General features: G+C 44.6%; 3 protein-coding genes across 3 annotated transcripts; 2 read left to right on the plus strand and 1 right to left on the minus strand.

Annotated features, from left to right (window-relative positions):
* The first annotated feature begins 9,354 nt into the window (after positions 1 to 9,354).
* LOC135892975 (uncharacterized) lies at positions 9,355 to 71,716 on the plus strand. The gene is made up of 3 exons (XM_065420793.1): positions 9,355 to 9,522; positions 68,557 to 68,638; positions 71,513 to 71,716. Exon 3 carries the CDS (start codon positions 71,525 to 71,527, stop codon positions 71,714 to 71,716), a length of 192 nt encoding a protein of 63 aa, XP_065276865.1. The 5' UTR covers positions 9,355 to 9,522; positions 68,557 to 68,638; positions 71,513 to 71,524.
* A 29-nt stretch (positions 71,717 to 71,745) lies between these two features.
* BCL9 (BCL9 transcription coactivator) lies at positions 71,746 to 82,499 on the plus strand. Its single transcript, XM_065422090.1, has 7 exons — positions 71,746 to 71,813; positions 73,099 to 73,415; positions 74,592 to 74,781; positions 75,250 to 75,349; positions 75,815 to 78,053; positions 80,138 to 80,398; positions 81,385 to 82,499. Exons 1-7 carry the CDS (start codon positions 71,761 to 71,763, stop codon positions 82,497 to 82,499), a joined length of 4,275 nt encoding a protein of 1,424 aa, XP_065278162.1. The 5' UTR covers positions 71,746 to 71,760.
* A 6,617-nt stretch (positions 82,500 to 89,116) lies between these two features.
* Positions 89,117 to 101,721, minus strand: ACP6 (acid phosphatase 6, lysophosphatidic). Its single transcript, XM_065418066.1, has 10 exons — positions 101,524 to 101,721; positions 97,863 to 97,991; positions 97,644 to 97,774; positions 97,041 to 97,120; positions 95,914 to 96,001; positions 94,161 to 94,293; positions 90,804 to 90,904; positions 89,971 to 90,066; positions 89,588 to 89,753; positions 89,117 to 89,272 (listed from the first exon to the last, which is right to left on the minus strand). The coding sequence occupies exons 1-10, from the start codon at positions 101,719 to 101,721 to the stop codon at positions 89,150 to 89,152; spliced, it is 1,245 nt and encodes a 414-aa protein (XP_065274138.1). The 3' UTR covers positions 89,117 to 89,149.
* Between the last annotated feature and the right edge of the window lie 12,600 nt (positions 101,722 to 114,321).

Consider the following 114,321-nt stretch of genomic DNA (forward strand, 5'->3'; position numbering starts at 1 on the left):
ACGTAGCTCTGCTAAATGCACAGCACTTAAGATATATTTGTAGGAAAAACAAGAATAAGTTTAGACCTTCAAGTGAATGAGTAAGAATACTGGAAACAAATGGTTACCTACAAAACAAAATCATAACATGTTGTCTAGAGACTAAACTTAACTGACAAGTTATCCTCCTGTCTAAAGCAGCTTATTTCACCCAAAGTTCTCGCCAGTGTTTTCAACAAGCCTGGCTAAGACCCCTATTTCGTGATGCAAACTCACTGTCCATTTACTCCTAGGTGAGAGTTGATAAGGAGTCTTCTTTGACTCCCAAATACACCAGAACATCTCAAGATAGGGTTCCACCCCTGCTGCTTACCTCTTCCTGTTACTTTTCTGTCTTTGACAGTTTTTTACAATCCTTCATTAGCATTCGGTTCAGACTGGTGAGTGGAGGCCCATTGTGGATCACACAATACTCAATTTACATGTAAATAGACAGAAGGATAAACATCTCTTGTCTGAAAGAAAACTTGCTTTTCACCTTTGCTGGTGACCAGTCACTAGACACAGACCTTAAGAACATAATTTTCAATGTATGTTTGTATGTAGCTCCTCACATAACCTCCATACATGTGTGGAAAGGGTGGCTGTTCCCCTGTGATTGAAATAGGTCCAGCACTCCTGTGTCAGAGCAGGTGCTCTGAATTGAGCCAATTAAGCTGGTGGGGGCTGCAGCTGGACTATAAATGGTCAGAGGGCATTTAAGGAGGGCACTGCAGGAAGGGGAACCACAGAGTGAAGCCGTAGGTAAAGGGTCTCCTGTAGTGCTCCCTGAAGAAAGGTGTTGGGTCTAGAGAAGACGACCTAGCTGAGGCCGTACTGGGTTGTGCCCAGCTTAAGGCTGGATGGAGATTTGGTTTTGTGTTTGCTTTATTTGGAAGCTTGTAAATAAAGAAACCACACCCTAGCAAGGGTTGTGGCTGAATGAGAGGCTGTGTGGGGTTTGTTTAAGGAACCCTGAAGAAGGGGAAAACAGGGGTGGGGCACACTAGAGGCACCCCTGGCCACGAGGAGATGCTCAGGTGGTGGCCACCATGTTACTATGCATTTTGCAATGATATTAATAATGACTGGGGCACTGGTTTTTATAGGAGATCTCAAGTGATACTCTGTGGTGAATTAGAATGGTACCTACCAGACCCAGGAGGAGCTCTGTGTAACCCCTATGCACCCCCTCTGTGCTTTTGGCAGTTGGCATTCAGAGGGTCCTGGGTCACAGCATCCTGTACTGATTTAGAATGCTGACGGAAGGGTTGCCCGGGCCAAATTTGAGTGGTGTTGCTAATAGAGAGGTGACTGGGCCAAATATGATTGGCTGTGCAAGCTGCTGCATGTGGTTGCAATACCACTCAAATTTGGCCCGGCTGCCCCTCTGTCATACATATTCAATGTTCATATTCAATTGAAAGACAATGCTGGCAACCGTACCAATGACACTCCTATTTAATGTCAAGCTGGTACTTGACTTTCTGGTATAGCTATTTGTTGAAAGACAATCACAACAGATGTTTGGGCTGCTTATAAGACTACTGGCACTATATGCTTGTTTTTTAAAGCTGCTGTAACTTCAGGTACAAATCTGAATTTAATTGCACACCTAATTTTCACGTTTAGTTGCCATGAGAGTAGCTACCTGATTTGCATCAATACCTGCATAGGCAAATTACACACTTTTTCACAAGTCTGGTCGTCCCTGTGCATGCCCACACCCTTGGCTCTTGGGAGAGGAAACATGGACAAGGAGATGATGCTGCAGGAGCAGCATCCAACAGTTTCTGGGAATTTCATGCTGCCTGTCATCTGATGCACAAACTGAGGGTGGTTATAGATGAGTGGCTCACCAGCTTCCTCACTTTCCCTAGGGTTTCCACCACAGCACGTGCTGTAGGTTTGCTTTTCACACATTGTAAACTTCATCTTTTCTTTTCCACTGATAAAGCTCTAGAAAATGCACTCTCCCCAAAATCTCACAAGCACGATATTTTGATCAAAAGGGACTTTTTGTCTGACACACTGAGGCAGATAAGAAGTCTCCAGAAATTTCACAGAAAATGGAATCCGAATCAGCTGGAGGAGAGGAATGGCAGCATTTTACACCAACATGTCCTCACCAGTTTGACACAGCTCTGATCCTCTTCCCCTTGTGCAGGTTGGGTTGCTAGGAGAGGAAAGCTCTGCCCTCATAATGAGTATGCCTAGCTCTCTCTGCTGTTTATTCAGTTCAGCTCCACCTGTTGGTTACAATGACAAACTGCACCATTTCATTACATTGCATTACACCACCATAAAACAATGAAACGGCAACATAAATGTTTCCCCCTCAGTTTGAAAGGACGTAAGGGTACCCTTATACTGCACTGGTTCAGAAACTGCCGTTTGTAATAGTCCCTTTTCTACCTATAACCACACTTTAAAGAGTACAATAACTTTGCTTACAGAGAGTTCTAAGAGCATCAAGCCTGCAGTTTTGCCAACCCTAAGTGTTCAAAAATCATGATTCAGGACCTCCAGAATCAGGAGATTGTCTTAAAAATCATAAGATTATTTCCTAAAATACACTTTTGGTTCTTTTTATTTGTCTTCCAGTGTTTTGAGCCTTTGGGGTGCAGTTGGGTCACATTTTTCAACTTTTTCTCCACAACTTGGAAGACTAGAAACTTACTTAAAAGTAAAAGCTGAAATGTTCACAAAATCTTATGAATCCAGGAGCTGGGGCTTTAAGAAAAATATCTGCTATCATGAGAGATGGCAACCCTGACTGACTGCTTGAGTTTTAAGGGTCTCTAGGTATTTAGTGAGTCTGACCATGAATTGTATGTAGTGCAGGAGCAATGTGGACTACATTGGTGATGGAGAGGGACTGATGGGGTTGAGGTGGAAGAGCCTGTGAGTGCTGCCAAATGTGAAAGAGCACAATATTTCAAAACAACTGCCACAAGGGAGACAGGGGAAGAGAGCAATCAGAAGCAGACTGTATGTTATAGGAAGGAGTGTACATATCAACAAATACAAAGAGGTCCATGAAGGCAGAGCCTTGCAAGTTAAGAGTAACACATTCTAAACATAACTCTCAGCTTTCAGGGCAGCCACTTGCCTGAGGGGAAAAAAAATTGACAAGGAGCCGTGATGAGCGGAATTGTGAACGGCTGGTAAACAGGTAAGGATGAATCACTCCCTCTGTTCCTGGTGTTTTTCACTGTATGTGTAAACAATGGGCCTGCTAGATGCTCCAATCCTGTGGAAGATGGATAGTTAGTTGGGTATATGTATGATGGCTAAACTATAATATTGACACATTATTTATATTACAGTTGTACCTATTATTTGTGTTACCATAGGGCCCAGGAGCCCCAGATATAGATCAGGACCCCACTGTACTAGGCACTGTACAAACACAGAATAAACCAAGAAATCCCAACTGGTATCATGGTCCTATTATATCAGGCACTGTACATACATGTAGTAAGAAAGAGTCCCTGCCCCAAAAAGCTTACAGTCTAAATAGACAAAACAGACAACAGGTGTGAGAAAGGAACATTATTCCTTCCATTCTATGAATAGGGAACTGGGCACAGCGAAATTAAGTGACTTGCCCAAGGTCACAAAGGAAGAGCTTTTGTGGAAGAGCCAGGAACCAAGCCAGATCTCCTGAGTCATAGCCCAGTACGCCACTCACTCTACCATCCTTTCTCTCTACCCCAGTGATACTCAGACTGAGGCTCACAAGCTGCAAGTGGCTCTTTAATGTGTCTCCTGCGGCTCTTTGCAGCACATGATATTAAAACACTGTGTGATTTAATTATTAACCAATCTAAGTTATTAACCAGTTAGGATGCTTTTACTATGTTATTAACCAACTGTAGTTGATAAAATAATAATACTTAGTCAGTCATTTTGCTGTGAGAATAATATATATATATATATATATCTCAAAAAATAGTAAATGAAACAATGAATTCAATGAATGTGGCTCTTTTGGGTAATGCTGATCACTAATTTGGCTCCTGAACCACTGAGGTCTGACAATCCTTGCACTACACAGAGTATCTACTGCATATAGGAGTATAATTGCCAACCTCGTGGCTCACCTCCCATTGTAATGTGTTAACTGCAGTTCAAGGGTCAAATTCTGCCCTCAGCTGTACCCAGGTAGCCCCATTAAAGGGGTTTGTGAGTATAGCTGAGAGCAGAATTTGGCTTTGATCATTGACAAGAAGCTCAAGAGTTGGGTGAGTCCTTTCTACAGTGTGTCCTGAGCTTTGGGAACTAGAAGTTCTGTATTAGTTTGGCAAAAGGGTGAGATTATAGTGGGGCAAACCTTTTGGGTAGTGACCATTTAGCAATCGCTCCCAGAGCCTGACACACATGCTCACCAAGACTAGTGGATGTTCCATTCATTGTACCACTAGATGCACAGCTGTACGTCATGCAGGTGCACAGACCAGACTGGCAACATTGCACCTCTCCCAGCTGCAACTGTGGATCACGGTAACATCCTTCTGCAGAAAAGATATGTCTCCAGTATGAAGACATCAGAGTGCGCACAGCAGCACATTCAATTTTTTTAACTGGCCTGATACTTTCAGAACCCCCATATATTATCAACTAATTTATATTCAGCCCAGTTATGGGCTTGATTAAGCAAGCACTGGGTGTAATTGCATAGCCTGTATTATGCAGGTCAACTAGATTATCATAATGGTAATTTTTGGCCTTAAACTCTATGAACCTCTTTTATTCGTGTCAATAAAGGAGTGTGGGGAGCAACCTATTGCAGGTTAACAAATTTTGCATTTCACTATAAGGGATAAAAACTCCAAGGATGCTGCATCAAACAAACATACTATAGCAGCAACCATTATAATGGTCCTGTTCTAGGGAGAGGAAGCGAATATTTCCACTAGTTAAAGCAACAGGGGAATGTACAGTGGATAGGCACAATACAATAGCTCAGACTGGACTCTTGTGAGTTCAGGGAACTAGTGGCCCTATGCTTAAGAAACGAATCATGGTAACTTTAAAAGCCACAAGTGACCAGGACTTTTATTTGATGTGCCATTTGAAAAATGGCATCTCTATCATAGATTATAAAGCCCAGAAGAGACCATTGTGATCATTTAATCTGACTTCCTGCATAATACAGACCACAGAAATTCACCCAGGAATGCATCTGAAACATTGAGGCATAGAATAGCATTACTCAGGAGCAGAGCTTGAGCTGTTGCCCGGCTACCGGCTAATAAGCATTATCTATCCACCCCTTTTGGTCAGTGTTTTGACTCAGTCCTCATTACTTTGTATTTTTTCCATCATCACTTCCATAAGTCCCATCATCCCCATGTCCCTACACAGGCACATGCTGAGAGGAAATGCATGGGGACTAGCTCCCCTTACAAATCACCATGTAGGTGCTACTCAGCCCCACTTATCCACCTAATGCACACAGTACAGAAGCAGTTTGATTGGATACAGTACCTCCTACAGTGAGAAGAAGTGCTCCCCTGATATCAATAAGCCCCATCTTTTCACTGATTGATGGGAGTTGCTGTGTCCAACCAAGCTGCTTTGGTGTGGCACTGAGACAGCACAGGCAGACAGGAGAGAAACCAAGTGGGAAAAAGTAAGTACAAGTGTTAAAAGGGGTGGGGGAAATGTTTAAGACATAAGGAGGAAAAAGTGTCAGAGGAGGATAGCATGTAGGAGGAAATACAGAAAGCAACAAGGGAAAGGAAAGATGGACATCAGTGAGATTTAGGAACCTTGTACTTAAGTGCTGTACTTAAGTGAATTGGGACCATAAGGAGAAGAACAACAGAAACAAGAGAAAAATTACCGAGAAGAGGGAGAGAGAGGAAATCTACCTTACCAAGAGCAGTCAGTCACAGATTAAAGGAACTGCTTCAAGATGAGCCAATTCAGGCATTAGGAAGTTTAGGAGTGATAAAGGAAGACCAAGTCATCTGCCTCAAGGTAAGAAAAATGGTAAGGGAGAAACCTGAAAATAAAAAAGACACAGGGGAAGCAGAGAGGGAAAGGTGTCGGCTCTTCTTGTTAGATGGAATATAGCCCAAACAGGCTATGTTTAATGTTTAACCCTACGATTATTTTTCACAACAAACTGAACATGGGTACTTACATTGGTCAGGCTTTAGCCAATGGTGGTCAAGAGTGGTTCCTTTCATCTCCAAAATATTAAAAAACCCAGAGCTCTTTTTTGGGGGGAGGGATGGGGAGAAAGGGAAAGAAATGTGGATTGCACCACACTGATCCACGCCATTGTGACAGATGGATGAGATTACTGTAACTTGCTTTACTTGGGGTTATCCTTGAAAATGATTTGTAGGCTGTAGCTGTCATAGAACATGGTATCAGGACTACACAACAGCCTTTATCTACAAGTCAGCGATGCCCATGTGCACAACCTTCACTGGCTGTACATAAGAAATGTTAGCAACTGCACATCAAAGTCTTACTGTTACTACTGCAAGCATTAAATAATATAGGACCTGTCTCCTGGAAGGTTGTTGCCTTTATGTGCCATTGAACAACTGCACTAGATGAAGCTGGAACTGAATCATCCTGAGGTGTAATTTAGCTGTAGTTTTTGGATGATTAGAAATCAGGTCCTTCTTTGTTGAGGGTCTGCAACTCTAGAATACTCTGCCCGCTGATATGTACCAATGTAAGGCCCCCTATTCAGGACAGCACTTAAACTCATGCTTAAAACCAGGCATGTGCTTAAGTGTTTTGCTGAATCAGAGCCTATAGCCATAGTATCCTTCCAATCAAAGCTTAAGACCGTTTTTGTCTTCTGCTTAGTTCTATCGGGGCTATCTGTGATTTTATTTATAGAATGGTAGGTTATCAGGTTGAAACTCTTTCCACAGAATTAGGCTTTATTGGGGTGTGTGTGTGTGTATAAAAGCACAAAAATATTATTATTGTTATTACTATCTTTTTTTAGGCTAGGTCCTCTGTCATCCTACTCCCTGCCCAAATACATCCCTAAATTAGGGATACAGAGCCTCCAGCCAATCTCGCTTCTCTTGACATCTCTGTCCCCCTGCTTCTTTGCCCTTCCATCCTACTAATTTCAAAACATCTTAAACCCGAACAAGGCTTTGCCCCTGGATTGTGTGGAGGTAGGATGCTAAACAGATTACAAAATGCTTGACTAATAAGAGGTTTGTTTTTGTTTTCCCTCACCTTGAAGTTCCAGCCTACATGCTCCCCGAAACTTGTTTTTTTCCCCGAGGTTGCTTTGAATCCATTTCCCCTCCTCTTTGGTATTACACTAACCTTTCCATGCCATCAGGAAATTGCTTAATGCATTACTGGAAGGTGTTCAAATACTACAGTAATGAGTGGGGTATATAGAATAGAATAGAAAAGAAAATGTGCACAATTATACATCTGAGCCATTATTATATAACAGTTGTCTCTGATTTTTCCCTCCCTTCCCCCCTTTCTCTTTTCATCTCGCTTTTTGACATCTTTACTCATTCCTCTGTCTCCCTCTTTCTTTCTCTCTTGCACTCTATCCCTCATTCTTGGTAAGTACCTAATTTACATCCTGTCCTAGTCCCAAAACTTCAGATTAGGCCTGGGTAAAATTTTCTCAGTGAAACCCTGAACCAGGCAAAACCCTGTTTTGGAGTTTGAATATAGGGACAGTATGGGCTAGTGTTTGGGGAGTCAGCTCTAAATCAGGAGAACTGCACTCTCTCTTCTGTTACTGAATCACTATGTGACGTTGGACAAGTCATTTAATCTCTCTCTGTCTCTTTTTCTGCCTATGAAATTAGGATAATAAAACTTATCCACCTTTGTAAAATCACTTTGAGATCCTTGGATGAAAGGTGCCATCCAAGTGGTGAATATTATTATTATTTAAAATGAAATTATGGAATAAACTCACTGAGTCGTGTGCAAAACTTTTCCGTTGAGACTTGAAGCAAAACCTTTTGTTGTCTCTGGACAGGCATATATTTTTCAAGACTGAGTTTTGTGGTTTTGTTACGAAACTTATGACAGTTGGTCACGTGGTCTGTCTTCTGGGCTGAATGAACCCTCATGAATTCATACACAATGCACAGAGCTTAATGAATCACACCACTTAAGTTTTGGTTTGCCTTTTACTGAAGTGAGTTTGCATGAACCTGAATTTCAAGGGGTGAGGAGCCCTGTGAATTGAAGCCAACAAAAAAGTTTGCCCAAACCCATGTGAACCACAACCAAGAAGTTATGCACAGCTCTACTACAAATCTTGCCCTCAATACACATATGCAATTACCTCTGGTTCTCTCCTGGGTATAGGGGACAGGGATATGGCCAATGAGAGCCTAGCACTGTGTAACCTTAGCTCCATACTTCCTAACTCTTATGGTTTACACTACTTGTGACTCTCACAATTTTTCCAAGTCCAGAAGTGGCTTGATCTTTATAATCCTTCAGGTTGAAGTGAAAACATCTCCTCCCAGTGCTTGCACACCTGCCCTCTTACATCCCATGTGAGAGGACTTGTGGTTAGAGCAGAAGATTGAAACTCAAAGGACTCCTCAGTTCTATTCCCAGCTTTTGCTACTAACTCTGTGTGTGATCTTGGACAAGTCACCTAAATTCTCTATCTGTTCCCCCATCTGTAAAATATGGATAATGATACTTCCCTACCATGGGTATGGGGAGGCTTAATTAATTAAGATTGGTAGGAACTTTACAATGCTTAGGTGGGAGATGCAATGCATTGTGTTATTTAACTCTGGGAATGGTTTATGTTTAAGCTAAAATCTCAACAGATTGCGGTGGAGACAATTTTGATTGGGCAAAATATCCTTCCCCCGCAAGATACAGAGTAAGCAATCTGATTTTTTTACCCCCCCCCCCCCCGTTGCTTATTTGAATAATTCCTCCCCACACTGGGATCCTTAAAAGAAAGAAAAGGGTTTGATTGCACTGTGCTGTCTGCACAGCTTCTCCCTCTGCCATTTTACTGGGACACAGCAGACAGCTTTCTCCCTGCCCCCAACTCAGCCTGGGCTCTTTCCTGTCTCTGAGCTCCCCCAGTACAGCGGCGAGCTGAGCTGAGCTGCCTGCCTGGTGTGTGTGTGTGCAGCTAGGCCTGTCACTGGAGTTTTAGTTTGCATGCTGAAGAAAGGAGGCGGGGGGAAGGCGGAGGGAGGGGGAATGTCTTGTTTGTGGCTTGTCAGCAATTGCTTGAGACAAGCTTCCATGTGTGAAAGCTACTTGGCATGAATGCCTGGGCTGTACCAAGTGCCGCGGCAGCGAGAGGGGGAGGCAGAAGGAAAACAGATCAGGCCAGAGCAGACAATAGGCCCCTAAAGTGTTCCCCCTAAGTTGCTTTGATGTTGTCCTAGTGTCTTGGTAGCAGGAGGCCGGGGATTGCAGGCGCAGGGTCTCGTTTTGTTGGCAGCCGCGGCCCCCCCTCGCTCGGCGGAATGACTCCCCAGGAATCCCGCTCCTAGCAAGGTAAGAGCCGGCAGCCGCAGACCCCGCTCCCGGCCGCGGCGGAGCCGCCTGAGCGCTCCATGCTCGGGGGCTCGTTCCGCAGCTGCCGGAACCCGCTCCAGTGGCGGCGGCGGGGCCGGCCCCGCGCTCCCCGCCGCCGGAGAAGCCCCGCAGCGGGGCTGGCTAGAGACCCCCGAGCGGACCCCGCCGAAAGGCGCGCGGCGCCCCCCCCCCCGCCGGGGCAAGGGGGAGGCTGGCGGGGGGGAAGCGGGGCACAGTGGGCTGCTGGAGGCCTCCTGCCTCTCCGGGCTCGGCTGCGGAGCCGCCGCGATTGCATCGCACCCTGCCGCGTCCCGGGGGCTGGGGGGGCGATGCACCAGAGCTGGGGCGCTCGCAGCCCCTGGGCTACGGGGGCATGGCAGGCGGTGGGAGAGCTGGGGGAAGCCAGAAACTTTTCCACTGCCGGGGGTGGGGGGACTCGGTGGAGAGTTTGATCTCTCGCCCTCTGTGCCTCAGTTTCCCACCCCCCATCTGCAAACAGTACGTGGTGATAGTGACCTACCTCAAAGGGGCGAAAATCCATAATGTTTGTAGCCTGCCCTGCGAGCCTCAGGTGGAAGGTACTAGAGAAGGACAAAGTAAAATATATTATTTATTATTAAAGAGACCCTGGCAGAACCAGACTAGAGAGCGCAGATCCAGTGTCTCAGCGTGTCTAAAGGAACAAAAAGCTTTTCCCACCTGTTGGCTTCTGTCCTTGTGTCTTTTTGGAAGATTTATTGGCCGATTAATAGTGAGAATGAGGTGGGAGGAGGGATTGGAGGTTTTCTTCCGCCTCCCCCCTTGTACATCTGTTAAAGAAAAATAGTGAGATGCCAGGGAGAGGAAAACCCTGGGTCTTTTGTCACTGTGTATCCCAGACCTTGTGTTTTTTGGACCTAACTGAAGCAAGGCAGATCTGTAAACTGCCATAGGGCTGGAAGATTTTTATTGTGGATTTTGGAGATTAAATGAGATTTATTTACAATTGTTGTTGATCAGTGAGTAAATATGTCTGTGTATGAGGTCTGTTTACTCACTAGTGGTTTTGTGGCTATAACCTACTGCTGCTGAGGTGATGCTGTGAAAGAGCAAAAAGGGAGAGGGGGTGATGCCTGAATCCTGATTCCCAATCCTTACAAAATTAAAATCAGAAATTGTTCTTGATTTTGTGAATCTTCTTTCTTTTGAGATAAATTCTGATATTATTTTACTGAAGCAAAACTTTGGCTCTAGGTGGATCCTCCTGATGTCTTTTAACTTTATCACCTACCATAATTCTAGGGTTTTCCTGATTCTTGCTATTTGTTGAAAAGTAATTTACAAGAGCGTGAGCTGCACAAATGTTGATCAGCCTAAGGTCCTGACACAAGCTAGGACATATAGGAGCTGGAATAGAGAGAGAGAGAGAGAGAGAGGGGGGATTCATGCTTTCCCAATCAAGGCCTGGAGGAAAACATCATGTGTTAAAGAATCTGAGCAGAATGGGAGATGTGGGAGGGAGATGAAATTGGCCTGAGACCCTCCTCAGTCTAGCAAGGAAGATGGAGGCTCTGTATGGTGCTGCAAAAAAATGTGAAGGAGAAATTCCATTCAGTTTCCCTCTGCCTCACTCCTCCTTGTAAAAAACAAAACAAAAAGCCCCCACCAAACCAAAACCGGGGTATTTGATATAACATGTGCTGCACTAGCTGTCTCACATACACTCTACAGCATTAAAGAACACAGTTATGGAGATAAATAATAGCAGAGGGAGAATTTGAGACATTTAGTCAGGAGGAGGGAAAAAAATAAAATTTCAAATCAGATTTTAGATGAGACTGACAGACAATGAGGCAGAGGGATCAAGGAAGCCTGTTCCAGGTGGCAGGACCTGCAGAGGAGAAGGCTCTGGCACTTATGGCATTGAGATTGGATGAAGAGATGGAGAAGAGCCCAGTGCTCGATGGACAGAGGAAGCAGGGAGAGAGGAGATCCAAGAGACAGGCTGGACCAACTCCATGAAGGGTTTTTAAAAAAAGGGGGAATTTTGAAGTAGATCCCGACATGAATAGGGAGCCACTGGAGTTGTCTGAGGGCAAGTGTGATGTAGCTGTACTTCATTGCAGATAGGAAAGGGAGAGAGCAACATTCTGCGTATGGTGGGATTTAGGCGGGCCATAGAGAAAGGAGTCACTATGTCAAGGCAGGTGGAGCTGAAGGCATCGGTGAGGTTTTTAGCAGGGGCCAAATCAAGTATCTGGATAAACGGAGATCCTCAAGGTCTGCCTCTCGTGTTAGTGATTTGTTGCTGAATTTCTATTTCTATGCTGGAATTTGGTAACAAAAAAATGATCATCCTGCACTCCACATCCCCAAATAAATATGTGTATTAAATACATCTTGTTTCATGTGCATGCCCCTAAACACTGCTCCTCTGCACACATACGTTCACAGTGACACCACATGCATAACCACAAATGGTTCATGTATCTACACAGCATGTTATTCTTGCAGAAGGGACAATGCACATGGTTTATACACAGGTATGGCCTGATTCTCTATTGCCCTGCAACTTATGTGGTAGTTTATGCCAGTGCACAGTGGATGCAAAATGCTGTAACATCAGAATGATAGCTGTTTACACCCACTTTGCGCTGGTGTAAATGTCTACACGAGATGAAGGGCAGTTGAGAATCCGATCCATGTGTTCTGTACTATAGTGACTATGTACGTTACAGTGGTCCTGTGCACCTAAGAAGACTCTCACCACAGCTGCTGTCTTGCACATTTGTGAAACAGACATCACACACACAAACCCCGTACTACAAAACTTTTACACCACACCTCCCCCTTTCCAGGAGTCAAACATACCACAACTTGTTCTCCTTATTAAGATGTAAAATAGGAGGAAAGGCAGTTTCTGCTCATGGGATATGTGCATATCACACTTTTCACACACAAGGAATACACACAGTCAGCGTTGCACCTGTTTAAATTCAGCCCAGGCTGGCAGTGAGTGAAAGTTACCACCTGATGGCTTGTCCATGTCCTGTGTGGCTTCAGTTTAGTTCCTAGTGGATAAAGGTCAGGTCACCAAACAAAACCCAACAATAGTGAGCACTAATTGGCCCCTTGGTGGCAGTCTTAGCAGAAAGGCTAAGGACTGAATGGGCATGAAAACTGGGGTGGTGAACCCACTGACCAAATGTTCAGAATCTGCACATAGTGAACAGTGAATGGGAGATGACAAGGTCAAAACTAGCACTGCATTATGGGTGTCAGAGCAGTCCATGCTAGGGGCGAGGAGAGCAAGATGCTGCTTCCTCTTATCATCTGACGACTCAATCTGCTGTCAGCACAGAAGGAAGGCTTGTGCATATTTTATGTCACTTTCCTCCTTCCAGGACAAACTGCTGATCTGATCAGATCTGCACTCTAAAATCGTAGATGCACTGATCAGTAAGTATGACCTGAGGCCAATTACAAGCAGTGGCCTCCTGCCTCTGTTTCCTTGTGGACATCAGTTGCACCCTATCCTGCCTTGCAGGGAGAGCACATGCAGAACAAACCATGTGTGCCCCTCCTAAAGTACAACACAGGATGCAACTAGCTGGATGGAGACAGAGGCAAACAATGGCAATGTGTCAGGAGGACATGGGGGCAAATCGGTCATTTTTTTCCTGCTGTTTGGTGATGTTTAAAAGGAGACTAAAGTAGCAATTTGGTTTTAATTTTGAACCTTATGTAAGTTGCCCTGGTCAGTTGGCGCATGCAGGATTTTCATGTGCAGTTTAGGATCTGTGGGGGTTGGCAGTAAACAATTATATTTTATTTCTTCAGACTAGATTTTTGGTTGTCTAAGGCTGCCAAACAAGGGTTTTGCCTAGCCTGCTCCACCAACATTATTTCTATATAGCCGAGACACTCAAGTCACAAACATTATTCCTACACACTGAAGATTTGCACACCCCAAATGCTCTCTACATACCAAGAAGGTATAAATCACAAACATTTTTTTTATGCTCTGGACACACACACACACACACACACACACACACACACACACACACACACATATATATATATATATATAATTCTTGTGCTCTGGAGACATACTGATTATCATAAGCACCATTCCTGCACTCTAGAGAGACAAAATTTTTGCTACATAGCGACATAAGCAACTCAACTAACAGTGTTCTTACTTTCTGTTTCACTAGGCCCGCTTGAGAGACAGTATGTTCTAGTGGACTGAGCAAGGGGACTGAAAGCTAAGAACGTTTGAGATCTTGACACTGATTTGATGTGTAGCCTTAGGCAAATCAGTGGTAAATCTAGCATTAACCTCTGCGTGTCTCAGTCCCAATCTGTAAAATGGGGCTAATACTAACCTACCTCCTAAAGTGGTGCATTTTAGGTTGCTAGGATAAAAGTTTGTAAAGTGCTAAGTTCTTTTTTTGGGGTGTACAGTATTACAAAATCATATAACATTATACAAACATGCAAAGCATGCATTTTTTACACACATAACAGGTGAGACTCACCTGTTATAAATTCTGATATAAACTAACTATGCATGCACTCAGTGTTATCTTGAGTACTCCAGATGTTCTATTCTTTCAGCAAGAACAAAACATCTTTTCAGTGATATGCATTGTATATATACCCAAGCGAGAATATTATAAACCTATTGTACACTTGATATAACAACTACTGTCCACATTCCCATGCACAGCAAGAAATTGATTAACAAAGTAGGAGTGCCTGAAGCAATATCACCACAGACTGTGATCTCCCAAATTAACCAAGGTCTGGTCAATATCTGGGTTATAAACTTGGAATGATGGGGTGTGGGGAGAGTGGTGTTTGTTTGTGATTTGGTATGCTTCCCTCTGAGGCAGTGCTGAACCAATTTCTCAGTATGGTGTGAGGGGACACAGTGCTTCAGGACGTGAGGGACCAATTTCGTCCTTGGAATAAGCAGCCACAGCTCCCACAGAAGTCAATGGATCTCACATCTGCTTATTCCCAGGATGATTTTGTCTCAGTGTCTTTCAGATGAGATGTAAAATCTAAATCCTGACCACTTACGACCATTAAAGATTCCATGGCAATTTTTTAAAAGGGGGGGTCTTAGCTCTGGGCTCTTGGCCAGATTCAAACTCAGGAAATTGCATTCCATCTAGATAAATTTCCCCTATAGTTTATTGAATAAAGTATTCATCGCTTACTGTGCTAAACTGTCATATAGTGTTTCTCTGCAGCCCTAAACAGTTGCTGTGTTCCACCCTAGAGGTGGCCACAATTCCTTGTGGGGAGAAGCATTTTCTTTGTGTATAATTTGTAAAGCATTTTGGGGATACTTCTGGCTGCAATGTACTATATACATTTAAGATCACTGTATGGTTCAAATGAATGTGAAAATCAATTTGCAAGCATACATGCAAGAAGATCTGATGCAGTGCCATTTGCACTGTGGGCAGGTAGTTAATGAATACACATCTTTCTGCAACAGAGGAATATGGGCCAGATTTTTAGTATTCTGCATATGCAGTTTTGTGCCTAATGTATATGATTAGTTGTAATTGTATTTGCAAATGGTCATTAGGCATGTCATTGCCCATTTGCCTATGCAGGTGCCATAATCGAATGCGTAAATGTTGTAACTGCACGCACAGGCATACAACTGTCCATGTAAAATATTGATAATCTGGCTTTCCATGTGCAAAAATGAACTAAAAATGTGAGCATCTCTCAGTTTAGTTGCACTCACCTGCATTTTTCAGTGGAATGCTTGTTTGGACATTTTGCAGTGTTGTCATTCATATTTTCACTCCAGGAAGAAAGGGTTAACTAAGTAATTAGTGATGATTAGGTCTTTATGTTTCTCATGGTAAATGTAGAGAAAAGTTACAGGGGAGTTATGGTGAGAATTTTACAAATCATGGAGAAACTATGAAAACAGATGCGGGGGCAATTCCCACTGAATCATAGAACCATAGAATATCAGGGTTGGAAGGGACCTCAGGAGGTCATCTAGTCCAACCCCCTGCTCAAAGCAGGACCAATTCCCAACTAAATCATCCCAGCCAGGGCTTTGTCAAGCCTGACCTGAAGTCAATAGGACTTTCTTTAGCCATTGAGTTCAATGGCTGGAGGAGCCGGGCCCTGACTTCTAGAACCAACTGCACCTTTTGGAGATGCTTAACTATAAAAGATATGTTTGTGTTTGGACACAGTGCTGATCCCTGATGATGGATTGACAACTGTGAGGCCTGAAGTAATTTATTTATCTCCAAACAATATAAAGCATATACTGCCACAGAGCAAGTTTCCTTCACACTGCCCTGCCAATGGGTTTCAACCTTGTCTGGTGGGACTACCTCTGGGGGTGAGAGAGTAGTTCAGTTATCCTGAGTATTCATTCTTTGGCTTCTATGGTGACATTGCTAGCAAAGGGCCAGTCAGTACTAGGTGATCGGAATCTCTCTCAGCTGAGTAGAGACCACTAAACTTGTTTCACATATGCCTCTCAACAGCCCTGAGAGAGGAGCAGTTTTTGTCTTTAACTACCTGGGCTGGCTTTGAACTAACAACCTAGAAGTAAAAAGCTGTATATACCATGCGGGGCCCCTCATCTATTCAGTTCTTCTTACACTGAATTTTAAAAATGTTTTTGGATACCTCTTGACTTCTTGGGTATCTGGCTGCTACCATTTCCACCTTACATGCCTTTCCTTGTAATCTAATCTATCAATGTATATTTAATGCACCCAGCACCCGAGTATCTAGGCAGCAGGTCTCAGCCTTCTGTCACTTGTTTCCACAAATGTTGTCTTTAAGTTATAATGGATGCTTTAATTTCACCACTTTTCCTTTTTGCTCTATACTGTTCTCACAGTCTCATGCTTGAAAGTCAACACCACAAGTTCCCTCTGCTCTGATCAACACCACAAGTTCCCTCTGCTCTGATTCTTTGACTTGGATTTCAGTCTAGTGGCTAGAGCAGGATACTGGAAGCTAAGACTGGGTTTTCTTCTCATCCGTGCCACTGACTTACTGTATAATTTTGGGCAAGCCCGTTAACCTTTCTGTGCCTCTGTTTACCTAGCTACCTCATAGGGGCAAAACTTAATTTACTGCAAACTCTTTTGAGGCCCACAGAGTGCTATAGAAGTGCAAAGTATGTTTTAGAAGTGTTGTCTCTGACCCTGACCTCTCCTAGGCTCCTCAACAGTCCTGTGGAATATTCTCTTTAGTTTCTTACTAAAGTTTCTTTCATTTTTCACCTGCACATTTACGCACTCTGTCAGCTGCATGTAAAAATACCAAGCTATCTGAAGTCATAGAAATATTTGTATAATCCTGACAGCTGTGACAAACATTCCTCCTCAGCAATAAACAAACAACGTACTCAACCTGCCATTAACATAGGTTTATAGCAGCTAGACCTCACTCACTGATCTGGGAGGGGGTGCTAGGCAATTCCTGTGCAAGCGAGTCTTAAAGTAGTGTTGTCTGAGGTTAGGAGTACACAGGATTTGGTATAATTCCTGTGGGCGAGTAATTGGGGAGCCTCGTGTAGGTGTTCGTGCAAACAGGCAATAGGTGGTTGGTTTATTTGTGGCCTTACAGTGGATATGTGGCTCAAGTGTGTATGGCTTAGGGGTTTGATATTTATTTATAGGCACAAAAAACATGTTTTCAGTAGTGCAAGTTGAAATGTATACAGTACAAATTAAACTGTAAATATATAACGTTTTTTTTCCAATCAAGTCTTAGTAGATAGATTTACTTAAAGATTCTAATAGCACACGTTTCTGTAGACACCAAGTCTTTCCCTGTTTTCCCTGCAACCAGCCTTCAAGCAGGTGGAGTGGGTCAGTAGCGTACCAGCATTGTCAACACTCCCCCTGCCTCTGCAGAGAATTCTCTAAGCAAGCATCCCTAGCAGCCAGATGTTGTTTATTTTGCTGTTTTTTAGATTAATTTAATATGAATATCCGTAATTCAGAGTCTCCTAAAATTGGGTTTGGTTATATATCAGAAAGTGTAGGTCCCTATCCAAACCTATGGAGGCCCCTAAGAGGACCTATGATTCTCCATCCGCACAATCGCTTTCCCTCCTAACAGGCTTTTTTCCTTCCAGTATTGCGGGGGAGTGGCCCTCTCAGATGTGTTCGGAGGGAGAATGTCAGGTCTGTTCCTTCCCCAGCACCTTAAGGAGAGGGCACCAGACTAGGGGTTAGAAGAGCAGGGGTCTCTTTCCAGCTTTGTCACTGACTCACTGTGCCACTCAAGTCTGTGTCTCAGTTCCCCCATCTTTAAAGTGGGGATAGTGCTTTACCCACCTTTTGTGATGCACTTTGAGATCTATGGATATAAAGTGCTAAGTGTTAATTGTGGTAATTATTATTACCTCCCCCTTCTCTTTTTTCCATGAGGGGGTGAAGTGCTTCTCCTTCTGGGCCCTTACCTTAATCTCTGCCCCTTTAGGTCTCCTCAGTTTTATTTGCACTTCCCCTCCTTCTATGTCATTTTTTTTTTCTCTCTCTCTCTCTCCATGCCCCCTTTATTCTGTAGCACTCTCTTCTCCTGTCTCCTCTCTTTTGTTTGTCCCCATCCCCTCCAAAATGCCTCCAGCTGTGTTTCTCCACTTTGGCCCCCTTTTGTTTTCCCTCTCTCTGTATGTCTCCTCCTCCCCACAGCCTGGGAGATGACAGCTGCTTCTGCAGGACTGGCTGGTAGCTGTTTGAGGAAAGGACAATGCTCCCACGACTGTACAAAGCAGGTAGGAAGCTTATCCTTTCTCTACCTCAGCCTGTTCTGCCACCAGTGTTCTGCTACGCATAGAACAACTGCGTTGGGGCAGCACTCAACCTGCTGCCTGCTCTGTACGGAAGCACCCTCCAGTTTCAGGAGTCCACCTGCATAGTTTTTGCATTTTTTAGTATACTTGGTTATCTTCTCAGGACGGAGAATACCCAGGACTGAATTTAAAAGTCCAGGATGGTTAGCAAGCAGCCTGTGGCCCAGAAACCAAACAAACCATAGTTCTGTCCAGTGCTTTACTCTTGAGCCTTAGCATGCGTGGGTATTAGTGAAGAAACAAAGACTTTATCCATAAACATAGAATCGGATGGACAAACCCCAGCTGAGGCTACAATCCAGGCCTCTAGCACCTGAGGGTGGAGCTTTCCCTCTGACAAAACAGGGTGAGACCCCTCTGCATGTGAGGCGGCTGTTTTTGATTGTGCTCCCTGAGATCCCTTTCTGTTCTATTCTATATAGGTTATTTTACTGCACACCCTACCAGAGTATCTGAGCACCTAATTTCCTTTAGAGTGCCTGATTCAGTCCTAAGTCTTGCCTCCTGAGTTCACCCTGTCTGCTTCTCCTGGAACACAGCCGCAGAGCTTTCCCTCTTTTAATATCACAAAATCACCACCCTTTCCTAGTCCCACAGCTTCCGGTCCACTCCATGCTAAAAACACAGATCATTAGCCTAGCTGGATGCAGTATGATAAACTCCTGTGGTACCTAGTTAACCATTTAGAGATAGATGCCTCAGCATCACAAAGAAAATATAGTAAAAGAGAAGCAGTTTGAAAGAAAGCCAGTGGGGACATGAAGCAGCGCTCTCTCCCAGGGAGACCCACAGTCAGTGGGTCAGGAAACATCTCTCTTTCCTAGGGAAATACACACCCAGAAGGCAGAGAAACAGCACCAATGGATTATGGAAGTGTCCTCTCCTCCATGGCCATTGGAGAGTTACATTCTGCCAGCAAGAACCACATGCAGCAGGGCAGGAGAACTACGCTCTGTGCCTAAGAGATCCACCACCAACGGGGGAAGAGACCTGCCCTCTCAATCTAGACAACCACAGCAGCAGAGCTACTTTAGGCATAATTGTTCTTGCACTTGCTTTAGAAAGCCCCTTGATACAACTTAGGGAACATCCTATATCTCCATTTTCCTCCAAGAAAGCCGGAGTGGATAAAACCTGCTCCTTCACCTCCTTGGAGTGACAGGGATTCTGTTGAAGGAAGATTGGCCAGAAACAGCTGGTGAGGGATTGTATTTCTTGCATAGCCTAGTCCCCTCCCCCTCCCCTTTAACTTTTCCGCCTTCCTCAGATTGCTTAAGTATTGAAGCGCTCTTCCCTGGCAAGGCAGACTAGATGCTGCTCCCTCCACAGTTCACCCACACTGCTCCATCAGTCAGCCAAAAGGGGATCAGTCAAGTGGGGGGGACACCAGAGTGTGCTGGGGGGGTGGGGTTGTTAAAACTCAACAGCCACTTTGAAGGAAGGGCTGGTGTCTGCCTCTCTTGGGATCTCATCCCATCTCTGGATATCTCTACATCATCCCTGCCAGAGAGTATTTAGTCATAGGGGGCTCTTTTAGCTTCTCAACCTTCATTCTCCCATTCAAACCGCTCCTGATCCCTCCTCCTCTGCCCCTGCAACAAACCTCTCAGCCTACTCTCCTCATCCCCAATGGAGTGCCCCAGCACATTCCATATCTCTCACAGCCATTTCTCTCCCTCTTCATACATGTTTCCCCTGCTCATTCAGTCCCACTCTAGTTCTATGCTGGGTCACTGCCAGACTCTTGCCATCATGTTCTTCTGCCTGGCCTGCTATCCTGTCTTGCTTCCCAGCTGGATGGTTGGGCTGAGAACCACCAGCCAGAAGGTGAGTGACGATGAGAGCACAGGCCAGAGATCAGTGAGGGCCCCTGAAAGCAGAGAGGTAGGGGAGATTGGGACTCACTCCAGGCAAGTGACCCAATTCACCATACTTCCCTGACTTCCTACATGGGCATCCTTAGCAGCATGTGGCTAAATAACCCTTTTGTTTTCCAGGTGTCCTCCACCTCAGTACTAACCTGTTTCTAAAAGGCTAATTAAACCACTTATTGCTTTCTGGGTATTCTGTATAAATTAGTCTTGGGGATTGTGTAACAGCCCCACAGTACATGCAATAGCGCCCTTGGCTGCTGTCACCCAGAATTCAGTTCCTAGTATAATTACTGATCCCCATGATCAACTCATGAAAATAATGGCAATCATTCCTCCCTCATTCATGTCTCTCAGCATCATGGGAGTGAAAGCTGAAGATGGCTAACCTCTTATCATTTCTAACCCTTCTCATCCACACTCCCCTACATTTCAGTGGGTCCTAATTTTCTCAAAGCTTATCTTTAGGGACTGAAATGTTGTATGTCTGGTCTCAGCCCAATAGGTGAGCTTTTTCTGGAAAGCTTGCATAAAATCCATTCAGCTGTCTATGAGTCACATGAGCATAAGTAGAAATCAAACCCAGAAACTAATTGTTCTGACCTTTACTGCACTCAGAATACTAAAAAAAAAAGACCTTGTTTTAAACCACAAACTTAGGACTCTGTTCTAGCTTTGTACAACAAGAGTCTGGGTTGGGCTGGAGAGGGGGGGAAAGGATGCAAAGTCAACAGCGTCAGGCCTTGGAGGCAGCATGCAACCCATAGCAGCTCCTACACTTTATTTTTGGAGGTACAGTGTGTGCCAGACCATGTCCGCAGGCCATTATGGAAGGGGAACAAGGCCAATGGCCTTACCTCATACCACATCAGTTTGGGGTGTTTAGTGCAGCTGGCAGCACTAGTACTCTCCTGGTACTTGTACTCAGGGAGAGCAAGCACTGGGATTGTTTTGGTCCCCTGACCATTCATTGGGTTCCATGCACTAGGGATTCTCAACCTTTTTGTTTCTGAGGCGCCCCCCCCCCCAACATGCTATAACAACTCCATGGCCCACCTGTGCCACAACAGTTTTTTTTCTGCATATCCAATAGATTAAAAGCTAGGGCCAGAATTAGGGGATAGCAAGCAGGGCAATTTCCAAGGCCCAATGCCACAGGGGGCGCTGCAAAGCTAAGTTGGCTTCATCCCCATGCGACAGGGTTCAGGCTTCAGCTTTGGCCCTAGACAGTGGGGTTCAGGTGTAGGCCAATGACTCTAATGCCAGCTCTACTTTCTGGTTTATTTTGGCGGACCCCCTGAAACCTGGTCACGGCCCCCGAGGGGGCCTCGGACCACTGGTTGAGAACCACTGCCATACACCATCTCCCTTTCATTTGCATATCCTTGTAGGCATGGCCACAGTCTGGGCCTTAGCATATTGGTTGCCCTGGGTGAGGAGTATGGGCATTGCTAAGTTTGAAAAACAGTCCCTTTCAAAGGACAAAGTCATGGGACATTTGAAAATGACACCATGAGCCTGGCTGGAGGGGTGACACTGTGAACCATGACTCTTAGAAAGCTCCCTAGGACTACAGGATTGTATCCCAGCAGGGTCAGCCCAATCTTGATCCTTCTGAGGGAGACAGCTGAATTCTGTGCACTTTACTATGAGTTGGTCTTTTGGAGAAGAACATAAGAACAAGGCTCTGTTTGCCGTGCATGCACAGTAGTAATGGTAGTAAATATTTATACCCTGAAGAGTTGGGACTGGGATCCCATTGTTCTGGGCAGGGTAAAAAAGCAGAAAAGAGACAATCCCTGCCCTGGGTGATTACAATCTAAAACGAAAGAGCCCATGATGCTGTCTGTAAGATTAAGGGTTTTGCCTTGGTGTGCTTCACCAACATTTTCCCTTTCTTCCCTCTTTTCCCTGTGGCTTGTTTGCCTGGTTTTTGTCCTCCAGTTCCCATAGTGACTCCTGTCTGTAGAGCTTGTGCAGTACTTTGGGACATAAGTGCCGCATAAATATGTTATTTATTACTGACTTTTCCTTATCAGTTTCAGTGTACCCATGGATTTCAGCCTAAGGACCCTCCCCTTATCAAGCTGATATTCGCTCCCAATCTAAAACTCCTGAATTCCACCCCTTAAAACTTAAAGATGACGTCAAAAGAAGCCCAGCAGATCTGGTGTCATGATCTGCTGGACACCACCCAATCACACCTCTACCACCATCTAACTCAGATTTTGTATCCTCTGGTTACACTCCCATGTATAGAAATCCTCTCCCCCTCCCCCCACTCATCCTCTTGGTGCCCTAATATAAGCAAATGCTTATATTTCAGTGTTTGATTGGATAGTTCCTCCAATGTAGGAAAGCATGTGCATTCTGAAGATGCAATCCAATATACCGTATATACTCGTTCATTAGCCCGTTCGTTTATAAGCCGACCCCACAAGATAGTTAGGTAAAAATAGCAAAAACTGTATGACCCTTTCATAAGCCGACTCTATATTTCAGAGGTTGGCAAACTTTGGCTCCTGGCCCGTTAGGGTAAGCCTCTAGCGGGCCTGGACGTTTTGTTTACCTGGAGCGTCTGCAGGCATGGAGCCCCTCAGCTCCCAGTGGTCGCGGTTTGCTGTTCCCAGCCAATGGGAGCTGCGGGAAAGCTGCGGGAAGCGCACCACTTCCCGCAGCTCCCATTGGCTGGGAACAGCAAACCGCGACCACTGGGAGCTGAGGGGCTCCATGCCTGCAGACGCTCCAGGTAAACAAAACGACAATGTATTAGATATTCAATTCAATGATTCCATAGAGTTTAAAATCATCAAATTTTGGTGTAGACCCGTTTATAAGCCAACCCCCACTTTTTGATGCATCACCTTTTTATCAAAAATATTCGGCTTATGAACGAGTATATACGGTATCTATATGGATGCATTTCTGTCTGTGATGGCACTTGGCCTCTGGGAGGGGCTGGCTGGGTGGAAGGGTTTAGTAACTGGAAAGGAGTGACAGGCTTGCCAGGGAGTGGAGGAAAGTTTGGTAGATTGAGATGGGGTTGAGAGATCATCATGGGATGGGAGGAGATTGGGTGTATTTAGCAACTGGAATGGGATATCAGATTTGGGACTGCCTTGTACATTAATTTATTTACCATTAATTAGATTATTATTGTGGTTAATCACACATTGACAATGCTGTCCAGACAAAAAAGAAAAAAAATGGACCCTGACCCCAAGGAACTTACAATTTATTATTTCACACACAGCTAAAAAAATCAGTAAATCAGGCACTTCAAGTTGGTGTTGGAATTTTTCAGGGTTCACTTTTAAAAGGCATTGTAGAAGAGCAGAATGTTGAGACATTTGAAGAAGAGGCAGGATATGTGATTCATGAAAACTTGGTGACCTTTCCAAGGATAGGGGGCAATGTGGAAGAAGGCATGAAGATCATGGGTAAAATCTTGGCTCCAGGCTTTCACCCTGAAGTGGGAGAAAGCAAAAAAAAAAAAAAAAAAAAAAGTGAGCAGTTAAGGAGGGAGCCTAGGGAGTTAGAGGGTGAGTAAGAAGAAAAGCGAGAACAGATTTTACTGTGTGCAGAGTTGTGCAGGGGTTTGAAGTTAAGGCTGAGGAGCCTACATTTGGTGCAGATAGTGAGGGGAAGCCAGAGAAGGGATCTGAAGAAAGGAGTGACATGTTAAAGGAATTTAGGCAAGCTTATCCCTGCGGAGGAGATTCATACAGGGAATTCTCAAAGATGAATCAGTAAATCCAAAAGTTAAGATTCTCTTAGGAATGTTTACTTGTCTACACTGCAGCCATGAGCCATCAGGCTCTGATCTTATCTGGTATGACAAGCTAAGCAGAAGACTCTGAATTTCTCAGATACTGCACTGTTGAGGGCCATATAGGTACCTATGATAGATAGATGGACCCGATCAGACTTGGATGTGAGTCCTTCCCTCGCGCCCCCCCCCCCCCCAAAAAAAAGCCAGTAGCTGCAGAAAGTGATATTGGTGTTTCATAGGTTGGGTTCTTCTCTCAGTCAATACTGAACCACTGCCAAAGAATACTAGAAGGGGGGAAATATGCTGCAAGAGATATCATCTTTCAGATGAGAAGTTAAAATTGTAAAACCCTAACCACTTATCGTTCTTAAAATATCCAGGCTAAAATATGTTTCTCTGAGGCCTTGTTTATAGGATTTTGTCTCCCCACCAGTTTAGTTGTGCTGGTGTAGGCAAAGCGATGGTAGTTTATCCAACCCTTCTCAGAGCAGATCTGAATGACACAGTAATTAAGGCAACTGCTACCACTGAGTACCTTATCTATACTAGTGTTCTCACCATTGAAGTGGTTCAGTACCTTAAGGGGAAAATATTATATACACAGCCTAATAGGGTTATACATTTATTTTTTTCTATCCACAGGGGCAAGTAAAACTGTGTGCTAATATGGTTAGACCAGGGGTCGGCAACCTTTCAGAAGTGGTGTGCCAAGTCTTCATTTATTTGCTTTAAGTTAAGGTTTCACGTGCCAGTAATACATTTTAATGTGTTTAGAAGGTCTCTTTCTATAAGTCTATAATATATAACTAAACTATTGTTGTATGTAAAGTAAATAAGGTTTTTAAAATGTTTAAGAAGCTTCATTTAAAATTAAATTAAAATGCAGAGCCCCCTGGATCGGTGGCCAGGACCCAGGCAGTGTGAATGCCACTGAAAATCAGCTCGGCACGCGTGCCATAGGTTGCCTACCCCTGGGTTAGACCATAAACATGGTTTTGTAGCACAGGAGCACTTTGCAAATGACTGTGTTAGCCAAAATCACCCTCTTTTTCCACCCATCGTACGGAACAAGGTTCAGACACAGTTACTAAATATAGTTAGGATGTAATTTCTAATTATATTCAGCATTGATGCAAACCATATTACAGCCACACATTGTCATAACTGTATTTGAAAACTGTTTAAGACCTTGCCCTTTTTTAGGGTTTGTAATAATTTTTAAAGGGAACTCCTTTTACATCTGTGTTCTGTATGACCATGCTTATTGCCCCATGTTACAATAGAAGTAGTAGTAAGAATCCCCAGATATTGGTAAGCTCACTGAGGAGGTAAAAATGAACCTGAGTGAGAAATCCCTCTGTTTCTTGACTTTGTGTGAGTTTGACTCTGGTTGGATGCCACTTTGCTAGGCCAGTATGACTGCTAGACTGATGAGGCAGAATTCCTTAGGAAGGAGTTTCCCTTCAGCCAAAGAATTTTGGGGGTTATTAGAGAAATGGGAGTTGACTTTTAGAAGGGTTTATCTCTTCAGAAGAGATGTTCCATTTCAAAAGCAACATTCTGAATAGTTCAGGAATGATAAAATCCCCCTTGTTTTTTCTTGTGAACTCCTAGAAGTCATCTATGTTGTATAAATGAGATCATTTGGCCTAATTAGTTCCAAGCTTAATTAGCAGTAATTATCCCAACATGGGAGTAATACCCGAATAGGAAGTACCGAGTCCTCGATTAGATAGATCTCTAATTGGTGTTACAATATTGTAATTAAAGCATGCTTATACGCCTCTGCCTCAGCAAATGATTTGTTTTATGTCTGATTAAACAGGGAGTCCAGCAGCCTCAAGGAGGCCAGGTCTTTAGCACTGATTGAGATAGTGCATTACCCCTTGTCGTAGGAAAGAAACAATGAATCATGTATACTATAAAACACTGTGGGCCAAATAATTCCTGGTGTAATACTACTGAAATTAATGAAATTGTGAGAGAGATGAATTTGGCCTGGAGTGTATAATCTAGATCTGTATAACACCCAGTTAAACACTCATTGGAATGTGCACTCTGGCAATTACACATGCAGATAAATGCAAGTGACTTAATCTGCGTTTGTGATCACTGTATTGCAGGTGTGAGTTTATTTGATTGCTGTGTGATATTTAGATTGCACATTCCATTCAAAGTTTGCATGCTGTGGTGCCATGCATCCCAGAATGCATTTTGCCCCTCAGAACTCTGCAAACTTTGAAATTGGTGCTGCTTAATGTGTCATACAGCGCTTAAAAGGGTGCCAACAATTTTCTGTCTGGAAATGTACCTACTTTAGTTACAAGTAACACCTAAGATGACTACTACTGAAAGAAATTAACAAACAGGCAAACAAAATTGTTCTCCTTTCTTTCAGCATTGTTACTTTGTGAATAGTTAGTCTGTTTCTCCCTTGCTGCAAACACGCTTGTAAACATCAGAGAAGCAGAAAAACTCATACATTTTTAAAAAGAAATTTAAAAAAATATATCAGAAATGGTAATTGTCTGAAATTAGTCAGCTTCAAAGCTTTCAAGTTGTCTGTGTCTCTTTAAGAAACAACCTCCTAGGAACTCTGGAAATGCAATGCTTCATTTCTAATCTCTTTTGTTATGCACCAAATTATGGAATGGGTGAGTGCACTGTTTTGATTCTTCAACACATCCTAGAGATTGTAATCATAGACATGTGGTGGACCCAACTACTCTGCACCAGCAGAAAACAATAAATAATAACGAAGTTGCGTTTCTAAAACAAGCCTTTATCCGAGGATCTCAAAGTGCTTTACAATCACTGAAAAATTAAGACTCACAGTAATACCCTGGTGTATGATTCCATTTCACAGATGGGGAAATGGAGGCACGGAGTGGTTAAGTATCTTGTACAACCTTGCATAGCAAGCATCAGGCAGAGCTGGGAATAGAACTGGGATCCTGTGCTTTAACCACAAGACCATCTTTTTACTCAACTCAGAGGAGGGGAAGAAGGGAGGAGGGAGCTGGCTTTAACTTGTACCTCAGGCTTGTAACCATGATTTTAAACAATTTCTAAAGACAATTACACACTAAAGAGTAGCTTGCATCCATGCTCCTCCTCAAGGTTGCTGTTAGGATGATACTTGTAATACCAAAGGGTAAGCTCAGTATAATGTGTGTGTGTATATTGGTTCCTTCATGGAGATGCTGACAGATTTTTCTTCCCCTTCCATCCCTCCTTTTTTCACTCTTTCTTTTTTAAACAAGGAAATTAAATGCAGGGTGAGAATTTAAATGCCCCAACATCAGGACATTCAAAAGTTACGGTTCCCACGGCAATATTAACTTGGCCATGTTGCATATGTGCTGTTTTGAATGACTGTTTATGATGTCAAATGGATACTTTAATATATATGTTCAGTATGTCTAAATTAAGGTTGCCATGGACTTTAGGGCTGAATTGTACCTGGAAGGCACAGCTCCGCCCGGTGTTAGGAAGAAACAGAACTGCATTGCCCCAGCAGGATCTGTGAAATAAACTGTGCCTTAAGCAGGCACAACTAGATCTGGTTGGGAATTTGTCAGACTGATTTTCTGATAGAAAATGCAGTTCTGTAAAATGGAAATGTTCTGTGAGAAAAGGTAGTGCAAGGACTGCAGTTGTGCTCGGCTCCTGTGTTGGGGCATGAAGGCAGCACCTGGCACCATCCCTTATGAGGGCCAGGTAGATCTGATCCTTAACTTGTACTTTTCTTGGGTTATAAGACTTTTAAATTTTTAAAGTCAAATTCTAAAGTGCTTATTTGGTTTTTACTCAGTCGCTACCTCAAGATAACTCCATTGTCACCAGTGATGGTTTTGACTAAGTAAAAACTGAGCAAAACCTTCAGGATTTGGCCCTGAAGCCTTAATGTTATCTTACTTTTTTGTAAAAGTGGATGATCCACAATACAAGGTCAAATCCTGAGTCTTACTCAGCCTTTACTCAGGCCATACTTGCACTGGGCTTTTTATTGGATGTTTCTCTGAGTAAGGACCTCAGGATCTTGCTCATTTGTCATTTCTTTTGAAGGACAACATGGTTTCCCTCTCTCTCATAATAGGCATTGGATATCTACACACCCTTTATACCAAAGTGCCTAAAGAATGTTGTCATTCATAATAAGTGAAGACCTATAGAATAGACTTGTTTTGTGCCATCTGCTGAAATTCATTCTTGTATCTGAGAGAAACTGTGCAAGGGCGTGGAAAAGAGGAAGAGATTTTTCCATACAGCACTGAATGGTGTTGTGTACTAGATAGAGAAAAGCTGACAAATATCTGAATGTATAGAAAAGACTTCTAACCGAAAGGGAGGAGTTGTGGTTTAGGTTAAAGCCACAAAGGAAGTGAAGGAGGTTACCACTTTCCTGTCTGTGGGTAGATGGTTCTACTCTTGCTTATCTGAAGGCCTTGCTGCAGCTCAGTCTTCCTCTAGGCACATATTCATCACTATACAGCTTCTAGAGAAACACCAGACTTATGGCTGGGTCCTGCCACGTGTTGAACATCTGCAACATCCAGTGAAGTCAATGGGAGCTGTGAGCTCTCAGTACCTCTCGGAATCAGGTTCATGGTTTAGTTTGCAGCCTCAAATATTTTAAAGTTTATTTTTAAGGCCACGGTAGATAAAAATCAATGTTTTTTTCTTTAAGAAATGTTTTTTATTTCAGTCATTTTTAAAAATTTAAATGAAATTCAGGTTTATTTTTATAAATAAACCTATTTAAAATTAAATTTAAAAATATGACAACTTATACTAAGGCCTAAATTTACTATAATCTATTACAATCATTTAAATTAAATTAAATATTAAGCAGTATATGTTTGTTGCCCAATTTTTTTAAAAAGTCAAACCACAGAACTGGTGGAAGTCACTGGCTAAGCACCCGGAACCAGAGTTTGTTGAAGTGCTAAACCAGCTTTTGACAGCAGTAGCCTCTTCTGCAGGTGCAGAGAGAATATTTTCATTTCAGTGTATTCAGTTAGTACAGTTCAATGACTAGTTAATTCAAAGTTAAGATACCAACTGGAAGTTGAAAAAACAGGAAAGCTTGTGTACCTCTTCCAATCTATTGAATAAAAACTAGGTCTGAGAGAACAAGATCTACTAGTTCTAAAATCTTGAAGGACATGATGATCAGAAACAATCAATTTAGTTCACTCACTGCAGATAATACTTCCTTTGTTTAATAAATCAGTTTTAAATGCAAAACAGGTTTTGATAAGCTTTCCCCCCCTTATGTATCCAGGACATTTAAGGTAGTTATACTGTATTTAACTAATGAAAAACAATTTTAAAATGCTGTTTTGGTGCATTTTTAATTGAACTCCAATTTCCATCCAAAACAGCTTGACACAAATCACAAGTAAAAAATTAATCTAATAAATAAGAAATGCATCATTCACTATCTAACATTATACAAATGTAAAAATTAATAATAAATGTATGTTAAGCTCTATAATTGCTTAAATAAATGTGTATAGATATAGTGTATCCTCCTGGTTAATACCAAATGTAAGATTATATTTAGTTGGAAATCAGCATATTTTAATGGTTACCAGCCAATGAGAAGCAACATTTCTTTAGGCAAATAACTAAAGTAACAAAACAAGATTAAAATTGATTATTTAAATCAAGGTTTCCTGCTTGCTGATTTCAAATCACCTTGATTAAATCAGCCCCCTGTTTAAAACACATGTATTGTCACACAGAAACTAGTTCTCCTTGTTCCTTTCCCTCTTGTTGACTTAGGGCTGGTCCACACTAACCCCCCCACTTCGAACTAAGATACGCAACTTCAGCTACGTGAATAACGTAGCTGAAGTCGAAGTACCTTAGTTAGAACTTACCGCGGGTCCAGACGCGGCAGGCAGGCTCCCCCGTCGACTGCGCGTACTCCTCTCGCAGAGCAGGAGTACCGGCGTCGACGGCGAGCACTTCCAGGATCGATTTATCGCGTCTAGACAAGACGCGATAAATCGATCCCAGAAGATCGATTGCTTACCGCCGGACCCGGAGGTAAGTATAGACGTACCCTTACAGTCAGCATCTCTTTGGAAGAACATCCAGGGCCATATTTGGAAATCAGTGGGATTGCCTGGAGTCAAGTTAGCACAGAATTTGTCCTGAAGTTTTGGAACTGTGTGCAAGTTGTGTTAAATTTTTCATATCACTTAATTTTGACCACTCTGTCTTGCCCTTGGATTATTCCTTTCACCTCTCCTTTCATTGTTATTGAGTCATGTCTTTATTGTGATGCTAGATTTAGCACTAATCTATTTGCCAAGTCAGTGCTGGTTCTGCCTGGATTTTTATTTCAAATTTCACCTATCCAGTCTGTCTGCTTACTGCAGATTCTGCATAGATTTCAGCTCCCGGTTGTTTGTGGGTGATTGACAGTTTCTGCAGCTATCCCAGCTGTGTCTGGCTGACTTGTTTGTTGATTTAGGGCAGATTCTGAATGAATTTGGGTTCTTGTACTCTGTGTTGCTGATGTTTCCCTTTGGTTTTCACTGTGTGTTTTGTTTTGTTTATGGATCAGAGGCCCTAGTTGCATCTGGCTGAAATGTTTGTTCTGTCATTGTAAGTTCTCATGGATTTCTATAGCTTTGCTCTCAATCACCGTGAGCTAGAGTGTTAGGACGGAGTGGCTGATTGAACCTGGTGTGCTGCAGAAGACATACCAGGAGACAGATGAAAGAATGTAGGATAGTGAACTAAGAGGAAACTAACATTGAGCAACCACCACCCTCACGCTGAGCCCTGGAATGCAAACCAGGCCCCTTAACCCAAGCTGTTAACTGGTTACAGCACAGTTAGCCACTGTCACTGACAGTGACTTTATTTTGTGCAACCTGTGCTTTCTGATGATACTGCATTATTGTACAAGAAAAGAGCATTTGAAAGCTATTCCCTGAAGAGCCATTATGTGTTATGTAGTCCCTAACCTTCCATTAACAGCTCACCCTAACGCCTAACCCTGACCTTGGGACGCAGCAGAGGCATTTCACTTACCAGGTGTGAAATCAGATTTTGCCATGTGGGGATTATTGCTCTATCAGGTATGTTACATTATTTGGTGTTTTAAAAATGGCTTTGTTGGAAGTACAAGATACCCTTAAAGATTTATGTGTGGCGAATGTGTCCTTTTTTTGCTGCGTGTTTTCTTTAAGAGACCTTCACAGTATTGATTTCAAGAGGAATGTTCCTCTCTGTTTTGCAACTTTTCCTTCGCCTATGGATTTCCAATATTATCAACTGAACATGTGTACAGTTCCTACCCCGGCCTGTACTGTAAAGCTAGAGTACCTCACTGGTGGTCCCTAGGGACCACTTTTGAGGCTAAAAAGGCTGTTAGCTCTTCATGTTCTTTCAGTCCTGGACTTCCCCCAGTGTTACTCCCTTCTCAATCCAAAAGATGCCTTGTCATCTAGCTAGGGCTGTGGGTCCACTTGCAAAGTCTGCAGATGGATCCAAAATCTGAGCTGGGTAGACCCTGTGCCCTGCTTTCTCTTAGAGTGAGAGAAGTAATCTCAGTATGTGCATTTGTTCTTGAGCTTCCTCCTGCACCACCACTTCAGGAATCCTTACATCCCTATAATGGCAACTAGCAATGTTTCTCTGAAAGGCGAGGTTTAAACGATTAACGCACAGTTTCATAGTAAGACCTAGCAATCTGAGTCAGTTAAGACTAGTTTGGAGACAAAACTAAGGCTAGGTCTACACTATGGGGGGGGTCGACCTAAGATACGCAACTTCAGCTACGCGAATAGCGTAGCTGAAGTTGCGTATTTTAGGTCGAGTTACCTATTTTACGTCTACACTAGACGCGATAAATCGATCCCCGATAGATCGATCGCTACCCGCCGATCCGGCGGGTAGTGAAGACGTGCCCTAAGAGACTTTGGTACCAGCAGGTCATCTTTGGCCCCACAGTCACGAACAATGGACAGTTAAGAGATGCAGCTCTTAACAGAAACTCTCAAATCCTCGGCCCTGCGAAGTATACATGAGCTTGTGTGTCATCACACCGCTACCAGAGACTAACATTGGTGACACTGGATTGAATCTAGGGCTGTGTCTACACTGCCAGTTTCAGCGCTAAAACTTTAGTCATTCAGGGGTGTGAAAAAACATCCCCCTGAGTGACAAAAGTTTTAGCGTTGAGAAGCGTCAGTATAGACAGCGCTTTATTGCTGGGAGCCGCGCTCCCAGCGATAAAGCTTCTACCGCTTGTTCGGGGTGTTTTTTTTTTTAATCGCTGGGAGAGCTCTCCGCCGGCAATAAAGCGTGACTACACTGCCCACGTCACAGCGCTGCCGAGGCCACGCTGTAACTTGGGCAGTATAGACATACCCTAGGATGCCAGGATTCCTGCCTTCATCAAGGAGAACCCTTGGGCAGTAATTCCAGGGTCAGCATTCATTCACTCATCCCTCAACCCGAGAACGGCAGACTGGGTGGGGGGGCAGAGTTCCATCTATAGCTGGAAGAGTTGTTGGTTAGTGAACTACAGATGTGAGTTCAATCTCTCATTGATGGGTCATACGTGTAGTGCATTGAAATCCCAGATTCAGTTCCAGATGCCAAAGCACCTGGACTATGGTAATTGACCTAATTTACTATAGCCTTTGGTCCCCAGAAAGTGCAACTCCATTGAAGTCAGAGGAGTTGTGTCTGCTTATGCCAGTGGTGAAGCTGGGCCTTTGAGTGTCCCTGTAATTCTTCCAAAATGCAGAAGACTCCCACCAAGTCATGTCATATGATTTTTCAGTCACCCTACGTGCAAAACAAGGAGTCAATGAAAGAAACAGCAATTCTCTTTGGAGAGTACTTTATAGGAGTGGTTCAAATAACAACTTGCAAAACATAGTTTTTAATGGAGGGGAAGACATAATACCAGCTAAAAGCAGAAATTACCAGGTCCCAGAGAGTCATAATGGGCCACTGCTTTTCCTTCCCTATATGCAGAATCCTACAGTAGGTCTCAGTCCTATCTCCACTCCTTTTTAACATCTTTCTACAGAAAATCTTTAGGAAACATCATAAGATGCCATGGATTGTGATGCCAGCAATGTGCATTCAGCACAGAGCGTGCAGTCTTCCAAATTTCTCAGTGCAGGGTGGAAATCATAACTTGAATAAAGAATATAACTAAGCCCAGGAAATCTCCACCACTTTTCCCTCACCTGAAGGCATCTGCACACTGGCAATTAAATATTGTTTGCAGGTGCTGGGTCATGCTGGCCTCCTTCCTGATGTTAGATATTCAAAGAAGAGCAATCACCAGCTCTGGCTAGCAAAATGACTCCGTCTTTTCTGTTCAGAAGATGAGTTAGCCACAGCACTTGAAGCATTCCTCACCTCTAGGCCCGACTATTGTCATTCACTTTGCCTGGGTTTAGATTGGAAGGATACAAAAGGCTACAGCTGATATATATATATATATATATATATATATATATATATATATATATAAAAATATCAAGGGCATTAAATATATATATATATATCAATATAGTGCAGCAGCCTGTCTCCTAAACCAGACAAGCCAAAGAGAGTATCCCCTCAGTGCTTCGTGACCTGTGCTGGACCTCTGTGCATTACCAGCTCCAATCTTAAATGCTTGTTCTGGTCTATGATATCCTAGATGGGATAGGAATATACTATCTCAAGGACTGCCTTTCCTTCTGACAAAAGTAGTACTCTTCCTGATCTGCTTTGGGAGGCTGTACAAGTCCTACCCTTGTCAGAAGGAGAAGCAGACCTTGAGATAGTAGGTGCTTATCCTATCTGGGACCTTGTAGATAAGAACCAGATCCAATCCAAAGTGCTTGTAAGCCACAGCAGAAGAAACGCCATAGCATGCTCTGAAACATAAGCTAATGAATAAAACAAAGAGTGAGGGGAAATCTTTTCCTTTTGGATGGAGCTCTTTGTTTTATATAGCCCTGATACAGCACCTAAATATCACAGTGATTCATGCTTTTGAAATTCATTTAATTGAATTAAATATATACAAAATTTTAAAAAGCAGCTGTCCATTCACTCTAGGCTTCCTTGACATTGTTTAATCTACAAATACTGAAAATTCCTTAATTATAACTTCAGCAACTCCATTAGACCCCCAACCAGCAAACATAGGCAAATTAAAGATTGAACCATCCTTCTCTCACTCCTAACCACCCACATAAGTTTTCCCCCTCTTCATAATGTGGAGAAAAAAACGGAGCTTTCCAGGGTGCCATGACGATAATCAAAAGCAAGCTATTTTGGATTAAGCGGGGGGAGCAAGTTTCTGAAATCAAGGGGACTTCACCTAGAAGGACCTGCCAGCAGCTTTCTTTTATACCAAGTGGTTGCCAGTTTAAATGCTTCTGCTGATTACAGCTGCAGCAATGTGGCAAGGTGAGAGATGTGATCTCTCTAGTAGGCAGGTCCCAGGCCACTTAGGGCTTTATATGTCAAGTGAAACATGTTAAAATCTACTCGGAAGCCAACAGTCAGCCAGTGCAGATCATGGAGCACCAGTGTAAAAATGCTCATGGTAGGATACATGACTTATGAAGTGGGCTGCTGAATTCTGCACCAGCTTCAGTTTATGAATGGATTTAAAGTGCAGTGCCATGTGGAACATATTGCAGTATTCTAATCCTTCGATAACAGAGGCATAAATGACAGTTGTCAGATCTGCCTTGGAGAGGGACTGTCACTACTTCTTGGCCATATGTAAATTTTTAAAAACCAGCCGTCCTGACATTGCTGCTACCTGATCCTTTAGTAACATCTGGGAATCTAACCAGACCCCTAAGTCTGAACAAAAGCCAAACACACATCCCCAGTCAAAGGAGCAGATGTTATCTTCAACTAGATTATATTCGCTACATCTTCTGGTAGTTTCCCACAATCAGCATTGCTTCAGACTTGTCTGGATTGAACACCAGCCAACTAGCTCTCATCCATGTCCCAGTCTCAACCAAGCAATTGCCAGTCAATAAATTAAAGAGAGAGAGTGAGAAGAGGGAGTATTGAATGTATTACAGAATGAAGCATGGACTGGGGTGGCTGCTTTATGGAAGAGGCTAGCCTTGGGGAGTAAATTATAGGGATACAGGGAAGAATAGAGGCTGTGACATTAGAGAAGGTTGTTATTGAAGCACACAGAACAGAATTACTGGATAGAGGGTTGAGTAATATAGTTAGAAATAGTTATGGATATGTGATGTGTAAGGAAAATAAGTGTACTTCAAGAACCAGTGGGAGATGAGTGTACTTCAAGCACCTTTTAGGGAGCTGAGTGGCAAACTGCAGTCCGGTTAGTGCTCCAAGCACATCTGCGACCCTGTGAAATGTTAGAAAGAAAAAAGTTGCAGTAACAGTGAATAAAATTCATATCTCATCTATCCGAGCATGAGTATCTCAAGGTGAAATAACAGAAGGAGAGGAGGCGGGAATATTGATTTCTGCCTCACCAAACAGACAACAACGCCTACGTTTTCATGGCAGGCATTTAACCATGTGACTCCCATTCACTTTAATGGACCAGTCTGGACTACAGTGAGAGATTGGTTTTCTCCTTCATGTACAATGTAAAGAGGAAGTCCTGCTCATAGACTCATAGACTTTAAGGTCAGAAGGGACCATTATGATCATCTAGTCTGACCTCCCGCATGATGCAGGCCACAAAAGCTGACCCACCCACTCCTGGAATAATTCTCTCCCTTGACTCAGTTGTTGAAGTCCCCAAATCATGATTTAAAGACTTCAAGTCGCAGAGAATCCTCCAGCAAGCGACCCCTGCCCAGCAAGCGACCCCTGCCCCATGCTGCGGAGGAAGGCGAAAAACCTCCAGGGCCTCTGCCAATCTACCCTGGAGGAAAATTCCTTCCCGACCCCAAATATGAATTGAGCCTCCCATAGTTATTAGTGCTGAGTAGGATACTCATTCATCCACAAAGAGATTAGCAGAGGATAGCACAGAATAGACTACCATAGTTGTAAACCTCCAGTAATGGAGATGCCACGTAAGAAAAAGGACACTCCTACTGAAAACTCTTTTCTTCAGCTGTTCATAATAATCTCAGAAATATTCCTTCTGTGCTGAAATTTCATTTGCTTTGTTTCAGGCCAGGGAAATACAGAGGTGTATGTCAGGGCAATTGATAGGCTTTTTGATGGGTGTAGTAAGGGTGGTTTGGTGGGGGGATTGTTGTCATGCACTAGGCATGTGGTATAGTTGGATAGAGGCAGGATGTGGGTAGTTGGCAACTTGTGGGGCTGTGGGAGAATACTTTTTTAAAAATATCAAGGGCATTAAATAATAATAATAAAAAAGTCTAAGATTATAGTTTAACTTAAATGTAGAGCCCTGCACGGACACAAAATGTATATCCGCAGATATAAAGCGGATATCCACGGAGCCGCAGGGCTCTAGCGACAACGAGCGAGACCAGCAGGGCTATGGCCAGCAACTGGGCCAGGAATTGCAGTGGCGAAAGCAGCAGAATGTCGGGCCACTACTCGCAGGAGGCAGCGCCCAGTCTTGGCAGCTCCTCCGGCCTGGCTGTGCCGCCCCCAGCCCTGCCCACTAGGGTGGGCACCAAGCTCACTGGCAGTTGTCACTCTGGTGTGTGCAGCGGCTGGACAGGAGTCCTATCCAAACAGTGGTGTGTGACATGCTGCTGCTGTTGCCGCTGCGGTTCCTGGCCTGGTCGCTGGCCATGGCCCTGCTGGTCTCACTTGTCGTTGCTAGATCTCTGCAGCTCCGTGGATATCCGCATCCACAGATATAAAGTTTGTATCCACGCAGGGCTCTACTTAAATGCACAAAAGTCAGGAGATTCTGAAGCCAAGCTCCCATGACTTGTCCACATCTAACTGCGTGTGTAAACAAATACTCTATGTAATGTATGTCCAATGTAGCTGAGTTCCTGTGCAAACTTCAACGTTTGAATGTTCTAACTTTTGTACATTCAAGTTCTCAACCTTAATTTTGCATGAATGTGTGTTGTTCCATGTGTTTCATGAGCATATATTTTTCCATATTATGTTTATCTGATTTTCCTTCTGGTTTAATATATCTTCTTTTTTTTTTAACATGGGAGATAATGTTGAATTTTTGTCTATATTGCTAGCTAAAGTTTGCAGTGTACCTACTTAGTAACTGCTGGGGCTGCTTTCTTTATAAGATGAGGGTTTCCTGCATTTTTATAATGGATCAGGGTGGTTTTGTCTATTTGATGTCTAGATCTGGACTAATACCTTGAAAGGGGCAGATCAGGCCTCTGTGATGCAGGAGGTCAGACTAGATGATCACAATTGTCCCTTCTGGATTTGGAATCTATGAATCAGAAATGTAGGCACCAATCCTGCTAACTGCTCCAAGAAGTCAGACCACTGCTTCTGCACAGAACACCATTTATTTCAGGGGGGTTCCCTGGGGGCATAGGGAGTCCCAGAATTGTAGAGAAGTTTGCAGGATTGGAGACCTAACAACTTTAAAATAGTTTCAGGTACACCTCTACCCCGATATAACGCAACCCGATATAACACGAATTCGGATATAACGCGGTAAAGCAGTGCTCTGGGGGGGCAGGGCTGCGCACTCCGGCGGATCAAAGCAAGTTTGATATAACGCGGTTTCACCTATAACGCGGTAAGATTTTTTTGGCTCCCGAGGACAGTGTTATATCAGGGTAGGGGTGTACTAAAACTACCTCTGAGTTCCTCTGCCAATTTTTACAATCTTTACAATAACATTCTAATATTAACAATGTATTTCGCTCTCCTGTGGCCATATGAAGTTCCACACGGACAAGGGAAACTCAGTGGGCCTACTCACATGAGTAAAGTTAAGCATGTGCTTATACATTTGCAGTAATAGGGCATACCTGATTTTGCTGGGGGCTCAATGAGGCTGACCGGACACACAATGCTGTCAAGCGCAGAGAGTAACCAAACTGGAAAAAATAGCAAAAAATATAAGCCGGTATAGTAATCTTAGGAATTACTTGTAGCAGTAATCGCTAAAACATTTTTTCAGATAGAAGAGTAGCCTTTAAATTAATAGTGGACCTTTAACTGCCTCTTTCACACTTTCCTGTTTTAGACTCTCAGCCTGCAGTGAGCTTCATGCAGGCAGCCCCCTGTGCCCATGCAGAGCTCATTGCAGTATTACAGCTTTAATCACTGTGGTTTCTTATAGAATTTATTGTTACCTTTCTGGAAGGCTCATTATAACAGACAGCCATGTAAAATATCAACCTTGGAGGAGAAAAAGTCATAGTGTCTGATTCTGTATGGTGCATGCACCTTGTTTAATAACTTACACTTGAACAAAGTGAGTTGGGGGAGGGAATACCCAAAAAAGCCTCCTGCCAATTGGAATTCTCCATTCACAACAGTGGGAGCATTTTACACCCACTTTGCACAAGTGTACTCAGGACTGCATAAAGTGCAAGGAAGTGGAGATTAGATTCTTAAGTAGTGTGTGGTGCTTCAGTGCTATAAGGGTACGTCTACACAGCAGTTTCACACCTGCAGCTGGCCTGTACCCGCTGACTCGGGCTTGCGGGGCTCGGGCTATGGGGTTGTTTAATTGCGGTGCAGACATTTAGGCTCAGGCTGGAGCCTAGGCTCTAGGACTCTCCCCCCTCACAGGGTTCTAGAACATGGGCTCCAGCCTGAGCCCAAATGTCTACATTGCGATTTTACAGCCCCACAACTCAAGCACTGTCAGACCAAGTCTGCTGGCATGGGCCAGCTGCAAGTTTTTAATTGCTGCGTAGACGTACCCTAAAGGTATAACCATTTTGAAAGAGGGAAATCGTACTTCAACAGATAGAACATATGTGGCATAATTTTAACAGAAAGTTGTTAGAGGTAAAATGGTCTAGAAACTGAAAAGGGTAGGAAGGGTTTTATATGCCCCCATTCTGCTCCTGTTGAAGTCAATGATAGAGTGTCCTTAGACTTGAGTGGGATTGGGGCCCAAAGGGCTGCTAATGCAATAATTATATCATCTAAGTGTAAGGAAGACCTGTGATGATCTGTGTGGTAACTGTTGGTAAATACACCCCTACCCCGATATAATGCTGTCCTCGGGAGCCAAAAAATCTTACTGCGTTATAGGTGAAACCGTGTTATATCGAACTTGCTTTGATCTGCCGGAGCACCCAGCCCCCCCCCCCCCCCCGAGCACTACTTTACCTCATTATATCCGAATTCGTGTTATATCCGGTCGCGTTCTATCGGGGTAGAGGTGTAATGAGTTCTTAATGGTGACTGCCTGTCTCTACTCTGGGGAAAATGGTCAGTACACTGTAAAGAAGAAGAGGAAACAGAATAATTTTAGGACTGAAGCAGTAGGGCTCTGACTCACCCGAAGGCCTGATCCACTTGTTCTCAAGCAAAACTCTTGTTTTATTTGGAACAGCAACGTGTGTCTACAATGGGGGAGGAGGTTTGACTGGAGTTAATGACAGATGGACAGGGGCTACTATATAATTTTAGAAGAGAATAAAGCCCATGTGCTGACACTTACTTATGCTGTTAATTGTATTTGCCTGAGTAGCCCCATTGAATTCAATGGGTCTATACTTATGTGTGTAAAATAAGTACCTGTGTAAGTTTTTGCAGGATTGGGGGCTAAAAGCATGAAGGCAGCTATCAGGGTATGCAAAGCTCTGAACCATATATAGAAAGCAGAACATAAATGTATTGAGCTGGTAGGCATGTGAACCACTACTGTTATGTGGATAGAATTGGGGCTCCTCAGCTGTGTATCATAGCCCAAATTGTAGAGGACTGTGCTTTTGAGCAGAAAGATTGAGGTTGTTTGCCTGCTACTGCCATGAAGTTCTAAGACCGTGGTATGCAGTGTGGTGACAGCTGTGATGTTCTGGGTGTTCTTCGATTTGTTTTAATACTGTAAATAACCAGGAGAGTTGGATTATTTGCAACAGCTTGTAAGAACATAAATGGGAAGGTGAAGGCCTCCTTGAGTGTAGTATAGTTGCTGACAACCTCTAAAGCCCTGAATGGTCTGGGATTTGGCCACCTGAGAGACTGCCTTTCCACCTTACAACCTGTCAGAGCTATTACAATCAGCAGGGAGGCTTTTGTTGTCAGTTCCCATGGTGAAACTCTTCAAGGCCAGCAGTAGGGATTTCTCAGTTGAGAATTCCTGCCTTGGGAATTCACTCCGGTTGGCATTTTACTGTAGATAATTCCCAGAGGGGATAGGGCAAAGTACCAACTTAACTCTAAGAGTAAAATAAAATGTTCTGATAACCGATTTCAAGAGCCCCCCAAAGAGAGGAAGGAATAGACACAAGGTGAGATGGGAGGAGGCAAAAAAAGAGGATGGTGGCTTGGTGGGGTTATTTGAGACTGAAGGAATGATTCACCATTGCCTTGCAGCTTGGCCAGTCATTTTTGCCTGTATGACCTGGTACCTTTCTGATCTAGTAGTGTTTTACAGAAGGGGCAAGGCAGTGGAGAACCATGCATAGGGAAAGTGCACCTGTTAACCTGTTGTTAATTTTGTTTTTTTTGTCAGGATTAAACTGTAAGGCTGGGATTTTCAAAGGCACCTAAATTGAACGCCAACTGGGTGCCTGACTCCCTCTGGCACTTTTTAAAATCAAAGCCTAAACTGCTTGATCTCTTAAGGAGACCAAGATTGTGTCCATGATGTCAGTAGGAGCAGGATTGGGCCCTATATGTGAATCACCAGTGATACACATCTCTTCATTATTTATTACAGTAGCACTTGGAAGCCCCAACCACAGTGCGGCTCCATATTATTGAGTACACACATATAGTGAGAGACAGGCCCTGCCTCCAAAAAGTAGGGCTGTCAAGTGATTAAAAAAATTAATTGCGATTAATTGCACGATTAAACAATAATAGAATACCATTTATTTAAATATTTTTGGATGTTTTCTACATTTTCAAATATATTGATTTCAATTACAACACAGAATACAAGGTGTACAGTGCTCACTTTCTATTTATTTTTTATTACAAATATTTACACTGTAAAAAAAACAAAAGAAATAATATTTTTTCAATTCACCTAATACAAGTACTGTAGTGCAATCTCTTTATCATGAAAGTTACAAATGTAGAATTATGTACAAAAAACCCCCCTGCATTCGAAAACAAAACAATGTAAAACTTTAGAGCCAACAAGTTCACTAGTCCTACTTCTTGTTCAGCCAGTCGCTCTGACAAACAAGTTTGTTTACATTTGCAGGAGATCATGCTGCCTGCTTCTTGTTTACAGTGTCGCTCACATGACACTGTTGTAGCCGACGTCACAAGATATTTACGTGCCAGATGCGTTAAAGATTCATATGTCCCTTCATGCTTCAACCACCATTCCAGAGGACGTGTGTCCATGCTGATGACGAGTTCTGCTCAATAACGATCCAAAGCAGTGTGGCCCAATGCATGCTCATTTTCATCATCTGAGGCAGATGCCACCAGCAGAAGGTTGATTTTCTTTTTTGGTGGTTTGGGTTCTGTAGTTTCTGCATCGGAGTGTTGCTATATTAAGACTTCAGAAAGCATGTTCCACACCTCGTCCTTCTCAGATTTTGGAAGGCACTTCAGATTCTTAAAGCTTGGGTCGAGTACTGTAGCTATCTTTAGAAATCTCACATTGGTACCTTCTTTGCGTTTTGTGAAATCTGCAGTGAAAGTGTTCTTAAAATGAACCATGTGCTGGGTCATCATCTGAGATTGATATAACATGACATATATGGCAGAATGCGGGTAAAACAGAAGGAGACATACAATTCTCCCCAATGGAGTTCAGTCACAAATTATTTAATGCATTTTTTTTAACGAGTGTCATCAGCATGGAAGCATGTCCTCTGGAATGGTGGCTGAAGCATGAAGGTGCATACGAATGTTTAGCATATCTGGCATGTAAATACCTTGCAATGCCGTCTACAAAAGTGCCATGCGAATGCCTGTTCTCACTTTCAGGTGACATTGTAAATAAGAAGTGGTCAGCATTATGTCCTGTAAATGCAAACAAACTTGTTTTTCTTAGCGATTGGCTGAACAAGAAGTAGGACTGAGTGGACTTGTCAGCTCTGAAGTTTTACATTGTTTTGTTTTTGAGTGCAGTTATGTAACAAAAAAGATCTACATTTGTAAGTTGCACTTCCATGACAAAGAGATTGCGCTACAGTACTGGTATGAGGTGAATTGAAAAATACTATTTCTTTTATTATTTTTACAGTGCAAGTATTTGTAATATAATAATATAAAGTGAACACTGTACACTTTGTATTCTGTGTTGTAACTGAAATCAATATACTTGAAATGTAGAAAACATCCAAAATATTTAATACATTTCAATTGGTATTCTATTGTTTAACAGTGCGATTAAAACTGCGATTAATCATAATTAATTTTTTAAACCGCGATTATTTTTTTTGAGTTAATTGTATGATTTAACTACGATTAATCGACAATCCTATCAAAAAGCTTTCAGTTTATTCTGTGCTTTAAGGGGAAGAAAATAGTGGAATGTCTGGAGGCGGAGGGATTGTGGATGTTAATTTAAAACAACAACAACTATAATAAATGCCAAAATAGGCAAGGTTTAAAAGTTGGTACCGATTGGGGTGGGGATGGATGGGTAAAGAAGCAGAGGTTAGTTCAGGAGGAGGAAGGCTTTGTCTACACTAGACTGATCTTTTAAAAAGTGTCCGACTGCTGCTACCATCATTGGAGCTGCTTTGGTAGTAGCCACAGTGGGACACTGTAGGTAAAAAAGACTCATATAGGCTATCCCTCTGAGTTCAGCCTGGTGGGCTGGAAATGGAAAACTACAACTGCAAAGAGTTAATGTAGGGCCTGCTTTCAGGCTTCTCAAGAGGTGGGGGATGGGTAAGTGAAGGGGAAGAAATTCCCAATAGATGACTGTGTGGGAGGGAACAAGGAGGAGACATTTTAAGAATAAGGGCTGGAGAGGGAAAAGGATAGAACTAGCACTTGTCTACATGGAGAAATTGACTGGTGTAGCTATAGTGGAATAATACAACTGTAGCTATACTGGTATAATTCTCCATGTGGACACTGTTCCAGAATAAGTGTCTTTATTCTAGTATAATTATGCTGCTTCCACAGAGCAGGGATTTATTTTAAGGGGGGGATTGGAGAGGAAAAGGGTTGGTGTCATTTGAAGAGTGAGGAAGGGAGAGAAAATGCTACATTTCAATACACTAACTTTATTGGCATGACAATCTATCTAAATGTTGCAAAAGTGTGACAATGCCAAAATTTGGATTTCTCTCAGTGATTGATGCAATATATCCACTGTGGTCAGTGCTCATCTCATGATGTGCAGGATTAAATATTTTGAGAACTTTTTTGAGGGAGTGGTGGAGGGAAGGTAGTGTGTTGGGAGGAGAGGTGAGTCTTTGTGACAATCTGTATCTTTCTCAAAATGATCCACAGAATGGAAGGAGGGGGGAACCACTGCAAACCTTCAAAACACTGGCCACAAGAGGGTTTCAAGTTGCATTAGCATTTAATCCCCCAAACATCAAGCATTTGCTCAGGGTGGGGCTTTCCAGCACTTTTGGGGTTGATAGGCTGTGCTTATTTGTCATTCTTGTCCATTCCTTCTAATCTAGTTGTGGACTGTTGCACAACCTAGTGCAGTGGTTCTCAAACTTTAATACTGGTGACCCTTTTAACATAGCAAGCCTCTGAGTGCGACTCCCCCTTATTAATTAAAAACACTTTTTAACACCGTTATAAATGCTGGAGGCAAAGCGGGGTTGGGGTCGAGGTTGACAGCTCGCGACCCCCCATATAATAACATCGTGACCCCCTGAGGGGTCCTGACCCCCAGTTTGAGAGCCCCTGACCTAGTGCTATCTTCCTCATGCTAAGGTCTAGGGATCCATTGCAATGGGTACTTCAGCCTGCTGGGAGCAGACCCAGACCTGCCAGTTACTGGCTGCTTGGGAATGCCCCCTCCTGAAATTTTCTCTGCCTCCTTGTTGCAGAGTTTGTCTGAGGGAGACTCCAAATGTGGTATTGTATTACTGACTAACTATTTGGTTCAATAACATGTCAATTCCCAGCCATGTCCCAGGGCTTCATTTTCCTTTTTGGGTGAATGTCCCCTTAGCTCTGCTTCCCTGGTGAGGTGTTTGCAGGCTTCAAGGAGCCAGCTAGGCTGAGAAAGCCAGAGGGTAAAGGGAGGGGCCAGTCTCCTGCTCTCCTCCCCGCACAGATATTTTATCTAGCATCTCTCTGGGGAGCTTGCCCAGCTCTGTGGGCAGATAACAATTTCCCTCTCACAAACTAGCTAGGGTGGGATTACCTCTGCCTCCCTTCCTTGGGCAGGAAAAGACAGACAGAGGCAGGTAGGATTGGAGGGAGTGGGGGTAAGGGGAGCACTCTGCTGGGCAAGATGCAACCCAGGCCAGACTGACTCACCTTTATCCCTTCTCCTGCCAGGAAAGAGGCAGACAGTATTGGGAATAAAATGGCTGGAGGGGAGGCAGTGCCCCTATCTCCATGTTGGGAGTGAAGCCAGAAAGGCAGCGTGGAAGATCATGCCTGAGTCCCAGTAGCTCATACCTGCAGCCATGCCTCTGATTGCGGAACTCAGCCACCTCTTCCTTCTCTGCTTCCCTATGAGTCATGAATGGAGGGTATTGGACAGAGCATGGACACTGGCAGCACCAGCGTGCGCGATAGGAAGTTGGGCCCAAAGGTCTCATCTCCCTCCCCAAGGAATTCTCTACTCATACTGAGGCCTCAGGAGAAATCAGACCCATGTGGACCCCATCCAATAAAAAGAAGTAGACCCTCTGCAAAATCCATTCTTGAACCCCAGAAGAGGCTCCTGTTGGACTCACAAGACAATGTCTGGCCTCTTTGAGGGCAGGGTGATCACTATCCAATTGAAATATTTTGGGGGAAAAGACTGAGCCCACTTTCACCCCCTCCACTGAAGCATGATAGGGACAAACATCCAAAGGGGAATATAACAAAGTATTTGTTTGTATTCTCACCTTTATGGATGCAGTATGGTGGATAATCCTCAGTGCGTGGCTCCCCTGCTCACTTTGTCACAGAAACAAAAAACGAATTCTTAGGGCAACCTACTGCGAATGCTGCTCTCACACACACATGTATCCGTGATCCAGAATTCATGTGATTCCTACCCCCTAATTCCTGTTATCCCCTCTAGATCTCACACTATCACATGTATTGCAGAGGTCCAGTGCCTATTATCTATTGTCCATTCCCTCAACTGGTAAATGCACAGAATCAGATTTTTTTGAAGGGGTCTATCTATTAGTTAACCAGGCGGCGTGATTCATATGTCAGAAGCTAGCAGGGGATAATGGAGAGGGCTCGTTGAGGACGTGATTCAATGCGGGGAATAGGTACCAAAAAGAGATCCATCCACTGGCTAGAACACAGTGATTTATTGAGCTCTTGAAGCACTCTTCCTTCCATGTATAACAGATCTATTCTGGTCTTGACAGTCAGCATGTCTAACGGGGCTTTAATAAATAAACTAGAAAGAACATATCAGCCTAAACCTAACCCAAGAATGAAAATCAACTTCTGTCCTGGGCAGAGCCGTTTCTCTTGTCTCTGTGTGCACAGCCTGTCGAGGGGAAGATGAAACTGTACTTTCCCCCTTCAGATGATAGTTATCACCATCTGTGAGTTCGGAAAATAGATGAGAATTATCCTGGCTGTGGAAGTTATTGCAAGTGGAGGAAACTTCAGGAGGCAGGGCATGCTCCTGCTGCCCGTGACTGACAGGTCTGGTTCTGCCCCCAGGTTCAGGCAGGCTGGAGTATCCATTGTAATAGTATTTCTAAGGAAGGCCCTTTTCAGGTGAGCACAGATACATTCTCCTAAATCTCTGCCCCCGTCTCCCTTGTACCCCCAGCGCAGGGGCAGCGTTGGGTGTGGAGGCTGAGGAGTGTTGACAATTTACTGCCCGAGACAATTAATCGCACCCCAGGGTGGGAGCGCTGCCTCCGTGCCACCGCGGCGGGGGGCACGCTGGTTCCCGGCGGGCACGGGGGGGTTGCGCCGTGCTGCTTTGTGCCCCCCCCCCCCCCCGTCAGTGGGGCTGGGGTGGGGGCGCGCGGGTCTGCCCCGCTTCGCTGGGGCCAGGCATCGCCTCGGCGCTGCCCGCGGAGCTGTGGCGCTGCCCAGCGGTTCCCGGGGCGGCCGCGTTCTGGGCAGGGCTGGGGCAGCTCCGGGCGCAGCGTGGCCGGGGCCTGCTGGGGCTTTGCGGGGGGCGGCGCGGGGAGCCCCTGGCGGAGGCGGGAGGCCGGGCCGGGCTGTCACCTGGCTCCGGGGTGAGGGGAGTGAGTGGGAGGGCGAGTAAAGGGGGCGGCCCCGTCGCCACTGGGCGCTGGGAAAGGGCAGCGAGAGAGGGAGGCAATGGGGGAGTGTCCCTTTAAGACGCACAATTGAGTGGCTGTCTCTTTAAAGGAGAAAGGTGGGGTGGTGCCATAGAGAGGTGGGGGATGAGCTATGTTAATTGCGGGGGAGGTACCAAGATGAATGGGGGAATGTAAGGGCGGTGCTTCGTGCAGGCGCGGAAGGGGCTTATGGATTCAGGCCTGCCTCTTTAAGAAGCTGGTTGATACCATTGTGTGGGGGAAGGGTATGTACAGTCTCCTCCTCTGGGACAGTACTATTCCCAGGGCGGGGTCGAGAGGCGGCACCATCGCCTGAGTAAGTAGGGGACAGTACCACTGCCGGGGCGGGGCAGAGGGGTGGTACCATTCGTCTAGCTGGCGGGGGGGAGTGACGGGCGGTACCATGTGTGCGGAGGGGGAGCGCTGGCGGACAATGGATCCTGTGTGTGTTTACGGGAGGGGAATGGATCCGCCGCCACCGGGGGGAGACGCTGCACCGCCCCCTCCCGCCCGGCGCTAAGAACCACCCCCTCCCCTCCCGCCCGGCGCCGCTCGGTAAGTGGCGCTGTGTGTGCGGGAGCGGGGTCCGCGTGCTGCCGGCGGCCGGGGGGTCCCGGCGGGGCTGAGCCGCCCGCCCCGGGGAAAGTTTCAGAGTTTGGGGCTGGGCAGAGATTCGGGGGGAGGGGCAGAATGTGTGGGGTGGGCTCGTGCGGTAGGGGTGTATGTGGGGGGCGGTGGGCTCAGGCAGTCTGTGGGGGAGGGCTTGTGGGCAGGTGGGGCGGTGTGTGTGTGTGGGGGGGGAAGGCTTGTGGGGCACGGTTGTGTGTATAGGGAGGGCTTGTGGGGCACTGTGTGGGTGTGGTGGGCTTATGAGGCAGTGTGGGGGGAGGGCTCGCGGGGCAGTGGCGCTCGTGGAGCAGGGGTGTGGGGAAGAGGGCTTGTGGGATGGGGAGGGAAGTGCCCAGTCTGGGGGTCCATGCAGAGAGGTGGGTGGGTGCACTCCCATAGCACTGTGCAGATGGGAAGCAGGTGCTGAATCCCAGGGGAGGCATACAGGGTGGGAGTTGCTTGGGGATGGAGCAAGGGATTTGGGAAATCCAGGGGAGACCCCCACATATGGAGTTGGGATGTTAAAAGGAAGGATTTCTTATTGGGAGGAAAGTGGAGGGAAGGCCATATCTGGGATTGCTGGTGGAGATTGGGAGATAACATCCCCTATCAGTAGCTGATCCTGATTCTCCACCCATGGGTGACCTGGAGGTGAGGAGACCTCATGATGTTATGGGTAAAAATGTGCCCATTGATGAGGGAGGAAGAGCCTGCTTGAAGGGTCAGCATACCCGGATAGGGTAAATTACATGAGGACACAGGTGGGAAGAGTCAAGTATTGGGGATGTAGGTATAGATAGGAAAGGATAGGGGATGATGAATCCTGGGGGATAATTGGGACTTGAAAGAGATGGTAGGTGATTAAGTGGTTAAGGTTAGAGGGGATCAGAGAGCCTGTTCTTTTTTTCAGGTTAGGAAGCATGGGATAGGAAAAGAGTTATGGTTGGGAAATGATGGTTGCAGCTGATGGTGATAGAGATGTGGACTAAGGAGTTAATCATGGAATAATTCAAACTCCATCAGATGAGGAAGATTGTATTGCAGAGAAAGCGTAGTGTTTTCAGAGTAAATGTGCATAAAACAGGTTCTAGGACAATGGATTAAGTTGGGGACACTAACCTACTATTCAAGGACCTTTCTTGTGAAAGAGGAGAGAAGGACTCTCTCCTTTGGCTCTATCTTGGGAAGAAACTGCCACTCCTTGGTGATGTTAATAAGTGTCCAAACTGGTTTGGGGGGGAGGGAGAATGGTCATGCCTGAATAGGGCTTTTCACCTCAAATTCTCTAATTATTAGTTCTTCAGATATTAGTTTTAGGGAGGGGAGGCAGGTACTACACCTCCCCAAGGTCCACGCTAACAATTTTTTTGGGGGTGGGGTTTACAATCTCACTTTCCTATTCTGAAAAAGGTGGTTCTCTCCCAGGTTGCTGTGTGAAAGACATGAAAGACCCACACAAACATCTCAGAAAACTGACTATATGCACAGTACTCTTGAATGGACAAAATTAAGAAAAGGAAAAAGAGAAATGAATAACTATCTTATTTTTGTAAACAGTGACCTGGGGTGCACCTCGTCTTAAAATAGCATGAAAACAAACATTGAAAGCCAGAAACACCTAAATTATCAAAAACCACACAGGAAAGTATGGAAATGTAGCATTAACATCCCCTAGACAACCTTAATTCTGACTCCATTCACGTCCAGCCTGCTTCTACTTAATGTTAGTATTCATACAGTTAGGCCTCATCTACCCTAGGGAAAAAACTACCCATAGCTGACAACAGGTGTTGGTAATTTGCACATGGGAAATTGTATAAACATAGTTTGTTTTTTTTGTCTATATTTGCAACTAAACTGTCTTCAACGCCTGTTCACTTGCACCCATTGCCTGCAATGTAGATCTGCTTTTTCCTGGAAACCGTGGTATAGTAGTGGATTTGGTGATATATAACTGTTGTCCAATGTGTACCTGGCCAACTAGGTCTGATGGCTATGGTTATTTTAAAGGTGGCCTCCAGAGATTTTAAACTGAGTTTGAGTGCTCTTTTGCTGCTTTATGTGTATAAAGGGTCATACTCTCTCCCTTTCTCCTGTGTATGCCCCCACCTCCACATCAAAACAAACAAAAAAATCTGCTTGTTTTTTTTTTAAACTTGGAACTATCAGAAATGTCAGGCTTGTGTTTCCCAGATTTTGCTGGAGGACCTGTGTTATGGGGTGGGGTTGAGTCTCAGCATTATTGTTAACTCTTAACACCTTAAATGAAGGGGTGGAGAAGTTGAATCTTTAACAAAGACCTCTTTTATACAAAATGTTAATCATTAAAGTTAAACAAGTGTAAACAAAACCAATCAAAAAAACTAAAGTTTTTTTTAAACAATTGAGTAAAACCCCCTCCCTCTCAATTGCTCATCTTTGGCCAGGGCAGGTCTACATATTTGGTGGGATAGCAACATCAGTTAGATGTGGGGCTTTTTGTGATGCTTCTATATTTTCAAAAGCTCTAGTATAGACACAGTTAACCAGCATAAGTCTTTTTGCTAGAATAGTTAGTTTATACCATTTCCAAGTTAAATTATCCTGGCAAAATCACTTTTTTGCTGATGTAAGCTGCCTCTCCACTGGACGTTTGCCAGTATGACTATGGTGGCAAATCTTTTCTAGTGTAGACCTAGTATTTCACTCTCAGCTCTTGTGAGCTCATAATTTAATTGTTCACCAGTCAACATAATCTTCTAGGCTAGGCTGGACTTGAATTCCTAATCTAAAAAGTAAGCAAAAAATGCTTTATATTTAAAAAAAAAAAAAAAAAAAAAAAAAAGCGCCTCTTCCAGGTCTCCTTCATACATAATAAAGAAACAAAGTGTACAAACTCCATTTCTCCCCCCCCCCCTTTGCAAATCACCTTTAAACCCTGTATGTTCTGGTCAATTCAGATTAGGATTAGTCCATAGCCAAAGCAACAGGGTTTGAGACTTAACGACCAACGAATACAGAATTTAAAGTAACAACTGGTTATGGGATTCATATTCATAGAAACATAAATCCTATATTGGATTAAATTTGCATTTCCAAGCTGCCCGTCTAAAGTCTTACTCTCTAACTTCTGGGCTTTCTCATACTTGCTTTTATGAATCTTTCTTTAAAGGTTTTCCTCTTAATTTATTGATACATGTTTTCAATTCTAAAAGTCTTTCAGTGTGTCTCTTTTGGGGGAGGGGGGATAGGGTGGGAAGAGTGTAGGCATTTCTTTAGGGTTTTTGTGGGTGTGGATGTTTGTTTACCCAAAAACCCCCAAAAAACCCAAAGTGAAGGGTAAAATTTTGGTATCCTCTTCATATGGGACTCTTAGGGTTCTAACTGCAAGTGTGCCACTGTAGTCTTTCAAGTATACACACTCATTGCAGTGATGGGAGGGGTTTTCTCATTGGTACAGTTAATCCACCTCCCCCTAGTGCTGTCGACATACCCCAGGTGTTAGCTCGTCTGAACTACATTGCTCAAGGGTGTGGATTTTTCACACCCCTGAGCGACATAGCTGGGTTGACTTAACTCTTGAGTGTAAACCTGACCATAGTCTTGACCAAATATGCAAATTTATGTCCTGCTACGTTAACCGACATGCCTTGGGCCATGCCTACTCTAGGAGTGGTATACTAGTATAGGAGTACCAATATGCTTTACTTGCAAAGCATTCCTAGTGTGGATGCAGCTAATGCTGTCAAAGCCAAGGGTGGCCAACCTGAGCCTGAGAAGAAGCCAGAATTTACCAATGTACATTGCCAAAGAGCCACAGTAATATGTCAGCAGCTCCCCATCCGCTCCCCAGCCCCCAATGCCTCACACCTGCCGGCAGCCCCCACCAATCAGCGACTACTCCCCACTCTCCCCGCCCACTGCAATCAGCTGTTTCACGTCGCAGGAGGCTATAGGGGGGAGGAGCGAGGGCATGGCAGGGGAAGGGGCAGGAGTCTTGGGAGGAAGGGGTGGAGTGGGGGCAGGGCTTGGGGCAGAGCAGGGGGTTGAGCAGTGAGCACCCCCCAGCACATTGGAAGTTAGCATCTATAGCTTCAGCCCCGGAATCAGTGCCTAGGTAAGGAGCCGCATATTAACCTCTGAAGAGTCGCATGCGGCTCTGGAGCCACAGGTTGGCCACCCCTGGTCAAAGCTGTGCTTTACCAATATTAGTTTATTCCACCCCCAAACAAAACAAGCTATACTGGCAAAAGCACAGTTTTGCATTTACACCAGGTCTTGTGCTGGCACAGCTGTGTCAGTCAAGGATCACACCTCTTCACATCCCTGACCAGTATAGCTCTGCCATCAGTGGCCTTGGTGTTTCGCTTGCTCAAACTGCATCAGTAATTCTTCAGAGGAATGCAAGCAGCCTTAAAATCCTTCAGCCTAGTTGGCTTGGCCTTGGCCTTTTTGGAAGTCCATGCTTCAGTAAGGTCTGTGGTTTATCTCCATAGATATGAAATCCTTTAACCCAAGCAGACTTGCTAAGGACTTCGAGTCCTTACTTATGAGCTCTGTCTGAGTCCCTGTGGAGTTTGAATTTTGCTAGAGAGATGAGTGCATTAAACCCAGGTTCTGGGGCCAAGCTGTGTGTGATAGGAGGAGGCATTGTGTGGACTGAATTTTTCCCCAATATCTTTGTTTTGTGCAATGTAAACAAAACAAACAAACCTGTTACGCCTTTTGAGACTTTTCTAAAGTCCCACATTTTTGAAGACCAGGCAAAGTTCTTAAAAGTGCTGGCAGACTTCATACAACTCAGCAAAAATTTGGATGGTCTTCATGAAGTTAGCTGAGTCCTGACTAACTGTTCTGATGTTCCTAGTTTGGCAATGAATAATTTAAAATTAGGGTTATTCATATGTTGGAGAAGTATGGTTACATGTTTAAGTTTCTAACCTCAGTGTTTTGGAAGCATAACACCTTTTTGCTTTGTTCTAAGAACCTGGAAAACTTGCCAAATATTATTTACACCTAAATTTTCCAACTTCCCTAGCTCAAACAGCTTTTTCAATTGACGTCAGGTTAAAGAGGGGAGGGGAAAAATAGGACTTAAAACTGTAACCGGATTTCTGTTATAACTATGGGAAAGCTATTATCATCCCATTACTGACTGATTGAATGTGGAACTTCAAGATAGTGTAAATTGGTGGAATATTTGGTGCAATTGTAATTAAGCTGTGGGAGTAATTGCCACAAAATTGTTGAGGCCAAGAATTAGAGATTTAAAAAGGGATTGGATATTTGTATGGATATCAAGAATATCCAGAGTTGTAATAATTGACCATACATTTTTTGGAAGTGCTACCAAACCATGTGCTTCAGCCAAGCCAATCTCTATTAGAAATCAGGATGAAATTTAAATGGGGGACAAATTATCCCACATATGCTACTGCATAGTTCTTATATCATCCTCTGAAGTAGATGGTGCTGGCCACTGTTGGAGATGATACTGGACTGCTGGCCTGATCCAGTGTGGTAATTAGTATGTTCCCTCTGGGGTCTTAAACTGCTGCTCTTGGTGAGAAGTAAATGTTTTCAGGTGAATTTTGAATTTGCTTTCTGTACACCTTTTATGGAGTATTCTGCCTGCTCTTGAAATCCTAATTACAGTATAAAGATTATGATCAAATGAGTACATAACTCTCACTGAAGAAGGTTCTCAAAAATACTCTGCAAATTTTGCCACCAATTTTACAAATTACAGCTGGAGAGTGAGTGATGTCTATAGTTAAGGTAGCCTAAATGTTTCTGTTCTAAGCCCTCTGTTTTTAAACAAACAACTTCTAATTACAAAGCTGAAATTTTTCAGGCTTGGTTTCTGTCTGGAAAGAGGTGGGGGAAAAGCGGAGCAGTTTGTTTGACTTTTTTTCTTTGTTCTTTTTTTTTAAGTTTGAGCAGAAACAGTCAACTGTTTTTGAGAATGAGAATGGAAAAATACACTTGACCTATTACAAAATTTCTTGCAAAAACCATGGGGCTGAAATTTGGCAAATAAATGCCCTCCTTTGAGGGAAATTGCCTTTAAGCATTCAGTGAAAATTGGGTGCTTTCTCGTCTTTGAAAATACCGTATATACTCGTTCATAAGCCGAATATTATTGGTAAAAAAGTGACGCATCAAAGAGCGGGGGTTGGCTTATAAACGGGTCTACACCAAAATTTGATGATTTTAAACTCTATGGAATCATTGAATTGAATATCTAATACATTGTTGTTTTGTTTACTTGGAGCGTCTGGCGCGCCACTTCCCGCAGCTCCCATTGACTGGGAATGGCGAACCGTGGCCACAGGGAGCGGAGGGGCTCCATGCCTGCAGACGCGCCAAGTAAACAAAATGTCCTGACCTGCCAGCGGCTTACCTTGATGGGCCGGGAGCCAAAGTTTTCCAACCCCTGAAATATAGGGTTGGCTTATGAAAGGGTCATACAGTTTTTGCTATTTTTTACCTATCCATTTTTGGGGGTTGGCTTATAAACGAACGGACTAATGAACGAGTATATACGGTAATACTTTTTTTAAGCACTCTTACCAATGTTCTATAGGACTATAATAGACTGTAATAGACTTCACTAGTAACAACTTCATATTGAATAGAGCCCTTGCCTCAATCCATGTGAAGTTCGGAGCAGCTGCAGTGCAGATGTAGCTAAATTAGCTATGCACTCAGCCTTTCTTAAAACTTCAGAATACTCTGAACTGGTTTTGTTCCATTTCCATATGTTTCAGGGAGCTATAGGCCTGGTGAAAAGGTTTCTGATTGTGTCCCCAAAACGTCTCCTTAACCTGCCTGAGGGAATGTGCATACGATCTGGAGCCAGGAAGTTCTAAGTTCTTGGCCCATCTTTTCACTTGGCTGGTCTTTATTCTCTGTACTTCATGACTCTCACACTTGCCCAACTATCATTACCCCATTGTATAGACAGGGTTAGTGAGGCCCAGAGACTTTTACTTAGCCAGGGTTACCTAGGAAGGTTGTAGTAATGCTGCGAACAGAACCCAGAACTCTTGTAATATAGAATCACAGAATCTTAGAAATGTAGAGCTGGAAGGGACATTGAGAGATGTGGCTAGACAATTACCTAGGCCATCCCTGGCAGTTTGTGCTCATGTTTTATCCACTAGACCACAGTGCCCCAGAAAAAATACCTTAAATCTGTGTGCTTAGTTAGGCTGTCTGTAAAATGGAGCAACTAGTACTTTTTCCCTTTTATCAAGTGCTTTGAATTCTACAGATGAGAAAATCCTAATGCCAGAGCATTAATTACTTTAATGATTTATATATTTTATGCCACTTGGAAATTAAAAGCACTGCATAAGAGCTAACTCCGAGGCCCATTTTACAGATAGTGCTGTGGTGGGCTGTGCAGATAGTGACATGATTTGTTGTATGACCTTGGGGAAGTGTTTTCATATCCCCATTTGTCTTAAACAGTGATTAATATTTATCGACATACATATCTGTGTGTGTTTGAGGATTAATTAGGAGTGTTTGCACAGTTAATTGAAAAGACAGCTTTATTTCATTGGTGAAGTAGTAAAAACCTCTCTGTAGTAGGGGTTGTTGTTCTGGAAAAGTTGAGGCAACTTTCTTTTGAGTAGCTCACTACTCTTCAAAAATTTCAACTATTGAGTTGAAATCTTCCAGGCTTTTTGTTCTTTTATGTTGGGGGTGGGGTGGAGAATTTGAGACAAAATGGTTAAACTGCTTTTGAGGAGGAAAATATTTTCTCTTTTTTTAAACAAAATCTTACAACCTTTTTTGGTTAGGGATAGAAAGTTGAAATTGTCAGAGAAATAGTTCCATCATTGAGCAGAAATGCCTCTGAATATTCCCGTTAAACTAGTTTTGACTTGCCTTTGAAAATAACACTCTGTGTATGCAGTACAGTTGATACTTCGAAGTACTTCAGGTTTTGCTGTGCATGTGTATCATGCAGTGTATCCTTGCAGCATACTGGGGCACTGGTTCAGTAATTAATTGCCCCTACCACTTACTGACTGCAACACCTGGACTTTCCTTGGAGGAGGAGGTCTGTCCACAAGCTGATCAATCCCACCCCTTTGTGGCTTGTGAGAGATGACAAGATCACAGCTTGATGTGTTATGCTTGCAGACTCTCTTCATATCTTTCATTCTAGAAACTTAGTGACTGGCTGCCAAAATGAATAGAAAAAGCATGTGCCACTTTCCATACCTGGCTGATACGTGCCTCATTCCTTCTGTTTAAACAATGCAGTGGTGTTGTGTTGCATACTGAGAAACAAGAAGGCTTCTTCACTTCAGTTACTCCCACCCTCGCATTCCCTATTCAAGGGGTGCCCAACCTATGGTCCACCGGCCGTACACTGCCTACCAGAGCATTTCATAAGGCCCGCAGCCTGCTTCAGCACCATATACTAATGGCCGATTCATTAGTGTTTTGTCGTCCTGTTATACAAGTATGTAAATCGGTTGTTTCTATGTAGAGCATTGTCTATCCAAATACATACAAAACAAGCTGAACTTTAAATATAAATCAATACAAGTGACTTTAAATCTTATTAAAATAGGTAGAATCAGTTTGGCCCACACAAGCTTGCGCTTAGGTTTATGTGACCCGCCTGTGTAATAAGGTTGAGCACCACTGCCCTATTCTATTCTGTTCCGTTGACTCTAGGTTCCTACCAGTGTTTCATGTTTGAGCTGATTGTTTTTTTTCTTTTCCATGTAGTTTTGACCTGTCCTGAAGTCTGAGCTGAAATGTTAAATATCTTTTAGTCTGGTGAGTGACTTCCTTTTTGGGGGGAAAGAGAAGTCACCACTGGCTTTAAGCCTGTTTCTTGCCTCATTGTGAAGGAGGAGCTAGAATTTGGAGGTGAAGATGTGGAAGCCTGCATAGGCAACATATTTGCATAGCTCCAAGCTCTGGAAGAGCTACTCTTCAAAGACCAGGGTTATCTGCTGGACATCTATGTATTGTGTTGACTGAGATTAACTTTGAGCTGCAGACATAAAATTTGTTAAGCCCCAGAGGCCCTGTCTGCACTAGGGAAATGTAGCAAAAATTTTCCTGTTTGTTGCTAACAGCAGTTTGGTTCCACTGATGTTAACAGTATTGGCAGCAACTGAAGTCCATTAAGGCTGGGATATTAAGGATGGTTAGGTGACACTGGGCCTAAAAATGCTAGCAGCTGCTTGTCTGCTCATGAGTTTCAAAACATAGCTAACAGTGGTGGAACTGAAATGGTGTTAGCAATAATGGGAAACATTTGCAGAACTTCCTTGGTGCAGACATGACAAGTGTGTATCATAGCCTGGCTCGCACTTCTGCACAGCCAAACCCCCCCAAAACCCTCGTGGTTGAGAGTCCCAGAACCTGGGTCAACTGACTTGGGCTCATGGTGCAGGGCTAAAAGTAGCAATGTAGATGTTCAGGCTCAGACTGTAGCCCAGGCTCTGAGACCCAGCCCCACTTCCTGGATTTCAAAGCCCAGGCTCCAGGCTGAGCCCTACTTTTAGTCCTGCAGCACGAGCAAATCAGTTGATCCAGGCTCTGAGACTTGCTATGTGTTTTTGTTTTTGTTGTTGTTGTTGCTGTGTAGATGTACTTTAGGTGGCTTCTGGAGCAGTTAAACTGCATCAGTGGTTGCTGGGAGATAGTGTGAGCATATTGTACAATATATTAAAGGGGATAGTGTCAACTCAAAATCTAGTAACTTCAAAATGAATTGAAAGTAACTGTAGATACTATTCCTACCCCTGAATCTCTTGGCAATTTTTGTGTCTTTTTAGGTCTTCGGATGTCTGTCTCTCTTGTGTAGAGAAACTGTCTAGTCATGTTCACTCTTTATCCTGTACAGTTAAAGTGTTGTAAAATGTACAATTTTAAAAAGACGTTTTTAAAAAAAACCCTTAATCTTACCTGCTATTGCAAGCAATACCTTTTAATATTACCAATATTACTGAAAATTAGAAGATTAGAGGAAAATGTGCAGAAAATAATTAATACCCACTTAGTTCAAAGAGCTTGTTCTATATTTTAATTATCAAGCTGTACACATACCTATAGTTAGTAAATGCATGATCTTGTTGCCCCCTCCTTTGTCCTACCTTACACAATGTATTCCCTACTGTTTGGTACCTCCATCTGTTTTGTTGCATCTAAAATTACGTGTGGGCAAATTCTTGTGCTTGTGAGAAAAGTCTTACTGAAATAAACAAGGCTACGCATGTATGAAGTTTCAGGATTGGAGTCCTGAATTGTAAACTCTTTTGGGCAAGGACCCAATCTTTCTACTATACCGCACGACATCTAGCACACACCTTGACACTACCACAGCGGTTCTCAAACTTTAGCAACCTGAGGACCTCCATTTTGATTTAAAATTTTTCACGGACTCCCCAAGCCTCCCCGCTCAGCCCCAGACCCTGCCCCCACTCCACCCCTGCCCCTCCTCTTTCTGCCCTTTCTCCCAAGCGCACCCCATCTTTGCTCCTCCCCCTCCCTCCCAGCGCCTCCTGCAGGCCGGGGAACAGCGGTTCCCTGGTGTGCAGGAGGCGCTGGTAGGGAGGGGAAGGAGTTGAGGGAGGAAAGGGGAGGGGTTGATCAGCAGGACCCGCAGACCCCCTGGAGTACCCTCACTGACCCCACTTTGAGAAAAGCTGCACTATAATAACCAAGTTTTAAATCCAATGATTATTGTGCTGGGCTTCCTGTTCCATCCAAACCTTCCTGCCCCACTGCCACCAATACATCACCGTGCACAGCTGAAGATGGAAATTGGTTAAATCCATGGCTGTGTTCTTTAAGGCGTTTCACAAAAGGGAAAACATTCTGAGTGTCTACATGGCAGTATGTGATGGGACAACTTGGGCAAGTGGCTTGAAGAGATGAGAGTAGGCAGTGAAGAGACACTTGTAGGGGAGGGGATTTGTTACCTTACAAATATCATAGTATACATATTTATCAATACTTTTCCGGTTTGCATTATGTGGCATCAGCAACTGGGATGTCTGCACTTCCCTCAGGGACAGGGGTGGTTATGGGAATCCCAGCCACCACATCTGCTCTGTATGGATTCTAGGGATGAGGAAAGGTTGGTCCTCTGATTAATGCCCCTACACACAGGAAAAGCAGCAGGGAAGGGGTGAGGAACATGAAAGAAGAATTAGAAGAAAGGCAAAAGGTATGTCTTCCCTGCAGAGTACACCTGGGTAATCCACGCCCACCTGCCAGTGTCCACACTGTGGATCCACACTTGACTCAGACCCATCTAGTTGCATCCACACTGGTGCTGCAGTAATCCAGATTAGGTGCTAATATTTCTGGGGATATATCCCGTGGTTCTTACAATTGCACTGAGTTGAGCTGCTCTAGGAATTGTTTCATAGTGTCTTGTGAGAAAACTTCTGTCCTTCCCAAGCCCTTGTGTGGAAATGTTCTTAGCCTGCCACTAAACTACTTCTGGTTCTGCAGGCTCCTCACTTTTGCCTGTTCCACCTGTGCCAAGGCATGGATCCAGCTTGTGGGCGAAGACCTGTTCCTGCATTTGGCACTGTTCATGCAGCAGGTTGTAGATGGAGGTCATGATCGAGGATGCAGTGGCTTGTGTCCCTGAGTTGTGGGTCTAGGTGAGGAGATAATGAAGACTGCATGCTGACATGATGGTGGAGACAGCTGGTATGGGTTGCAGTAGCTGTGGATGTCCCCTATGTTGACTGGTGGTTCTTTGCAAGACCACAAGCACAGAGTTGGGGGGAATACCTTATCATGCAGATCTGGGAGGGCTTAGAATTTCCTCATGAAGAGAGCTATGTTCATTGAGCAGTGTGAAGAGCTTGCCTTGATCCTTTAGTGCCAGGACAATCAGATGGGGGAGGCGAGGCCCTGCCAGTCCATCTGAAAGGTGTCTACTGAAGACTGCTACATGTCGGTGACTAACCAGTTTGATGTTGGTAAATTGACTGTTGGTGCTGTTGTGGTTGAAGAGCAGTTATTGCTGCAGTTATTTACCCCTGGGTGACATACGTTGCTAACATCCCTGAAATAATTAACTTTGTGATAGATTGGGTTCCTGAACTGCGCTGCAGCCCATCCATATAGTGCACATGCCCATTGTCTTCCCACCATAAGGGACACATGAATAGGGCAGATTTAAACAAAAAGCAGACTTTTAACATACTCAAAGAATGGGTAGGTAAGGTCCTATGGAAAGGAAATCTAAGGTAAAAAGGAGTTTAGGAGAGCTGGCAACTTCTCAGACAGTATTAAAGGCACAAAGCAAACTGTCCCGATGAGAAGGAAAGAATAGTAAGAGGCCAATATGGCTCCATCAGGAGCTCTTTAGTGACCTGAAAGTCAAAAAGGAACCCTATGGAAAGTGGAAACATGGATAAATTGCTAAGGAGGAGTACAAGAGAGTAGCTTGGGCATGTAGAGACAAAATCCAAAATGCCTAAGGCATAGAATGAGTTACACCAGGAAGGGTAATAATAAGCAATAAGAATAGGTTCTGTAAATATATTAGGAGCAAGAGAAAGACAAAGGAATGTGTAGGTCCACTATCTAGTGGGGAAGGAGAGCCAATGGATGACAACAAGAAGGCGGCTGAGGTATTTTATGTCTGTTTTGCTTCAGTCTTGATTAAAATTGACTCGATGCTTAATACAATTAATATTAACAACAAGGGGGAAGGAACACAAGCTAGAATAGAAATAACAGGTTAAAGAATGTTTAGATAAGTTAGATGTATTCATGTCAGCAGAGTCTGACAAAATTAATCCTAGGGTCCTTAAGGATCTAGCTGAAGCAGTCTTGGAACCATTAGCAGTTTTATCTTCAAGAACTCATGGAGGACAGGTGAGGTCCTAGAGGACTGGAGAAGAGCAAACATAGTGGGGAGTTATAAACTAGTCAACCTAACTTCAATTTTAGGTTGAAAGATACTGGAAAGATCTTGGAACAAATGGTTAAACCATCAATTTGTAAGCACCTAGAGGATAACAGGGTGATAGTAATAGCCAGCATAAATTAGTCAAGAAGAAATCATGCCATGCCAAACCCATTTCCTTCTTTGATAAGGTTACTGGCCTAGTCGATAGGAGGGAAGCAATAGATGTGATATTGTAGGGCATTCATTCGTGGGTCTTTCCCCATCTGTCAGGGCAGGAGACCACGCCCCTTATTATGATCCCTCCTGGAGCGACTCAGTCGGGGGAGGGAGGGGGAGGAATTAGCTAGGAGTCACTTGGTTCTATCCTGCAGCTGGCCGAGCAGCAGGGAGTCTATAAACCCAGGGCCCTCAATCAGGGCGGGGCAGCCAGCAGTTACTGGTCCTGGCTGGTAATCAGTCAGGGCAGCAATTACTCTATCTGCCTGGGGCCCTCAATCAGGCCAGGCAATCCATAGTTAACAGTTCTGGTTGGGTCTACGCAGAGCAACACAGCAATTTGGGGGGAATCGGCTCTTGGCGGGAGCTGCAGCCAAACCTGTCTGGCGCCCTAACTCTGGCGAGTGCCAGACCAATACAGGCCTCCTGGCCTAACAGGGCAGACTGCCACCTCCAGGGATGGGGTGGCCAGGGTAGGGGGACGCAGGCCTTCCCACTCAACTGCGTCCCAGCCCAGGGCACTATGAATGGCAGAGTGGTCTACCACTGGGTCAGCGGGGATCCTCCTGCAACATGCTGGCCGGCTTACAATCAGTCCCACAGCCAAACCCTATTCGGCTTCCCTGGACTCCTTCCTACCCTCCCTGTCCTGGGGTACCTGAGTTTCAGGGTTGTCCTCTGTCTCGCTTAGGTAAACAGCAAGTGGCAGCCCCATCAGCTCGTTGGTGTCTGGTAGCTCTGGCAGCCCTTCCGGGTCTCGGGCACAGTGGCAGCCTCCATCGGCTTCAAGCTCCACCAGCAGGGGAGAGACGTCCTCTTTTTTAATAATGTTTTTGATGCAGTCGCACATTACATTTACATAAACAAAGCAGGGAAATTGTTCTAGATGAAATGACTATAAGGCAGGTGCCCAAATGGTTGAAAAACTATACTCAGAGTAATTCTCAATGGTTCACTGTCAAACTGTGAGAGCATATCTAGTGGGATTCCACAGCAGTCTGTTCTGGGTCAGGCACTAATCAATATTTTCATTAATGATTTGGAGGGGTTGCTAGCACTTTGGAGGACAGGATTGGAATTCAAAATGACTGATTAAATTAGAGAATTGGTCTGAAATCAACAAGATGAAATTCAATAAAGGTAAGTGCAGAGTACTTAAGAAGGAAAAATCAAATGCACAAACACAGAAGTGGAATAACTGGCTCTACGCAGTAGTCCTGCAGAAAAACGTTTGGGGGTTGTGGTAGATCACAAATTGAATATGAGCTACAAAGTGATGTAGCTACAAAAAAGGCTAATATGCTGGGGTGTATTAATAAGGAGCGTCATATGTAAGATGCAGGAGGTAATTATTCCTACAGTGCTCTACTTGGCACTGGTGAGGCCTCAACTGGAGTATAGTGCCGAGTTTTGGGCACCACAGTTTGAGATGTGCAGAGAGTCCAGAGGAGAGCGACAAAAATGATAAAAGGCTTAGAAAATCTGACCTATGAGGAAAGGTTAAAAAAAATTAGCTATGTTTAGTCTTGAGAAAAGGAAACTGAAGGGGGACATAAGTTTTTTAAGTATGTTAAGGGCTTGTTATAAAGATGGTGGTCATCACTTGTTCTCCATGTCTACTGAAGGGAGGACAAAAAGTAATTGGCTTAATCTGCCACAAGGAAGATTTAGGTTAAATATTAAGGAAAAACTTTCTATCAGGATTGTTAAGCATTGGAATGGGATTCCAAATGAGGTTGTGGAATTCTGGTCATGGGAACTTTTTAAGAACAAGTTAAACAAACACCTGTCGGGGATGGTCTAGGTACACTTGGTCCCATGCCAGTGAAAGGGGATGGACTAGATGACCTCTCGAGTTTCCTTCCAACCCTAAATTTCTATGATTTAATGGCAACCAGAAATACTGCTATATTGCTATTCACGCCTTGGTTGACCAACAAAGGACATTCCTGATCACCACTGTGGGATGCACCAGCTGGTACATGACACCAGGGTGCTCAGGAGATCTGGTGTTAATCTGTTTGGACAAGAAGGGTGGTTATTGACAGGATGCCTATGTCCACTGTTATTTAGGGGACTTAGCCTATTCTCTACTGCCTTGGCTCAAGAAGGTGTACTCTGATTTTAGACCACGGGGCAGAAGTTTTAATTAAACACTGAGCAGTTGCAGGATGGTGGTGTGACGAAGTGGGACTGTTCTTAATGTTTCCTCTGAATACTGTGTGGGTGCCTCAGTTTCTGGCCGACCCTCTGTTGCCTAGCAACTAATGGCCAGGCCCTTCCCCCCTGCAAGGGGATGCTAAAGGTGTGGGAGAACAAAGAGGTCAGGTGACCTCTTGGCCCGGGAAAGGAACTCAGCGGAGAAGGAGGGGCTGGAGAGGGATTCAGTTTGGAGCTGGCTGCGGACTAGGAGTGAGGGCAGACGGGGGTGTCTGGCTCGCTGGGCCCCAGAATGGACCTGGTGGAAGGGTCCCGTTCGCTGTACCTACAAGCTCTGTTTTAGACCGAGTTCCTGTCATCTAATAAACCTCTGTTTTACTGGCTGGCTAAGAGTCACGTCTGACTGCGAAGTGGGGGTGCATGCAGGACCCTCTGGCTTCCCCAGGACCCCGCTTGGGCGGACTCGCTGTGGGAAGCGCACCGAGGGGCATATGCTGAATGCTCCCAGGAGGTGAAGCCGTGCGAGCTCCTTGCCCTGAAGACAGTCTGCTCCATGGGAGAGGAGGCTCCCCAAAGTCCTCACTGGCTTTGTGGGGAGCAGTTCCAGAGCATTGCCTGGGGACTCCATGACAGGTGGTAGGATGTGCATTTGGCTGACTGAAGGCAAGGTGGTGCTGCCTACAAACCCATTTGGATGCCAGCGTGCGCAGTGTTGTTCGTACTATTGGAGACTGCAGGACACTACACAAAATATGTGAAGATAAGGGGGAGAGCTTTTGCTAGAAGTGGGTTCAATATATTGTTGCCTCTATACGTAACCAGAAGATGCACCTCTGATCACTGGGGCTGGGTCCAGGAGAACAGGGGAAGTAAGGGATACCCTGCATGCTTACATCCTCACATTGCATGGGAAAATGTGATGCTGTATAGTGTTCCCTACATACCAGTTTATCTATTTGCTGTTGCTTTTATATATTTTTAAGCGAGCTTGAGACTTTATTTAAAGTTTTGGATAAAACTTCCTGCCTTTTCCTTTTTCCCCAAGCTCTCATGTTAATGTAGTCTTTTAAAAATAGTTTATTAAAAGCTAATATCAGTAGCCCAGCTGCCATTATGTAAAGACTGCAGAACTGAATAAAAGTGAAAAGTGTGGTGTCCGGTGAAAACCAGCAGAGAATTCCAATCAGTGCAGTCTCACGGGTAACTGAAGAGCACATCGCCAACATACCTGTTCTCAGGCCAGCAGGGGCAAAGAGAATGAACAAGCACATTATTTTGTGTCAGTAGAACAAAATTTTTCTCCCCTTTTAACATGCTGCATCTCAGCAAAGCTGGAGATTGACACGTGGTGTGTCTTTATTTCATCTCTTCATGTCTGCATTTTCAAAGCCAGAAGAAGGACAATAGTTAATCAGTGATAACCACAGCTCTTCCTGCCAGAGTTTCTATCTAATTATTTATGTCTGAAAGTGCCTGGCCATCCATCACCATTAAAGGTTTATAAGTCCTAAGATTGGTGAAGGAGAAAAAGCAGGTTTGAATGGAAGGTTTTACTTCTGGGCTGAGCTGCAGTAATATGGGTGGCTAATTCATAGATGCTAAAGATGGGTCATGTCTAGTCAAACCTTCCCCCCCCCCCCCCCCCCCCTGGATTACATTCCCTACACTATATTTTTCTAGCCTCTTGTCAGGTAAAGGCTTGAATGTCTCAAGCAGTAGAGCTCTGACCGTTTCCCATGAGGTGTTCTCCCACATCCCAGCCTTTGTCAGTGTTCCTGTGACATAGTTGGCATCACAGAGACTTGGTGGGATAATACTCATGACTGGACTATTGGTATAGAAGGGTACAGCTTGCTCAGGAAGGACAGGCAGGGAACAAAGGGAGGAGGTGTTGCCTTATATATTAAAAATGTATATGCTTGGACTGAGGTTGAGATGGAAATAAGAGACAGACTTGTTGAAAGTCTCTGGGTGAGGATAAAAGGGGTAAAAATCAAGGGTGATGTCATGATAGAGGTCTACTACAGACCACCTAACCAGGAAGAACAGTTGGATGAGCCTTTTTTTAAACAACTAACAAAATCATCCAAATCACAGGACTTGGTGGTGAGGGATTCAACTACTCAGACATCTGTTGGGAAAATAACACAGCAGGGCACAGATTATCCAACACGTTCTTGGAATATATTGGAGACAATTTTTTATTTCAGAAGGTGGAGCCAGCTACTAGGGGAGAGGCTGTTCTAGATTTGATTTTGACAAATAGGGAGGAACTGGTTGAGAATTTGAAAGTGGAAAGCAGCTTGGGTGAAAGTGATCATGAAATGGTAGAGTTCATGATTCTAAGGAATGGTAGGAGGGAGAACAGCAAAATAAAGACAATGGATTTCAAGAAGGCAGACTTTAGCAAACTCAGGGAGTTGGTAGGTAAGATCCCATGGGAAGCAAGTCTAAGGGGAAAAACAACTGAAGACAGTTGGCAGTTTTTCACAGAGACATTATTAAGGGCACAAGAACAAACAATCCTACTGAGTAGAAAGATAGGAAGTATGGCAAGAGACCACCCTGGCTTACCCAGGAGATCTTCAATGAGCTAAAAATCAAAAAAGAGTCCTACAAAAAGTGGAAACAAGGTCAAATTACAAAGGATGAATATAAACAAATAACACAAGTATGTAGGGACAACATTAGAAAGGCCAAGGCACAAAATGAGATCAAACTAGCTAGACACATAAAGGGTAACAAGAAAACGTTCTACAAATACATTAGAAGCAAGAGGAAGACCAAGGACAGGGTAGGCCCATTACTCAATGAGGGGGGGAAACAATAACAGAAAATGTGAAAGTGGCAGAGGTGCTTAATGACTTCTTTGTTTTGGTTTTCACCAAGAAGGTTGGTGGTGATTGGACGTCTAACATAGTGAATGCCGGTGAAAATGAGGTAGGATCAGAGGCTAAAATAGGGAAGGAACAAGTTAAAAATTACTTAGACAAATTAGATGGCTTCAAGTCATCTAGGCCTGAAGAAATGTATCCTAGAATACTCAAGGGGCTGACTGAAGAGATATCTGAGCCATTAGCGATTATCTTTGAAAAGTCATGGAAGACGGGAATGGTTCCAAAAGACTAGAAAAGGGCAAATATAGTGCCCATCTATAAAAAGGGAAATAAGGACGACCCGGGGAATTACAGACCAGTCAGCTTAATTTCTCTACCTGGAAAGATAATAGAGCAAATAATTAAGCAACCAATTTGCAAACATCTAGAAAATAAGGTGATAAGTAACAGTCAGCATGGATTTGTCAAGAACAAATTGTGTCAAATCAACATGATAGCTTTCATTGACAGGGTAACAAGCCTTGTGGATGGGGGGAAGCGGTAGCTGTGGTATACCTTGATTTTAGTAAAGCTTTTGATACTGTCTCGCATGACCTTCTCATAAACAAACTAGGGAAATGCAACCTAGATGGGGCTACTATAAGGTGGGTGCAAAACTGGTTGGAAAACCGTTCCCAGAGAGTAATTATCGGTGGTTCACAGTCATACTGGAAAGGCATAACAAGTGGGGTCCCACAGGGATCAGTTCTGGGTCCAGTTCTGTTCAATATCTTCATCCGTGATTTAGATAATGGCATAGAGAGTACACTTACAAAGTTTGCGGACGATACCAAGCTGGGAGGGGTTGCAAGTGCTTTGGAGGATAGGATTAAAATTCAAAATGATCTGGAGAAATGGTCTGAAGTAAATAGAATGAAATTCAATAAGGACAAATGCAAAGTACTCCATTTAGGAAGGAACCATCAGCTGCACACATACAAAATGGGAAATGACTGCCTAGGAAGGAGTACTGTGGAAAGCGATCCAGGGATCATAGTGGATCACAAGCTAAATATGAGTCAACACTGAATGCTATTGCAAAAAAGCAAACATCGTTCTGGGATGTATTAGCAGGAGTGTTGTAAGATACGAGAAGTATCTTACAACACTCCTGCTAATACATGTTAATAATAATAATGTATTAGCAGGAGTGTTGTAAGATACTCCTGCTAATAATGTATTAGCAGGAGTGTTGTAAGATACGAGAAGTATCTCCGCTCTACCCTGCGCTGATTAGGCCTCAACTGGAGTATTGTGTCCAGTTCTGGGCACCACATTTCAGGAAAGATGTGGACAAATTGGAGAAAGTCCAAAGAGCAGCAAAAATGATTAAAGGTCTAGAAAACATGACCTATGAGGGAAGATTGAAAAAATTGGGTTTGTTTGGTCTGGAAAAGAGAAGATTGAGAGGGGACATAAAAGGTGGTTACAAGGAGGAGGGAGAAGAAATTGTTCTTAACTTCTGAGGATAGGACAAGAAGCAATGGGCTCAAATTGCAGCAAGGGAGGTTTAGGTTGGACATTAGGAAAAACTTCCTAACTGTCACGGTGGTTAAGCACTGGAATAAATAGCCTAAGGAGGTTGTGGAATCTCCATCATTGGGGATTTTTAAGAGCAGGTTAGACAAACACCTGTCAGGGATGGTCTCTAGATAACACTTAGTTGTGGCATGAGTGCAGGGGACTGGACTAGATGAGCTCTCGAAGTCCCTTCTAGTTCTATGATTCCGGTCTCTTTACTCCTGTGAAAAGGTAAATTTGGGCTGCATTGGATAGCTGCTTAGGGCTAGGTTAGGTAGAGAGGTGTCGCTGTACTGGCACTGGCTTGGCCGAGGGGGGATTATAACTGGGGATGTTGAAGGGATGATGGTGTTGCTATGGCTAGGTTTTTGCTGGATTAAATGGTTTATGGCGGCAGTTGTCTTGTCAGATGCTGTTTATATGTATGGCTTATAGGGACAGTTTATCCTGTTGATGGTCTCATTGTTTGATTGGGTGGAGGATGCAACTCTATTATTTAGGACTGGCTGACTAGAATGGTGGCTTCATTGCTCTAGATATTGCTACACTGTTTAGGTCAAATTGGAATGGATGATACTTTGAGATGGAGCGAAGGGGCTATAGAAGTACAATTTTTCACCACTCTGAATGACTTTAATGTCAAATCGAGCTCGTGTTCCCTGTTTCACAGATGGGTTAACTAAGTTGCTTAGGGTCAGATGGGAAGTCTGCGGTAGAGCTGGGAATAAAAACCAAGTCTCCTGATTCCCAGTTGTGCTTTAACCACAGTGCCATCCTTCCTGTGTAAATAGTAAGAGGCACATTGTGTCTTCAAACTGAACTTAGTAGAGTGGATTGAGTGGGTAGAAGAAATAAGTCTGTAACAGGAGTTCTGTGTTTTTCTGCCTTGACACAGAATTTACCGTAGAATTGTGCTGTGGAATCTTAAGTTTTCGTTTTATAAAGTAAAATTTGCTAGATGATGTGGTTGAAGATGGTTCCTACATGTGAACTGAACATTAACTGATGTGATGTTTTCCTCAGTACTGACGGTAGGGAGAGTGGAACTGATCAGTTCAGCAATGACCTCTTTGGCTATATGAGGAATAACTGGCAGCATCTGATGCTCAAAGCTACCACCAAAACTGCAGCACGCCATGCTTTCAAATACTTTCAAATGGATAAACATCCACATGTAAGGTGGTGTCTTGCAGTGGAATGGTGGCCAGTGGAACAGTAGATGAAGCTGCCTTACCGTCTCCTATTCTGACGTTGGCCTGATACTTCTACTGACTGATCATAGAGAGTATCCAGCTTTACCGGACTATTGCATTTTCATTCACACATGGGCAGGCAGGCTGTCTGGTCTTGGAGGTAGGCACTGTATAATTGTGAAGAGCAGAGGTTGGCACAGGTAGCTGGGCTCATGAAGTGAGTGGAAGGCAAACCCTTGAGGTTAGGTGGACAAGGAAGTTGGGAGGATGCTTATGTGGGCACTGTGCCAGTTCTTGGGAGTACAGATGGGCTCACGGGAATCCATCTAGCTGAACTGGGGGTGTGCCAAAGCAGGTCTAAGCTGTCCCTTGCTGCATTTGTTTATAGCAAACCAGTTAAACCTCACTGCGGCTTTCTTCCTGTAAAGGCTTTCTTAGCACTAACAAATCTTGCTGAGTTGAGCTGAGGCTTTCTTGTCAGTTATTCAGAGAAAGCTTTGGTCTCCTTTTTGTGGCCTGGGAGGGGCCCACAAATTCCTGTGAATTCCCTGTGATGGAGCTCTTCCCTTTTCTTCTTTTTCAGGTAATCTTTCCTTGTGTGAGAAGGGGTCTGAACTCATCACCTCTACGATGATCACTGCAATGTCGTGACACCAGAGGTCTTGGTGAGTTGTCTACAGGGAAGATGCTGGGTCCTATAAGATTTACAGAAACATTGGCCCCATCTACATGGGTCTCTGAGACACTTTGCTGAAACGTTTTAAAACATGCTTTGATCACCCACAATGGCGCCAGTCTCTGACACTAGAACAAGAATTGTTCTGCAAGGCAGAGAGACTCCAGCTATGTAGACTGGAGTCCATTTTCCCTGAAACCTAAATGAGAGCAAGGGAAGAGCATATCCAAGTTTAGCACAAGTGAAGGGGAATTTTAACTTATTGGACACCAAACTCCCACAAATAAAAATTGTGATGCTTTCCATTTTGAGTCTCACATTATTGTACAGTTCCATTGCACAGAAGGGGAAAGCAAAGGGGGGAAAAATAAGAGTTGACAATCATTTTGTCATCAACCAGTAAAGTGCAAAACTTAGAAAAATTGAAAATTCTGTTAATATTTACCCCCTCCATTCAAATCTCTCCTTATAATTCACTCCTGCGAAGCTTCAGTGCTAATCCATTGAAAGATAGTGTGTGTCTTGTGTATTATATATAAAGGCCATGTTAAAAGAACAATATCCAGGTTGCCAAATAATGCAGTCAAAGTTAGGAAATGTTGCATTTATGGTTGCTTGTTCAATCTTAATTCTGCTACCTTTTGTGTCTGTCCTGTGCACTGAATGATACCGGGGTCCTGTGGAAAAAATAGTGTGTGCTCATATAATGTATCGTAATGCAAACGCACAAAGGGGTAAAATTAAGGCATTATTCATGAGTGAAAGACATTATAATGGAAACAACTATATAAATAACAAGAAATCCACAACACAGACCTCTATATCCGGCTTTTTGGAGCAAATTGTGCTCACTGTTATGCCATTATTCTTCCCTCTCCTGCCATGATGTGTTGTGCTTTTGGTCTAACTTCAGTTTTAAGAGAGGCCATGAGTAAAATTTTCAAATGTGCCTCAGTCCCAGTGACGTTCAATATGACAGGATCTTAAGTCTTTTTTGAAAATGGAACTGAGACACTTCTGAAAATTTGAAGTCCTTTTTTCAAGAGGGACGTAGGAGCCTAAAGACACAGTGAGAATCAGTGGGATTTAGAAACTTCTGAAAATTAACTCTTCATGTATGCCTGTAAAGCACCATGCACACCGATGGCATGATAGAAATAACAGTAACACTACATTGCTATCAAACCTCAAAACCAACGAGATGCTCTGCTTGTGGCTCTAGAGATGCGTGTGGTCTCTGTGGAGTCTGTGGGTCTGATCAGAACTCATCTTGCTCTGCCCAATATCAGGCAGAACAAATGAAGCTCTTAGTCCACGAATGCAGGGAATATTCCTGGACTTAAGCAGGGCAGTGAAGACAGGAATATTGAGCAAATTTACTGGGGTCACTAGGATCCCTCTTTGTGTCTCCAAGCAGCAGGAGAAGCTGTGGAAGGGAGAATATCTGGAGTTGTCGAGATCCACAAAATCATTACATTGTGGTGTCCTGACACTGTGGATTGATGTTGCATCAAAATGTACTGGTATAATATCATGAGACAAGTGTGACGACATACCAAGATCACTTTGAGGAGCTGGAGACCCACAAAGCTCCATACCAATGCCTTACTAGCCAGTCTCTCCTGGCAGCAGTGTGATCATATGGTGGCAGGTATATCTTAATCCTCCAGTAGCGACGCATCAGTGAATCTATTTGTGTCCTCTTAATATCCTTAAAACACTAGTTCCTTCATAATAGGCAAGCCCCTGCCAGCCTGATTCAATCTTATTTTGATTCTATTGAGTCATACAAGAAACTGCTGCTTCAGTGCTGAGAAGGAATACTGGGAATATTTACATTTGAATAATTTTTAACTAGCAATATTTAATACATTCAGAATATAAACAAGATTTATTGTTAATTATGTGGATTTACATCTTGAGTAGGTGAGATGAAAAGAAGATCTTCTATTAAAATATAAACAAGACAGAAAATTGTTCCAAAATTCTTTAGCTCAAAGGACATAAGAAACCTAAAAGTCCAATATTTTCCTCCTCCAATAATGTAGAAGAAACGGTGTTATGTTGTTCTTCTGTATGGCCAGCATTGTGCATGTTGCCTCTCTTCAGAAACAAGCTGAAAAGTGCTCAGGTTAAATTAAAAAATGTTTTTAAATAGCTTGTATGATGTTGCTGAGCAAATTTGGATGGGCAGCCCTCTAATGATCTATCAACCTTTCAGTTAGAAACAGTAATTGACCACAAGTTCTCCTTAATGTGCTCATAGTAATCAAGTCTCATGCTTCATGGCATAAGCTGGTTGCTTACGGGTGGTCAGGAAGGCATTTTCTGTGTCTCTCCCTCCCTCCTGTGCACCTTCCACCACACAGCATTGCATAAATGGCTAATTGTAGTGGTGGGGAAAGGGTTTACCTTCCTCTGAGAAATCAGGTAATGGCCATTCATAATGGGAATTCTGGATGATCGGGACTAGCAGTCTGGTCTGTCAAGTTCTATATTCCTAGTGATTTGGTGTGGGGCGTGCTTAAATAAGTCATGTGAATTCTTCCATGACTTGGATCAAAGAGTCTGGGTAAGAAGAGCTTCCCTACCTCTTTCTTCCCTGCTCTTTTGAATCCAGCATAACTTGTTTTGGGTGAAGGGAGACTGGCTTTACCACTTGTGAGTTTTTAATACCTGCCCAGAGCTTCCTCCTAGCTGTACATTTCAACTGTCTTCCAGCCAACTGAAAATGCCAGTCCCTCACCCTGTTAGTGAAGGGGAAAGGATTGCCATCCGCTGGTCTGTTTCGTTCAGTTAATTCCAGGGTTTGGAATGTACCTTACCTGTTTTCTGTTCTTTCTTTGGGGGCGGTTTGGCACAGTGCGCCCTGGAGATGCGAGACTTCCCCTCAGCAGCAGGAGGCACACATTCAGAGAATGCTGGAGCTGCAGGAGGGAAGGGCCCAGTGCAACGACAGAGAGAGACAAAGAGAAAAAAGACAAGCAGACGGACAGCGGTGAGAGAACCGTGCGGCAGAAAGTGCTTCAAAGCTGCCAGCAGCAGCAGGCCCCCTAGAGGAACTTGACGAGAGCCCATCTGTGTGTGAGTGTGAGCTCAGGATTTCTGTCAATGCATTCCAGTAACCCCAAAGTGAGGAACTCCCCATCAGGAAATACACAGAGGTGAGACACTTCAGTGAACTGTTCTGGGTATGGAGGGGGAGGTGTCCCTGCTCTGCTGCAGTGTTATCCAATGCCTGGGTCAAGCACAGATGATCTTTGTGCTTGTACTCCCACACAAAGTTCTCCCTGTGCTGCTGGCAGGAGCAGCATGGAACTGATTATCATTGCACAAGCCTTGTCCATGTCATTCATCTGCCTGTGCCAGACGACATCCTCCATTGACTTGGAAGAGGAAAAGCTTGAAGGAAAGGTGATGCACTGGATGTATGGTGTGCTTGACAGCACACCTAGGTTTGATCGTTCACTCCTGGGGTCAGCAAGAGCTGACAGTAACTTGGAGGGAGTGCTTCTGAGTCAGCTGTCTGGCCGACTGAAGGAGCAACATAAACAGGCTGCATTGCAAGGCTTGCTACAGTGCACTGCCTTTTGGGCTGGGGGTGGGGGGTAAAATGAGCTCCCAGCAGATCCCTGCAGAAGAAAGGAAGGGGGATGACAGTGGCTAAAATAAAGGGAGGAAGGAAGACTGTAATTGCGTGGAATCTAAGGAGACAAAATAGTTTTAGGCTGTAGTTTGTGTAATGGGTCAGTGGGTGGGAAAAGACTGGGTTTTTTGAGTTTCTTTTGGTAAACTCTAATGCAGTCTCTTCCACCCCATTTTGCAGGAGTGTGTGTGGAGACAGTATCCTCCTCTTTCCCCATTCAAAGGCAGGTTGTAGCTGGTTTAATTGCTTTCATGGTCAGAGGTTTGTATTTTCCTGGCGAGTTTCCCTGATCTGTGATGAGTGCTGCAATAATGCTGGGTTTTCCTTATGCTCTCTTGGGCTGGCTTGTGGTGGGTTTCTCTGCTTTGTGATCACAGCTGTACTGTGTCATTTGGGTCTGGATGGGTAGTGTGGTGAACTTTATGGTGCCCTGTTTGTTTACTTTGAGCTGGTCTTGGTGTGAGACGCTTTTCTGTGTACATAGAAACCGTTGTCTTTATTGACAGAAGCCCCAGAGGTGGCTCCTCATGTGACTGAGCAGTTCCTGGGATCTGGCAGGCCTGCTGCTTGTTCTTGTGCCTTCTTGAGCACTGTGATCCCATATTGGATAATAACCTTTTTCAAGGCATGTTTGAAAGAGCATCTGGATGAAGCTAAGCATGTAGGCATTTCTTACTCAGTAGCAACTGCCTTGCTCTGTAAAGGTGCAGCAGCAGTGGTTGCTGCTGCTGCTTCTCTCTAGTCCATTCCTACTGGAGTGAATCGACAGTCTAATCTCTATTTTTAATTCTCTTTTTTTTCAGTAGCCCCAAATCAAAGCAGGAGGTGATGGTCCGTCCCCCCACAGTGATGTCCCCGTCTGGCAACCCCCAGCTGGATTCCAAATTTTCCAACCCGGGTAAACAGGGGGGCTCAACCAGCCAATCCCAGCCCTCTCCCTGTGACCCCAAGAGTGGAGGTCACCCTCCCAAAGTGCTCCCTGGCCCAGGTGGGAGCATGGGATTGAAGAATGGGGCTGGAAATGGTGCCAAGGGGAAGGGAAAGAGAGAGAGGAGCATTTCAGCGGATTCCTTTGAACAGAGAGATGCTGGGACTCCCAGCGACGATTCGGAAATCAAAGGTAAGTGCTAAGTATTGGTGTGAGATGATCATTTGGCTTGTGGGTGTTAGCAAAAGCATCTGTCTGCCTGAGGTGGTGACTGTGTGCCAGCTGAAGGGAGTCTAAATGTCCTGTAGAGAGGGGAGGATTTTCCCAGCTGGTAATGGTAAACGTGTGTCTCCATGTTCAGTTGAAGTACAGATTGGAAAGTTGTTTCATGATAACACTGAAACTCCCCAAGAGATTTTGGGAAAATAAATAAAAGCTGTTTGTCTCCTTCCACCCCACTCTGTCCGTTGGCCTCCCAGGAGCTGCTGTGTTCGAACTGGAGTGTCAAAGCCAGCATGCAAGCCAGTTTTGTGAATACAGACGAGTAAGGTGTATTGGGTGATGATATATCACTTACACCCCTGTGACTGGTAGGAACACAGGACTGGGAGACAAGACTTCTGAATTCTGTTCTTGGTTCTGCCACTGATTCATTGTGGGACCTTGGACATGTCACTACCCCACTCTTCACTTTCCTAACCTGTGAAATTAGGTGCAGTATAAATAGCTACCTACTGTGTCTCTCAGTTGTGATATTTGATTGATTGCTCTGAGATTCTCACATGAAAGGTGGCGCAGAAGTGCAAAGAATTATTACTGCCCTGTGATATTAGGTCTTCCAGAGTTTGCATTTGATAGACGCCTTGACAGAGTGGCAACAAGAGAGCTTTGGCTGTAAAGGACCTGGGTCCAGTTTGAGTTAGTTTCCAACTGGTGTGATTAGAAGCTGTGTGGTCAGTCTTACAGTATAGCAGACTAGGGTTCAGGTGACATGAGTAAGGGGAGAAAAAAGGTCTCCTACAAAACTTTCCCCACCTTACAAGAACTTAAATGCTTATCTGCTTGTGTGTGTGTGTCTCACATATGCTCTCTGACTAGTCATTTGTGAATGCCAGAAAACTAGCTAGAGCTGAGACAGTATGAGCTACCTCTCAGCGATGCCTGCAGAGTTTTTTGGAGTGCGAGTGGGAATCACAGTGTAACAGGACAGCTTCCTTAGTACTAATTGGGAGAGGAGTCTGAGCCGTCTTTATAGGAACGTTGGGTATCGTGATGCCAACTGAGAGTCAAGGGTGAGAGGAGTATCAAACTTCCTCACAGCTTCCACACTGGTGAGACCTTCCCCCCCCCCCCTTTCTTCCTTTCCAGACTGCAACTCTGCCGACCATATGAAGACCCAGGATTCCCAGCATACGCCACACTCTGTAACTCCTTCAACTGCTTCAGCCCCAAGGTCTTCCACACCCTCCCATGGCCTGACTGCCACTTCGGAGCCAGCTAGTGGACAAAAGACTCCATCCAAAGTGGTTTATGTCTTTTCTACTGAGATGGCCAATAAGTACGTAAATGGTTGAATGTGTCCTTCGTGTCCTTTCCCTGCATTTGTGTGCACCTCGTTACATGAAATGCAAAAGCATGTTTCCTCCTTCAAATCCTTTGCGGGGTGGGCAGCCATTTACAGATCAAGGGGGAGCGTTACTGACACCTAGCCTTGGAGGAGGATTTTCAGTTTCTCCCACCCAGCTTTGTTTTTTGCAAATGTTGGCAGACAGCCCCTTGTTTCATGAGCTACACAGTGGATGGTTTAGGGGTGGGTTAAATGGTGACATGAACCCTAAAGACTGATTAGCAAGATTCTGTAGATGTGAGGATTTTTCTTCTCCTTTGATTTCTCTTCTCCCAGACCTCTGGGGTCAAAAGACACTTTTCTTTTCTCCCTGCCCCTAGTAGCTGGGGGAGAGGGGGATTTAAGAAAGATAATCATCCAACTGCCGCCTCACCTATGTCTGTCTGTCTGTCTTTACAGGGCTGCAGAAGCTGTGCTGAAGGGACAGGCAGAAACCATTGTGTCCTTTCATATCCAGAACATCTCAAACAGCAAGGCAGAGCGAAACACTGTACCCCTGGTAGGGAGCCTTTACTTGGAAGAAGGGGAAGATGGAGTGGTGTGTACATGCATGCACCAGTGGAAGAGGGGTGGGGCAGGGAAGGGTGACTGTTTATGCTCTGAAAAGCATGTTCTTGGCTGGAGGGAGCACTGTGCAGAATGAATGAAAGGTTTTAGCGCTTCCAGAGTAGTTTTCCAGCTTTATAATTTTTGGGTGGAGTCGTCCTGGTGATATAGGAGAGGGGTGTCAAACATCACCCTTTGGGTCTGTGGGTGACACGTGAGCGAAATGAACATTTCGTCTTTGTCCAAGGCTCTAGTTTGCAAATTATATGTGCAAGGCATCAGTTCCTGCAGAAAGTGTTTGTAGTGGGTTTGTGTGACTAAGGTGGGGACGAGACAGCACATCTTGATCTTTATCCCCCACACTCCATTCACACAGATGTAAAAAGAGCTGATTAAAATGTTCTGCTTTGTCTTTCAGAACACCCAGGTCACTGCACTTCGGAATGAAACCAAGCCTCTGCCACAACCTCAGCCGCAGCCCCCTGCTTCGCAGGAACACAATCCTCCCCAGAATGCCAAAATGCAGCCAACTCCACCCGTTTCGGCACCAGCATCTAAATCCACTGGCCCCCCTTGTCCCATGGATCAGGACAGTCCTGGAGTAGAAAGTAAAGTGATGTCTGTTGGCAGCCCTGCCAACTCCACCCCATTGCAGACTGAGGGATTTGGGCCGAGTTCAACCCCAAATAATCGAGCAGTCAGCCCAGTCTCCCAGGGGAGTAATAGCTCCACTGCAGACCCCAAAGGTCCCACCCAGCAGGTATCCAGTGGCGACCCATCCAGTTTAGGTGAGAACCCAGATGGACTGTCTCAGGAGCAGCTGGAACATCGAGAACGCTCATTGCAAACTCTACGAGATATACAGCGCATGCTTTTCCCTGACGAGAAAGAATTCACTGGAGGGCAAAGTGGGGGGCCTCAGCAGAACTCTGGAGTTCTGGATGGTCCTCAAAAGAAACCTGAAGGGCCAATACAGGCCATGATGGCTCAATCCCAAAGTTTAGGCAAAGGGCCAGGGCCTCGGACAGATGGAGGGGCTCCATTTGGCCCTCAAGGACATAGAGACATGCCTTTCTCACCAGACGAAATGGTGCCACCGTCTTTGAACTCCCAATCTGGACCCGTAGGACCAGACCACCTGGATCACATGACTCCCGAGCAAGTGGCCTGGCTGAAGCTACAGCAGGAGTTTTATGAGGAGAAGAGAAGGAAGCAAGAACAGGTTGTGGTGCAGCAGTGTTCTCTGCAGGACATGATGGTCCACCAGCATGGGCCTCGAGGGGTGGTTCGAGGCCCCCCACCTCCCTACCAGATGACCCCTGGTGAGGGCTGGGGTCCTGGCGGTCCAGAGTCCTTTGCTGATGGCATGAATGTGTCTCATTCTCTACCCCCCAGAGGTATGGCCCCTCATCCCAATATGCCTGGGAGCCAGATGCGCCTGCCTGGATTTGCAGGAATGATGAATCCTGACATGGACAGCCCCAGTGTCCCAAACCCCACATCCAGACCCGGGCTTTCAGGAGTCAGTTGGCCAGAAGATGTGCCAAAAATCCCAGATGGCCGAAACTTCCCTCCAGGCCAGGGTGTCTTCAGCGGCCCTGGCCGAGGGGAGCGGTTCCCAAATCCCCAGGGCCTGCCAGAGGAGATCTTTCAACAGCAATTGGCAGAGAAGCAGCTGGGCCTGCCCCCTGGCTTGAGCATAGAAGGCATCAGGCCTGGCATAGAGATGAACCGGATGATTCCCTCCCAGAGACACATGGAGCCTGGGAATAACCCCATCTTCTCTCGCATGCCTGTTGAAGGGCCCCTGAGCCCTTCCAGGGGGGACTTCCCAAAAGGAATGCCACCTCAGATGGGCCCTGGTAGGGAGCTGGAGTTTGGGATGGGCCCTGGCAGCATGAAGGGGGACATTAGTCTGAACGTTAGCATGGGCTCCAACCCATCCATGATACCTCAGAAGATGAGGGAAGCTGGAGTGGGGCCAGAGGAGATGATGAAACTGCGTCCAGGTGTCTCAGAGATGCTCTCCTCTCAGCAGAAAATGGTGTCTTTGCCATTTGGAGAGCATCCCCAACAGGAGTATGGCATGGGTCCCAGGCCTTTCCTTCCTATGTCTCAGGGCCCAGGAGGTGGTCTCCGTAATCTCAGAGAGCAGATTGGGCCTGACCAAAGGACTAACAACCGGCTTAGCCACATGCCGCCACTACCTCTCAACCCAACCAGTAACCCTAATAGCCTCAACACAGCTCCCCCTGTTCAGCGCAGCCTAGGACGCAAGCCCTTGGATATCTCTGTTGCAGCCAGTCAGGTGCATTCACCGGGCATCAACCCACTGAAGTCTCCCACGATGCGGCAAGTCCAGTCTCCCATGCTGGGTTCTCCCTCGGGAAACCTTAAGTCTCCTCAGACTCCATCCCAGCTGGCAGGAATGCTTGCAGGCCCAACTGCTGCAGCAGCTGCTGCTTCCATTAAGTCTCCCCCTGTTTTGGGATCTGCTGCTGCCTCACCAGTCCACCTCAAGTCTCCTTCCCTCCCTGCACCTTCTCCTGGCTGGACTTCCTCTCCAAAGCCCCCGTTGCAGAGTCCTGGGATTCCCCCGAACCACAAAGCATCTCTCACCATGTCTTCCCCAGCCATGCTGGGGAATGTGGAGTCAGGTCAGTGCTTCCTTTTCTATCCAAACGTAAATTCTTTGGTTCACATATGGTCATCTTGAAGTGTGATGTGAGATGAGGGCTCACAGAAGCTACCCGGTGCGCATTTGGGGCAGGGAGTGCAAAGAGGAGACAGAACAAGGAGCTTTTTCCTGCCAGTTTGAAGCAGGTTGTGTCTAGGCTCAGAACTAAGTGAGTGGAACATGTGGGTGAGCTCCATAACAGATTGCCCCCTCTCATCTTATCTTGCCCATGTGCACATGTTGAATACTGCCCTTGTCCCAGAGATGACTGTCAAGTATATTTGGATTGGTTGGGAGGAGGAAGTCACTCTTTGCAGAAGAGCTTAGAACAGTTTGTTTGCCAGCCTGTCCTTAACTGAAATATTGTAGCATTGGGGAGAAATGTTGCTGTTTAGATCATAAAGGTGCCTCAAAATAAACGGGTTTGTTAGGATAGAGGAGAAACAAAAGAGATACCTGTAAATAAATGTGTGCTGGCCATAGGAGCTATTGTTCACAATCTGTTCAGACACAGGTATAGTTTTACTTTACAAATCCTCCTAGGAGGAGCTTTGTTGATATCAATTCAGATTTTGTCTATTTCATGTATAGTTAGAGGTAGCAGGTGGATTCTTGCAGCTGGTCCTCAGAGATGTGCTGCAGGTCTGTGGAGTGTATCAGTGTTGTTGTTGTTTATATTATCCTAGCACCTGGGAGCCCCAGTCATGGACTGGGATGCCTGGGGCAGGGACTACCAGTGCCTAGCACAAAAGACCGTACAATCTAAGAACATAGATCGTGTGAATCCAGAAACCTGTGTGTTTGGCATTTCAGCAGCACCAGTCCCATCTCTCTTTCATAGATTCAGAGCTTATACATGACTGAGTCTGTTTCTCTTACAAGCTTCCAAATATGTAAATCCCTGGTGTGCAGTGTTTCCATGCAGCAGAAGCAGCAGTGTGATGGAACCAGCTCTCAAGAGCTTTTCAGCCTGTGAAACCTCCTCCTTATTGCAGGAGTTAGTGAGGAGACTGTGAAAGATGCATGACTACATTGCCCTCTAGTGTTGCAGAATGATAACTGTATTGAAAGGGACCAGCAGGCTTTTTTCCTCTTCAAAGTGAATGGACTGCTCCTGTGGCTCAGAAACGCATGCTCTAGTGAGTTGTGAGCTCCTATGACAGCAATGGTTCTAACTATAGACACTTAATGTCCATTGTATGCCGATATCTGTCATTTAGCCATCTTATTCTGAGTCGTATGCCTAGAAAGTGCCACACTGGGAAGGAGGGAGAATCTGGATGCTTCTGTCTAGAGTGGCCTCTGAGGCTGAGTGTTAAGTTGGCACTGAATCTGGGCTTGAATTGCTGCAATTCGACCCAGACTCTCTAATCTGTGGCTACTTTTGTGCCTAGAGGAGTCTTTAATAGCAGAGGTTTTTTTGGTGGTGGCTTTTGTTTGGCTGACAACAGTGTGTCTTAAACTTCTTCCTGAAAGCAATGACCCCTTGCTCCAAAACTGGGCCAGGCATCTTGAAGCTTATTGGTGCGGAGACATGGGGACTGGAAGCAGCAGAAAATTGTGTTTACACCTTTGGAAGAGGGAGGGATATTTTAAATTAATAGGGAAAGATACTCCTGGAGACTGTAACTGTAATGAGCTTTTATATGCATGATTAAAGCTTAAATCAAAACAGGAAACTTTGTATAAACTTTTAATAGAGCTCTCCAGAAATCGGCATGGATACCTGTAGTGTGTGACCCACTATGGCTGTAGGTCCTCTGGTTTCTGTCTCTGTGCTTGCATTTGAGGCATAATGGAAAGGGAATTACAATGGAAGTTTGGGAAATTTTTTCCAACTAGTTGACCATGCTTCTGGAGTTAGTATTGTCTTCTTCCCAAAAGAAACCACATGGATAGAAATCCACTGTCTAGGAGTACAATGTGTATTTCAACCATACTTAACTGGTTGCCTCACTACTACTATTTGGATGGACTCTTGGAACCATTGAGCAGGTTTTCTGGGAGAAAGGGGGTTTATTTTAAAGGGGGGGAAAAAACCACCTAAATCCTTTCCTCTTTTAGGTGGCCCACCACCTTCCACTGTCAGCCAGTCTGCTCCTGTGACTCTCCCTGGAAATCTTCCCTCTAGCAGTCCCTACACGATGCCTCCAGAGCCCACGCTCTCCCAGAATCCCCTCTCCATCATGATGTCCAGGATGTCCAAGTTTGCCATGCCCAGCTCTACGCCACTCTACCATGATGCCATCAAGACTGTGGCTAGCTCGGATGATGACTCCCCTCCAGCACGCTCCCCAAATTTGCCACCGATGAACAATCTACCAGGTAAGGCAGGTTCCCAGCCAGCCTTCTGCGTGCTCTGCCTCTGTTAGAGAAGAAATGGTTGGAATGCTTCCCAGAAACGTGCACCCTCTTTTTACACAGAGGATGGAGCATGGTGACTGTCTGGCCTGTGCCAGACTAAGAGGGAAGCTGCTCTGTTCCTTATCCAGGCATTAGGGGAGAAGAGAAATAAAAGCTCCTGTCCCTTTGGGCTTAGTGACCTGCTCTACAATGAGTGAAATGTGTTTACACTATAAGCCCCTGCCCCAAATTGTTTGCTGTTCACAGGAACACAATAGAAATCTGTTTTAAAAGAAAATAAAAAATAAAAAAGCCAATGGGATAAGAACACAGTTGAAAAAGATAACTCTCAGGGCAGGGAGTCTGGTAACAGGTATTTGAAGACTTCGCCTGTAGTTTAGTGGTCTACAGTCTGCCCAGGACAGTAGTGATTGGAGCTGATCATGTACTTGGAAAAAAAGGACTTGTTAAATAAATACTTGATGGCAAATTGCAGCATTCATGGATTAATTAATTTGACCAGCTCTAACAGCGATGAGAGCCGTCTGACTTACAGGTGCCATATGTTTGGAATGGAGGTATTCAGTCCACTTCCAGTGGAAAAATGTTTGTGTATGTTTATAAAACAACTCCCACCCACCACACACACATGTGCCACTAATTTTCCCACTTGTTGACAGTCTTGACAAAATGGTCACAACATGGATTAGCTCTAGAGTGACCTCTCCTCTTGCTTTAAGAGCCCCGTTCAGTCACATTGGAACAGTGTGAGGACAAGGTAGGGCTGCTGAAGCCCGTGCTGTGTAAGTTTTATGATTAAATAGAACAGTAGCCCTAGAAAGTGAAGTTTTGGCATCTTTCACTGGCACTAATTTTGTTTTTTAAATTGGAGCCAGGGATATTACACACAGTTCTTGTATCTTCATTGATTGTCTGATTTAAATTTGATTTTTTTGTTTCTTCCTTAGGAATGGGCATTAATTCCCAGAATCCTCGAATTTCAGGTCCAAACCCAGTGGGTCCAATGCCAACCCTTAGCCCAATGGGAATGACCCAACCTCTTTCCCATACCAATCAGATGCCCTCTCCAAATGCTATGGGGCCCAGTATACCTCCTCATGGGGTCCCAGTAGGACCTGGCCTGATGTCACACAATCCAATGATGGGGCATGGTTCCCAAGATCCTCCAATGGTACCTCAAGGACGCCTGGGCTTCCCACAGGGGTTTCCTCCAGTACAGTCCCCGCCCCAGCAGGTGCCATTTCCACACAATGGCCCCAGTGGAGGACAAGGCAACTTCCCTGCTGGAATGGGCTTCCATGGAGAAGGACCTCTGGGGCGTCCCACCAACCTGCCCCAAAGTTCAACAGATCCAGCACTTTGCAAGACTGGAGGCCCTGGGGGTCCAGACTCCTTCACTGTTCTAGGAAACATGCCTTCAGTTTTCACTGATCCAGACCTGCAGGAGGTGATCCGCCCTGGAGCCACTGGAATACCAGAGTTTGACCTGTCCAGGATAATTCCATCAGAGAAGCCTAGCCAGACACTGCAGTATTTCCCTCGTGGGGAAGTTCCAGGCCGCAAGCAGCCGCAGGGTCCTGGGCCTGGATTCTCTCATATGCAAGGAATGATAGGAGAGCAGACTCCAAGAATGGGACTTGCATTACCTGGCATGGGGGGCCCAGGGCCGGTGGGAACTGCTGATATCCCCCTCGGAACTGCTCCATCTATGCCAGGCCATAACCCAATGAGACCACCTGCCTTTCTGCAGCAAGGCATGATGGGACCTCATCATCGGATGATGTCACCAGCACAATCGGCAATGCCTGGTCAGCCCACGCTAATGAGTAACCCAGTAGCTGCAGTGGGTATGATTCCAGGCAAGGACCGAGCCCCTGCTGGGCTATATAGCCACCCAGGTCCTGTAGGCTCACCTGGTATGATGATGTCAATGCAGGGCATGATGGGACCCCAACAGAACATCATGATTCCCCCCCAGATGAGACCCCGAGGTATGGCTGCTGATGTTGGAATGGGAGGATTTAGCCAAGGCCCAGGAAATCCGGGGAACATGATGTTTTAAGCTGCTACCATTAGACTGGATGTTCTGATCCTTGTCAAGATGAGATTCCAAGTCCTGATGGCTTTTGGGGAGCTTCAGGAGTACAGTTTGGCCATGCAATAGGTGAAAAGAGACCAGAGGATGCTTTGGGAAATCTCGAATGTATGGAATTTACCTGAAAACAGATTATTCATTTTAACAGGTTTTTTTTAAGATTTATTTTTTAAAAATTATTTTTGTGGACCTTGGTATCCCATGATGGCACCTGCTTTGAGAATCTGTAGCTGTATTTTGAGAATTGCCATTTGTCACAAGTTGCACCATTCTCTGTATGTTTACGTCCTTTGGACTGGCTTCTCCCAGGACTCTCGGTTATTTTTTGGGTTTTTTTTTTTTGTGTACTGTACTATATTGTAAAAGGGATTTTAGCAGAGACTTTAGTCTTTGGGGTGAGAGGAGAATGGGATTCTAGGCTGTTTACTTTAGGTGGAGAATCCATCTTCAGAACTTCGGACTATTTTCCTTCAACTCCAATGTATAGAAAACCAAACTACGACCTCAGAGCAGAGTATTAATGAAAAGCACAAAAAAGGAACTTAAGTTCAGTGAGGGGAATCTTTTAAAAGAAATAATAAGTTAAGGACATATTTTTCAAATTATGGAGTGCTGTCCAGCACCTTCTGTCTCTCCCTCCCACTCCTTATTAAATAGGTTTCTCTCTCCGTCCCCTTCTGTCTCCTCCTTTGGCAGCTGCAATACAATGTATTATTTTGGGGACTAAATCTAGGAGAGCCTCTCCTCATGTGGGGAGTTTTCCCACTTTCAGGAAGGGGCTGGACTTGGACACTGTTACATTCTACAGTAGTCTTTCTCTCACTGTTTCCTATTCTCCTTTTCTTAGAAACCCCAAGTGATTTTATTAATGTGGGAGTGGAACAGACACTAAAAGTTATCCAGGATTTTTTTTGTGGTTATTTTTTTTCCTCCCCAGCGTAAGACGTTCTGTGTAACCTCCATTAAATTTGGTACAAAACCACTCGCCAGGGCTGTGGTGTCAGAAAAATAAAATATATTGTTTCTTACAAAAATGGACTGTCTTTTTTTGAAATCCAGTCCAGTGGTATCCTGTGTACTTCAGGTGACTGGCAAACTTCTCCTTGTTTGTTCCCTCATTAGGGTCACAGCCATATTAGCTGCTAGGTGGGAATAGCTTTTGTATCTTATGAAAGGTACTGGATTGGCTGCTGTGTGCCTCTTTCAATTCACTTCTCCTGTACTCATTTTACGTGGCCTGAGCTGAACTTGATTGTTTCTTTGAGTTTGGCATTATCTCAAAGGGGCAGACCTGAACCCTGGAGATGGTATCCACAGCCTCTTTCAACACTTTGAGGGCTGGAGAATTGGTAAAAACTCCTGCTTCTGGACATCCTTCTGGGTTAGCGGTTCTTGGTCCACTGCAAGGCGAGTGTCTCCTGTCTATTGCAACAGGGAGAAGGTATGACGCTGTTCGCAAAGTCTGTCTGTTCACTGCCAAAGTGGCTCTGCCCAAAGGGCAACACTCAATGGTTCTTTGTCATGCTGGGTTGCTGAGGAGTGAGGTAGGGTCTCTGACTTGTGGATTAGAGGCTAAGGTAAAGGGGAAGAATTAAAATAAATGACAAAGGTGATAGATAAATCCTCAGTGAGCAGGTTTTTTATCTAGACAACCCTGGGTAAATTGTTGCCTTGCTGCTGTTTCATTGATCCCTGTCTAATTCCATCTCTGCTTTTTCAAACCTTTTTGAGAGAATTTCAGCAATGAAGTTTTATGTAACATGCCTGGGGAGGAGAGACTGGATACTAAAATATAGTCCTTTCTCCAGAGTAAAACAGCAATTTATTCTCAAATCCTCCTCCTGCTTTGTTTGAAAGTATGAGGTAGACTTTATTCATACAAGCTTGGCTGCTCTTTCTCTCTAGTAACATGGGAGGAAACATTCTGCTATTCAGACTCTCATTTTAAATCGCTGCACAGCCTGACGGCAGAAAAACCCAAAAGGTAACCCCCAGATGGTGAACTTCTGAAACTTAATGGTAACATCCCTTCTATATCACAAATACATGGTAAATATTTGAAATCTGTTTAAAGTAGTAGATTGTGGTATTGCACACAGTTCATCTGTAAAGTACACACACAATTCTCAGTATCAGGGTCTAAAAGACAGTACATTCCCCAGGTTGCAGACCATATAACAGGCTAATCTACTCAAGAACCATGCAAGTAAGGATCTGTATCTTGCATACAAATTATCCTACCAGCTAGCTTAGTATCTGTCTTCTGGTGGTACCCACTAAGTGATGCTTCAGAGAAAGATTTACAACATTCCTTATGCTCTTGGGATCGAACCTATGTTGAATCAGAAGGTACTGGGACAGGTTACTGCCTGAGTGGCATCAGTGCCTAAGCCTCATTCTTTGATGTGAATTTAGGCATCCACATATCTTACTTTTCCTAATTATAAATGTGACTCCTAGACAAATTATCTAGACCTCTTAAATCTAGCATCTGTTCTGATGAACTACTAAGGCACTGTAGGCCACAGATTGCAAATATGTTGCGTAAAAGATTTAATTTAGTCAATAAGCCCAGCACCAATAATTTAATCAAGAATCTGCTTGTTCTCCAACAGCAGAAAGAGGTGCAGCTGATTAATTTTCACTACACTTCATCAATCATGTCTAATGTAAATATTCTTTTCCACATGTAATCTTTGCACACTCATGTCTTCACACACAAATTCATGCAGTCCTCCTCTGCCAAATCTATTCAATATTTGGTGTTTCTTGAAGAGAGATGAACAAAGTTGAAGGCAAGACTCCAGTTAGAGAAGTACCATGGTCTGCTACATCAGCTTTGTAGCTGCGACTCTTAAAAGATCTCATCTCACTTCTGCCGCTGGCCTGCTCCCTTCATTCCACACTTTCAGCAGTGGATCCTCCAGGTTCAAAGCCGGCCAATGTAGATAATTTCCAGTTATTTTTATAGCTGCCTATTGTAGACATGACACTTCAACACCTTGTGCTATATACTGTGTTTTAAACAGCTGGTGTCTCTTTTTAATCCTTAAAAGAAAACTCCACTAACATTTACTGTGTTGGAGCCACAGGCTCTACTTCAACTCAGTATCCACTTCTCCTACTCTAATGAAACTTCCACACCAAGTTCTAAGACCTTCTCCCTACTAACCTCTCAGCATGAAAACCAGTTCTTTACTTTAACTGCTCGTTGCTCATCGTCTTTAAATCAACATCAGAAATGTTTCCCCATAGTTGTTTTTTCTTAAGTTTGAGGGACTTCTAGTTTAAAAAAACCAAACAAAAATGTCTGATGCTGCATTGACAGGGAGATGGACTGGATGCCCTAAATGAACTTGTATTACATTAAGGCTTAGTTTTCCTTTCTAGAAACTTCTCAGTTGATCATATTAGATACAGTGATTGGCTCTACTAGTCTATCCTTAGACATACTTTGCATGAACTGTAAGTAGCGGGATTCCTCTTTACTGACTCTTGCAGAGAGAAGCCCTGTTCCCTGTTTTGGAATTGATGACTTGAAAAATATTATCCATGTTCGCATAAGTACCTCAGCTACTTCATACCTGTTTTTGCTTTTTAGCAGTTGGCAGTATCCTCCAGTCCTGTAGACTTACAGCTCTTAACTTCCTCCTTTAGTGTAGTTTTAAACAAAGACAGAAATACCAATCTCCCATCAGAATTCCTTTCAAAACTATTATTTATAGTGTCTAGAGGTCTGCTAGACATTATATAGACATTAGATATCTACACCTCTAACCCGATATAACGTGACCCGATATAACACGAATTCGTATATAACGCAGTAAAGCAGTGCTCCGGGGGGGTGGGGCTGCGCACTCCGGCGGATCAAAGCAAGTTCGATATAACGTGGTTTCACCTATAACGCGGTATGATTTTTTTGGCTCCCGAGGACAGCGTTATATCGGGGTAGAGGTGTATATAGGTCTTGGATAAAGCCCCCAGCACACAATGCTTCTGCTGCATCACTTCTGGTTGAGTGTTGTGCAGAAGAATATTACTGCTAGTCATGGACAATGAGCAAGAGACAGGGGCAGCTTCCTCAGCAGATCTTGGCTTAATTCTTTCATCACACCACCACCCTTCCATGGCAATCTTGTGCTTATATTAGAGTTGTCATACTGAATTAGACATGTAGTCCATTTACTCCAGTATCTTGTCTGACAGTGGCCAGTGCCAGAAACCCCATATATAACATTATGGAATAACCTGTTGAGAGGGGAAGTTTCTTCCCAATCAATCAGCTAGAGATTGGTTTATGAGCTGAAGCATGAGGGTCTTATGCTCTTTCTAAAATGTATTTTATCCTACCTAGAGTAAGCAGTTCTTTTCATTAGCTGTATAGTCCTTCAAAATCTGCCTGTGTTCTTGGGAGTATCTTGTGCCAATGAGTTCCACAGAACTTGTTGTTCAATTTCACTAGATGGCATCTTGTTCTTATATGATGCGGATAAACAAGCTTATGTTTTACCTTCTGTATATCTTTAGTTATTGCATAGACTTCTATAATGTCCCCTTTCCAGACAGTCCACATCACTTCCGTCTCCACATAAATAATTCATCCTTATCCCTGTAATCACTTCCATTGCTCTTCTTGGAACACATTCTGCACTGTCATTCTTGAGCTAGTGTGCCCAGAGCTGAACATGGTGTTCCAGATGAGGGTGTACCATTGACTTATATGATATGTTCAGGAGGTATAAGGAGTTTGATAGAATATTACTAAGGCTGTCAATTAATTGCTGTTAACATGTGATTAACTCAAAGTAAATTAAAGCAATTTTTTTTTGATGCATGCTAATTGCATAACTGAGATGGGGCTTGGTGGCTGGGAGACACGGCCAGTCTTAAGGATGGATGGGGGGGGGGGGGGGGGCACTGACCAAGGTGCCATGCACAGGGGGGCAGTGCTGCATGCATCTGGTGCCCCGGTGAGCCAGGACTGGCCAGAGGGCTGCAGCAAGATGCAGCCCAGGTGCGACAGCACAGAGTCCGCCTTGAGCTGCAGGCTGAGTGCCAGGCACCACGAGCTGCAGCAGCAGCACAGAAATAAGGAACACCCAGAAATATTTAAATAAATGGTATTCTATTATTAACGGTGCGATTAAAACTCTGATCATGACCTTTTTTTAAATTTTGCAATTAATCACGCTTTCTAATCGTTTGACAGCCCTAAAAATTTCTAATATTTTGTTTGCTTTCTTTGCTACTGATTGCAGTTAGTTTAGAACTTGGTGATGTATACATGTATTCAAATCATTCCTCCCATTGTGCATTTGTCAACATAAATAGTGGTTGGTGGGGGCAGTTTAATGACATATCAAAGGAAAGTCAAGCCCACGTTTCTCAGACAGGAATTACCCTAGTACCTCCAGTCATGTATCCAGCAATTAATTACAGCATCACTACAATATTTAGTGCTTCTCTTTAGGTGGGAAGGGATATTACACAGTGACACTGTAGGGGCTGTTTAGGAAAACTGCATGTAAATAACCAGATGTGCTAGGATAGGAAGGCTATTGCATAACACCATGGGAGCCTTAATGGTTATAAATGATGAAGGGCCTGAGTTTTACATACTAACTAAAACATGGCATCTCTGGTAATGCAATGCTCCTTACTACTCTCCTAGGGTAGTGAGGTCAGAGAGGAAGAGTGTTGCCACTTAAATCAGCAGCACTGTTACAGTAACTGGTGTATTCCCAGAGTGCTCTCAGGAGTACAAGCTGCCATGATCCTTCCCAGCTTGTGAAAGCTGCAAACATAGGCTAGAGTAGTTCACTAAACTTCCCTGTTAAATTGAGAAGTCAAATTCACCTAGGAGTTCGTTGAGTGTACGTTTCCATACTTAATCTTGGCTTGGTGTAGTTGTATGCGCAAAGCAAATTTCCATATCTATCATGATGGTAGGAAGGGGTTTCAGCAGCCTCTTTACTGCCTTGGAAATGGGACAGGTCTGCATGGACCGTATAAACTATCAATGGACTAGAGTACTTAAGTCCCAAGCAGCATGTTTGCACTAAGGTGAGATAAGGAAGGGAAGATAGCTTCTGTGCAGAGCATGGCTATCATGGTGAGAATAAGGAAAAGAGGCAACAATCTATATTGCTTTCAACATAAACACCAATAGAGGCACCATGGAGAGTGTCATCTCTAGAAGCAGGCTGCAGATTATCTGACATACTCCAGCATTTTGCTATTAGAAGGGAAAATATCGCTCCCCCTCCATGTCCACAGCAGCAGGTCAGGCCAAACCTTCCGTCCTCCTTAGCTATCTTCAGCCACCTTCATAGTGAGAGACAATCTCCAAATGCCTATGTATTCAGACAGTAGTTCATACTGGCAGATGCACTACCCAGATGTGAGGTTGAGTTATTCTGTATTACACACACTACCTCCTCTTGCTGCAAATGCACGAGTTAGCAGCAGTGCATACCAGACCAGCAGAATCCTGCATCCAGCATGAACGGGTCTAGTCACCTTCATAGTGACTTGTTGGATGGAGAGAGGGAGGAAAGAATTCAAACACCAAAGGTTGTAGGCAGGAAACTGAGTTTTATTTAAATACTACTTATGAATTACTTGTCCATCTGGGAGCAAAGGACGTTGTACTCCTCTGGACTTACAGCATAGTGTGATAGAGCATTTAGAAATTCCTCCAGCGGGCAGAGACCTGCTCTGCATCCTCTCGCCAATTGTTCCTGCAGGGGGACAATCAAGTTCACACACATTTAATAAATAAATTCTTATGTTGCCAAAAACCCTTTTGTATGATGTCAAACAGGTGAAGTTGAGGCAGAGGTTAAAGAACTTTGCCAAAAGGTCCCACTGAATCAGTAGCCAGGCCAGAAAGATAATTAGGCTCCTGCCTACCCATCTTGTGGCTGAGTATTTTATCATGTTCCCTCTGACAGTGCAATCAAAATCTGTCTCATTCCACAATTTAGTGTGCTGGAAATCTGCTGCAAGACCTCTATCTAGCCAACTGCATTGCAGAGCCACCATTGAGTCCTTACCTCTCCATGGTAAGACAGATGTACAAACCATTCTTTGGATTGCTGATGCTGATACAGTTCCACTGTCACATCTGCGGCATAGGGTGGCCACTTGTGATCAAAGATCCCCAGTGCCATCAACAGAGGGATGAGGGTAACGTCATGAGCAGCATAGAGAATGAGCTTTCTGGGGGAGGGAAAGAGATTTTGCATTTATTTCTCTGGATACCTAGCTACCACCCGCATGCCTTTGCTAATGATGGATTAGCTTTTAAAACTCAGATAATAGTTACATACACAGCTGTTCCTTTACTCATACACACTCGCTGTCTACGTGAATTGGCTCTTTACATGTGCAGCCAGTCACTGATGGTAGCTAGAGAGACAATTATATTGTCCTGTACCTGGCCTCTGTAGCAGGAGATGATGGATCCATTGCTTTCATTATATTCTCATGTACTGCATAGAGAAGAGGACCAACACACATCTGGAGAACCTCTCTAGAACAGAGGGAACTGGAAATTAGCCTGAACAAAAAACTGTGGTCCACACATAGAAAAAGTTGGAGAACGCTTGATCTGTCCCTTATTTCACTTCCCCGTTTTGTTTGCTCTGATATACGGATACACACAACCTAGGGGTTGTGACCTGTACTGGTGTCATGACTATACCCTCCACTTCTGTATGGCTTGAAGGAAAGGGAGAATCCTGAAACATTTTTGTTTTAATGCAGGGAAATTAATGGTTCTGTTTTAATGGTTCTGTTGAGAACCACAGCCCTAATAAAAAGGAAAGCGTCCCCATCACCAGAGAAGAGCTGCTGGGCATTGCAGCTGGGGGCTGTTACTTTTTCCTTTAAAAAAAAATAAAATAAAAAAAATAAAAATCGTTTCATTTGGCAATAAGTTAGCCTCCTATCACCTTTTACGAACAATTGTGAAACAGTTGCTCAGCTGTGTATACCAGCTGATTTGTTCTGCAAGTCATGTGCTGCAGGCCTACAAGGTGCTCTTCCCACTAGTATCAACCACTCTCTTTGCAGCCCTGCTGTGCGTTACAGGTGATGCACCACCGGGATAATTCTCTGCCTGGTGGAAATCAGATTCCACGAGTCTGGAATGACATCCTGCAAAAGGGATTCTTTGCTCATCCAGCCCCAGTCTCCCCGCTTCCCCCTTCAACCTAGTGAAGTGCAGAACTGTCCTTCAGGCTGGGGGCTGGAGATATGAGACATCACCTTGAATTATGTTCCAGGATGTAAATCATTGAGTCGATGGATCGACGCTCAATCGTTTTCAGGAAATTCTTCAGCACGGGGCAGCTGGGCAAGTCATGTACCTGAAAGAACATGTGGAGCGTAAGAGCCAGCGTGCAGCCACCCAAGAGCAGGTACCGATGACACATACACACTCACACCTACACACAGGTGTTCATGGGCAGGGCCAGCTCTAGGTCTTTTGCTGCCCCAAGCAAAAAAATTTTTGGCTGCCTTCCCCCCTCCTGCCGTCCCAGTCCTGGGTCACTGGTAACTCGCTCCCAGGGCGGGTCATTCAGCAGGAATTTTGGATGTGCACAGAACACAGACAGGATTGGTTCCCATATGGTTACAGAACTGCAGTAAAGTGGAACAATTTTCAGCTTGTGTGATTGAAGGATATCTGGATGCATATTATAAGACTGTCCTACATAAATGAGGAAAAGTTGAGGTGCCTTTATTATTCTTTTGTTCCATTCTCTGTTTCTATGGGGAATTTGCCAATGCAATATCACTGTCTTCCTTTTAAACAAATAAAACTAAAACTTAAAAATAATAATAATAAAAAAAGCAATGGCTCTTGAAAATAGCAATTCCAGTCCTAATAACCACTGAGAAGCATTTCTTGCTCAATTTTATCCTACTTTTTCCTACAGCAAGTTACAGTGGATCAGTATATTTGATTTGGGAGAAATGAAGTAACAGCTGCCCAAATTGAGCTTGAGCACTCCTGAATTTTGAGGGTGTTCAAATCTGGAAGGCAGGTGCTAGATTCCCTTTCTGAATATTAGCTAAATCTGGAAAAGAAAAGTCAATTTCTGCTTCCATGGCTCAGAAGTGTAAATCCTCCTACGTGCCTGGTACTGTATCTAAAGCTGCCCAGTCTAGTAGAGCCTCCCCTCCCTTACTTTTCATTTTAAATTCTAGTGGGATCCACATATCTGCCTTGCTAGGCTTCAGATAGAGAGGTGCACTGTCCATTTAGTCCACCCAATTCTTTCTTTGGGGGAGAGCCCAGGGCTGGGGCGGCAGGAGATGCGGGTGGGGGGTGGGGGGAAGAGCCCAGGGCTGGGGTGGCAGGAGGTGTGTGTGTGTGTGGGGGGGAGAGCCCAGGGCTGGGGCGGCAGGAGATGCGGGTGGGGGGTGGGGGGAAGAGCCCAGGGCTGGGGCGGCAGGAGATGCGGGTGGGGGGTGGGGGGAAGAGCCCAGGACTGGGGCGGCAGGAGATGTGGGTGGGGGGTGGGGGGGAAGAGCCCAGGACTGGGGCGGCAGGAGGTGTGTGTGTGTGGGGGGGAGAGCCCAGGGCTGGGGCGGCAGGAGATGCGGGTGGGGGGTGGGGGGAAGAGCCCAGGACTGGGGCGGCAGGAGATGTGGGTGGGGGGTGGGGGGGAAGAGCCCAGGACTGGGGCGGCAGGAGGTGTGTGTGTGTGGGGGGGAGAGCCCAGGGCTGGGGCGGCAGGAGATGCGGGTGGGGGGTGGGGGGAAGAGCCCAGGGCTGGGGTGGCAGGAGGTGTGTGTGTGTGTGGGGGGGAGAGCCCAGGGCTGGGGCGGCAGGAGATGCGGGTGGGGGGTGGGGGGAAGAGCCCAGGGCTGGGGCGGCAGGAGATGCGGGTGGGGGGAAGAGCCCAGGACTGGGGCGGCAGGAGATGTGGGTGGGGGGTGGGGGGGAAGAGCCCAGGACTGGGGCGGCAGGAGGTGTGTGTGTGTGGGGGGGAGAGCCCAGGGCTGGGGCGGCAGGAGGTGTGTGTGTGGGGGCCAGAGCTGGGGCGGCAGGGGGTGCGGGTGCAGGGGGGGAGAAGAGCCCAGGTCTGGGGCGACAGGAGATGCGGGTGGGGGGAAGAGCCCAGGGCTGGGGTGGCAGGAGGTGGGGGGGGAAAGAAGAGCCCAGGGCTGGGGTGGCAGGAGGTGCGGGTGGGGGGAGAGCCCAGGGCTAGGGCGGCAGGGGGTGGGGGCTAGGGCTGGGGTGGCAGGAGATGCGGGTGGGGGGAGAACCCAGGGCTGGGGCAGCAGGGGGGTGCAGGTGGGGGCCAGAGCTGGGGCAGTAGGGGGTGTGGGTGGGGGAGAGTCCAGGGCTGGGGCAACACAGGGGTGCGGTGGGAGCCCAGGGCTGAGGTGGGGGGGCGGCAAAAAACCTAGAGCTGGCTCTGTTCCTACTATTTACAGCAAGCTGTAACATGAGGTTTCAGTTCTACACGCCTTCCCCCGCCCTTTCCTGTTAATTGCGGCCAAGGGAATGCAGTTCTTTCCCTGCTCCAGGGCTGGCTCTATAGGAAGGGAGCTAACCAAGGAACTACAGCTCCCAGGGCTCCCTGTTGGTTCTCAGCTCTCATGCTGGATTCTTGCGCCCCTTCAAATTTGCCGCCCCAAGCACCTGCTTGCTTTGCTGGTGCCTAGAGCTGGCCCTGTTCATGGGCTAAGTTTCACAATATGCACACTCCACAAGTCTGCACTTACTGTAGGAAACTAACTTGTGATGGGTGTTGCAGGGTTTTTTTTGGGGGGGGGGGGGGAGCGGCGTTTAATATAAGGAGCTGGCCTTTATACCAACTGCAAGGTTTATATATATATTTCCCCTTAAGCTTTCATGCACATAAAGAGCACTAAACGTGCTCTTAACACCTATGATGGAGATACAGAGCTATTCTCCTGACAGCCAGACCAGCTGAATCCTATTAGTTCCATTGTAGAATAGGGATATAAAAAGGATTTTGAGCTTCTCTCTTTGAGACAGGGAAATTTGAGCAAAGACAGAATCCTGCAAGAAAAAGCCCTGGAACCAGCCAAACTCAAGAGGAAGGATAGGTCAAAGTCTATGTCAGTTAACAATAAAGGCAAACCTCAGGAAGGCAGTAAATTTGGATCATGTGTACTGTGGTAGGAGCCGGGTGGAAATGCCGCCTGCCTGTAGGCCCAGTTCTTGGCATGCTGATTAGAGCTAGGTAAAGAATAGTAGGAAAAAACTTTGCAAATATATAGCTCAATATTTGAATTATTTACTGAGATTTGTAAGCTGAGTGAAGGAAGAAAAATGTTTCTTGAATAACTTGTCAGGGGTGGACGAGAACTTGCCATTTAAATAAATGTTTCTATTATATAAACCACATGCCGCCAACTCTTGTTGGTTAGAGAAGAGGGTGCTCTGAACCTTGCTTCATATTAAGACAATCTTCCTCGGGCTGCTACTTTCGAAGAGCCGCATCCAGCCAACTAGGCTGCACGGGCAGATGCCTGTGGAATGCCACTGACTTTAGGGGGCTCTGCACATGCGCAGGGGTCTACCTCTGTGGATCAGCTTGCAGGATAGGGGCCTGACATTGCTGCAATTATGTCCAACCTCACCAGCTCAGCAAAGATGTTGTCGAGTAGAAGAAAAAAATCCACAGACTTCTCACTGTCGATCCCCATCTCCTCTCGAATCATTTTCAGATCATCAGAGATGCCCGGCTGCAACAAGACACTTTCCATTTTACCCCTGTCAAGAAAAAGGAGGCTTTTTAGATCCTCAGGCACGCTGGCAAGAGCAACAAGATAGCCGCAAGAGAACCTCCCTGCTCGTTGGGTAGGGCTGTCTTCCAGGAGTGCGAGGGAAGAGAATGGAAACCGCTCAGTGCTGGATGGTGTCCCAGCGTTTGGAATGCTGACACTAGAAGTGACAGATTCTCTGTCTGAGCTGATGCCAAGATTTTAGATTTGTCATTAGGACTCTAACCTTGGGAGGAGATGTTAATTCCAAGGAGGAAATCTAAATGAGACACAAGCATTTCAAAAGAAAAGGACATGCTCAGCAATTATTACATAGCAATTAATAGTCGGTGTCACTGGAACTCAGCCCACCTGTACCTTCAGGGAGCACTACTTTGCCAAGCTTGCCTCAAAAGGAATGAGCAGTGAAAAAACCCTGGACTGACTCCTACATTTGTTGTATTTATTATAGGGGCAATGCAGAGTGATGCCATTAGTTAACTTGGCCTTTAGCCCCTCTTTTCAATTCTTTTTAAACTTTGCCAAACTTCACCCAATTGGGCTGTAAATGTCCATGCTGGATCTTTGCCTCAGTCTGAATGGGGATGGGTGTTTCAGCAAAAACTCTTCAGCCTTTTCCCAGAATTAAATTGGGGGAAAACAGCTTTATCAATGTTAAAAAGAAAAAAGTCGGACTGTTTCTTTCAACAGTTCTAGCACCTCACAAACCCATCCCTATTTGGCAATCCTCCCAAAAATTTTACACATATGCAATTGTTCAGTGCTTGCTCCTTAGTGGTGTGAATATCCCAGCTGCAGTGTGCATGTTCTCAGTCCTCACTGAGATGCCTGCAGCAGTCAGCCAGCTTGCCTGTCCACTTCTTACCCCATCAAAATACAACCTACATTGCAAAGCCAAGCACTCAGTTTTCATACACCAAAATTAAGGTTGCCTCTTTGTGTGAGAGAATTCTGAGAGTCTCTACTGGGCTGTGGACAAAACTGTGTCATGTAATCCAAGACAAGCGCAGTACATATGTGCAAAGGGGACAGCGTTAGATAGCACTGGCAACCTTAAATCTGGCATTTATTAACTTGAGTGCCTGACTTTGCAACCTTAATGTTCTTTTCATGTAGATTTTTATAAGAAATATTTTAAATTCTCAGATAAAAACTTTGTTACAGGTGCTCAGCCTTAACTCCAATCAGTTAAGGGTATAAATATTACACAGATGTTGTAATGATCCCATAACAAAACACTACACACCCTGGACATTCAGAGTTAAGGTTAAATTTAAAATAAATCCAAACACATTAAAGAATGGAACTGCAGAGTTAAGGCTCCCAAGCAACCTTAACTCTGCCGTGTAGTGATGCTTGTGCTATAACCATACAAGTATGATTTGTGCACAAGTGTTTGTAGTGATTAGATTAAACTGATCTTTCAAGATCTATTAAATATTTTTTCCCACATAGTGTCACTAATACTTTATGCAACTGCACAGAGACAAGGAGTACAGCCATTGCAATAGGAAGAATTCAGTGAATGAGGAAAACATGGTGCTTTCAGTTATTAGCAGTGATGTGCCATGATGGGGACCTCAGAAGAAGAGATGTGACTGGGGATTACCTGCTCAAATGCTTCAGGCGCTGGCAGTTCTGGTAATTGGGGTAGAGGATTTCAGTGCTTGCTTCATCAGTGACAATAGTAATGGGTCCTGTGGAATGGACAAGAGGAGGCTTCTGTTATCCCTAGCACAGCTGGGGTTGCCTTATACTAGATCTGCTTTCACCAATACAGAAATACAGAACTGGGCCTTTGTGCAAGACCGTCTCCCATTAAAGTCAATTTCCTTGTACAAGGTCTCACCTTTGTTTTCATGTCCTTCCAAGGCTCTGCCAATTCTCTTTTTGTTAATCAATATTTACATTGTGGTACCATCTAGAGACCATTCAGATTGGAGCCTCATTGTGCACGGCTGTGGGCATACATCTCATAAATGGCACTCTCTGCCCCAAAGAGTTTATTGCTGTAGGAATCTTAACTGAGCCCGTGTGTGTGTTTGGGGGGGGGGGGGGGGGGATTTCCCACTCTCTGAGCTCTGGTCTGGGACCTTGAAGTGAAAAAATTCTCTAAATTACTGTGTGCCACAAAATATATCCCTCCCTGTAACCCATCAAGAGTGTTATGATCTGGTAGGTCACTTTGCTGCAGCCAGGACATTCAAGCCCAGGGACCAAGAGCAAATGAGATGCTCTCAAGACAGTCATATCTCTAGGGCCTGCTCCCTGTGACATTAGTCTCACATTGGTGAGCTTCAGGGTGCAGGTGAAGGTGTTTCTGGATGGTCAAACTTTTAACAGGGCTCAGGACTCTTATGGGCAGAATGCTCCAGGTTCTCTCAAGAGACATTTCAGACCTGACTATGTATTGTGGCCTACTCTTCATTTCTCATTGCCTGTTTCTGACACTGGTAAATGCTGCCCTACTCAGTCAAGCTGAGCTTGCAGCAGCAGGGGCAAGGGATCAAGGATGGGCATCAACATGAAGCCAAGGAAGAGACAGAGCAAAAGGCAAACTGACAACTCATGCACTAGGCAGGAGATCCTAGATGGGAGGGTGGGGGAGGAAGAGCAACAGAAGGGTGGTGGGGAGACAGCTACCTGGGGACCAGAGCAGTTGGGATGTGAGAGAGGAGAGTGTATCTAGGGTAGATTGGGTCGGAAGCACAGTCAGAAATGACCCCCCCCACACACCTTCTTTATGCTGTTGGAACAGCCCGGCCAGCAGACACCGCGTGGACTCCAGATTGCGAACAATATTAGTGGAACGGACGCTGAAAGAGAGAAGGCAGCTTGTGAAACAGAGTGACATGGTCTTCCTCCTGTAAACAAGGCCACATCCAAGAACAACCTGTTGGACATGGGACCTCGATCTTCCCATGAATCAGCATCTCCAGATACCCACTGTCAATATTAGCATCACTGAAATGGCAACTCGGACATTGAAGGCACTAGTGTCTCAAATTTTTGTACTGGTGACCCCTTTCACACAGCAAGCCTCTGAGTGCACATACACACCCTAAATTAAAAACATTTTTTTTTATATTTACCACTATTATAAATACTGGATGTGAAGCAGGGTTTGGGGGTAGAAGCTGACAGCTTGTGACGCCCCCATCCCATTTGAGAACCCATGCACTAGTGACTCCTGGTACCAAGTTGTACTGGCCATGTGGGAGGAGTCAGAGGCCTGTAGTGAGAGACACTGGGGGAGGAGCATGTCAGTCAGGGAGCCTTCATCCAAGAAGTAAGAGTGAGGGCTGCGGGGGACTTATGCAGGAATTTTCAGAAACTCACAAGACCTCGGAAGGTTTGAACATCGGAGATAGAAAGTTGATCTTCTCCACATAGCTTCTCCTCAGCCTTTCCCCCAGTTCAAACATCTGCTGCATCCCCACTGTTGTCAGCTGCCCAGCAACGACACCACCCTGGGGAGAAAAACAGCAGTCACATTCAGTGCATGGAAAGAGACAAGTCTTGCAAGGGGAACCTGATCAAGGGGAAAGAGTCTCTCACCTTCAGTGTGGTCTTTTTGTATTGATCTTCATAAGGGGAGTGGGGTTTTGGCCCACCAGAGAGGTCAGTTACTGTGTAATCAAACTGGGTTTGAGCAGGGACTTCTAACAGAGTTGGATGCCACTCCACCTGATGCAAAAAAAATGAGAGAAATGCTTCATTAGAAAATAATCATCTTCCAATCACATCAGAACTACTCTGGGCTACACCAAGGCATGGGGGAATACACTGTGCTGCCTCTGCGATAATGAGACAGCGTCAAGTAATATATAGTACATGACTCCATCGTCTCCCGTTATATAACACAGCATCTTGGAACGTACGGTGCTAGGACATCTGAGACCCTCCATTACTGAGACATGCAACATGACCTCTCTATTGCTCCTGAGAACCTCCAGCACTGAGACCGCCATACCCCTCTAGCAGCTGAAGAAATAACAGGCGATCACACCTGCTACTAACAGCAAACTGAATTTCTCCTTGAGCTAAATGGTAGAGCTAATACTCTCAGATTCAAGAGCCATGAAAAGCTGGGTCAGTCACAATGATGCCCAGGTAAGTGGGGCAGTGTAGTGCCTGCTTACTGGAGCAGCCTGCATAGCAAGTGCTCATTGCCCTGAAACAGCTCTCTGTGTCTGAGTACTGGGAGTCGAGCACTTGGTTAAAGCGGCAAGTAGAAACAGTTTTGCCACTTCAGTGGCAGGCTGCTCCTGTACTGGCAACTAATGGATAGGACTCCAGAGGGGTAGCGTGTACTTTTGAATCTGTAGGCTCCCCCAGCCAGATTTCTTACAAACATTACATTCCCTCTATTGTATTCAGCACAACAGCCAGCAATTCAGTAGGTAAAAGCTGGATCTAGCCAATTTTTGTTCCCAAATCCCAATGTCTTATTCTGGTTACCCTATTTAAAGGTACACTCTAGTGACAACGCTCCTGAAAAACCAGATGCATGTAGACAAAAATGGCCTAAAAATCCCAAGTCGTTACCCTAGATCTAGCCATTTTTTATTTCAAGCCCTAAATCTGTACCACCTACAATAGAAAACCGAAACCAATACCCATTGTACCAGTACAAAGAAGGCATGGACCCTGATAGATCTTGGTTCAAAAGGGCAGCAAAAAATTGGATCTAGCTGGTATTTGGCAAACACTGTAATTTAAAGTGGCTTTGTGCACTTAAACAGATATGCATCTTCTACAGTAACAATGTGTAGTTACATATGTTTGGAGAAAATGTGACATTGTAGTTGGATCTCTGCACATGACGCTATTTGAGTTAGAAGTGTGACAGACATCTTTTTGAGAGTGTCAGATGCCAAACTCTATTTTATATCAGATACTAAGTGTGGCTAAGGGATAGGACATCAGCAGCTTCTCAGTACACAAAAGTGAATTTATAGTATTTCCATGTAGTTAAACTAGTTATCATAATTATGTGTACTTATACAGTAACAGAAGATCCAGTTCTGCCCTCAGCTATGCACCCACACTGACTTCAATAGAACATGTCCGCGCACTCAATATTAACTACGTTTTAAATTAATACATTAGAACCTTGCTAAACTGCAATTTCCTAATTCCCATGTTTAAATAAATGGTGTGAACCCTCTTCTCAGCAAAGATTTAACAGCAGACTCCTGTAGCGAGGTTTCATATTGCCAAGACTTCATTACTTTTGCACATTATTAGAGAGTATGTTTACTTCTACGCCATATTGTATAAATAATTAAAATTAAACTACAGCTGTCACAATAAATGAATAGAGAACACTATAATGAAATAGCTTTGTTATTCTGTTCACTTGCTAATTAAAAAAAATCAGCACTTGGTAATGGGACTCCCTGTTGTCACGCCAAATGAGCAAGGCTTTATGGTATTGTTAACTGCATCTAACTTTAATTAATTACTATTTCATCCAATATTGCTATTTTTTCCAAAATGGTATCCTAACAATTCTGACTCCCTTTATCCTGCTTGGATTTGTGTACAAGTCAATTTGAATCAGAGATCTCTCTCATCCCCGTTTTAAAGACAGCCATTACACCATCCCTGGCTAACGTATCTACCAAAGCCACAAATTTGATAGCAATCTTGGTCACAGTTGAAACCACATTTGGAACCAAATACTCATATGCACAGTTGCACTGAACATACTAACATCAAATATGATCTGACCAACACTAGACAAGATGCTCCCTCTTCTTCCACCTTACCAGCTGCATTTATTGTCTAGACAGTAAAAATCTAAGATTCAGGGGCAAAAATGTACAGGTTCTGATAGGATCCAGATACCACATCCAGGAGTTGGAAGATGCACCGAGTCTAAATCCCTGCAAGTACAAATGTCTCTGAAGCAGGGCACTGACTATGTTTGGAAGGCTCAGTGTCATTAGATTCTTAGGTCCAAAGCCTTTACCTAGGAATTGCAGGTGTTCTCAGCACAATGAACAAAGGGTAGGCCAACCTTTCAAAAAGACACGTTACCCTTCAAAGGCACTTTGGTCTTTTGGAGTGTTTAGGCTTTAGGAACGATTTAATGAGATGCCCAAAACAAAAAACCCCGGAGTCTAGGCCAGAAGCCCCACCACGGGGCAGCACCATTTCCCAGTGTTGGATGCCAGAACCACCAGGCTCCCTGAGACAAAGGGCTGCCATGGCTTCACTTTGTCAAACCCATCTTGTTCACCATCTCCTCTCCTCCTGCTAAACCACACTGCCACTTCCCTGAAGGATAACTGCTCTTCTCCTCATAAATAAGTGTAAAGCACACAAAGGTAGGGAGGTAGGGGAGAATGGTGTACAGGTAAGCATTTTATTTTTAACACTAGTTGTCATTATACACAGTAAATGATTTTGAGTTGGGGGAGAAAAATAAAAATTAAGTGGATTCAGCAGTGGATTTCCTTCCTCTCCCCCCAAGCTTTATTGCACCAGAATGCACTGGGAATCAGACTTTTCTAGTGCAAGGGCACTGAATATAAGTGATGTTTGTAAGGAGCCAACATGGCCTAATAGACTGGGACTTAGCGGAACTGATTTCTAGTCCTAATTCTGCTGCAGGGAGACCTTAGGTAAGTTATATCCCCTTGAGCCTCAGTTTCCTCCATCTGTTAAATGGGGATAATGATACCTCCTTTGTAAAACACTTTAAAATCTAGTAATAAAAGAGAAGTGGTATTATTAAATGGTAAAATGTGGAAACCAAAATATAGTTGGGTCCAGAAGGATCCAAATGCTAGATCTGAAATTTTGCCACTCTACTTGATCTGTCAGGATCTAGATTTTACTATTGTAGAGTCGTCAGCTATACTTGTTTATAAATATGGTACAAAAACTGGGAGTTCAGAGCTGAGTCTAGGACTGTGAATCAGCTGTACCAGGAAGAGTCAGAATTCACACTTTAGCACAGTAGTACTTGTCTACTTGCCAGTAGACGCTACAGTTTAGGAACAAAAATTAGATGGATTCAGATTTTACTTGAAGTCAAACTTTTAAAAACAACAATACACTTCACTGTTCTGCTCCACTGCTCTAGTGCACACCCTGTCACTGCAGATACTCTCCCCCCTCCCCCAAGATACAGGGACAGCAGCTTCCTCTGCTCCTCAGATCAGCCACGCTGTCCTTACATTCGGAGTTTCCAGTAGCCCCTTCTCACCTGCTCTGGTTTCGGGATAGGTCTTAAAGGAGTGCGCGCTCCATGTCGAAATATGACCTGGACCAACTTCAGCTTCAGCTGATGGCGATCGCCGCTGTACTGAGTTTTGTCCCTTCTCAGCTCAGCCAGGGCTACCCTCTTCTGGTGCACACAGAAAGCCAGGGTGCCCAAGACACTCACTCGAGCCCAGATACCCATGCCGAGGGGCTGTCCTCCCTACGAGATGCTGCGTGTGGATTAGCTTATGTAATGCCAGCCCTGGGAAAGGGTGGAGGCGGAAGGAGGCTGCACCTCAGCCCACAAATTCAGCTACCATAAACAGGCGCATTGGGAGTAGGGCGACCAGATAGCAAGTGTGAAAAACCAGGACACTTTTCGGGGGTGGTGATGATAGCTGCGTACTGTACATAAGACAAAGTCCCTAATATGGAGACGTCTGGTCACCCTGGCTGGGGGGAAAGGAGGAGGTTGCTGACCCCCCACTTTCCTTTAGCATAATCTGTGAGCGAGGTGTCGGGCTAAGCCAGCTCCGCCCCCCCGCTAGCCCGGGGCGAGCAGAGGAGCAGGGAAGGGATGCAAAGCGTCACGTCGCAGCCACAGCTGCAGCCTCCTCTCCTTGCAGCAGCCCCTCTCCTGGCCGGGGGGCTCGCTCCTCTCTTCCGGGCGCCAGGGCAGGGGAGGAGCGGGCCCGTCCCCGCTACAAACTCCGGAGCCTCCCAGCCGGACCTGGGGCCAGTTCGATCACCCCAGACAGTGAAAAGAGCGGAGCCACGCACAGGATTATGGGGAATGTAGTTTTCCCACCAGCATATGCCCTTGCTGGGAGACCGCGGATGGACTACAACTCCCAGGATGCAGCGCGGCGAGGCGGGACACTCCTCTTCCTGGAAGCGTTCGGTGCGCTCACCTGTGAGCTGGGAGGGCGACGGGGCGCGCTCTGTGAAGATAGCGCATGCGCAGAAGAGGGACTCTCGGGGCGGGGAGGGAGGGGTTCAGCGTGCTGCGCTCGGGGCTCCCTGTAGTTCCTGCAGGGCTTGGCGCGAGCTAAGGTGAGGCGTGAGCACTGGGGGCGCCCTGGCCTTGGGGCTCAGGCTGGGCCATGCCACAGCTCACTGAGCAGGGGGTAAGAGCAGCCGATGCTTTTTCCCGTGCGTAGTCCGTAGTGAGCAGCTTCCCGTGCCCAGCTGCAGAGATCTTTCATCCATGTCTCTCAGAGATTACACCCCCCCCCCCCCCAAGGTGCCTCTGCAATCCTCTTCTCTGACACCCCCGAACAGGTCCCCTCCATAGTCTCCCATGCACCACAAGATGTTCAGGACCCCCCCCCCCCCCGACAAATCCAATCCCCAACTGCGATACCTAGACTCAGCTTCCTATGCTACGGCTAAAGCAGTGGTTCCCAAACTTTTAACAACCTGTGAACCCCTTTCACTAAAATGTCAAGTCTCATGAACCCCCTCCTAAAAACAAATATTTCCAGGGATTTTCTCCTTTACCTGAGTATAAATTATAAAAGCAGTGATCTTGGAAATATAAATTTTGTTTTTCTGATATGCTTATTACACACTATTTATCATTACAGTGTTTTTCTTTTACATTATGAAAATGGCAACACTCTTCCAAGATCTCACTTTCGTAGCTTGTATCACTTTGAATAAGCCTGTTATAAGACAAGGCTCTTATGTTTCATCAAGGAGTATCAGATGTGAAACAGCAGGAAGGTATTTAAGAAGCCAACTCAAAGAGTTCTTCCTACACAAGCATTCAGGTCTTGAGCAGTCCAGGCAAACAACACACGTTACAACAAAGCTTAAACTTGTTCTTCATAATAATTTTAAAAACAATACTAGCTGCCTATTTAATTTTAAAAACAGCAAAAAAATATCCACCTCCCTTTCCATTTCTTATAAGGAGTCTTGAAGTTTAAATCTCCTCAGTAAAAAGAACTGGAGTACTTGTGGCACCACGAAAGCTTATGCTCAAATAAATTTGTTAGTCTCTAAGGTGCCACAAATACTCCTGTTCTTTTTGCGGATAACACGGCTGCTACTCTGAAATCTCCTCAGTGTGATAGATGTGCTTGCTTTGATCTGCTTAGCTCTTGGAAGTCCAGGGGCTCTGGGCTGCTGGCCCCGTGCTGCCCGGGGTCCCTAGGGAAAGCTCTGTCCACCATTATGGATTTTTTTCCTGAGAACCCTCTGTAACATTTTGCGAACCCCCAGGGGTTCATGTACCCCAGTTTGGGAACCACTGGTCTAAAGGCTTGTCTACACTTGAATGTTCATTTGGATTAAGGTAGAGTGTGAATTTCAAACACAACAGCTCTTCCAGAATAGTCCCCTGTGTAGACATTCTTATTCCTAAATAAGAGTGTTCACATGGGTTGGTTAATTTCCCCAAGCAGATGAGCCCTTAATTAGGAAAAGAGAGAGAAATTAAGTTGGTGTTGGGTAATATTGACCTCTTTTGCTCATCTGGACATATCCCTAGATACCAAATGTGTAGCAAGGCACTTCTCCGCCCCTTAAACTATCTGCATCCAGGTCTAGAACTGTACCTCCTATTCCATGCATTTTAGTGACCACTACATATTTTTTTTGGAAGGCCTGTACTACACATTTGTGGTGGAATTATAGTGATCCTATTGATTTGTCAATGGCAAAAATCCTGTTTATTTTCACAGAGCCAGGATTTCATCCTTGGTGTCTAAGATATGAGCACACCTTAATCTGAGGCTACGGCTTCACTACAGGGGGGGGGTCGATTTAAGATACGCAAATTCAGCTACGCGAATAGCGTAGCTGAATTCGACGTATCGCAGCCGACTTACCCCGCTGTAAGGACGGTGGCAAAATCGACCTCCGCGGCTTCCTGTCGACGGCTCTTACTCCCACCTTCGCTGGTGGAGTAAGAGCGTCGATTCGGGGATCGATTGATCCCCGAGGGGTCGATTTCTACCCGCCGATTCAGGCGGGTAGTGTAGACCTAGCCTGAGCTGAGATGCTGGCTAACTCGAGATGCCATGCTGTATCTCTAGACAGGGTGATTGTATTGCATGCTGGAACTTGCCATCTCCATGATCTACATGTCTATATTATGAATGAAGTTGGTTGCAAGCTGTTCCATTTTCTGCTGGTTTCGGGCAGCCTGGCAAATTGCCAGTGTACCTCCCTCAGGTGGGCAGTTTTTTAGGTGCCTTTGTATTAACCAACAGAGCCTTTCCCATGCAAATATCACCCTTTTTGTAGGCCCTGTTCCTTATGTTCTTGTAAAAATGGTTCAAATATACCTCTTTCCCGGCCCTCAGGCTTGAAATGTGATGGAGGATCTGTTAGGAATCCAGAGAGAGATGCTGAAGTCTAGTGAGTTTTATTGTCTGAAAAATAAATAAATAAAATCAAATAATCTCACAGTCCACTGGAGGGCTATAGTGAGTGCTGGAAAGGATTTGTACTGCTTGCTGAAAGCGTAATGAAGAAAGTGACCATGGCAGAGAAAACAGCCCATTCACTTTTTTATCTGGAAGGGTAACATTTTACATCCCCCAAATTAGGGATTAGGGGGTGGTCAGCTAGAAGTACTGTTTGATCTCCCTATATAAGGTGAAGGGAATTTGTGAGAGAGATTGTTGCAGGAACTGTATTTTGAAAAGTGGCACCGATAAGAACAATGTCTCAACAGCAGGTAGTTGAGAGTATTAGTGTATTCTGTCTTCTCCTTTTAAAATATTTTAAAAGCAGAGGCGTGTGGGTGTTGGTAGGAGATGGTTTGGTGAGAGAGACAGATACAATGTCAGGGACATTTAAGAGAGAGACTGTAAATGGCTGCTACTCTGAAACCTGTAAATGGTGCTGTGCACTAGCATCTGACTGGGAGACAGAAGCCTCCAGGGAGAAGAAAGGAAGGAAGAAGGGCCTAAAAGGGTGGTCTGGGCAGTAGTGGCTCAAAATGAATCCACCCCAACCACCACTGCTAGGACCCAGGGGAATGGTCTTTCCTCTCTTTAGATAAAGGGGTTGGAAGCTCTACTGTCAGCACTTCGTGTTGTGATTCTCTGATAGCCCCAGCTGCCTCCATGCTGGGCCTGCTATATGCACTGCCCTCCTGGCATTGGGGTGTCTCAGATGAGAACCTATAAGATATAACACAATAGTTTGCTGCCTTTAAACACAACAGGCAACAGAGGACAACGAGATCCAGCTCCCTCCTCCAACCAATGTCCTCACCTTTTTTGCTTCCTGAATCCACTCTTGTCCATTGGAATGCCCTGGACCCCCAAATTGATGTGTATCTAAGTTCTGTTGGACACTGGGTCCCCTTCTAGCATAATCAATGCCACTCCTTGGTGGGGCCTTGGGGATCTCCAAGTCCTGCAGCCTCCTGGGAAATTTCTCTATAGCCTTATAGACCAGTCCAGGCATGCTGTGGAGACACTTTTACAGCAGAACCGCCATTCTGGAACTCTGCTGACCATCCTCACTTCCCTGCTTTCCCTGCTTCAGTTACCTGCTCACGGTCTGCTGCACTATCCTGCTTCATCACCTCATGGAGGATCATCAGGTAGGAATACAAAAGAAAACTAATTGAATATTTATGCTGGCTATAGAACTATTATAATAGAAAACCCTAATTAAACAAACTGGTAAAAACATGGGGAGGGCATTGTAATGCTACCTCCTGTGACTCAAGAGTACCAACCTCAGGGCGGATTGTTAAGAACTAGGGCACAAACCCCAAACTAGTTGTGAGTTCTATACTTAGATTTCACCAATCAGTTATCAAATGTAAACTCTTCAGGCACTATAACAGACTTAATGTGGAGTCACAGACAGCGTCCTTGGGTACTCTGGTCTATCTTGCTACCCAGGTGAGCATACCTTTGTGATAGATGATTTCGTACACCAAGAATCACAGCAATATTCAGTTGCTTCCAGTTCCAAAGGACTAGTCACTTACCCCAAGTCCATTGCACCTTAGATCTCACACCAAAAACAGTGCTTGTAATCAATCCTGTCATAAATTATATAAAGATATATTAAATAGAACAAGGAAACCAGAGAGTTATTTACAGGGTTAAAGCAGGTAAACATACATACACAAATGAGTTACAGTCTTAAGTTTTAAAAGGTAATAAAAGTTTCTATAATCAGCAAGCTCTATATGTCCTCCAGGGTTAACCCAAGCTAAGCAGCTGGGGATCTCTCACATATGCCTAGAAACATTCTCCCTCTCCCCCCGCCCCGTCCAAGCAGCATAAAAATATTAAATTCCTTTTGTTTGGAGTTTTTATCCTCCTGCCATGTGATCTGTGCTGCAAACTCAGCTGATGGTGGGAGTCCACTTGCATGCCCCATCTTCACGGGGAGAGAACAGGACAACAAAAGTTTTTTTTGTCCTCTTGTTGAGAGTATGTAGGGAAATTCCAGTTGCAATATCCGTCTGGTATCAATGGACCTTTCTTATTGGGAAGAGCATAACACCTGTTGAAGATCGGTCCTACACATGAATTAGTGTTTCTCTTCTGCCTGGTGACTTACACAGTCACAGAGGCTCACAATATAACTGCTCAGATACCACCTTACAATATGGGACACAGATGTTATAAGTGAGATTAATGCATGCAGCAACTCATAAGCATTCAATAAAGTCTAAATACATTCTTATATTTCTAATGCCTATTTTAAAAATACTAACACACAGGTGAGACAGACTGATTCCAGATGTGTATTTATTTGTCAGTGTTCAGATGAGACATGGAGACCTTGGCATGAGCTGGCACCTAGTCTGCCAGCATCACAAGCATATCTGGAAGGGGAGAGGCAGGGTAGAAACAGACCAAAGGCGGATTTGAACTCTCAGTCTAGAGGTGAAATGTTCTCATATTCCAATTTTACTCCTTTCAAACATTTAGTTCCCCTTGTTTAGTGGTGTTTTGCAGCACAACATGGAGTCTACAGATAGGTTCTTAAATATCATTTCAGTGTAAATATATACTAATTTAAATATATAATGAAGCTATGTAGCATCTTTATTAATAAATCTTTCCTCTCCTTTTCTTTTGTAAAGGAGTTTTAGTTCTGAATCACATACATTCATTTCTCATTAATTCCTACGAGCCTTTTGTGACCGTGGCCCAGTGACCATTCTCTCCTCCATTCCACCCAGGCTTTTCCCCGCTTCCCTGTGCCATTCTCCTTCTTTCTCCCCTCCTTTGGTTCTTTCTCTTTCAGGATGTCAAATTTTAAACTCCATTGGGTGGATGGGGTTGTTTTATGCTGGAAGCATTCATGGCTGCCATCAGTGGGCTCTTTGATTTATAGACAATTACAGAGGTGGTTCAAGATGCTAGCTCTGCTATCCAGATGGCTGGGGCTCTGGGATTAAAAAACCTTAGAACTGAGGCCTGCTCTACACTGGGGGGGATTGATGTAAATTACGCAACTTCAGCTACGTGATTAATGTAGCTGAAGTTGATGTACTTAGACCGACTCACTGCGGTGAGTCGACTGCTGCCACTCCCGTCGACTCTGCCTGCGCCTCTCGCAGCAGTGGAGTACAGAAGTCAACAGGAGAGCGCTCGGGGGCTGATTTATCGCATCTAGACTAGACGCGATAAATCAACTCCCGCTGGATCGATTGCTGCCCGCCAATCCGGCGGGTAGTGTAGACATACCCTGAGTCTCAGATCCTGGGTCAGCTGATATAGGCTTACAGGGTTTAGGCGTGGGGGGGAGGGGCGCTAAAAATAGCAGTGTAGACATTTGGGGTTGGGTGGGAGTACGGGCTCTGAGACCCTCCCCCCTTGTGGGGTCTCACAGCCCTGGCTTCAGCCCGAGCCTAAACACAGCCCGAGCCCCGTGAACCTGAGTCAGCTGATCTGGGCCAGCAGTGTCCATGCCACAGGTCTTTTATTGCAGTGTAGACATATCCTGTGTGTCTCCGATTTCCACCCTTCTGGTGTTCTGATTTTAATCAGTAGCATTCTGTCCATTGATGCCAAAGTTATCATGTTACAGACAAACATCCACACAGAAAAATGCCATCAAGTTGAGTGTAAGGCCTTGTGCGCTCAGCTAATAATAGTGTTATCACTAAGGAGGACTTAAAGAAAATGGACTAATGAGGTTCACCTCAGCATTATATTAATATCTTCAGGTTCTCATAATATGGCCATGTTTTTGTTATCTGGATTAAGAAGGTCTTCATACACCTTATCATCTTTCTAATCAAAAACATTCTTTAATAAGAGTCTGAATCCCACAAAGAGAGACAAACACTGGGCTTTCCTGACGTATCCTCCTAAGCTTCCTGTTTACATTGGTTTGAAACTCACAGGTCTGCTAAGCCATCTGCCTGAACTGTGAGCTTCTTGTATTCACAACTTTCCACCACAGTTCTGCTGACAAAGCAAGATTTGGGGTGCCAGCCCAGCCCTAGAGGGAGAGTATCAGTGCCCCCCACTGTCCCTTTCCCAAGTGGGGTTCCAAAGCTGCCTGATGATGCCTTCTCTCCCCCTTACTTTTATCTCCATATATGGCCCCCATCACCATAGTATCTCAGCACTTGACAAACATTAATGAATATATTCTCATAACAGCCCTCTGAGTACAATTACTGTTGTTCCCATTTTACTGATAGGGAACTGAAGCACAGAGAGACTGTGATTTGCCCAGAGTCAGGTGGAAAAGTCAGGAATTGGACCCAAGATCTTCTGAGTGCCAATCCTGTGCCATAATCACAAAACCATCTTTCATCAGCTCCCTATACTGCCTAGACCAAGTGAGGGACTTAAGGACCTCTTGGAGGAGCACTCTTCTCTCTTTCTCATGTCGACATGGTCCCCTGTGGCTTTCTACCCTGCTGGTGTGATTCAGGCAGAGCACACAATGCAATGCTGCTGATTGGAGGGGTTGATGAAGCTTAGCAGACTGGTGGTATACATTACAGTGGTCTCATGAAGCTGGCAGGATTTGGGTGCATGGAGCAGGACAAAGATGTGGGAATGGGCAGGATTGAAGATAGGGTCTAGCAACCTGCATAGAACTTAGAGGAAGGAGGACAGTTTGGAGGGAGTACCAGGAAGTCAGTCTGTGTGTGGATGGCCAGTATGCTAGTTACAATTGGAGCACCTCTGTGAATAGTTCTGTTAATGAAGAGCCAGCTTAGTTTTACAATCATGGAGTCTTTGCATTCTATTAATCCAGCAGGCAGTATATGAAACATAGGGGAGAGGAAAAAACAGAGGGAAACAAAAAGGAATGAACAGGGGGAGGAGAGAGGAAAGAGACCCAGAGAAGAAAGTGAAACCAAAGCAACAAAACAAGGAGAAAGAAGAAGCTGCTCCAAACTGGGGTGGAGGTGGTCAGGGAAGAGTATTATGTTTTTAGGCAGAAAATAAATGTGTGAAGGAATTAGTAAAAAGACAGAAAATAGCAGCAGAGTAAGCAAGAGAGAATAGAATAATGAAATATAAACAAGGAAAGGAAAAGCAAGGAAACAGGCCCACAGCTTTTAGACTAGTGAATCACCTTAATTCGTGTTGCTTTCTGTGCTAGTATTTCCCTGGCAGATAGCCCACAGCTCTGTAAATCTGCAGGGAGAGAGATAACAGAATGTTGCCTCTCTGGGGATTTGACTCTTGCTGCTTTGTACCATTCCTGGTAAGCGTATATTTTAAAATATAACATGCCACAGCAGGTGCGTGCAATTAGAGGAGGGCACCCCAAAATAGCAGACGGCTGTCCATTTTTTAGCATATGGTGTTGCCCTTTTTTCCTTTATCCAACTGTGCAGAAATTTATTCTAAGATGCATCATATTTTCAAAAACATTTTCTAACTAACGTATATTTCCCCCTGCATCAATACTAATATGACCAGGAAAGAGGGGAACTGCTATTTAAAATGCCAACTTTGATGTGGTTTGTATTAGTGGTATGAGTTAGGCTTACTCCAATAGCTAAACAGATTTCAGGCAAACTTGCCTCCCAAAAGTGGATTCCAAATTTCCCTTTGGCTGAAATTTAGCAGCCCTGCAAAGACCTGCACCTCTTCAATTATTATTATTATTAATTACTAAATACATATTTTGTCTGTCTATAGAGTTTCCAAACAGTGAATTAAGTCTCACAACTCCCCTGTAGGGTAGGTTAGTATTAAGATCCTCACTTTATACAAGGGGAAAACTGAAGCACAGAGAGTTTGTGGTTTGCCCAAGGTCACACAGTGAGTGCGTGTCTGTTCTGTGAATAGAGCCAGGACTTCCTGTCCATTGCTTTGAGCACAAGACCAACCTTCCTGATTATTATTATTGTATTATAATGTGATTTTAAATGTAAATATGCTTAAAAACCAGTTTAGCATTAAAAGTTCAAGCCTGGCTTTTATTGCTCATAGGGGTACATGTGTAGGTTGCTGGGGAGGAAGTGCTCTCCTCCCAGACAAAGGGTTATAGTCACCCTATGTGTAAACCCACTAAATCAATGAACCTGTCTGAAAGCATCTGCACCAAATGTAGTGGCATGTAATTTAGACCCTCAATGCAGGTTTTGTTTTTAAAAGGTAAGGGGGGAAATGGAGGGATTATAAGACCTAAGGGCTTCTTTCATTACTTTTTAGGTAGGGTGGTGGTTTGCCCTGAGTGGGGAGGAGAGAGGAGGCAGATTAAAATAGTCTCCTGCAGTACTCGGAAACCAAAAACAATAATAGCATCCTGCTAATGCTGGAAAACCTGCAAGTGAAACTAACTATGAGCAGAAAGTGAAAGCTGATCAGACTGATTTCATTGTCCACTTTGAATGAATTGCAATATGTAAATAAATTACCAAAATGGTGAAAAGGATTTCTTGACTTGCTAAAGCCATTTTCCCAAATTCACTGGAAGTGACTAGCTCTCTGCGTTCTGCTAATTAGATAACATAGCTAAGTGCTGCCCATTTTCCATTGGCCACTCGTAATTATTCGTGGCTACATAAGCACACAGTGACTGTGGTTGTTAGCTCACCACATATGCGGCATAGGGAACAGAACTTGCAGTCTTCAGCTTCAAAAACACAGGCCTCTAATACTGCAGCCAAAAAAGACTTCCCCTATTACCCATCAGCAGTGATAATGACTATATCCTTGTTGTTTAAAGTCTCCAGTCACTGAAGATTTCTAATATAACCACATAGGCACATTAGCTGTATTCCATCCATAGAGGGCAGAAGTGCATTTATAAATCAGTATAATACACTATCTTAGCTTGCTGTAGTTAGTAAGCAACTTAATCTACTCAGTCTGGTTATTGCAGCTTCTGTAACCAACTCCTTTGTGAGCAAGTCAAGTCTGGAATTGGAAGGAATGTTGCCATTTCTAACTTGTATGATCCACAGGGGTTGAATTGGAAAAAATAATTATGGCACTCTCCTAAATACCACCGCAAAGCAAGTCCCTCCCACTTCAGACACCAAAATGAGACACTGCTGGTAGCAGATCTTTGTGGTATCCCTCTCTGGTTTTTGCATGCTCTGCATGCACCATCAGCTTATCACTCATCCACTTTTTTTTTTATTTGATCAGCAGAGAAATAATGTAAATGTCAACACTAAAATAAATCACTATGCTTCATAGCTAACGTGACAGTCAGATGAATAAGGGTAGTTCACACCCCTCATCTCTATTGCTTCTGGCTGTCTGCAGACTCAGGCAAACAGCACAGCAGTGGTTTACACTAAGTTAACAGCAAGGAAGTTATAAAAAATTAGAGATTCTTTGTCAAGGAAGGTTTAGATTCAGAAGTAGCACGCTCTAAGGACTAAGCAAGGTAGCACCATCTAAAAACTAGCTTGACAAGGTGGTAAAAACCATACTATTTTGACCCGTGGTGATTGGATAGCAAAATTCTCCAGGTGCACTGTGGGTACTTTTCACCTTTCACTGAAGCATCAGATACAGGCTACTGCTAAACGCAAGATACTTAGCTCTGACGTGCTACAGCAAATTTATGTTCCAATAGCTATATTTAACTGTTTCACATTCTTAACCCTGCCACGTCAATTGCTATTTTGTGCTAGTTTAAAAAGTGTTTTGGGATGATTTGAATGAGAGGTGATGATATATGAGTCAGTTATTATAACTATTCCTCTGCCTTTGGAGGGGTGGGAAGCACGAATTCTGAGCATTACAAAATGGTCCTGGTCTAACAATTGATTATAATATGCCTTCATATATGGATAGAAGCTTCTGAAAAATGGAACTGGTGTGTGTGATGTAACCTGCAAACTGCCTATACCTGCCCACCCATATACTGCAGCAAGAGGGGGTGAGAAGTGATAAAATGGAACCTAGGGAAAAAACATCTTCTCTTCATTTTGATGCAGGCCTAGGTAAATCTTGAAATGTTAAAGGCCTCTTATTGATCAGACCATTGTTGTTGGCAGAATAGTGGGTTTCAGTATAAACTCAGACATGATATCCAATGGTGCTTGAATCCTTTGTCTTCCCCCCTAGTACTCTGAATTTTTTTCTATTTTAAAGTAGACCCCTACACTTGATGTGGGTGGGGATCAGGCTGGGGGTGGGGGTAGAAGAGGGGACACAGCCTTGTCTCGGGGGCCATGGTATTTACATTCAAGACATTTCTGTCCACACCAGCTGTTCCGTGCATGTTATTTTCAGAAATCCAGTAATCCCTGAGAGGTCAGAGGGTGGAATTGTGTGAATATATTGGGTGAATGAGGTGAAAAGGCTTGAGAGTCCTCAGGCCCTGCTGCAGGGGATCTTCTCTGGGGAGAGATGATTATGGCTTGCAGACTAGGAGAATCCTGAGAGGAAGGAGGGCGCGTGTGATGCTTTTGCGGCTGGTCAAGTCTGCTCAGTTTGGTGTTTGCATGCATGGCTCTTCTTTTTTTACACTGCCTTCAAAGAGCACCTGTTCTTTCCTTAACAATATATATATATATATATATTTTCTCCATTTCTGCATTTATATTTAGCCCAGTTTAAAAGTCCCCAACAAGTTTGAAAGATGTTGTGGCTTAGAGTGGTGCCTAGAGACATTGCTAGAGTTCAGGGTTTGTCAGAGTTTCCATTGTAAATCTCCTTTTTGAAAGGTTTATAACTCATCATCCTATTCTTAGCTGATGGGTTCTCTCAATCTGGTAATACACTTTTATTTTTTATTCTCCCAAATTTTCTTGAAAATCAGTTTGCTGACCTATGATATATGTACAGCCAAGATTTTCCAAAGGGATTAGTGATTTTGGTTCGCTCCGTTTTTGGGTGCTTAGCTTGACACAACTTAAAGCAGCCTGATTTTCATCAAGTGCTGAGCACCCGCCCCCTGAAAATCAGGCCTCTTTAAAGTGTCTCAAAGGAAGACACCCAACAGTTTATTTTGGCAAAAAAAGTTGTCCAGCCAAACTTGACTGTTATCTGATAGTATTACCAAATGAATGGATGAAGGGAACTTGGTAGATCTTTTAGTAAAGGTGTTATCACATGATATCTTACTCTCAATAACATAAATTCAAATTGGGTTGCTAATGCACATTTGTTAAATGGATTGAAAACTGATTGGAACACTGTAAACGAAGCACAATAATAATAAACCACAGTGTATCAATCTGAGGCGAGGTTTTCATAGATTGGCAGATTTTGAGGCCAGAAGGAACCATTATGACAGCCTAGTCTGACCCCACAGGCCAAAGAAACTCATCCAATAATTTGTGTCAAGCCCATAACTTCTGCTTGAACTATAGAATTATTTGTTTTTTTAAAATAAGTCATGATTTAAAGACTGCAAGTGAAGGAAAATCCAC

The sequence above is a fragment of the Emys orbicularis genome, chromosome 1 (genome assembly GCF_028017835.1).
Source record: "Emys orbicularis isolate rEmyOrb1 chromosome 1, rEmyOrb1.hap1, whole genome shotgun sequence".
Classification (NCBI taxonomy): Eukaryota; Metazoa; Chordata; order Testudines; family Emydidae; genus Emys; species Emys orbicularis.

Coding starts and splice junctions, on each gene's coding strand:
- BCL9 (XM_065422090.1), top strand. CDS start 71,761: ATGCATTCCAGTAACCCCAAAGTGAGGAACTCCCCATCAGGAAATACA. Junction 73,416..74,591: donor CGACGATTCGGAAATCAAAG/GTAAGTGCTAAG, acceptor CTTCCTTTCCAG/ACTGCAACTCTGCCGACCAT. Junction 80,399..81,384: donor ACCGATGAACAATCTACCAG/GTAAGGCAGGTT, acceptor TTTCTTCCTTAG/GAATGGGCATTAATTCCCAG.
- ACP6 (XM_065418066.1), bottom strand. CDS start 101,721: ATGGGTATCTGGGCTCGAGTGAGTGTCTTGGGCACCCTGGCTTTCTGT. Junction 90,905..94,160: donor ACAACATCTTTGCTGAGCTG/GTGAGGTTGGAC, acceptor ATGTTCTTTCAG/GTACATGACTTGCCCAGCTG. Junction 89,273..89,587: donor ATCTGTCTTACCATGGAGAG/GTAAGGACTCAA, acceptor GTCCCCCTGCAG/GAACAATTGGCGAGAGGATG.
- LOC135892975 (XM_065420793.1), top strand. CDS start 71,525: ATGCGAGACTTCCCCTCAGCAGCAGGAGGCACACATTCAGAGAATGCT.